Raw genomic sequence first — 128,599 nt, 5'->3', positions numbered from 1 at the left:
GTCATCTCAAACTTGTACAAGTATTGCAAACTGAAGCAGAATACATGACTTAAAATTTTATAGCCATGATTCAGTTGCCACTGTACAATACACTTTCAAAGACATAAGATTTCAAATTCGAATATGGGTTATACTTCCTGCTTCACCTTTGTACAAAGATGTCAACTACAATTAGTTGAAAATCAATTTCAAAACAAAAAGCCTGCCGTTTTTTTAAATTTTTTTTTTTAAAAAAACCTTAAGGGTTTTACCAAGCACACAGAGCGTTACTATTTCTTATTCATTTGCTTATTTTATTTAACTTATAACATGGTAAAAGTATAAATGAAAAACATACATTGACCACATTTGTTGAGGCAAACTAGGACATTTTTTTTATGCAATGGATATCTTAAAAAAACTTAATTAAAGAAAACCTAACTTGTAGGTTTTTTAGAACATTTAATATTTTTTCCTTCTCCTTTTTTTTATGCCAAAAAAAAAAATCCATGCTCGAATCGTAATACTGATGTGAGGACGGTATTGATGGACGATCCCAATAAGCAATCCATTATCTCGGAGATGTATTTTTAACCGGTAGTGATGATCGGAACTGAACTCGCTCAAACCTATTTTTCTTCTTCTATCGTTTATGGACGAATTACAGCATCGTCTCAGTACCAAACGCCACTTGTCATTCGGCAATGCATAATTGTCGTACATGGTTAGGTGCATTGCAATTTCACCAAGACAAATGCTAGGATGATTAAATCTAATGACTTGCATCCCTAGCTGACAACGGAAAGGTAATAAAATGCAAACCTAGCAAATACAATAATGTAAAGGATATTTGGACGTAGCTGTCGGGAAGACAAAGATAATATGAAAGCGAGAAAGGGATTTTTAGCAGACCAGGTGAGACAGAGGCAAGAGGCCAACGCAGCATGAAAATGGCACTTTGATTCTTAAGGTTGGCTACTCGGCCAAATATACGGCTTGAAGTTTGAACCTTCTAAATTCTACGCGCGCCGTAACATTGGTATTAAAGTTGAGGTGCATAAATCCAAGGTTATTTTCTGTCTGGTATATATCTCAACTGCCAGCGACCAACTTAGTCCGGTTCTTCCCCCTCTATTTTGCATATGCTTTTTCTTGGGATTTCTTGACAGCAACGGTTCCATTTTGGTCTTTCTATTGAAACATTCACGACTTTGTCAGATAAAGTCTCAAAATTTTTTAAAGAATCTTTATGATAATTTAACTAATGTCCATGCTAGCTAAATTAATAAGTCCTAAAAACATGGATATTGAGACATAGAAATTTTCACATTGTCTATTCTTGTACGCTTGGAAATTTTCACATTGTCTTATTTTAAAGTGTAAATTAACCAAGCTAATGAACTCAGAGACATATGAATAGTTCGATCAAAGGTTCGACTCGAACTCGATCAATATCGAGTTCGAAACACTTAATAAACTAATCGAGTCAAATTCAAGTAGAATTAAAAAAAATGAAACTCAAGTACTTTGTCAAACCTTGTTGAGTTGTTTAATTATAAAACATAATTTTAAATTATTTATCATAAAATTATAAAATTTATTAAAAAACTAGACTTAAAAACTCGATTGAGTTTGATTTGATCGAGTTTGAACTTGAGTTCAAATAAGATAAAATAAGATAAAAGTTTAATCGAATTTGAACTCGAATCCTAGCATTTTTACCGGAGTCACGCACTATTGAAGTTCGGCTCGGTTCGATAGCAGTCCTAATTATATATATATATATATATTTTATAATAATAATAATTTATTCTATTGTTATTCTAATCTAAACTCATAGTCTATAGGTGCGCGAGAGTCCCCTCCAAGGGGAGTCGTATAGGAATTAGGAATGAACCATCATGCTATACAAACGTACTTATGCACGACTGCCTCAGTCCTACTTGTTATAATAAAAGTCTTCCTCGCACTTTGGGCAATTGGCGATGTGGTCTTCTTGAGTTGGGTCAACAACCATGCTTTATAGAGCAAGCGGGAGCCTGGTAGCATGGTGGAAATTGAGGAGGGATGATGGAGATGGACGGCAAGACAAAACCGGTCATCCTCCTCGCTACCTTTAAATTTTAAACCGTCCAGACAGACACGATTCCCACATTTTTTAATTTCACGTTCAAGTCTAGACACATGGTGACGGTGCTTGTTAACATCAACTCTCATGCAACCGATGTGGTTGCCAACACGAAAGACAAGGGTCTAAAAATTTGTTGAAGAAGGATGAATCTCACGCGACGACACTCCATTCAATCAACCTGACTAAAAATCAAGAGTAGATTGAATTTGGCTTGGACAGAAGTCCAAAACAACAACTTCGGTTGTCTTTTGATTATCAAATTTGAGCTATTTTATAAAGGAAAAATGGCTATTTTAGTCCACTATCTTTGAGGTTTTAGACAGTTTAGTCACTTATTTATCACTACGATCATCTCAATCCTTTATCTTTATTAAAAAAAAAAAAATCAATTTATGATCTATAATGGAGAATTGAAAATTTTTAATGGAGTCACTCATGTGTACGGCAAACTCCAAACTATTCAGGCAGTAACCAGTTGTTATAAAGGATTGTAAATAATCTCCGACCTACTCAAGTAGTAATCAAACAAGTTCATGAACTTTTTTATTTTTTCGCTCAAAATACTCTCTAATTCCCCCTTACACCATTTTCACCCCTCAACTGTAACTCACATGATTTGAACTTTGAATTTCACACTGATTCGAGGAGGAAGAATTTGGAAAGAATTATGCCGAAATTAAGAAACTTGGTCGAGAAAAATTAGTTACAGGTTACGATCATTACCTGTGGTCCCAGTTGATTATGGGTGTAAATCAAATGAATTTAATGTCACCCTAATGTCCTGTCGGTTAATTAAAGAAGCTGATCCCAGCAGAAGCTGAGCTGACAAATCTCCAGTGAACCGCACTTCCCCACATCCCAAAATTACCCTTCTCCGTCCCACGTGTCCTGTTCCTTAGATTGAGTCCCAACTGGACTACTCCCTCCTGGACCCCACTCATCTTCACCCTCCACTTCACAGATCCCCCTCGCCAGTCGCTACCGCCACCGCCACCCCCCCCCCCCCCTTTCTGTGGCTCCCTCTCTCCCTCTCATTGCCAGAGTCCATAGAGAAGGAGCGAGAGAGAGAGAGAGAGAGACAGAAAGTGAGAGAGAGCTTCTCTCTCTTCCTCTTAACCTCCGTTAATGTAATGATTCCCTCCCTCCACCCCTAGCCGCCTGTAATTTCCTTCGTCAATTCCAAAGCTCCCCCCCCCCCCCCCCCCAATACGTATATATATATATATATTATATCCCCATCGCCAATTCCCATTTTTCCATTCCCCTTTTCAAATTCTGTGATTTTATTTTATTTGTTTTCTCTCTAGAGCAGAGATGAAGCTCAAGCATCCGTCCAGCTCGACTTCCAAAACCTTGTCAGCAACGACGTCGTCTCAGGACGCCAGGCTCCTTGTTCGTGAGACGCTTCGAATCAGCGCCAACCTCGCCTCCGCGCCTCGTCCTGCTCTTCCTCCTCCGCCTATTTCCGCTGCCGCCGATGGAAATGTCGCCACCTTCGGACTTGTCGAGGAGCAGTTTCTCAATTCTAGCCTGAGGTTGATATGCCGCGAGGAGATCGATGGTCGCCGGTGGGAGTACTTTGCTGACCTCGATAACTCCAAGCAATTTAGGAAGAATTCCATTCGTGCTGTTAGCTTGCATTCTCGTCAAGCTCCTGGCCAAGTAAGTTTTTGTCTTTCCCAATGTACCATTCCACAAATTAAATTTCTCTTTTGCTTTTCCCTTGCAAATTGGGTATTTATTAACCGGAACCTGAGTTTGCAAAACTGCACGATCAACTTTTGGCAAATCCAAAGAGGCGACCAGACTAGTACCTTGTTATGTTTAACATCAGTAGTAGCTATGGTTTCTTTTCTTTTATTTTTTTACCAAATATGTGAATCATTGGTTTAAGATTGCATTTTGTCCCATCATTTTACAGGAGAAGAAAAAAAAGAATTGATTTTTTTGAGCTTTTGAATTTGTATTTGCTGCAGGAGTTGATGGCATTTATAAGATCGTATGTTGTGCCAGAAGGTTTTCCTGATTGTGTTACTCCGTCGTATGTGCCGTACATGACATGGCGAGCTCTGAAGGTTGTCTTTTGGAATTTACGTTGACTTGGATGTGATTTTTAGCATCAGTAGTGATTTTTTCACCTTAACTCTGTTACTATGTGCTAAGTAATTACTAATATGTATGTCAACTGTAGCACTTTTTTGGTGGAGCGATGGGTGTATTCACGACACAAACTCTCTTGAGTTCAGTTGGAGTTTCTGAAAACAGGGTAGCCCCTGGTGCTGTAGCTATCAACTGGATTCTCAAGGTATTTAGTATGTTAGCATGATTTAAGAAAGATTCTGCTTGTGTGTTGAAAATGATGCGGCTCAACATAAACCTATTGGAGGTGTTTTGAAGTCATTAAAATTGGATTTTGCTAGTCTCTCTATGTTTTTTCTTGCTGCTTGAAATTGCCAAAAAAACATTTGTCAGCTGCTTTTGTAGCCTTACTTAGCCTATTGTAAGGTTACGAAATGAATACTCCATGACCATTTGATCCATGACTCCTTCATTTAATTTGAGTAATAATATACGTTTTTGAGGTCTACATTCCTTTTCCCCACACTATAATTGATTTAAAAGAGGTCTTACTTTGACTCCAATGGAAAAGCTTGTGATAAAAGTTTCTTCAAGTTTATATGCTTCAATGCATATGATCCATCTCATATAAGGTGTGGATAGAACTGCTTCAAATAAGTTACTGTTGTTTTTCCTCCTAAAATACCTCGACATATGATGTATCACGCATCGGAAAGCAACGTTTGAAAAGTAAACAATTTCATGCCCTGTCATTAGAATTTGGATCGACTAGGGAATTTAGAGATCTATACTCAAGTCACCTGGTGGATTGCATTTCTTGAGAACTGGAAATTATGCGAAGCGTGAGATATGCGCTTTTTGGATGTTCTAGATTGTGCACAGTATGGTGTTTATTATGTTTTTTGGCTGATTTATCTTTTATTTGTTATTGTTTATCCTCCTGTATTTTATCTGATCTTAAATCTAGTGCCTTTTAGGTTCATCCAAGTTGATACTCTAAAGATTATTGATCCTCTGGATTGCCTTATTTGTAGGATGGCGCTGGTCGTGTTGGAAAGATGATTTTTGCACGTCAGGGGAAAAAATTTGATTATGATCTTAAACAGGTAATATGCTCTTCCTCTCACCCTTTTCTCATGCTAGATTGGAGAATTGGGTGAAGGGGGGTGTTCTGTGGAAAAACTAAATATCTGCAATATCTTTTGTCACTGGACGATGCTGTATTAATGATTCTTTGACTGTGACAACTATGTCTTGCAGCTTAGATTTGCTGGTGATCTGCTAATGGAGTTAGGAGCGGGTGTAGAATTGGCAACTGCAGCTGTGCCACAACTCTTTCTTCCTATGGCTTGTGCTGCAAATGTTGTTAAGGTGATTGAGTGACTATCATCTCATGTGCTATTTCTCTCATTGCCATCTATAGGTAGATTAGTTATTTCACCAAATTTATTTCTTGTAGAATGTTGCTGCGGTCACATCAACATCAACCCGTACTCCAATATACAAGGCCTTTGCCAAAGGTGAAAATATTGGGGATGTGACTGCTAAAGGAGAATGTGTTGGCAATATAGCTGATCTGGTATGCTTATCCTGCTTCTTCAGTGTAAAAGTTCAATTTTTCCTTCCATCGGTTGTTTTTTCTTTTGAATGGATAAAAACTGCAATCCTTGCTTATATTTTTGGGATTTAAATCAAGCATATGATAGGGGAAAAGCTTTAATCTTTGACACTTGAGAGTTACTCATTTTTATTAGCGTTTAGATATTTAGTGAGGTAAAGAGAGTGGGAATTTGAGAATCTGGGTTCTTGCCTTTAGTTTCCCAGTAAACCCAAAGTAATCAATGAATAGTGGGATTCAAGTAAACCCAAACTAACAGGTAAACCCAAAGTAATCAATGAATAGTGGGATTCAAAAATCAAACTATGGTGGCCTTGTATGTTTTAACTCGACTATAAGATCGGAGCCAATCTTGGAAAATGCTTGAATTGAAGCTGTTTTGCTTTAGGCTGGCTTTTTAGTTAATGACTGTTCTGGGGATCAGGCTAATTAATGAGTCTGGATATTTTTTGGTTAATGTAATGTATCTTAATGGTGGATGTTCATATTGAAGCATGATTTCCCTTGTAATCCAAGTATTACATGTTAGCTGTTAAAATTAATTATGGTTGATGATTTGGCTGGTGAAGCTTGGAACTGGACTCAGTATCATGATTGCTAAGCGAAATCCATCCTTGGTTGCGACATTTGGCCTCATTTCATTAGGATATTTAATGAGCTCTTACCAGGAGGTCAGAATGAATTCTTTTTAAACTTCTCTCTATCTTGACCAAGTGGCTTCATTTGGTCAATACATGACACTACATGACACTTATTGACAGTACATGTGCATAATAAAATTTTGTAGGTGAAATCTGTGGTGTTACACACCCTTAATCGTGCAAGATTCACTGTGGCAGTAGAATCCTTCCTCAAGACAGGTAAGATTAGCATCATGTTGTTCACATGCTTGGCTTTTTTTTACCCATTTTACTTAGCCCTTGAGACCCTGAACGTTAAACTGTCTTGATTATATTCCTGCAATCTCTCCCTTGTGATTTATTTGTTTGATATCTTCGTTTTTTGTTTTAATCAATTTTTTCGGGGCATAAATCCTGTAATTAGAGATTTGCATAATTCGTTCTTGTCATCATGGCTGTTTTTAAACCATCATAAAGTTGGTATCTCTGGTTCTAATATATCTATAGGAAAAGGTTTTGAGGAATATATTTGATTTATATATGTTCTTTACTGAAAATCAGGGCGAGTTCCCACACTTCAAGAGGGTAATGGAATGGAAAATATCTTCAATTTTCCTTGGTCCAAGAACAGACCTATTATTCTTGGTAATGGGTTATCTCTTTTCTCGTTGATGCTCTTATCCTGATATGCAATATTCACATCTTTGGACTTCACGCAATCTTCTCATGACTGCTGGCAGGATCAAGATTTAAAGATGCATTTCAAGACCCTAACTCATACCTTGCTGTGGAGCCTATTTTTGAGGTAAGCATTAGTTCAGAGAAGCTAATTGAAAAGCTTTAAGTTAGTAGTTCGTGATCTCACTATTATGCTCTATTATTGTATTCGCATGTTTCTGTGCCATGTGTGTTCTTGCTCTTGTGGGATGATGAATAATTTTCTTCGGAAATTGACAGAGAGAGCGATACGTTGTGACATATAATCCTTCTAAGGGTGGCATATATGCATTGCTCAAGGATCAAGCTAAGTCTGATGACATCTTGAAAGCAGCTTTCCATGTGAGATTTCTGATCCATTCTTCTGTTGATGGTCTGAAATCATCATAACTTGCTTTGAGCTAACTTCATCTTGTATTTCAGGCCCATGTGCTTCTGCATATCATTCGTTCATACAACGAGAATCAGTCTTCATCAAGCAAAACTGAAGGAAGAGTGAGTGTGCCGTCAAGTGCTAGTCTTCAAGGTCATGTTGCAGAATCTTACAAGATGGTCTTAGCTTTATATGGGCCTTTCAAGAGCAAAGCTAAAGAACAAGTAGGAAATTCAATTTCTTATCAATAATTGATTTTTCAGTGCCAATTTAGCTGGTTAAATCAATTAGTATTACCCTGTAATAGTATCAGAATGCTTGCTGAACTTGCATATTTGTTTCTTTTCCCAAGTGATAGGGCCATAAACCATGGCTTGGGGGACATAAACTAAGAAACAAGAAAAAAACCACAACAATCCCGTATAGTCCCGTGATGCTTCAATTGAAGAGTTGAAGTGCATATCTTTTAGATGTTTATTGTGAATTTGGCTTTTTGAAGTTCTAGGTCAGAGTGTGAATAGGAGCTAATTAATTTATGACTTCATTTCAGAGTTACCTGTGATCATGATGAAACACCTGATGCTAATTATTTATCTTTCTCGCAGGGCTGGGTGATGTCCGAATCACTTCTTAATCCTGGCAGAGCTCGACTTTGTGAATTGGTGAAATAGATTTACTGCATGATTCATGGGATTAGCTGAAAAAGAGCTCAATTTGCCTCAAATGCTTCAAACTTCAAGAGCCAGGCAGTTTTGTATTTGAAAGGGAGTGCACACGGTCAGTTGATGGAGCCAATGAAATATGGTGGGTATAAACATTGTTCTCGTGCCACCCTGCCTTCAGTATATGACTGCTGCACTAAGCATGTACAGGGTCCTCCTAGTTCTCGAGAATGGTTTCAGTTTTGTTGTTATGGTAGAAAGGGAGTTTCATGCTTTTCTGGAGATGGCAATGATAGCGTTCTTGCACGAAAAGTTTTGTGTTAGCTTGCTTCTTACCCTTTCCGCTCCTCTGACCCATCCAGACAACCAACCCCCCCCCCCCCCCCCCCCTTCTCTTCTCTCTCCAAAAAAAAAAAAAAAAAAAAAAAAAAACCAACCAGCCCAAAAAAAAAAAAGTTTTTTTTATCCGGTAGAAATTTTGTTCCTTTGGTTTCTAGGTTCTTTTTGCTGGGTTTTTTGAGTCCTTTTCTCTTCCCAGATGATTGGCTTAAGTTATGCCTTTCATGTAGTTGCAAAACACGTTGTGTTTAATTCTGCTTGTTAAGGTCTGGTAGTGACCTAAACAAGTGGAAACTTGGTTTGGATATTGCATCTGTAAGTATATATATATATATTATGTAGGACAAAACAATTAACTATATGTTTTATGAAATGTATGTGACTTATTTGCAAGGCGGAAGGACAGAATGTCTAGCTGTCATTGTACCATATCTAGTTAGATTTCTAGTTTAGGACCACAGTATTGATCGAGTTTGTCCAGAAGGAAAGGCATCACTGAAAGTGCTGCTGATTGTGAATTCTGCTAAGACTATTGTGTGAAGTGAGAACGTATGGTGCTCGACACTTGACAGAAGTGCTGGAAAGGGGAAACGTAGTTTGCTCTTCGATTTGCACCTGCAGATTCGGAAGGAATATGCATGTTCTTGAGTTATCCTGGATTGAACCGGGCCGAAAAGCCAATGGCTGGCTGCTTCTTGCTTGAGGTCTCAAAATTGTGACATATGGCATTGCCTTTACGATACTGGGGACCCGAACCAGATGTGTGAAGTAATACTACTAGCTTTGGGGCAGCGATTTCCTTTTTTTTTTTTTTTTTTTAATTCTTCTTTCTCCCAAAAACTTCTGCCTGGTATGGTTCCAAATCAATGTGGTTTCACCATGAACTACTGCTGATTAATATGGTTCCTACTGTGTGCCATGGTAGCAGCATGTACAAAATGGTAATTGTAAGAGATTGATATTCATGTTTAATGTAATGATGATGCGGCTGATTAATAAAGAGGTTATGATTGATTCCCTCTAGAACTTGTTTTGCTATAATTGGATCTGCAGTCCGCAAAACCACGGGGATAACTTGTATTGGCTGCTGTGGGCCATAACTGCTTCTCAGCCGTCCCCGCTCAATCCATGAACACCGGGCTGAAACCACGGTTGACCTCGAGACGAAACAAAAGCGCTTTTCAAAATTATGGCCTCGTAGTAGACTCGTACTGGAAATCTCATTCATTTCTGTAACAGCATTAAACAATTTTGACGCAGTCCACTTCTTCTCACTGATACGTTTCTTCAGGGATGTTAATTTCTCGTCAGGAGTCTGGTGAAGGGCTATCCAATTTCTTACCCAAATGTTTTTGCGGGTTGTTTTGTTTGCTTTCCAATAAGCATTGTGCTTAGAAATCACTACTAGTTTTTTTTTTTTTCTCTAGTATTTTAGTGTAAGCGGGAGAGTTCGATCCCAAAACCTCTCACTTACACTCCTTTTCTCGAATCCATTCTTTCCCCCTTTAAAATTACTAGTTAGCCGCACTTGTGATCAGCCTCCTTAGCTTTAGGAGTAGTTTTCCACTCTGGAATTTCAACATTTCCCCTTCTCCTTTCCCCATCCTTCCCATCGTAATTTTTTTTAATTTAAAAAAAAATAAATGATGTCATGAACACCCAACAGTCGTCAGTTACATATTTGGGATGCGGCCCATATTTAGAATTCCCAGAACCTCTCATATGCCGGCCTCCAGATGCGATTTAAGCGTGGCGGCCAAGCGGAACAGAAAGAATGTATACTCCAAAAATCGTTTCGCAAAATCGGACCAATAAAATTCTCCTTCATCATCAGTACATCAGTTTACTTCATATGACACCGAATTAAATGTGTTTCTATGACTATAATTGCCATAATTATTCTTTTATTTTTTTTTAAAAAAAAGAGGAACAATGCACGTGAAGAACACAGTAGTGCAGATATAGCCGGTTTTGACAAATGTGTTTTTGTGTGTTTATCTAAAATTTTACTGAAACTTATTGTAAAAATTATAGAAAATTTTTTTTTGAAGCGTTTAAATTTTTGGGTATTTTGAAGTGTATAGTTTAAAATTTTTAAGGAGTTTTTTAAGATTACCGTGATTATAGTTGTTAAAAACCTAGTAGACGACAAACTTGGTCAAAAACTTGTTTGCCAAACTGGCCCCATATATTTTTACACCAACACACACAGTATATGGTGAGGTAACAACAACAAGAAATTATAGTAGTGTTGTTTACACGTCCAAACATGTGTTTTCTGAGTAATCAATCACACCATGATCAGGATCAGCCTTTGCTTCTCGCCCTCGCTGCTGCAACAACAGACAGAACCTTTGCTGTAGCGTGTCGTGCCTAGACATTCATATGGTGTTAGGATGTCAGCAATGTCTCTATACATTTGTCCTGATCATCATGTAATTAATTAAACAGCCAAGACTACTGTTTTCATATTTTGTTGGGGTGCCCGTGTCACACCACCATAACCAGACCAAGAAACTGAAGCTGGATTCACACTACATATTAAATCTGTAAACTTATATTTACTCCTCTCCTGAATCCTTAATAAAAAGAAAAGAAGAAGAAGAAGCAAAGAAAAGCTCTCGTCCGTCCTACTTCTTGTTTTGCGTCCTCGAGACACCGCCAAATAAATCCTTCAAATTTTTACTGCTTTTTTCTTACAGATGGTAGGAAAGCTCGATCCCAACAAATAATTAATATCCGCCAAGAAATCAACTTCACTTGGTCAACACAAAAAACTTGTCTAAATTCAACAGTAATCCAATAATTAATCACCAATGTGAAGGTTGTTCATCGTGTGTGAGGTGAGCTCTCTAACTTGGATTCCTTTACTCCATGCAACAATAATATCTCAAACAAATAATGCAAAATTTTTCCTTTTCATTTTGTAAGTGCAGTATGAAAAAATGTGCAGGCAGGAATTTACTTTTGGGTCCAGCTACTTTTCTTTCCTTTTTGGACCATGCACTTCTCAGTTCTAATTAATTAACTCCTGTATTGCATTCATTCTAAATCTAAAGGGAGAGAAAGAGACTGAGAAATTTCCAAGTTTGTGATTATATGATAGGCCATAGGCCTGTTGACCCCCAAGATTAGCACCATTTCATAATTCAACTGATCAGGCCTGATCATTGATTCCCTCATTAGCTTCTTATTGATAATTGTAATGTAAACTAAGGGCAATTAATTAACTAAAAACAACATGTCTTAGCCATGCATTTTCACATTTAAAGGTACCTGTGCAATTTGGTTGCAGAGAAAGTGTAGTACGCATGCATGATTAGGAGGAAAAGGCAAAAGAAGAATCTAATTTAGGAGTTCTTTTTTATACAAGAATATCCGTACTGGAATATACTGACCAGACTTAGGACATTAGTAATCCATGATACACTAAACGGATTAAAAGCACATAGAGAAATCAAATCACTCACAAGTCACAACTTAGTCTCTAGAGCTATTAAATCCCATGAGCTACATTAATCAAACACCAGTGTTATTTTTCAGACGTTAATCAAGCTAAATTATAGTAGGCAAATGCAGGGTAAAATATCCCAAGAAATGGGACAATAAAACCGCAAAGAAAAAAGGGGAACAAAAATAATGAAAAGAAGGCTAAGCTACTCGCTGGTAGTAATATGCCGCCGATGCTGCAATTACTGATTGATGGTGTGGTCAAAAGAATTCTTTCTGGGCTACCTCCTCTTTAAACTTGATTATGGGGATTAATATTATTGGAGGAAGCATTATGATTCTTCTTGGCCAAATTGTGCTTGTTGTTGTGCATCCAAACCTTGAGGACTCTTCTTTTGACTCCAACTTCTTGACAGAACTGTTGCACCACAGCTTCTTCTTGCTTCTGTATTTTCCACCCAACTTTCTCCGCAAAGTTGAGCATTTTCTCCTTCTGCTCCGGGGTAAACTTTGTCCTGAACCTCTTCTTCACCAGCTGATGAGGTGGCCTAGCACTGACAATCCCACCTCCAACTGCGCCACCCCCGCCACCACCAGCTTCATCCTGCTCATCGGACTCTGATGGGAGAGACCCCATGTTGTAGGACATTATCATGGGATGGGGCGGCGCAGCTCTGGATGGGATGAGAGCTCCTGTGGGGTACCCTAAACTCTCTGGGCCTAAAAGGCTCTTGTGATGATGCCCCACAATAACTTTCCTTCCAACCCTGTTGGGATGTGGGCTATGGAAGCAATCACAAGAAGAGGGCTCACCTTCAACTTCTTTTCTGTGGAAGTTTCGATGGCAGTTGCAAGCTGAACAGGTGAGGGCTTCAAGGGTGCCCTCTTCTCCACTAGGCATGAACTCACCACAACCATCAGTTGCATTTCCACCCATGGCTGCTGCATGATTCTTGAGGCATTCTCTATATCTGACCATTTTCTTGAAGGGCACATGCTCCTCAAGGCTTGAGGATATGGGGCCATTGGAAGGCATCTGGGGTGCTGAAGAAGGTATCATATGGTTGTGGGCTGAAGGAACAGGATCATGATGGATCATGTGTCCATGCCCATGGCTTGTATGACCATGTCCCCCACCATAGGTACTATTCAGAGGAATTGGCATCTCCCCTTCTTGACTTGGAAGTTCCATTTCTAGTTAGCCTCCCTTTTTTCTACTCTTGTGCTGTTTGTTTGGAGACCAAGAGAGAAGGAACAGCAAGAAGACGGGAGAGATTAGAAGCCTAGCAAGATGATTATATTAGTATTAGAAGTGGTTGGCTAACTAAAAGGAAACCCCCCAAGGATAAATTATCTAATAAAATGTCCTCTCTTTCGGAAACAAAACTACTCTCTACTACTCAACTAGGAAACCATGTATTCTTCTTGACAATTAGCTTTCCACATCCCTTCTTTCTTCCAAACCAAAGGAAAAATATCAAACCACTCATAAAAGTTAAGAATAGAGAAAATTAGGGCCCCATAGCATTGAATTGAAGTTAATTTGTGTATTTGTCAGAGCAGAAGCTATGAGCTTGTCCAAGAATAGACACTACTCCACTGATAAAATGAGTGGTGCTTAACTACCTAAAGATTGGAAAGTTGTCTCGTTTTCTTTATGGTTTTTGGACAGAAAAAGAGCAGGCCAAAAATAGGCAAACTTCTGGATCAATATGTTGGTGAGGAAGCTGGCCCTGGGATCAAGAAAATTGGAATGAGCAAATAAACCCGTATGTGGCTAAGCTTAGCTATCTCTATCTCATATATTGAAGGGGAAACTAAGATAAACAGTCAAAACACTCCCAAAAGAGTTTCCCTGGAAAAAGACAACAAAGGCTGAAGAAGATCGGAAGAAGCAAATGATAGAGCTAGTAATGAATAAAAAAAGAACAAAAAGCCATCAAAGCTTCTCCTAAGCCACCTTGGATTATCTTCATGAAGAACATCATCTAGTTCAACTTAAGATGTAATGTAAGTTACATCAAAACTAAAACAAGGGCTTAAGCTCCTTCCATCAAGAAAGGCAAAAGCTATAAGATCGACTATAAGCTGAGAGAGTTTTTTGAGGGAAACATAGGAGTATTTGGGCTAAAAAAGCACTGCAAATTTGGATGATGAAGGAGAAAGGAAGAGAAGGTGATGGTGAAACAAAAGAGAGAGTTTTGCAGGTGGGTTTTGCTAGTGAAGCACTAAGCATGAGCTTATAGCAGTCGTGAGGACCAAAAAGGGTTGAGACAAAAATAGAGAGAGAAAAAAATGCAAATTAGAAAAAAAAAAAAGAAAAGAAAAGCAGATCTTATTACAGACAAATAGGAATAATACAGTAAGTTTTAGGGAGGGAGGGGGATTGAAAAAAGGTGGGGTTCTTGCTTAGCTTGCACTATCAGGCATCAAGTTTACGCCATTTGGATAGCAGTGAGTCACTTGTGTGTCAGAGAGTGGAGACTGCAGAGTACAAAAAGAGATGGAGGAAACATGCTGCTACTAAGAAAGAGAGAGACAGATAAAACACATTCATCAATTCTCTTTGATTCTTGAAATTAAGAAAATGATCAGATTCTAGTTACCAAAGCAATGGATTTGGAGATTTAGTCAAAGCAAAAAGGATGATTTCGGCCACTAATATGCTTACATTAACTTGAATATGAAGCATATGTATCAAAAATTGCTATATTAAGGCAAGCATTGTGGTGATTGTGTCTTTATCTTCTGTTTTAAACTCACTTTCCATTCTTTTTGTTTGAATGACTTGTTCTCTTCGTCACCCATACAGAAATTAAGCAATTTTCACCAAAATGAACAGCATGAAGATGTCGCTTTTTGAAAAAGAAAAAAAAAAAAAGAAGAAGCTGCACGTTAGACACAATAAGTCTTTGTTTCAGTTTTTCCACACTTCCATTTTTCATTATTTCTTTTTGGTCGCATGATAGAGGGGACTGACCTCAAGATTTATTTTATTCTTTTCTTCTGTTATGGGGAAAGGATGAAGTTTCCAACTCTCATCCATTAACACCCTATGCTGCTTCTTATATATCAAGCTTTCATGTTTGTGTTTATAAGAGAGGGAAGGGATAATTAGAACGTTAATCCATGATCAAGAATTTAAATGAACAAATCGGTTGTCAATAAAAAAAAAAAAAGGTTTCTACAGTGGGGGAAAAAAAGAAAGAAAGAAAAGAAATCTTGCTTCAACTTAGAAGAAGAGTGTCAAAATTTGTATAGTTTCAAGTTCTGATAAGGCTTGCAAAACATAAGAAGAAAAGTACCATCCATTGAAACAGGATGAAATCTGTTGCATGACTACCATAAATACAAGCATGCATGCAATAAAAAAAAAAAAAGGTTTCTACAGTGGGGGAAAAAAAGAAAGAAAGAAAAGAAATCTTGCTTCAACTTAGAAGAAGAGTGTCAAAATTTGTATAGTTTCAAGTTCTGATAAGGCTTGCAAAACATAAGAAGAAAAGTACCATCCATTGAAACAGGATGAAATCTGTTGCATGACTACCATAAATACAAGCATGCATGCAGCATGTTCTCGGCATTATTCCTTCTTGTGAAAAATTTTCCCGCTGGCTTTTCATTTCCTAGATAGATTGAAGTTGATTTGTAATTAATTTGCAAGTGATACACACACACACACACACACACACACACACCAGTAATTGAATTGGTTGCACGATAGATAGGCTTCATGATATGTGTCATTATTCCGTTCATGGTTCTTATAGATTCAAGATTAATGCGATCAAATTACCCTCTTTTTACGACCAACTTTGACAAAGACTTCTTCATGGGACTCATGTGATTCTAATTTATACTGCATAATAGTGGGCAGGAGATTGAAATCAGTTTACTCAAAGAAAAAAACATTTGTTTTTTTCCCTTCTGGCTAGATATTAAGAGCTTAATTATAACGTAATATTTCTAAGTACATTCATTACTACTAGCTACTATATACTTCTTATTGTGTTATATTTTGTAGCAAAGCAAAATGATTGTGAGGCTCTGGTGTATGTATCTGCACGGGATAAGTCAGAACTGAGAAGGCAGCAAGCAAGCAGGAGCAGAAGAAGGCAGGCAGGCCGGGAGTGATAAATCATAAATGATAATTAGCTGAAAATGGATGGCTTGTTTTAGCTGGTAAATTTCTTCACACGCCAGACTTGCTCACCTTGGAAACTTAATTAATCATCATACAGATACTACTACTACTACTACTAGGTAGCTGCTAGAGTAAATTTTCACCAGAAAAGAAAAGGAGTATTTCTTTGTTGGAACAATAATAATAATAACTGCCCTTTTTACATTTTCCTTGTGTTGTGTTGTGTTGTCAAAAAAAAGGTGTACTCATCAGTAATTGCACAAGTGATGTCTCTCCTCAGGGATAAAATTATTACTGCATATTAACAAAAGATAAATCTGCTGCATATGCAGTTCGAGGTCATCATTGTATATTGCCCGGCCAAAAAAAAAAAAAAAAAAAAAGAACGTCCTGCTAAATTCGAGACTACTTCAATATTTAAGCTGTTCTGAGGATTTTTTTTTTTTTGTGTTGGCGAAAGTGATGTAAAGTAATTCATGCCATAATGTAAGACAAGCCAAGAAAATGACCTAGGATGCCTCTTTGTCATGTGTTATGAGCTAAAACTGAAGTCGCTTAAAAATCATAATATTTTCAAATAATAAAATACACTCTGCTTACAGTCTTCTTCTTCTTCTTTTTTTTTTTTTCCCTTTTATTTGTAAGATTCATTCAATCGATATCAATATATGATAGTCAGTAATATTAGAAGAATTTAAAAAACCAGTAATGGTATCTTGATAAACATACGTGGGACTGCCTAAGTATTTCCTTAAATTTATTACCTTATCCGGCCAAGTGACCATTAATTGTCTTCTTGTTTCTTTCTTTCTGCAAACTAGTGAAACTTACAATTTTAATGCTAGCAAGACTCAATTTCTTCTTTTATCATCACCTAGTTAGTCTAACCTTTTAATCTGTGTCTAAATTATCACCTGTAAATTGAAAAAGAAGTAAAAAAATTATTGGCACCATTTTTTTTTTTCCTTTTTTTGCTAGCTAAGGAATAGAGATTGGGGGGCGAGGCAGATTATTACAGGTTGATGTTGAAGTCAATTTTTGTGGGTCATTATTATTGTCAGAGTGTTGTCTAGTATGATAACCACGCGTCCTATAATGAAAATAACCCCCCATGCCATGGTATTTATTTTGATGCCAAGAGGTAGATAAACCAAATTAATGGCTTGATTGCTAGCTAGTACCACTCCCCCCCAGCTACTAATTTTATCCTACACCCCCATTTTGTGATGGAGTCTTTTCTTGGATTTGGTTTATCCAAAATTTTCCTAGAAAATTTTTCATAGATTTGGGATGGATGGAGTCTTGTCTTCAATGTCTTGGATTTGGTTTTATCCAAAATGACTTTATTCTTCATTATCCATTCCTTTATTCCGCAATTCCTCCCCCCTCTGCTTAAAGACTCTTTATGCATCTTTAATTCTTTGTCTTCACTCACCTCTTTTGTACATTCCTAAATAACAACCCCCCACCCCCCCCCCCCCCCCCCCCCCAACAAAAAGAAAGAAGAAAAGAATTCTTTAATCAAAATCCGACTTCCCTTTTAATTACAAGCGTGAAGTTACAAATTCGGATCATGATCAGCATGTTGGTATAAAATCAATCACCAACAAATGCTGATGAATTGTTCTAGCAGTCATATTCATATACAAGGAAGGTAAGGGGGGGGGGGGGCAAAGAAGAAGCACAAATAGGAGTACTTTTTTAGTTGTGTTAGGATACATGCTATATAGTATGAAGAATTACTCAGATGGTGGTGATAGGGCTTTGGTAGCATTGCAACATTTCCAGTCGTTGATGAGTTCTATTTTGACTACCAAATTGGGGGGACGGTTTACTGTTGCATGGTAAAGTTGTGGTTCGACGTTCCAAAAATTTAAAGCGAGAGAGATAGTCGATGGATAGAGAGGGAAGGGTGGAAAATAAAAGGAGGACTAGGAAACGGGAAATGGGGAGGTTGGGTTAATAATGGTACTGTGTAGCAAAAGGGGCCACCAGAATAAATGGGTTTGATGACACAACCTTGATCACAATTTTCAAGATTCTGCAAGACAAAGACCCCCAAATTTCTTGTTTCTTTGAGAAATGAGAACGTTTGCAGACACATACCCCCATCCATCCCAATCACTGCCAGCCCAATTCATCTGTATTGACTTCATCGTGTCTTCTTCTGCCCCTCAAAGAAAGTTCTCCTCCTACCACTACCAGGAGTCTGATTAGTACTACTGCTCATATCTGCATTCCAAACGGTTAATTAGCAGCGCACGTATAAGGGTTCTTGGGGTCGCGAGTATTTTTATCTTTCGATGATGTTTTTTTACGTTTAGCAGCACAATGATATTGGATTGATTTTCTAGATCTGTGGTGGTATGAAGTATTAATTTGCTCCTCAGATCTGTTTATATCTATCTATCTATCTATCTATCTGTGTTGGGTTGGTTGATGTACGTAATTATTTCTGCCTGCCGTTAGTACGTACAGATTTATTGCAGATTTTTATCTTCTTTCTCATTTAAGAGCTACTCTTCTTCTCAACAACTAAAAGCCATGAAATGAAGCAATTAATATATTTGTAGTGTTTGTCAATTCATGTATTCCGCTTGACTCGTCGTCAAGACATTCTTTCTTCTTCATGACCTTGCAGCAGCAGAGATTTTCAATACATCTGCAACTTCTTCTCATCTTGTGTATGTATATATAATATAGTGGTGTAGTGCGTGCGTGCATCCAATTCCAATACCAATAGTTGTAACCAACTAGAGTCGATGATATGGTACGTGCATATATATACATGGATGGGGTCGAGGAAAATGATAGGTATTTGAGAAAATCAGGAAGCCCTGCCCTGCCCTGCCCAGTATTATTCGCACTCCATATCTGAACTGAAACACATTTAATGACGGTATGGTCGGGATAACCTTTTTGCTTTACTGAAAGCCAAATGTAAACGTCCATTCTCATTCTTTATAGATTTTATGTTGGTTATCATGATAATGATGAAATGAAAATTCACTTTAATAAGACTTTTAAGACTTGACTGTTGATGGATTCATACAAAATCGATTAGATTTGTACGCCACCCAAACCCAAACCAGTCTTCTTCTTTTTTTTGGCTCTAATAATCTCAGACAACCTTTTTATATGCTTTTGTTTTTCACTCCATCGAAGAAGAACAAAGCACCCTGCCTTCAACGTCCCAATCATTTCGTTTACCAAAGCCAAGAAAAAGAATCTCTCTTTTCATAAGTTCATCTTTCACTTTAATCTGTTTCTTGGGTTTTCACGCGGAAATTTGTGTCAGGCAACAAATTAATGGTCAGTCCCCCAATCATAACCCTTAACCCACTTGTACCCTTCACTTCACACATGCAAATTGTTGCTGGCCTGGGATACACTGCCCTACACTATACACTGCTGCTGCTAATTTCTCCACCAAAATTAAAATTACGCTTTATTATAATTGTAGTATTAGGATAATCTATAGCCCCCTGCAGGTGTTGCCTTTCTGCACCTTATTGGCCCAAGAAAGAAGTACTTGCTGACTTTCAAGAACTGGTTCGTTAGTTGTTAGGAATTACTCTCTGATAGGAGTAATAAGCATGGCATTTGCTTTTGACTTTTGACAATACCAACTGTTGGGGTACTGTAACTTGTAAGTACACCAAGGTCACATAGTTAACCGAACCAAGAAAATAACCTGAAATTCTACCATAATTTAACTTGTGAAGGATATACTACTAGGGGAGGGGGTGCAGTTGAAATGACTTATTGTAGAAGGAAGTACTCCTCGGTCCTCACTTCTTTGCTTTCTTCAACGTGTAACAACAACAACAACACTCTGTCAAAAAATTGGTTGCTTTACAGTCACGTAGACCTTCCAGTCCAAGCCCTATGACGCTAATTTTACATTCTTCCAGCTTCTTGTCTTAAGCCATAGCTGCTTCTGTTTCTGATCCAAAATCCCATTACAAATTTTGGAATAATTTTGCTGTCCAAACATATAATCTAGAATTAGGCCCAGGCATCTATCAAATCTTGAGAATATATATGAGTTTTGAAAGCCTTGCAAGTTGACGAGATGTATTGTACTTTATCAGAAAGCTTGAAATGCCATGATGATATCGGCGCATCAATGTTTTGCTAATAACACTGCTGTATTGCCTTCCTAGCTATTATTTTATACAAGTACGAAAGCTTTCTTTTGCAAAAAGAAAATCAAGTTGCATTCGGGACCTCTAATCTAGTTAGATTTAAACATGTTCGAGAAGGCAGCCGGGGATGGATTGATGGTAATAAGGCACGACCCAGAGAGAACAGAAAAGTGGCTTTGTTCTTTGTTTGGAAAATACTCAACATGCATGTTTTCTGCAATGTTTATACATGAATAAGAAATGCTCCAGCAGCAAAAGCGACCTCCATTATTTGTCCCTCTCATACTCATTTTCCCGTACTGGCTTCTCTTTGTGGTCTGTAGTTTGAGATTCGAAGTGGGTTCAAGTTCATATGTATAGCAGCTGTTTCATTTGTTGGGGTGGGTTTCCTTAGGATTGAATTGTTCAGAGGATATATGGCATTTCACTTTGCTTACAACAGCAAAACTTCCGAAAGCTGCCAAGGCTATCATTTGGCTCATTTTGCACTCATTCTGCAATTGGGGTTTGTATGATTTTGTTCCAACTTCATCTATATGATCATTTCAACATCTTAACGTACCGCAAGATATAGTATGGGACTGAAATCCAGTATTTGAGTAAAAGCTTCATGATGCACGTGAAGCATCCCAGAAACCTCTTATTACGATCGGACATACTTCTAGCTTCGTAGTATATTACAGTACTCAGTTCTTATCAGGAGTTCGAATCTGCATTTGAATTTCAAGTGCAATGCTATTGCATCAAATAAGCCAACAAAATCTTTGTCCTGGTAAAAGTACCAGTTTGCTTATTTCGTAGAGAAAAGTTTTGGATGATATTAACTCTGCTCATCTCTACTAATCAGAACAAAACATACTCCCGAAATCATAAGTTGGACGATATTAATCGGACGACTTTTTGGCCTGTCCTTACTATCTCAACAACCAACATGTTTTGACATAAAACATACAGTCATATTGCACAATCAACCTTGATATGTCTCCTCATTTTTTGTTCCCCTACTTTATCTTTTAAATTAAGAAAGTGAAAACTAATAAAGGAAAAGACAAAAATAAAAGTAAAAGCAAAGAAATAGCCGTTGGGAACATTCTCTGGGCTTTATAAATTTTGTCAGGACTGAAAGACTCAGAAAGGGCAAAGACAGAGAGAGAGGTGAGGTACCAAACCAACATTCTTGCGGGCAAGGCAATGGCATGAGATTCAAAGCAATTTTTGAGGACAGTAGGACTCCAATACATTAAAAGATTACCTTTCCTTTTACACAATCCGTTAGTATCCCTTCGCTTTCTCCTTCCCCACCCCTCCACCTTCTAACCAATGATTCACAACGTGATAACCCAAAAAAAAAAAAAAATAGAAATTACAATCTTCTTTTTCTTGTACTGTATTTTGTAAAGCATAAAAAAGAGCTTCGAGGTTTGCTTTGAATTTAGAATGCTTTGAATTTAGAATTGGTATTTTACATCGCACATGCACATATATTCTTCGTTACGTATCTTATGTAACATTTCCCACTATAGAATTTGAATCACTTTCTTGATTCGTACATGTTACACCGACCTTGGATACAGAAAATATGCCCAAAAAAAAAAAGAAAGGAAGGTAGTAAACTTCAACTGTGCAAGAACTGTGAGTGAATATTCAGCAAAGCTGATATAATTGACAAACTTTATGCAAGAATCTCCTCTTTTTTTTTTTTTTTTGGAATACCGTAAACACCACAACTTGAACTTTAGTTATGCGTTTGGATTGAAATTCTCTCTTGACTGAACGAGATTCTTACGTGATACATGAAAAACAAACAATGGGACCAAAAAATCACCCACAAATCAAGAGTTTAATTGGTACTTGGCTTATCCCTTGATGGATGAATCCAGCAGCAGAAGGTTGAAGCATTTTCTAAAATTGTTGTCATTTGGAATTTTCTCTTACTTTGTAAGAAAAGAAGCATAGAGGGAATATTATTTAGCTCCTCGCTTTTAATCTTTGTTCCAAGTCCTCTGCTTTGCTCTTTATTCTCTGTACTTGGATCTATCTAATGGGGGCCAACATATGTGGAATGTTGGAACACAAAGCTGGTCTTGTAGATAGAAATTCCTTATTTCTTCACCTGCTACGCGAATCCAAAATGAACAATGTTTGTTGCAAGACCAGTTAAGCATTTTAGCGCCATAGCTATTAAACTCGACCCGGAGAAGTGATCACGTCATCGGTTCAACCATGAGTTGCACAATAGTTATATTATATAACATAATAATATATATATTTTTTAAATTATAAAAAGAGTAAAAATTTTAAGTCGATGGTTCGATTAGTTTTTTCGGTTCACCGATTGAACCGCTGGATCATAATATGTATAATTGATATTATGACATAAAATGTTAATAATTTATAATAATTTATAATTATAAAATATATATTATATATAATTATGTATTTAATTATGAGTTTGGCCCGAGAGTCAAAGCCAAAAATCCACATAATTTATGAGCTGAGTTTGAATTTGCCAAAACCAGGTGGCTCAATTGCACCTCTAATTTATACTTTTCTCAAAAATATATACAATGTAAAAGGAGATGTCAAAAATGTAGGCAGACTTGTCAAGATTTCCTACCTTACAAATGTTTAGCTCCTTAACAAAATGAAGAAAAGATAATCTATTTTTTTTTTCCAGTAGAAGAGGGGTGAGATTTAAGAAGTCCGGAGGGGCAAGGGGATTAGAATCTCGAACCCCTACGTTTTGATGTATCAACCTTAACCACTAGACCAACACTTTCTCAGCCGGAGAAAAGATAATCATTTGGAACTGAATTAATGTACGAGTCATCAGCATCTTTGCTCTATTTAGACTTCCCCGTGATTCATAACCCATAACACCTTCTGCTCAACCTGTAAAATTAGTATAGAGATCACTTTCTTTATGCTGAAACGGTATACATAATACATGCATGCTAGAGCTTGGTATCAATTCAATTGGTATGGTTTTATCTTCATGTGGGCAAGGTTCACGTAAACAACAGGAATCCAACGGAGGTCCATGTAAACTACAGCTCCTTAGGAAAGTAATTGTCATTAGAGGTCCATTGTAATTTTGCTCTTTAAACATTGACTACTAGATTGTCACGCGTCTGAATTCTGAAAGTGTTGATTGATAAATACTAACATATTAACTTTGCCTTAAATACCTTAGACCTGTTTCATATAGGTCTAAAAGTTGTTGGGCCAGCTCAGAACTCGAGATATTACACATATAATCTTGCGTATGAAAAGAAATAGGAGAAAAACAAGCCTTAGGCAAAATCTAAACAATTAGTTTCTCGATTTAATTTCTTTCGTAGTTTTTTAGTCATACAAGTAGTTTAAGCAATTGCGGTTGAAATATGCTAGTAGCTGAATTATTTTGGTCTGGGTCGTTTTGAGTAGAAGTCCCTTGTATCTTGAAAAAAGAAAGGAAGAAGAAGAAGCTCTGGAAATCAATTCTAGGGGGACTAACTGAAAAGCAGCAAACGTATGCTTGCACAGAAAAAAATTGGAGAGACTTGAAAGGCTTTATAAACTCGAGCGCCAATAAAAACAAAAAGAAAATAGAAAAGATAGGAAAAGGGTTGTAAACTCATGAAGAAGGAGATTAAAATTTTACGTGATCCGAGGAGAAAGAAAGCTAAGCTATTTATAGCCAATAAGCTGGGACATTGTACAGTACTACTGACAACTGAGACAGAAGGCAGCAGAGGAATTTTATTTCTTTAAGAAAAGTTTTTGTGTGATTCTGATCAATTGTGTGAGTGAGTGAATGATAAAAAAACACAGACACAGAGACTGGGATGGATGGATCCCAACACCAAAAGATGATGGAATAAAGAGAAAGAGAGAAGAATGCGATTGCGATGCAAAACAAAGAGAGAGAGCAACGCATGCATTATCCTACGTGCTTTTGCCTGACTCCTCCTGCACTCTACTTTGTACTAGTTACTGCTGAACTCATGCTGCAGCAGCACCAAATAAGCTCGGTCACCCAACTGGAAGCTTTTTCCTGCTATTGTGTTGTCGGGAGTCCCAGTTTTTACCTAGTTTTTCCGGGTTCTAACGTTTCTTTCAGGGAGCTACATTTCCTTCAATTTTTTCTCTTCATCATTTGGAACCAGGCCTTGAAATTCTTATATATACCAGTACCACACAAAACACATCCATAAATTTGTCTATTTTGATCATGGGGTATTCTTTAACTTCGATTTTGCTTCTGTAAAACTGACTACCTAACTTTGTTAACCAAAAAAAAAAATAATAATAATAATAAAGATAAATTCTTTTGACTACCATACCTCAGCTTTCTTTTATGTGACTCCAGGTAAGAAAATCTTGGCATTCAATTAAATGACATTAACTAAAAACCACTTAGAACTTTTTATTAAGTAACTTTGCCATCATTTCATGATCAATGAAGAAGAAGCTGAGATCAGTAGCTTTGGCCGGCCGGGGACCATTTCGATCCGTGTGCTGTAAATGTGTAACGGAGAAGTAGGATGATTAACGGATGACTAATGTTAGCTGCCTCAAAGGCTCAAACATCGGAGAGGAGTTGTACTTTTTTACAGCTGCTTTGTGTCAGAGTTGAAGACTACTTTTCGATAGAATTAGTCCTTTCTTGTTTTTGTCCTTCGCTGAATATGGATAGCAGTAATCCAATTTCTTTGAGAGGAGAAAACATATGTTCAAGCATGATTAGTCCTCTAATATCACATTCAATCATGGACCAAAAACAAAAAACCACATTGATTCTGAATTTTGTTTGTCCCTCGAGTTGGTAAAAATTTTCAGCTGTTTCCAGTTTATTTCGTGATTTCATGTCTGCTGTTCCGAAACATCAAACTATCCACAATCTTTGTGGGTAAAATGGGAGCTCTAAAATACCACTTTTGTGGACTTGCAAAATTTTCAAGCCCGGATGAGCTTTACGATGAAGGAGTTCCATGGATAGCCAAATAGCCACCCAGCTACCCGTTCTTTTGTGCAATTCAAGTCCGGGTCTAGTTAGAGTACAAGCTCATTTAGTTTTATACCTTAGATGCTTCCTACTGAAAGAGAAGATGAGCAAACAGGATCAAATCTTTGGTTTTTATTTTTTTAATAAAAAGAAGTAGACAAAAATATTTGATAACATACAGTTGATAACGAGAAATTTGGAGAAAAAGAAAGAAACCCTTGATCATTAACAAGAAATGACACCCATTCCACTGCATTATTTTAAACACAAAAAGGTTCTCCTCTCATGCTTTGGGGCAAATTATCAGATTCAGAGCCAATCTTTTTGAGGACACACCTGATCCTCGGATAAAAGAGTACCCTCATACCCAAAATGGAAACAAACAACTTGGCGTAAAATTTGCTGAAAGATAAGAGATGGAGAGATGAATGTACAATTTTGGATGTAATAATAATAGCAAAAGACTTGGCAAAATGCGCACAGCTGCTCATGGGTAGCTTCACTTGTCAAAATGGATGTGTAGGGGAGGTCATATTTGGCTGTCTTCATCTGATGATCTCTGATCAAGCAAAGATATGACTCATCAGCACTGGTACGTACATCATCATTTCCAGGTCCTCTACTGTACTTTCCTGAATGTGATGCAAACTCAACCACCATTAATCTGAGTGAAGATATCTGCATTTAATGCAGCCAGCAAGAAAACAAGCAAAAGTTGGATAACCCCAAAAAGCAAGGGGAAAAGAAGTTGCAGATGAGCTATTCTAAAGAATCACTGACAAAGCCCTGAATAATGCATGAGAGTTTGTTTAGCTAGTGTGCCAAGTTTATTAACTTCGTTATCTTGAACAAACTACTAAGCAAGCAAGAAACCATTACGCCATGGATTTACATAGAGAATCACCGATGTCTGTGACTGCAGATTTACTTGTGTCAGATTGGTTGTCCCGTGTAAGAAAGCTCCAAAGGAGAAATGGGATTTCAAATTCGGTGGTACACTGCAATTTTGTAACCTGCTCAAGTCATACTACTGTTGCACGGACATTGGTTTCGCTGGGTGATCTGATTACAACCGTTCGATATTTTCCACTGGTCCAAACTCTTGTAACTCAGGGTCACATTCCTAATTCCAATGTAGATATGGCTCTCTTTTTAAGCGTGGTTGGAGGTTTGATCGGCTGAATGAATTAAGGCCGTGTGGGTTCACTAACTGTGCGATAGACTGGATTTTTCAAGTCATTCTCTGGTTAGAAATTCGGAAAAGATAATGAGTCACCTCTACAGTTATATATTCAATTTGATCTCTGCATTTTCAGTCTAGGAAGATGCTACGATCCTTTTTTTTTTTTTTTTGTTGGTATCATATTTTTACGTTGAAATTCGAATTAGCATATAAATTACCCAAAAAAAAAGGGGAAAATATCGAAAGCATGAACGTATCCATATCCTTATGTTTGATTATACCAACATGTCTAAGTGGTATTACATATAACTGTTGTACCAGCAATATATATTACAGTAAACGCTAGTCTTCCTCCTCCCTATCAAATAAACTGGGAAGGAAATATGAAATATATACCTTCACCTAAAGGAAGAAAAAAAACAAAGAAAGGAAAAGGCCGATCAGAAATTCAGAATTGCCCCTTAGAAAGAATCATATTAATTAATGGCAATACCAGCTCGGAAAAAATAAAAAGACCATAACAACCTTCAAACAGTTCATTCTTTATTTTCTTCTAAAATTTACCCGAAGGATAAAGAAATCCCAAGAATCAAGATCACCATTACATTGTCAAATACTCTAATTAAAAGCAACGGATACTCAGTTCAAAATGCACAGATAATCGCATATGTAGATGTTAGAACTTGACTTGAAGACCGGGTAATCAAGATCGCCATTGGATCTTTGAAAACCAAATCTTCTCAAATGCGTGCCTCAATCCTCAATAAAAGAGAACAAGGAAAAAGATAAATGGGTTTTGACCACCTTACCCACATTGAACTGCTATAAACGCAAAACACCAGGCTCGACTTCGGACAAAATTCTTACACTCCAGTGAATTGCGATTCTTAAAAAACACGACCTTACTGAGAACAACAAATAATAGTATAATGTGCAATTCGAGGTTAACATGACATCCGATAACTCCGACAGGCCAGGTTTTTCCAAGAACAGAGCAGTTAAATCATGCACCTTTTTTTGTTGAAAGAACATTGAACTACTCAAGTTGAACAACCTGCTGATTTGATATGTCCGATTAAAGAAACTTTCACTTGCATGCTAGCATAAACAGAGTTGTCAACGAGGACTAAACCTATCGAGCAGAAAAAACTATCTAAGAAAAATACCAAAGCTGGCATGATACAAGATATATACAGTCAGTCTCTTGAGTCTATTTTTTCAGAAACATCTTCCTGAACTCGTCATTAGATTTAGGCTTCTCATCTCCATCGCCCTCTGTTCCCCCAGGCTTTTGACTGGACCAACCCAAGGGCCTCACAGCTCTTGGTACAGCGAATGTGTTTTTCCATTTTAATTCCACTCTCTCATCCCGACTCTTTTGGCTGTTAACTTGTGCCTGAGATCCACTATTCTCCTTAGGTCTGGAAGCAGAATCTTTTGAGTCGGACTGTCCAGCATTGGCAGATTGATTGTCACCAACCCCTATCATTTCAAGTTCTCAGGTTGTCAAAGAAAATAAAAATGCTAAAAGAAGGCCAAAATGGGCAAGGCTTAATCAATAGGTGAATCAGCATTTGAATAACATGAACCCTGATTTACTATACGAGTACACATATAGCAAGGTGGAATTAAATGATTCCAGCAGAAGACGTAAAGCAAATCATCAGACTGACTTTCACTATAGAAAAGAGACAATAGCAGTGCAATGAAGAACTGTTCTTCCCGTTAAAAACTAGCAAAACAAAGATACAAATTAGTATTTTTCTTCAGTAACTATCAAAGGCAGGCCCTTTATTCCTGATAATCAAACTGAATCTCCTAATTGTTTAGCAAATATCTGAATTGCTCTGACAAGGTGCCAAAAAAATGTTTATGAATCATATACACCTAGGTAAGACAACAACTGATTCACAAGATCCACAGAGAACTTCTGAAACAAAAATTAATATTACCTAGGACCAAAAATCACACCAAACCATAAACCGGTAAGATTATACACAATGGATAAGGCAGCAATTTGAGCAGTACAACCAAACACAGCTAAAGACTCATCCAACAAGAGCCATTAACACACTCAAAAGAATTGCACCTTCAACTGGTCAATCAAAATTTTCATAAGCAAAAGTTTTTCATAGTACGGAACATTTGGTTTCTCGAAGCAAGTAACATGATGAAGGATATTGGCCTTGATAATTTAACAAACAAGAGAGAAGGATTTGTTACCGAGAGAGAGAGAGAGAGAGAGAATGCTAAAACGCAAAATTTAATTTTATGAACTAAGCACCCTATCACCAGATTACATATTACAAGAAGTATAGGATAGTTCAGGTAAACTTGGATATAAAATTGGCATAAACCTACAACTACCTAACTTTTGCACAAAAGCTCCAGATTCTAGTAACTAAACCTTCTCAACGACTCTTCTGTCTAAGCCTCCAATAGTTTTTTAAATAACAGAAAAATAAACAAAAGGCCTCTAGTTTAGGTGGAGAACCAAAGGAAACATCTACTCCACCTGATAGCAAAGTTGATAATTCAGAACCCAGAAAAAGGCAGGAGATACAATTAGAAACGTGCGTAGCTATATAATCAAAGGTGTCAAAACACAGTGAAAGGACACCGCTGTTGGAACATGAGAATAAAATCATACCATGTTTTGATGTGGATTTAGGTCCAAATGTTCCTTTCTTTTTGCTTTGCTGAGGATCTGACCTAGCAATACTCACTTTCTTACCCAGTAAATTCTTCTTGTTCTTTGCCAAAGCGGCAGCAAGGTGTGCATCATCAGAGAAATCCACATAAGCCAAACCCTAAAAATTGAAGAATAAGCATGAGAAAAAGATGCTTGTCATCCAATAGAATCTCTAGACACCCAAACATATGATATATTAGAAACCCAAATGTGGAACATGGAAATGGTAAATGTTTTCGTGGACGTCTATTTTTCTCATTTCAAATTTAGAATCATAATATGTGTGTGTGTGTGTGTGTAGATAGAGAGAGTGAGATATACCCTTGACTTTCCTGTGAACTTGTCTGTTAATATACGAATAGCAACCACCCCACCAACATCACTGAAAAAGGCACGCAGGTCTTCATATGTTGCCTGAGAGTCATTAACAACCATTAGCATTTACAATAAACACAGCAAAAAGGTTGTGTATGAGTCCACAATGCAAGTCAATAGAAAAATGAAATTCTAAATAAAGGAATGAAAAGCAAGGCAATAGGCAGCTTGCCTGAATACCAATGTTTGAAACAAAGGCAGTGCATTGATCATTGTAATGTTTCGGTTTTCTAGGGGACTGATCATTAGTTTCTCTCTTGCTTGCACTTTCAGGTTTGGTGGAAACAACTTCAACTTTACTTTTTTCAACCGATTCTGCTGCTTCAACTTGATCTTTTTCATTAGTCATCTTCAGGTTCTGAGACATGTTTTTCCGACGCTTTGCAGGAGACTGGTCCTCAGTCAAATCAGAATGCAGTTTTCTCTTTTCTCGTGGAGTCTTTTTCATGGTTTCTCTCTGATCTGATGATCCAGCAGATTTGGTCTCTTGTTGAGTCTTGAATAACTGTAGCTCTTCTAGACGAGGAGTCACCTATTTTTATTTGGGAGGGGTAGGAGTGGAGTTGAGGTGAGAAGGGAGAAAAGATGAGAACATGATTAACACATCTTCCAAGTACTAAAATGTACAAAAATTCAATCTTTCCAAAAGCTAATAATGCATACCTTTTGCACAGCAATATCAAAATCTTCCAAAGAACCATGCTCTCGCTCAAAGCGCAGCCACAAATGGCATATATCCTGAATGATTCTGTTTTTTTAGACAGAGAAGGTATCATACAATTCAAGATGTACCAAAAGTAATCCAAGTAAGAACAGTAAAGTTCGACAGCACTACAGGATCAACTACAGAGCTACACAATGCATTTTCAGTTTACTCAATCTAAAATTCTTACATTACTAGTTCCAATAATGTTGAGATTCTTGAGCAAAGTTAACGACATCAAGTGAATGAAGGAAATGCTCAGCTTTCAGAAGGCACCAAATAGCCGCGTTCCATCAAAATTGACAAGCATAGAATGCAAAATAAGGTAACAATGATGATGTCAATTAAGAGTTCAAATGTTCAAACCGCAAATCACACTCATCCTGAAAGTTTTAACTCATTTCTCTGTAAGCTTTATAAAACCTATAAGAAATAGAAGTTCTACAAATATCCATTCTACACTAGCGCAATAATAGTAGTGTACAATTATTACTCTATAGACATCACTAGACAGTCAAACCACTGTAAGATAAATCAACAAAGCTTAAATCATGATTAAGGTCAATCAGCTAACATCTAGTTTCTCATTGATCCAAGATCAGGTACAAGTGCCTTGTTCACTGACAACAACTCATCCTTATCTTTCTTACTGATTTTTAAACTCTTCTCTAGCCTTAGTGTCAGCTGCAGTTTTGGACAAGTAGCATGCAAAAGAAGCACTATGTAAACCAAGTAATTTTGAGATAAGTGTTCCAGAACAGTAAATGACAAGCAAATACAGTAATAAGATTAAGGATGAAACCCTTCAATACATTACAGTTTACATGATGTTGACAACAGGGTGTTTTTCCACCCTTCTATTCCAGGACCCTTTCAAATGCTTTGTTCACATATGACACAAGTTGTATGATCAAGATCACCTAGACTCTGTGCAACGTAATCACAGTTCATAGAGTAGAAGGATGGGATCGCAAAGATAAGGTATATTACATGCTACCACTTGTAATTATACAAGTACGAGATTAAAATTCACATTTTCCAGCACAAGCATGTACCTCTGAGCCTGTACCAGAGAATTTTTTAGTGTAGCATCTCTTGTAAAGAGATCTAGCTTCATTTATATGACCTTCTGCAACTTCCACAGCTATATAACCCTCCCAAGCTCCTAACATAGAACCACTGCAAAAAAAGCAAGCAGAAAAAAGAGCTAAGTTTAAGCCATTTTATGCGTATGCATGTGTCATGCATGCATGCATGTATGCATGTGTGTATATACATATTTATTTATTTATAGAAAACTTCTTATAAAAAGTCAAAAAAACCTGATTTTAAGCAAGTTCTCCCAGACACCACGAGCTGCAACAATGTCTTTACCCAACTTTGACTCCAGGCGAGCCCAATAACTGTACATCCTTAACAGACTGTCTGTGTTCTTTAGGTGTGGAGACAAGTAATCTGATGCATGCTGGCACAAGCACCAATATAGATGGTTTAACACCAGAGGAGGCACACTTTACCACATATTGATAGTTAAAAAGCCTTAAAATTGAGCATTACGAATATGCTGTTCAAGAAACAAACCTTGAATACATCCCTTATCAGATCATGGTTCAAACAGTCCTCTGTTTTACTGGTTGAAGAAATTCTCCGCCTTAATCCATCAACTCTAGTGAGAAACAGATCCAGATACTGCAAAAAAGTGTTCCCTCTCATGTTAACATCACATGCACACTAGTGGAGATCAATTTACAATTGCAGGCATAAACTTTGAAGTTAAAAGAATCAGAATCATCGACCTGATCACAATCTATAGAGTATAATCAGATTAGTCAACAAACTGACACTGGGAAAGCACCAAACATCACAAAAAATGCACATTCTCCAACACCACTACCTAATTGACATTTTCCCTATTTGATAGTTTGATTGTGGAACCAGACGATCAATTAACTGGGATGGTTAGATCATAGGTTAGCAATAGCTGACTCTCTACAGAAAATGTAAACTTGCACACATGGTTAGTGATGGACAAATTAATGGTACTCCAGCTAGAAGAATTTTCACCTCATCATAGCTGGAGAATGTACACTGCAGTGACTTCTCAAAAACCTGAAATGCAAGGAATTTAATAGATTAAAATTAGATCATCAGGTGCAATAATCCAATAATAAAGGATAAATTGATATGGATCATTAACAAATTCAAGAAGCATTATTCTAGCAGCAACTTCTTTTTCTTTTGTTTTCTTTTGCTGATTAAACAAGATTCCCACAATAAGAATTCACTCTCAAGTGCAATCTGAACTTTCAAAATCACAAAAGTAGGAAGATGGAATTTTGAAGCCCAAATAAAGATACCTTGTCCGAAGCAACAAAATGACAATAATTAAGAAATAAAAACTAGCAAAGATGCACCAAGATAGAAGCTCCAAGTGTACTTTAAGGACATCTTGAACACATAACGCATATAATGTTGTTAACGTTCAAAAACAAACAGGACATAAACCACCAAATAAGTGTTGTCTTCAAAGAAAGTATTTTTGGCCCAAAAAATTGTTTTCCTGGTGCCATGCATTTGATATATTAGATGAATATATGAAGTGCACCCATCTGGTATTAATAGACTTCAATATTGAAAAAGATATCAAGGCATTCCAGCACCATAGAATCTCAGATACCGAGTCAGAACATTAATAAATTCCCTGAAGGGCTATAAGACAATAATAACCACCATACTAAATATCACAAGCAAGAAGAAGGCACTCCCCTCCTCATGTTTTACTGCACTTGATGATAAGTACATATGAACTGCAGTTTGAAGAAAACTGTAAAACACTAGGGCACTTCAATGAAGAGATCACTTGATGTCAACCCATTAGTTAAGTATGTAAAAGTAGACAGCATCTAAATATTCCCAATTTTCAGCATAAATGATAATCCAAGGTAGTCAATGCAAAATCCAATCGGATTTTGATGCTAACCAAATGAAAAGGTAAATAACTAATTCTAAGGGGCAAAGCTGGTAATCAGATGAAGAATCCAATAACTATCAACAAATAGATTAATAATGTGAAATTCATCATTATAGAAAACATAGCACATCATCAGACTTTAAATAGCAGATACATACAGTGGAAAGCTCTTCCTCAGAAGCATGCACACGTTCAAGGTGTAGCAAGTATCGAACCCATAGTTCACCAACCCAAGGACAATTCCTTGTTGCCCTAGAATAAACAGCCTTCACTGTACTTGACGTCTGAAACAAAGAATTAATCAACTTATAATGCCGGAACTTACCATAGAAAAAACAGAATAAGTAACTTAATGGAAAACCTTAATTGTTTTGTCCAGGTAGCGAGTATAATCAAGCCAGAGATCAGAATATATTGGAAAGTCAGTCATAGCACGTTCATACAAGATTTGAACGCGTGCTGGATCCCCCATTGACTGCTCAAAATTCAAATAGGTCTGCAAGAAACAGAAAACAAGTATGCCATAATTCATTGATTGTATAAGTGGGTTAACTGCCCTAGCAATATGATGTAACTGCACAAGTTGTAGCTGCTTTAAATGCATGCAAGTTCAAATATAATAGGTACTTATTTTACAAAGGTTTATAGTTACTAGGTCACCAACAGATCCATTGAGTGCTGAACTAAGCATACTTTGACAAGCTTAAACCATAGCAAGGACATTTCCCAAGATAAGTAATACAAGAGTCAGTCTATAGGTAACAAAAAATGCAGGAAAAGTGAAGAGAAGGTATAATGCCTAGGTACTTTGTGTATTAAATTCGCAGCAGTATAGCTTGATACAAGAAGTCAGTAACTAACCAATTTCCACCTTAAAAACCAGCAAACTTCTAACTTAACAACTAAATTTATTTGAAGAATTCCAGCTAAAAAAATGTACAAAGGATAGATACTAAAAATGAATGAACAACGCTAAAGAATGTTGCACACACACACATTTTAGTAAGAACAATATCTTCCTTATTATCATGGACCGTGAGATGAACCACCTTATAAGAGCAATTTGAAAAACAAACCAACAACATGTTGAAGAACATTATACGTACAGACCATGAACTTTTGAAGTCTTTCATAATCAGGGATATCCTTTCTTGCAATCTGTTCTTCAAAATGAGTACGAGCATTCAAGAGATCCAACGCCTTCTGGTATGCAGACGCAACATTAGAAGGAAGCCCGTCCAAGGAGTTAGGGTCAACTCCAAGAGTGCTCCCTTGTTCTGCTTCCCAAGTTTTGTAAGTAAGAAGAGTTGATCTCAGGTTAGCAAGGGGAACAGACAACTGACGGAAAAATAAGTTCCGAATAAGCTGGACCTGCTTTTCTCTGGACTGCACCAGAACAAAGACATAATGATAACATAATAGACTTGAAATTGCAAAAGAAAACACATCTAAAATGATGTGGTCACTTCAGAAATAGAAAGAAAATAAGATAGCTAGGTACATGCACTAAAGCGTGTGTATCATGTGGGGAGAGAGAGAGAGAGGAAAAGAAAATGTAAATGACCTCAATATCAGTTTCTCCAATGGTTAAAGCAATAGCTTGCTCAAATTCCCTATAGGCCTCATAAATCCTGCTACCTTCAGCAACATGCAGTCCAGCAGCTATTACAGCACGCTCAAAAAGATTTCTTGCCTTTGAGATACCATTAGTGGAACATTCGCGTACCAATGGATCATACTCTTGAACAAAATTTATGTAGTCACACCATAGATCAACAGACTGCAAAGTGAAATCATAATGAGACTAAAGCTTAAACAAATCATTGTTCAAGCCAATGGCTCCAGGCTGGAGACAGATTCTGAAATTCAATATTGTGAAATCAATCAAAGATTAGGCGGTCATCCCAGTGCTAACCCTTGGTCTGGTAGTCAAAAAAAAAATTCAAGCATTCTACATTCCATGTAGTACAATACAATGAGCCTAAGAATTTCAACCTTCATAAAGCATCTCCATAATTAATGGATGCAGATAACCAGCTGTAATGATTATAACCAATATAAAGGGAGTGGGAGTACCATCTGAACATCGTCTAAGTAACAAAAGAACACTGGAAAACTTAGATACACTATTCAGCACACATATTTCCAATTGCTAATGCCACAAAGTGTTTTCTAGAAAAGTAATATTTATCAATCCATTCTAGAAACAACAGTCCTACATTGAATTGGGGAAAAAAACTAAAATTTTGATCTCGAGTACAGCATTGGCTATGTTGAAAGCTTGAACCCCTAAAATCCTTTTTACATACATAAAAAATAGTCACAAGTTGAATAGAAATCACCAACCAAATAATCCAACACTCCACGCTCATAAAGCTGCTCAATTGCAGGAAGAGCCTCAGGTCTGCAAAATAATTTAATGAAGAAAGATAGAGTCAAAAAAATTGTCAATAAACACTAAAGGAAAGGTAATAGCTGCAATGCATATCAAAAATGCATCATGAACAAGAAAAAAGAGATAATCCATCTAATATATCAATTTATGGAATATCTGAAAATATCCTGTCATAGTAGCTTAACCTTCTAGGACCGTAGCTTTGATCAATTTAAGTCCCAGGTTGTCCACAGAAGAATAGAAAAGAATGAAACCCCTCCCCCCACAAAAAAAAAAAAAAAAAAAAAAATTGGAACAGGCAGTCATGATCTGGCAGAAGCAAATACACTCCAGTAACATCAGGTAAAAAATTGATTATCTTATCAGAAATTCCACAAACATCAAATTTCACTACAGAACTACTTACCCTCACAGATATATATATATATATATGTATCCAAAAATCACTCTAAAAACAAAGCCTATGTACTGATATTTTGAAGCTTAGTGAGAGACATAATCTCTGCAGATGACTGCAGTTGCACCTCAGCAAATTTGCTATATTGGGTGGAGAGGGATAAAAGTAACAAGTAATTGAATTCTTATTGATTGTTAGAAAAAAATGACAATAACCAAAAATTTAAAGAAAAAGATGATGAAGAAGAAGGAGAAGGACAATATGAAACAGTTCAATTAATCTTGACTTCTTGGGGCCCCTAGTCATCACTCACATCATTTGTTACTCTTCACAGGAAGTCAGCAAGAAGTATGAGCAAGAGAGATAGGGAAAGAGTGGAAGGGGGACAGCAGGCATTTGCATGCTTGTGTTTCACAAGGGCATGGGTGTGTGTGACCAGAGAGAGAGAGAGAGAGAGAGAGAGTCAAATCCAGATTTAGGAGTATCTAACCTAAATTTGGCTAGTTGTGAATGCATGCTTAACCAACAGACAAATTGCAGTTCTCATAGATATAAATTGAATTTAAGAGACAAAGGCAAGGATGCTAGCTGCTCGGTATTAATAAATTCAAAAGAGAAACCATGAGACCTCCAATGGAAAATGAATGCATTCCTAAGGATAGCCAGAGAAACTTGAATACATTGCAAGGATACAAAACAGAACAAAGATGTAAAAGGAGAGTTCCAAAGCTTTTAAGATACATAACATTCCAGCTTGAAGTCCTGTATCCATTCCCAAAATGTTTCAGCTAGATTTCCATAATCAATCTTTACCTACCTTGTTCCTTTTTGTTCCCTCCCCAAATGCTGTAATTAGAAACACAATGGGTGGATTAAAATTTTTTTTAAAAAAAAATCTAGGACTGTGTGTGTAGATAAAGTCAAAAGATAGCCAAGAAGTTTCTGATCATGTATCAGATATATTACCCAAACACTTCCTGATAGAGTGATGGTTTAAGTTTGCTGAAAACATATTCTAGCTATGTATAAAAAAATATTACCCAAACACTTGCTAGAAGTTTGATTTAGTTGAATACTACACATAAGGATTCAAAACTTCTCTTCTGATCATTAATATAAATAATCATGTCCACAAAGCAAACCAGAGTGCACGAGTAAATTGGAGATATCAGGGGGGAATATTTGAATACCCTGAGCTAAGAGTAGTCTCATCCCTAGCCCACTCGCGCCACAGCTCAGGACTCAATGGAAACAAAGCACTCATTGCCTCTCTTGCTTGTCTCAGCTTCTCTACGTCACCTTGCTTCCTCAGAGCTCTAATGTACTTTTCAACCAAAAAACAAATCACATAGTTACTTATCATCACCAATAAAAACGAAAAAGCATACAATTCAGACAGTTGATAGTAGTAGTAAAATAACAGATATAACGCCAATAATAGACTATTTCCTCTATATTATTTTCGTAATATTTTCTTTAGCTTGACTTCAAAGTCAAAAAATATTCGACATCATCCGATGCTATGATTGAAGTACTGAAACCACTACAGGAAGTGAGAGATGGTAGTAAATGGTGAGAAGAATACTTGGACATGAGCGTCGTAATTGGACGGGTTGTTGGACAGCTCAGCTTCTAGCGTTTGAATTTGAAGGTTGAGTTGAGCTTCGTCATCGGAATCGGACTCGGTATCAGAGTCGGAGTCGGAGTCGGAATCTTCCTTAGGGTTTTGAGCGTCGGCCATGGATTGGTCGTTGTCGTCGTTGCCATTGATTGAGGTCACTTGTTCGACGGGCTGAGGAGGCAGTTCTTCTGGTAATGACAGCGGTGAATCTCGAGTTTCGTTTTCCGCCATTTTTTGCTCAGTCCTTTTTCTGCAGAAGAAATGAAGCGGTGTTGCAGAACACTGGAAACTCTGTACAGGTGTAGGGGAAAGGGCTTTTCTGTGATGTCACGAACATGGGCGTTTCGACGTCGTTTCCATGGAGTTATTATGCGTCTGTTCGAAAGCGGGGGAATTTAAATTTTAGTCCTCTTCTAATTGGTTCAATTTTAAATTAGTCCCTCGTAAATCACTCTATTTAATCGCTAACATTCCTGGTTCGTGTATTATTCTACTTTGTTCCTTACATTTAAAACTGCGACATATTCAAAAGATTATTACTCTGTTTGGATCCACTATTTTTTGAAGTGTTTTTCAAAAATTTTATTATAGCATTTTTTTTTCAAATACTGTTGATGTCGTTTTGATTGAAGTTTTTGGATTGACCTATATTTGAAAAATAGTTACACTTTGACAAATAATTTGCACTTGCTGGCAAGCTACTGTTTGCCCTCCAATCATGGACCTGCACCGTAGCTAGGCTTGAAGTTGCTGATAATTACAATATTGGGTTCTCCCAACCTATAAAAAAATTTTTTTTTCTTGCATAGGCATGTCGTCCTCAACGAACAGTAAAAGTTTGGTGACTTTTTGTTCTAAAGCCAATCATTGATAAAAAGAGAGCCACCATTGACGTAGTTTATACATCGAACTTTAATTGACAAATGTTTATCAAGATTGCAAGAGTCATGAAAAGTTTCTAATCTAGTACAATTCCTGATAATTGCTACTGTAGTGGGGCAAATTTCCCAGTAGCCACGTATCAGTTCAGACATGATGACCTGTCAGTTCGACCAACCAATCTACGAATGCCACGTGTCAGCTCGAATGCTGTGATATGACAGCTCGGACATAGAGAGCATCAGTTCGGCCGCACCGCAAGTCGTGCGAGTTTAATGGACCGCGCCTCCCAAACCTTTCGGGATCCATGGGTGAAACCCTAGCAAGACTCCCCCTTGACTAGGACTCAAAATCGTATAAGGAAATTCTCTTCCTCCAGCCTATAAATACAGCGCCACAAAACGACACAAGGTACGCCATCTACAGTACTCTCTACTGTTGTCCTACTCTTGAACTCTACTGACTTGACCGTCGGAGTTGCTCCGGGGAACTAGCCCCGCCGTCTATCCATTTGCAGGTCGGCTCGTTCATCTGGCCAGCTCGCTCCCTCTCAGCTCGCTCAGCTCGTCGTCGGAGCTACTCCGAGGAGTTAGCCCCATCCGTTTATTTTTCTCTCTGCAGGACAGGTCGTTCGTTCTCTCCCTGTCAGTTCGGCCCATCAGCTCGCTCCCTCCCAGCTCGCTCAGCCCGTCGCAGCTCAGCTCAGATCTTGTTTTTGGCAGCATGATCAATTTGCGCCGTCTGTGGGAAACGTAATTCTTCTTTTGCAAAAACATGCCAAGGACTATATCTAAGAAGAACGCTGACGGATCCAACGGAAACGAGCCAAGCGGCCCCCACTATCTTCATCAGAACCCAACTCCTGGAGATAAGAGGACGGGGCTCTCACGACTCCTGCCTGAGCAACTGATGAGGATAGTGGCGGAAAACCTACCAACTTTCGAAACAATTATGAACTACCTCAAAAGGCAGACAATAGGCCATCAAAACCAATGGCCCAAGGCCCGGAAAGCGGGTGGAACCGAGTCATCGGGATCTAGAGCGGGAAGCCCTAACCCCCGTTCTTTCCAGAAAAAAGATCTTGAGAAAGATTATGAGAGAATATCTAGAAGATTCTATGAACTCAATGGCATCGATGATGTCAATCTCAAGCAGGTATTCTTGAATTCTCTTCCTGAACCACTTGGTGTTGAAGTCATGACTCTACTGAGCAAGACGAACATGACACTCCAAAATACAACACTTGGTATTCTTTATCAATCATCCTTGGCGTGTCTTGAAGATCTTTGCAACAAAAGGAAGTTTCTTAAGTATCTTGAAAAAATGGGCAGCAAAATTGCACCCCGGCAAAAGCAAGCGCGGAGAGAGCTCACGCGTGAACAGGTCGAGATCCAGGAGCTCTTTCATAGAAAATCCCGAGCTGAACACTCAGAGCCCTTCCAGGGGTTGATAAAAGGGAAGCTCTCCCGCAAGAGAGAGGAGTACCAGATACAAGACGAACTGGACCTGTTGCTAGATCCAGAGGCAAACAGATATACCGCCTCTCCCTTCGTCCCTGACATTGAGAACTACCCGCTGCCTGCGAAATTCAAAATACCGACCATGAAATCCTACGACGCGACTACGGATCCAAAGGATCATCTGTTCGCATTCTTGACACAAATGCGCCTACAAACGGCCGTCGATGCAGTTAGATGTAAGACCTTTCCAATGTTCCTGGAGGGAAAGGCATGCCAGTGGTTCCAGGGACTACCCTCCAGGTCAGTTCGGTCCTTCAGCCAACTTGTGCGATTGTTCTCAGCTCAGTTCATTTCGTCACGAGTCTTTTCCAAGAGTACTGCTCACCTGATGACAGTTCAACAAATGCCCGAGGAATCGCTGCGTGAGTACATGGTCCGATTCAACAACGAGTCCTTCCAGGTCCGGGATCGGAACGATAAGGTCATCATGGCCGCCTTTATCAACGGACTACGCAAACAGAAAATATATACTGAGTTCGTGGAGAAATCTCCCAAGTCAGTTCGGGAGATGCTGGACCGAACTCACGAGAAGTCTAATGCAGTGGAAGCTAATCGCTTGAAGGGTGAACAAGAGAAACTACGAGGCCAGAGATGGTAGAACTTCTCTGTTCAGCCGCAAAACAGAGATGATAGAATTTCTTTGTTCGGCCTCAAAATCAAAATGGAGATGACATAATTTCTTCTGTTCGGCCTCCAAACAAAGAGAGTAGAATTCCTCTGTTCGGCATCTAGTCGAGTAATGACCTGTCGACTCTTCCGTTCGGTCTCCAGTCGCAGAGGAGACCGAACAAGCTACCGAGGTCGTACAGGCCGCAAGAGCCGCCGAGGCCGAGCAGACCGGAGACGCAACTGAGGCCGAGCAGGTCGGAGAAGCTGCCGAGGTCGTACAGACCGTAAGAGCTGCAAAGGCCGAGCTGACCAGAGATACAACTGAGGCCAAGTACGTAGGAGAAACTGCCGAGATCGAACAGGCCGGAAAAGCTGTCGAGGTCGTATAGGCCGCAAGAGCCGCCGAGGCCGAGCTGATCGGAGACGCAGCTGAGGCCGAGCAGGCCGGAGAAGCTGCCTAGGTCGTACAAGCCGTAAGAGCCGCAAAGGCCGAGCTGACCGGAGACATAGCTGAGGCCGAGCAGGTCGGAGAAACTGCTGAAATCGAACAGGCCGGAGAAGCTGTCGAGGTCATACAGGCCGCAAGAGCCTCCGAAGCCGAGCTGGCCGGAGACGCAGCTGAGGTCGAGTAGGTCGGAGAAGTTGCCGAGGTCATACGGGCCGCAAAAGCCGACAAGGCCAATCTGACCCGAGACGCAGCTGAGGCCGAGCAGGTCGGAAAAGATATCGAGGCCAAATAGGTCGGAGAGGCTAAACAAGCCAAAGAAACCAAGGAGGTTGCTGGATAGGCCATCCCAACCTAGACATCGTATATTGATAGAATATCAAGCAAGGGTGTGGAGCCTCTTAATCAGCCCTACGGGGGGAAGAATTGACTTTCGCCTTGAGGTTCGACTTCAGGGTATCGAATAACGAATCCGAATATGAGACTCTTTCATTAAAACTCACTCACTCTATCCATACATGACCTGAGTTGTTTGGTCGTGCATGGTTCTATCTTTTCGTGCAAATATATGAACTATTTGGAAGTCAGTTCACGCGCTAGCTCGGAGTCTGTTCGCGCAAGTGTATTTAGACAGCGTGATAAGAAAGACATGAATGAAAAATTTTGCTAAGTATAAAAGAAACAAAAGTCTATTAAATCCATAAGAGTCTATTTACAAAGGAGTTCATACAAAAAATGAACTGGTCCTACTCAGTTCGGTCTTACAAGTTACTCGAGCAAGGGCCGTCATCGTGGAATCATGGGTCCCACACCGAACTGACTCTTCGCCGAGAAATTTGGTCCAGACTCATGCGACTTTTTTGATGACTCTAGACTCAAAGGGGGGCTAGTGTAGTGGGACAAATTTTCCAGTAGTCACGTGTCAGTTCAGACATTATGACCTGTCAGCTCGGTCAACCAATCTACGAATGCTACGTGTCAGCTCGGATGCTGTGATATGACAGCTCGGGCAGAGCAGCTCGGACATAGAGAGTATCAGTTCGGCTGCACCACAAGCCGTGTGGGTTTAATGGGCCGCGCCTCCCAAATCTTTTGGGATCCACGGGTGAAACCCTAGCAAGACTCCCCCTTTACTAGGACTCAAAATCCTATAAAGAAACTCTCTCCCTCCAGCCTATAAATACAGCGCCACAAGACGACACAAGGTACGCCATCTACAGTACTCTCTACTGTTGTCCTACTCTTGAGCTCTACTGACTTGACCGTCGGAGTTGCTCCGGGGAACTAGCCCCGCCGTCTGTCCATTTGCAGGTTGGCTCGTTCACCTGGCCAGCTCGCCAGCTCGCTCCCTCTCAGCTCGCTCAGCTCGTCGTCGGAGCTACTCCGAGGAGTTAGCCCCCTCCGTTTATTTTTCTCTCTGCAGGACAGGTCGTTCGTTCTCTCCCTGTCTGTTCGACCCATCAGCTCGGTCCCTCCCAGCTCGCTCAACCCACCGTAGCTCAACTTAGATCTTGTTTTTGACAGCCGCATCACTTGCCAAATTAGCAGATCCCCCATTGTTAATGGCCCACTCAACTCAACAAAGTAGGCTTCGTTGTTCTACCCGCTACGTTTACGGATTCCAGCCAATTTGACGCAACAAGCTCCCCCCTCCCTAAGAAGCGTTTCGAGTAGCTTCATAAGTCCAAGTGCAGCTACATTCCCTTTTTCCTTTTTCCTCTGACACTTACTTTGGGCGTGTAAGGGTCCGAATTAGTTTATCGACGGATTAGGCTGACATCTCTTTTGCCGTTTTCTTGTCAACTTTTTGGGAACCTCTATTTAATAATCCCATCTTTTCCATGAGTTTACCTGCATAAGAACAGCAGGGATTAGTACGGTTTTAGGTTCTGTCTTTCGTTTGGTACGGTTTTCTATCACAGCTTACGGCGCTCACCTTTCACATATGTACACAATGAAATCCCCTTTCCTTATTTTTCTATGGATCATCTATATTAGCTTATTTTTTGTCGTAATTGCTCGGGGACAGCTTTGCTGACTTTTTTTATACTTGACATTTCGAACATAAGCACTTGTTCCCCTAACATAACTATATATTGTATGTCTCACATCTATTTTTCATGTTGGAGGATTAGGTCTGCTATATTGGTTACCCAACTTGACTTTGAGGTTGACGATTCAGGTGATCCTCCGTAGAAGTCTAGTGCAACTAAATGCCCCTTGTTACTCGGCGTGCTTCGAATGGTATGTCATAATTGCACCTTGTCTATTTTTTTTCCTATATATGAATACTTAATTGATCATAGTTTTCTACTCTTGCGGCCAGCTTTGCAAAGAAATAGGGGACTCAGCACTTGTTTTTCGAAGTCGGCTTAGCGAAAAAATGATCTGCAGTTGTACGTCACTAACTACTTCAAGATGAGTTATCGAGAAAATTATATACTTATTCAGGTGGTTTGATTGCCTTAGATCAGTTATAGAACAATGTGACTTTACCCTAAATTTTTTTTCTGAGACTGGAGACCGAACGAAAGAGTCGGCAGGTCATTACTCGACTAGATGCCGAACAGAGGAATTCTACTCTCTTTGTTTTGAGGCTGAACAAAGAAATTCTATCATCTCTGTTTTGAGACCGAACAGAGAAGTTCTACCATCTCTGGCCTCGTAGTTTCTCCTGTTCACCTTTCAAGCGATTAGTTTCCACTGCATTAGACTTCTCGTGAGCTCAGACCAGCATCTCCCGAACTGACTTGGGAGGTTTCTCCACGAACTCAGTATATAGTTTCTGTTTGCGCAGTCCGTTCATGAATGCGGCTATGATGACCTTATCGTCCTGATCCCGGACCTGAAGGGACTCGTTGTTGAATCAGACCATGTACTCACGCAGCGATTCCTCGGGGCTTTGCTGAACTGTCATCAGGTGAGCAGTACTCTTGGAAAAGGCTCGTGACGAAATGAACTGAGCTGAGAACAGTCGCGCGAGCTAGCTGAAGGACCGAACTGACCTGGAGGGTAGTCCCTGGAACCACTGGCGTGCCTTTCCCTCCAGGAACATTGGAAAGGTCTTACATCTGACTGCATCGACGGCCGTTTGTAGGCGCATTTGTGTCAAGAATGCGAACAGATGATCCTTCGGATCCGTAGTCGCGTCATAGGATTTCATGGTCGGTATTTTGAATTTCGCAGGCAACGAGTAGTTCTCAATGTCAAGGACGAAAGAAGAGGCGGTATATCTGTTCGCCTCTGGATCTAGCAACAGGTCCAGTTCGTCTTGTATCTGGTACTCCTCTCTCCTGCGGGAGAGCTCCCCTTTTGTCAACCCCTGGAAGGGTTCTGAGTGTTCAGCTCGGGATTTCCAATGAAAGAGCTCCTGGACCTCGACCTGTTCACGCGTGAGCTCTCTCCGCGCTTGCTTTTGCCGGAGGTTAGGGCTTCCCGCTCTAGATCCCGATGACTCGGTTCCACCCGCTTTCCGAGCCTTGGACCATTGGTTTTGATGGCCTTTTGTCTGCCTTTTGAGGTAGTTCATAATTGCTTCGAAAGTTGGCAGGTTTTCTGCCACTATCCGCACCAGTTGCTCAGGCGGGAGTCGTGAGAGCCTCGTCCCCTCATCTCCAGGAGTTGGGTTCTGATGAGGATTGTGGGGGCCGCTTGACTCGTTTCCGTTAGATCCGTCAGCGTTCCTATGAGATCTAGTCCTTGGCATGTTTTTGCAAAAGAAGAATTACGTTTCCCACAGACGGCGCCAATTGATGCGGCTGTCAAAAACAAGATCTGAACTGAGCTGCGACGGGTTGAGCGAGCTGGGAGGGAGCGAGCTGATGGGCCGAACTGACAAGGAGAGAACGAACGACCTGTCCTGCAGAGAGAAAAATAAACGGAGGGGGCTAACTCCTCGGAGTAGCTCCGACGACGAGCTGAGAGGGAGCGAGCTGGCGAGCTGGCCAGGTGAACGAGCCGACCTGCAAATGGATAGACGGCGGGGCTAGTTCCCCGGAGCAACTCCGACGGTCAAGTCAGTAGAGCTCAAGAGTAGGACAACAGTAGAGAGTACTGTAGATGGCGTACCTTGTGTCGTCTTGTGGCGCTGTATTTATAGGCTGGAGGGAGAGAGTTTCTTTATAGGATTTTGAGTCCTAGTAAAGGGGGAGTCTTGCTAGGGTTTCACCCGTGGATCCCAAAAGATTTGGGAGGCGCGGCCCATTAAACCCACACGGCTTGTGGTGCAGCCGAACTGATACTCTCTATGTCCGAGCTGCTCTGCCCGAGCTGTCATATCACAGCATCCGAGCTGACACGTAGCATTCGTAGATTGGTTAACCGAACTGACAGGTCATCATGTCTGAACTGATACGTGGCTACTGGAAAATTTGCCCCACTACACTAGCCCCCCTTTGAGTCTAGAGTCATCGAAAAAGTCGCATGAGTCTGGACCAAATTTCTTGGCGAAGAGTCAGTTCGGTGTGCGACCCATGATTCCACGATGACGGCTCTTGCTCGAGTAACTTGTAAGACCGAACTGAGCAGGACCAGTTCGTTTTTTGTATGAGCTCCTTTGTAAATAGACTCTTATGGTTTTAATAGACTTTTGTTTCTTCTATACTTAGCAAAATTTTTCATTCATGTCTTTCTTATCACGCTGTCAAAATACACTTGCGCGAACACACTCCGAGCTAGCGCGTGAACTGACTTCCAAATAGTTCATATATTTACACGAAAAGATAGGACCATGCGCGACCAAACAACTCAGGTCATGTATGGATAGAGTGAGTGAGTTTTAATGAAAGAGTCTCATATTCGAACTCGTTATTTGAGACCCTGAAGTCGAACCTCAAGGCGTAAGTCAATTCTTCCCCCGTAGGGCTGATTAAGAGGGGTCCGACTCCACACCCTTGCTTGATATTCTATCAATATACAATGTCTAGGTTGGGATGGTCTATTCAGCAACCTCCTTGGTTTCTTCGGCCTGTATAGCCTCTCCGACCTATTTGGCCTCGACAGTTTCTCCGACCTGCTCGGCCTCAGCTGTGTCTCCGGTCAGATTGGCCTCGTCGGCTTTTGCGGCTCGTATGATCTCGGCAACTTCCCCGACCTACTCGGCCTAAGCTGCGTCTCCGGCCAGCTCGGCTTCGGCGGCTTTTGCGGTCTGTATGACCTCGGCAGCTTATCCGGCCTGTTCGATCTCAGCAGTTTCTCCGACCTGCTCGGCCTCAATTGTGTCTCCAGTCAACTCGGCCTTTGCGGCTCTTACGGACTGTACGACCTCGGCAGCTTCTCCGGCCTGCTCGACCTCAGCTGCGTCTCCGATCAGCTCGGCCTTGGCGGCTCTTGCGGCCTGTACGATCTAGACAGCTTCTCCGGCCTGTTCGGTCTCGGCAGTTTCTCCGACCTACTCGGCCTCAGCTGTGTCTCCGGTCAGCTCGGCCTTTGCGGCTCTTACGGCCTGTACGACCTTGGCAGCTTCTCCGGCCTGCTCGGCCTCAGTTGCGTCTCCGGTCAACTCGGTCTCGGCGGCTCTTGCGGCCTGTACGACCTCGATAGCTTGTTCGGTCTCCTCTGTGACTGGAGACCGAATGGAAGAGTCGGCAGGTCATTACTCAACTAGATGCCGAACAAAGGAATTCTACTCTCTTTGTTTGGAGGCTGAACAGAAGAAATTATATCATCTCCATTTTATTTTGAGGCCGAACAAAGAAATTCTATCATCTCTGTTTTGAGGCCGAACAGAGAAGTTCTACCATCTTTGGCCTCGTAGTTTCTCCTGTTCACCCTTCAAGCGATTAGCTTCCACTGCATTAAACTTCTCGTGAGCTCGGTCCAGCATCTCCCGAATTGACTTGAGAGGTTTCTCCACGAACTCAGTATATAGTTTCTGTTTGCGTAATCCGTTGATGAAGGCGGCCATGATGATCTTATCGTCCCGATCCCGGACCTGGAGGGACTCGTTGTTGAATCGGACCATATACTTACGCAGCGATTCCTCGAGCCTTTGCTGAACCGTCATCAGGTGAGCAGTACTCTTGGAAAAGACTCGTGATGAAATGAACTGAGCTGAGAACAGTCGCGCAAGCTGGCTGAAGGACCGAACTGACCTGGAGGGTAGTCCCTGGAACCACTGGCGTGCCTTTCCCTCCAGGAATATTGGAAAGGTCTTACATGTAACTGCATCGGCGGCCGTTTGTAGGCGTATTTGTGTCAAGAATGCGAACAGATGATCCTTTGGATCCGTAGTCGCGTCGTAGGATTTCATGGTCGGTATTTTGAACTTCGCAAGCAACGGGTAGTTCTCAATGTCAGGGATGAAGGGAGAGGCGGTATATCTGTTCACCTCTGGATCTAGCAACAGGTCCAGTTCGTCTTGTATCTGGTACTCCTCTCTCCTGCGGGAGAGCTCCCCTTTTATCAACCCCTGGAAGGGCTCTGAGTGTTCAGCTCGGGATTTTCTATGAAAGAGCTCCTGGATCTCGACCTGTTCACGCGTGAGCTCTCTCCGCGCTTGCTTTTGCCGGGGTTAGGGCTTCCCGCTCTAGATCCCGATGACTCGGTTCCACCCGTTTTCCGGGCCTTGTTGGGCCTTTGGTTTTGATGGCCTCTTGTCTGCCTTTTGAGGTAGTTCATAATTGTTTCGAAAGTTGGTAGGTTTTCCCCCACTATCCGCACTAGTTGCTCAGGCGGGAGTCGTGAGAGCCCCGTCCCCTCATCTCCAGGAGTTGGGTTCTGATGAGGATTGTGGGGGCCGCTTGGCTCGTTTCCGTTGGATCCGTCAGCGTTCTTCTCAGATCTAGTCTTTGGCATGTTTTTGCAAAAGAAGAATTACGTTTTCAACAGACGGCGCCAATTGATGCGGCTGCCAAAAACAAGATCTGAGCTGAATTGCGACGGGTTGAGCGAGCTGATGGGCCTAACTGACAGGGAGAGAATGAACGACCTGTCTTGCAGAGAGAAAAATAAACGGAGGGGGCTAACTCCTCGGAGTAGCTCCGACGACGAGTTGAGCGAGCTGAGAGGGAGCGAGCTGGTGAGCTGGTCAGGTGAACAAGCCGACCTGCAAATGGACAAACGGCGGGGCTAGTTCCCCGGAGCAACTCCGACGGTCAAGTCAGTAGAGCTCAATAGTAGGACAACAGTAGAGTGTACTGTAGATGGCGTACCTTGTGTCGTCTTGTGGCGCTGTATTTATAGGCTGGAGGGAGAGAGTTTCCTTATAGGATTTTGAGTCCTAGTCAAGGGGGAGTTTTGCTAGGATTTTACCCGTAGATCCCGAAAGGTTTAGGAGGCGCGGCCCATTAAGCCCACACGGCTTGCGGTGCGGTCGAACTGATGCTCTCTATGTTCGAGCTGCTCTGCCCGCGCTGTCATATCACAGCATCCGAACTGACACGTGGCATTCGTAGATTGGTTGGCCAAGCTGACAGGTCATCATGTCTGAACTGACACGTGGCTACTGAGAAATTTGTCCCACTACAGCAAGCTTTTGCGAAATGGAGAATCTCGCATCAAGTTTACTGGGCGGATGGAGTTGTTCGACGGCTTCAAATCATAGGGAATGGGTTATGCTTCGGCAAGAACATCAAAGAGAAAAAGGTAAAATGCGCTGGAAATTGATGCCGAAGGTAATTGGGACAAAAAATCAACAACAATGTTGGTGTTTTGACAAAAACACTTGTGTCATTTTACTACAGTGAGCAGTGTGGACTTATCAAACAGGTCCATCGTTACTTTTAAAAACTCCAGCCTTGTTTTTGGACTACAAAAACATATATTAATTGAAAATTTTGGGGGATTCAAATGGGACATATGATATTTAATCATAAAAATTCCTATGCTTAACAAATTGTGTAGATTGCTTGCACTTTTATCACTTGAGTCTTCTTCTTCTTTTTTTTTTTTCCCCTTGATTTTTAATGAACATCAATCAACAAGTTTTATTTGAAATATCCGTAGAGCACTGCCATAGTCTTATTTTGTAAGGCATTCCATTCCACCTTTCCTTTCCATGAGGGAAATAGTGCTTTTTTTTTCACTTTCTTTTTAATGTTTTGGATACAAATGTATCCTCAAAATGCTTAAGCATGCAAAGAGGACAAGAAAAGAAAAAAAGAAAAAGAAAAAGGCTTAGCATATGGGCGCTCGACGTTTTAGCATGAAGCTGGAAAAAAAAATGGAAGGAACATGAAAATGGAAAAATATTGTCCCAAATAATCTCATCAGTGTATTTGTCTAACAACATGTGGTTCAAACAAATGGGACTTGAGTGCAAACAATAGAAACTGAAAGGGGTAAAACAAAACTGGCTTTTCAATATGGTCGAATTCGATATGACCATCATCTAATAGGATTACAAAAAAAAAAAAAAAAATTGCATTCCTTTAAGTGATTAAAGAAATTTCATCATATTGAAAACATTTTCACAAATTTAGAAATTATTTCAGCATCTAGGAGATACATGATAACAAAGCTCTGGAGCAATATACATCCCCAAAACCTATCAAAAGCCACATGAAAATCATGAAGTGTTTCATAAGGAAGACCGGGGAAAAAAAAAACTCATCCCGGCTGAACAGAACCATCTAAGAATCAAATTTCAGCAAAATGGAACTACTATATTTTAGTTAGAATTTATTCTTCATCAACCATTACTTTTACTCATGCAAATAGCATAAATCGAACTAGTAATTCACTTGCGTAGTTATGTATAAGATAATTGGAGAAATCTTAGTTCAGTGAAGATAAATACTGTAGTTGTTAACAACTGTTTCATGCACTCGGATATCCGGTCACACAAACTAGAGCCCTCCATTACTACTGCAACTATGGATTACTAAGCCCTCGATCCTCAAACTCAGTATGCCAAAATTGAGCCTATTTCTTACAACTTCAGATGCTCTTTCCAGGACCAAGTGTAAAACTGGATACCTACTACTTAGCTGCTGCGTAAATTAATCAAAAGAACAATCTTGTAGAAAGAAATAATTTCATCAACAGGCCACTGGATCCAGTTTGGACCCAGTGATGTGACCCCTTTTTCTGTTTTTAGTTTCTCCAGCTTTCCTCTTGCTCCCCAACTTTCCATTCCCGTTTGTGTTAGACTTCACACTTAACAGCGTGCCAGGCGATACTGCAGTGCAGCTTCGTAGAGCATGCTCAAAGTCAGCTTCTCTGTCTACAACAGAATATTGTTGCAGTAAATGTGACTTTGGATCTATGAAGCCAACATTCTCTTGATTCATCTCTTTCTGAAATATGTGTGCAAACAAGACATTAGGCAACCAAATTTCATAATTCATACTATACATCATTTTGAATGCCAGAATTTATCCATGCACTACTTACCCTTACTCTCTTAGCACCATCTTCTAAATCCTCTTCCATGGAGATGTCATGAGGCAGTAATTCAACCTTATGTAGGGATTGAAGCAGAATAAGTTATAATAATTAAAACAAATTTACACATTTGACAAACCCTAAAAGAAAGTTAAAGGTTGAGGGGAAATACAGCACTTGTTTTCCTATTTTTTGCTTTTTCAGATGTACACTATCAAGAACCTTCTTTTTATGTTTTAACCAAAGGTACACAAATTCCAAACTCAACAAAATCCGTAGTGCAACAACAATCCATACCGCCCCCATTTTTATTAGCATTTTTAGTTTCTTCCACTCGTCAATTAGTTTTATTCACATAAACAAATAGAGCCAAAGATTCCTCCAAACTCTCAAGAAGACAGCCAGAGAATTAACTGCATATTTCATCATCACAGTAATCAAATTCTCTGTTCATCTCCAAAAACTCTGTGTCTCTTCCATCTCCTTTTTAATCAAGTAGATGAACAAAAATTTAACATTGTTTTAGAGATGCATCTGCGAGTTTTTTTCCTGCTTCATATGTCACACTCTCTCTACATCCCTCACATACAGTATAAACAGCTTATAACTTCAAGCAGAATACAGAATAACATCATTAGCAAGCCAAAGCCATTGGTTAATAAGCAATGCACGATTAGCTTCTTAACTTGCCACAAAGCAAAGACCAATGGAATGTCTTTGAGGACTCAAAAGGAGATATGTAATGCTTCACTACATACAACTGCACCTTCTAGGACTCTATGCAAGCTGCTTACAAGTTTTGCGTCAATGAACACATCAACTATTCTTTCATTCTGGAGGAAATAATGTAAATAGATTTTTCGTTAAAATGGACTAAGCTATTTGGATTTAAAAAAATCAGACTCGTTAAAAGTTCACTACACCAACCATTGAATGAGTAAGCTGTATTACTACTTGACACTAAATCTCTATATAACACGAACATTAATTTGACCACTGAATGAGTAAGCTGTACTACTACTACTATGACCAAATATTCTACCTCGGAGATGTTTCAAACAATTCCCAAGCATGCTGTCGGTTCAAATAAAACATTGACCAGTAGCAAGACAAAACTACACAATCAGACATCAAGCAAAACTGTTTCTTGAAGCACAAAATAAACTAACTTAAGAAAGGAGATCAAATATATACCTCTTTTTGTTTGGCAAAACTCGTCTCGAACTCCTCAGTGAGGACATGATATAGGTACTTGTGGAATCTTGTCATAACTTTGCGAAACAAAGACAATACTTGCTGCCTTTCTATGTTCATTTTACCCTGCTACAAAAGAAAAATTCATAAAAAAATTGGGTTTATGGACAAAACATGTATGCAGTCAAATAAGATAAATCTTACTGAACTCCTTTTCTAGACCATTAACTTGAACCAAAACGCTGTACCAAATCTATGTAAACTTTGAAGAAAGTGATTCCAATTGATCTTCGGTTTCATATTTCCTGACCTCAATATAAGTCACGTCATGGAGCTGCAAGCCCATACAAAGCAAGATAGATGCTTGAAGGTAAGATAATGTAACTGGAAGCTGCTCCTGAAAATAGCACTGAGCGAGAAGTGGCACCATATCCCTGACCTGTAAAATGCAAGTATTAAATAGAACATAGATTACTTCACCTAGGTGAAGCTGAAAACTGGTAAGTGAATTCAGATAAAATCATTCGACAATATAACTACTTTCTGATGCTTTCATTTGAATCCAAGAGGGTATAAAGACAAAGATGAGATAAGGAAAAAAAATGCTACATAAGAGGGATTACAATGTTCTTCTTCTATCTTAAACAAGAACTTATGCATATTTTGATGTATCTATGAATCTTCCATCTATAAAACCAATCAGCATAGAACAGTATACTTAATGTGGCAGGAATTACTAAACAAGCAACACAGTACAACAAGATCTGTTTTTTCAATATAACTTAGTAGACATGGAAGAACTGAGATAGCTCTGTTATATGTTGTCATGAGAGAGGATATCGATCAGAAACTCCTGCAGTTGCATTTTCTTTCGCCCTTTGTTTACTGATGGCATTCTCTTTTAACAGCTTAGTCCTTCATGCAGAAAAAATTCTTTAGCATAACTTTGTAGACAAGATCTGAACAAATCAAATTGAATGGCTTTGTCTGCAGATGCGACAAGTTTCAATTTTTTTCAATTTCTTTCTTTTTCTCCTAAATGTGGTTTTTTTCAACTTTTCCCATTTGGTATTAGAAAGTTTGAGAGAAAGCAATAGACAATCCAATGAAGAATTCTCCGGCCATGAATATTTCAAGATACATGGATCTTAAAAAATCTGTAAGAAAACCAATGGAGTCTCATTGTCTTATAAATTATAACAGGAGAAGTTAATAACATCAAAGAGTAAAGAATGTTGAATCACCTTTGTATATTCTTTGCGGTTATTGGCATATGCCTCTAACAATTTCAAGTCATCTGCTGATATAATTAATTTCATCAGCATGGAACGTTCACGATTGGAGGACATCAAAGGTTCATGATCCAAGTAGTTGATTTTTGGGTCCAAAATGCTATTCACAAGGACAGTAGGTCAGCGACTAAGCAAAGTGCATGTCAAACTAAATATTTAGTCATATCTACCTCATAGCAAGTTTGTAATCCAGCTCTTGAAAGCACAAAGGTAGGCGTCGCATGAACCTTTGCCTGAAACCTGCAGAATACAATCCATCACGTTATAGAATACCCTTTTTATAGTCAATTGATACCAAAAAACACCTTTAGAATCAGGGGTGTGATGCTCTGGTTGGGTATTTACACTGGTAAAAAGGATGCAGAAAACCAGGAGAACACACACTACTCCCTTCCATTTCATTAGTTTCCAAAGGCTTGAGGACCATGCAACTGTGCTCTCCAGTGATATTATTCTGATCCACAAAGGATCTTAGTCAGATTAGACAAGACAACCAAAATAGAACTAATTAGGAAGGGCCAAAAGATTATTACCGGAGTGTCACATATATAAAAAGGAACAAATTTATGTTTCTTCCAGAAACGAAAGAGATCACCAGTCAGCCCAAATGAAGCACCAATATAGTCAACTTTTTCAGGCAATCGTTCCTGCAGATGCACGAGGAGAGGAGGAAGATTTTCCCTAGGGGATACCCTTTCCTCCAGCAAGGAAACCTGCAAATATAAGTGCTTATGTAATGGTTGCTTATGCAATGTTTACAAAGAGAAGGCACAGTGAGAGGGTGATATCCCCCCATCCCACCCCAAGGACCTCCAGACATCTTTAAGGAAAAATCAAGCTGACATACAGGGCCCCCGTTCAGCATCCTAGCATGGTTCATGGGGTAACAAAGAAGCAGAAAGGAGGTAAGTTCCAAACCATTGAGCAAGGAAATCTGCTCAATACGATGATCAGTCACCAACAAAATCTGTAACTAGAGATTTTGGCATATACAGTGTGAAGATATATGTTTGTTGTAGGAGGTTCTTCTTCCTCTCTCTCTTTTTTTTTACTAGTAATTTATTTTGGTGATGGTCATGGGAAAGCAAAAACGGAATGCGATCGCTTTAAAATCGAAACTAATTAATAGAAGGGAATTTTTTGTATTGTACAAAGGGACCAAAAAAGGTAACACCAAATGTAGAGCTCTTGCTTTATGTAGAGTGAGATAAGCTTCACTAGTTCATAGTGTGAAGATAAATGAAAGGCCAACCTTCTCAGCCGCTTCTGTCACCTTCTTTGGTAGCGTTGTCTCCTCTTTCATTTCAATATCTATTTCACTGATATGAGACAACTGTCCTTCATAATACCTGCATGGCAAGCTAGCATAAGTATTCTACATGCAGAAGTTGTGCATCTAATGCAAGTGCCTTAATTAAAAAAGGGGCATCATAATGTATTTGCTGTGGACACACAAATATTTATCTCAGCAGATGCTCCAAATAGTAACATACAAAGTTAAGTTAGATAGCCAGCTTTTTCTTTTATTTCACCAAGTCATAATATAAAATTCTCTAACTCTTGATTTCCATTCTGATTACACAAACTCACAGTTCTCTGTCAGAATAAATTTTAAAGATGCTAGATTGAATCAATTATAGTGGTGCTAGATCTAACAATCAGTGTTTAATCGAAAGAAAGCAACCAAGAAATATGCCAACATAAGAGATCAAATTAAGAGATACCTGGCAGAATATTGCATTCAAATCTAAAAGACCACATATTCATATCATAGGACTCATAAACAGTGAATTTCCTTTGTCTAGCACATAGTTCAGAAAAACCGTCTAATGTCAGGCCCCCAGAAGACAATGAACTTGAGGAATAATAGTAACAATAATTGATTAAAATAACACACTAGTAGTGGATGATACAAGTTCAGAGTTCTGTTTCATTTTACTGTGGCTTTTGCTTCGACCAAGTCCACTTCAAGGCATCATATGAAACAGGCCAAGAAACAAGCTCAGCTATCAAAAACATTGTCAATGGAAGGGTCATACATCTTATGACAGATCAGCATTAATTAACACATACATTACAAAGTTTTTATCAGTCAATGAAGCTTTCAGTTTCTTAGTAATCTATTTGACAATGATTTCAACTTGTGCTTCTAGCACCGCATTCCAATCCTGTATGACTTACATAAAACGGTGAACTCCAAAATATTGCCGTTACAGAAATAAAGGAAGCAAAAGCCAGCAACTTATACATCTAAACCAAAATATCAAGTAGTTTTGTGCTATCAAATGGATGATCCTGGAAGCTTGAAACCACAGAAAAGAGAAAATTTGGCCATTGGCCTCTCAGAATCTTTTCATCAAGCTATCACATTTGTTTGGTATTCATATATCACAATGATTGTGTCTTTGAACGACTTTCTTGATGTGTAAAACTCAAATATTAGAGCTATTTTCAGGTGAAACATCTTTGATGTACATTTTTTGCTAAAGAAAAACATATTTTTATGTCCATACATGTAAAAATAAAGTAGCAATAAAATCGGAATAAGGATGGTTTCAGAAAGAAATCTGAAGCCTAAAGCACCATAAGTGTCAAAGTAATCACTTGCCAAAACTTGAAACTGTCAGAGCATCAGGACCAAATTGAACATGGTACATGCAATTTGTGATTTCAAAATGAAGCATTCATTTGCACAAAGAGCATATGTCAAGGTGGTTAAATGAGCACGCATAAGGAGTGAATTCTTGACAGAAATAGGACTGCCGTGGAGCATACAAAAGATATCGCATTACACAATCAATTGTTAAATTACTCATTGGACAGCATGGTCTCATTTCTTTAGACACCAAGAAGCACAGCAAAAGTTTTGAAAACTAACCTTGTTAACTGATCCAAAGCAGCTGAGCCATAACCATGCTGCCCAACATGAAAAAAAGAAGCCATAAATATATAGTGGGAAAGCAGCAAAACCACAGGCTCCCTTTAAACAAAACAATGAACCTAGAGAATGGGGGTGAATCACAAAAGTTACGTAGTACCGCCAATGCACTCGGATGGACAGCTATTCTGACAACGCGAACACCTGATAGAGAAGGAAATCCTGTGTCTTCAAACTCTTCACAAAACTTCCATGGTATCTGATCACCAGAAGGAAGACGGCCTTTATGCAAGCATTGCAATGCCGAATCTCGAGAAATTTGTCCTTCAAGGCAGACCTGCAAGAGACAAGCAACAACGATCACCACCACAACTTGCTGGTGCTCAAGCTGAAGAATAACAAGCATTGGACATTAGGTATCCAACCAAAAATTCCGCTTGTTAGGTCAACAGAAACCAAAGAAGAATACTAAGACTGGTGATCAGGATGAAGAGGAGTATTCTAGATATTTTTATGGCAAAAGCAATAAATATGGAGCATAAGTTGTTAGGTCTAATACAACTACCATTACTTAATGTTAAAAAAAGGAACAATAAGGATGTACAAGAGGAAAGAATGTGACAACTTCAGAAGCCAATCAGCATCCTACATACTCTACATTTGTGAAACCTCTTGTATTAATGAACATGCAACAAGAACAAGTGAGATGAAACACCAACAAAAAGAACAAACACGCTGTCGTAGGTGACAGCCAAAATGGAAAAATGGTTTGGAAATGTCGGAGTAACATTAAGATACATGATTCATTCAGATAGGTTCAAATAAACTTGTGATTCAAAGGACTACCAAGTTTAAAATAAAAGCCAAAGTTCCAAAAGAGTACATCATTAATGAAAGCATTAAACACCAAACAATTGAGAAGCCTTCAGCTTAAATGTTTGCAATGAGCTAAAAAGTAACTTTATACAGGTTTGTGCATCCAGCTACTTATTGCATGGAAATAGAATATGTTCTTTCAAGTGTCCTTTAAGATTTTGTCTTAAACAATTTTATCTTGTAAATGAAGAGCAGATCTCTGAAGACACAGAAAAACACATCCTATGCATTTGTGCTTACACAAAAGGTACTGTTTACCTAACATATAAATTGATAAATATTTGCTGTAAATACTGCTTCCTGCTGCAAAGTAAATTTTGAAGGCATAAATGTAATGCTCGTAGAAAGGAAATTGCAAATTAGTATCTGAATGTCATCAGGCAGCTGTATATTCGGAACTTCAGTACTTAAATTGCCCAGCCCAAGGCTATAAGTATAGGAAATTGGAAGAAAGAAAAAGAAAGCAAGAAAAATTAAGAGGCCCCAGGTAGAAATCTTAGGCATCAAATTAAGTTGGATGAGAATCAGAAGGCTTCACATGCAAGAGATTTATGTGGAGGTAGGTCTCTTGAAATAATAGAGACGTGTCTGGCAGATAGATTCCAAACCTTCTCCTTCAACTAGGGCTTCAACCTTTACCCTTGAAAGATATAACTCAATAATATAACATAGATAATGAATGAACTTCAGACTACAAGAAAGACCAAACTGCCCAAATTAATGAAATCACAGCAAATTAACAGTATAGCAAGTTATCTAAGTATAAGAATTTGTAATGAAAAACCATATGATGGAAAAGGCAAAAGACTAAATAAATGGTAGGATGAGTCAGAAACATATCTTGTTTATTCTCACACTTTCTGGAAAATCAAGAGGTCAATATATATACAAGATTAGAACCAATCTAGTCCCTAAAATCAAGTTATCAATCTGATCTCCATAATCGAGCTATCAAGTCCATCAATCGAAACACTGGAATCCAGTTATAAAGATCTTACAATCAATCTATTCAGATTCAACTACAACTAAAGTAATACATTGATTTCTTATATTTAAAACGATACTTAAATAAAGATTGTCGAGATAATACTTCTTGTGGCAAAAGTTCTAACATTGACAAGTTATTTCAAACTAATGCATGAGCAAAATTCCAAAAAAAGAAAAAAATAATAAATTAGAAGCTTACTTCTATAACACCAATCAAGGATCATAGAGGTACACTCAGAACATCTATAGACTACAGATGCTAACTGACAGATGCAAGTTTTAATTTTGAAGAAAAGATGATGCAAAACCAAACGACTTTGGTGGCAATCTATAGGCTTTAGGCTTCATACCCAAATCCGGGAAAATTATTTCGCATTTCTTTGTGGATTGAATGTTTTCATCGAATTAGAAATACTGTAGCACATGACAGATTACAAGAACAATTGATTCAAAGGCCATCAATCTACTTTGAAAAACCTTAGCCCTGTTATATTTGCTCAAAATTTTGCAACTTGTCAAATGCCAAATTTCAAATTTTGTAATCAATTGTTTCTGCTCAAGTACCAATAGCGAGCCAAAAGATCAGAAAAGAAGAGAAAATTAGGAAAGTGTACTCACCTGAAGTACACAGAAAACATCAGGGAGAATGTTCTTGGATTCATCAACAGGACCTGTACAAGAATGCAAATGATTCATCTGAGTTACGAAGAGTAGAATTATCAGGAATATTTAGGCCTGGGCACAAACCTAGAAGGACAAACAGGTGATGAGCAGGAGCATCAGCCATCAATTGCAAATCATTTGGAGAATTTTTGTAGTGAGATGCAACAAAGAGAGACATTATTTGCTGTATCAAGAGAGATATGAGGAACAGCGAAAAATAAGTTACAAGTCGTGAGCTCAAAATGAAGTAAATGCAGGTTCATTGAGCAGTCAGGCAGAAGCCAAACAAACTTCTCTGAAAGGCTACTGAAGAATTCCTAGTACCTGCAAGAATATTTCACTTTCTTTGTGGAAGGAAAACAAAGTGTCTCTGTTGACATAATACAACTTGCATTCACTCGGATGGCAAAACCTAAAAGTGCAACAAGAAGGGAAGTCATAAACTATGTAGAAAGAAATACACTCACTCTAGCTCTGAATATGCTAAACCTGCTTATTGGTGGCACAGAACTTGTGGCATCTAAGCAAAGTAAATTATTCAGCCAAGACTCTATAGGATCCCCAGCAGCATATCTGATGGATTCTTTCAGTTCCAACTTCTGAAATTTCCTAACTGCAGCACATATTTGAAACTATATCAAGAAAAGAGTCCATTTACTGAACAATAAAAAGAATGACAAACTACAATAGCTACAAATAAACTCATGACATGACATGAGAGAAATCGCATATAGTGTACACTGATTTTACCATAAAGATTGACAAATTACGAGATGACAGTCATAAAAAAAGAGCATCATTGTAACAGCTGAGTATAGATCCATAAATGACTTTACCTATTTCATGAGGTAGATTGACCATTGACAATCATTACCAACACCATTATTGTTTTAGCTGTGATAGATTCTATAATTACTCAAGACTGCCAACTATAATTACTCTAGACAGCCAAAGAACATCCTGAAGGAACTTGACAAAATATTCTATCCAAAGAAGTGTCCAAATTCTAAAGAAGCTTAAATACAAATATATAACCAAAATTCTCTGTGACCATTTGTATTTCTTCTACTAAGGAGCATAGGATTTTAAGCATAAAATCTTTGTTTCAAAGTTTCTATTTCAAATTGACCAGCACAAGCACTTCAAAGTTCTCTACTTATCTCATTCAATTGGAGTGGCTTTATTCCTGGATGCAAATTTTGGCAACCTTTTTATGTCCCTAATGTGCCAATGTATACCAAAAACTGGAAAACTCATTCTGCAATGGCACACAAGTTTTTTATTCAGTTATTGCTTTTGTGACCGAAAGGTACCATAGTAGCTAGGACGACTCACAAGTTCAAACTATCTACTCCTCCTTCAAGGTAGTATGCATGCAATAAATATATTTCACATGAATTGTCCATCTAATTACCCCCTCTTCAACTGATGAGTATTGTTATGCAGCAAGAGGATACATACAAATTGCAGGATTTGTTTTGTTAAACTGCAAAAAAGTGAGAGTTTCAAGTGTTCTCTCCTCATACTTAAATAGAAAAAAGTATATGAGGAATCACAATTTGTTATAGTCCTCTACTATAACACATAATGAATAGGATAAATAAAGACACAAGTAAATTGCATGGCAAGGCTAACATGCTACAAGGAGAGGAATGTAAATAAATTATACCTGAATGACAGTCATTTTTCCCAGCAGCCGATATCTGACTGTTCTTTTCCAAATGACTTAGAAGCTTCAGTGATAAAGAACGGCCAGTGCCTTCATAGCTGCAAGGAAAGTATCAGAATTTATAACCTTCAAAAGCCATTGCAAACTTTATTCGACGACTCCAAAGCATATTTCCTCTAGACAATGGACTAAAGAAATAAAAAAAATTACAGCAAAAAGTCTTTAGAAAGAAGCTGACCACTACATGTGTGTGTGCGCACACGTGCAAGAGAAAGCGAGAGAGAGAGAGAGGGAGAGAGAGAGAGAGAGGAGAAAGGACTAAGATGGCGATACCCATTCACTGTAGATGACAGAAAAACCAAGGAAGGGCCAAGCAAGGATTTGATAACAGGAAGTGGAATAGCAGCTGCTTCATCAATGACCAAAAGCTCAACTTGAGAGAGTTTCTGATGGTCACGAGGCTGGACATACTGTTAAGAAATGCGTTATAACTCATTTTGAACAAACAGTGTCAATTTATCTTGAAATGATGATTTAATGCAATAAAGCCCCAGTACTGCACATGTTGAAAATAAATCTTATGCCTACAGGTTGGATGCAGAAGTTGTCAAAGCATTTACACAGCATCCAAGGCCTTTCACATCTTAACCACAGTCTAGGTCAACTCCAATATCTGTAATATGTCACATTGATGTGCTACTAGTAACATGCCAATTATTTATCTTCAGAAGTAGAGGTGTCAATAACAACCCAATTATGTTGACCTGCCCACCAATAACCTGCACAAACCCACCCATTAATTTTAAATGGGTCTAAATAGGTACCCAACTAAATCCATTTAATTGATGGTTAGTAGGTTGATTCAGCTCACCCATTTATACCCATTTAAAAATAATTATACATTTAAACTCAACTTTTAGTGAGTGCTAAGCAAATAAATTTGAATCTTTTATCAATCTAATAACAATAAAATATCATTACTTCTTGTCAAATAACATGCAAAAAAATAGAAAAAAATAAGTAGAATTTTAAGTGACTCATAAATGGATAATTGGGTATACTCATGCCCATTTAGTAAATGGGTATAAATGGGTTGACTCAATTATACCCATTACCTAATTATGACTCGCCCAAACCTGGCCAAATCACCCATTTTGACACCTCTACTCAGAAACAATGATCTCAAAATCTTTGCGCTTCCTACTTATTCTATGTTTTGAATTTTGAGTGATTTTTTGAAAATATCAGGGAAACTTGAAATTGTGATCACTCAAAGTATGTAACTGAAGCACCCAAAAATATGCAACAAAAAGCAGAGGAAATCATCACCTAGTTATTATGAACCACACATTTTGTTCTCTTAAACACAAAATAGAATTTGCAACTTGCATGGCCTGAGAAATGCACTTAATTGATAAATGAAATTACACAAAGAAAGGAAGATAACAATCAAAGACTGCCAATAGTATCTGACAACAGCAAGTTAATAAAAGGAGTAAAAACCCAAACAGTTGTGCACCAGTCCATGAAAGCTGTCTTCTGTACTTAATAATTTTCAGATGTAAAAAACCAATATTGAGATTAACGATTGGTGATTCACCTGAACTGTTTGCCTATGTTGCTTGTAGATGTTTATTTGCACCGCAGTTTTTCGGGAATCAGAAGCATCACTTCTTAGAATATCATAATGCAAATGTTCCTGGAGAGAAAAGAGAAGTGCACATTATCATAGAGGTACAACAGCAAATACTTTTAGGTACTGAATTAGCACTTTGTAGCTGCAAAAGACTCAAAAAGTAAGGCACTAACAGAGATTGCTAAAATCTCAAACTATCATTATGATAGTGATGAAACACTTCAAAATCCAGGAGACATAAGAAGACAAAGGATGGAAACAAGAAAAACTATAGCATGACCATTTTATATGCTTGAAATAGAACATACTTGAACTAGATGAATATTTGTTAAGAAAATTGCAGCCAGAGGAGTTAACAAAAGCTCTAGCAATATAAGAACTTAAGCTACGTTGATGCCAACAGAATTTGTACGACCACATACCTCATATTTGAGTGCGCGCAATCCCCTCTGGACAAACTCAAATAAAGAACTCAAATTCTGTGGACTAGGAGCTGTTACAAATATATTTGAGTATCTGAAAGGAAACCAATTGATCCATTCACAAGAAACCAAGTAAACAAAAAGTTGTTTTTTCCTTTTAAAGAAGGAAAGATATATATACAGAATATAAACTAACCCCACAGCAATGGCTCCTGCAATTGCTAATCCCAGAGCGGCTGATTTGCCTCGTCCACGGGATGCCGTCAATGCGATGGTAGTTTGCAGTGTTTTATCCAAAATTGCATCAAGGAAAGTTGATACTGCTTTTGTCTAATTTACATTTTCAAAAGAAAGACCAATTTCATAAGATAAATTGTACAACCATTCTATAGAGTTAGTAGCTAATAACCTTAGTTCATGAGTGGATTTACCTGGTCCAGTGTAGTGCAAATTTTAACTAATGGACCGATGGGAAAGACATCATGCAGCTGCTCCTTAACATTCAACAGATCTTGTCCCTCTATAGATACCAATTGACCCTTCATTCAAAAAAATAATGAATAAACAATAGATAAATAAATAAGAAAAAAACAGTCAGCTTACAAAGAGATTTCACTTAATGACCAGCAACTTGATCAGTATTCTCGGGATTTAATTTTCAGTTGACATAATCTGCTTTACTGCATTTTGAAATTCAATGAGATCATATGCAATCACTTTTACCTAACAACTAACAGAAACAATATCTGTACCAAAAACCACAACCAATTCAAAGAGAAAATCATGACACCCGGAGGCATGTTTTTCCTTTCCAAAGAATGGCTGTAAAAGGCATAAAATTGTGCCTGTTCACAACTGAGCTCACAATAGAAAGAAGGAAGTAAAAACAACTTCAATTCAATACCACTGTGCTGCAAAGGGTATTTAAGTTCACATGCAGTGGACAAGTACCAATAAGATCTGAGAGCAACTACATTTGGAAACATCCAATTTAATTTCTGATCTGAAAAAGTAGGTAATGTCAAGTTCTTTTGCAAAAGGGGGTGGTCACACTAAGATACAGTTGCTTGTGGCATGAATTGTTGCACAAGGCCCTTATGGTAATCCGTGAAGCATCTGTCAGCACCATTTGGATTGAAGATAAGGAAAGGATACCACTCAGGTGGAAAAGAAAGAAAAGGAGAGATGAGGAAAGTGGATTCCATTAATATTGCTTGGATTACTTGGAACAAAACAATGAAGAGAGTAATATAAATATGGAAGGAAATGAAACAAAGGCAGTAAAAGTAAATTAACTAGAAATACGTCTCTGTTCCTTCCATTTTTGTCCAGTTTTGGATGGAAGCCAAACATAAAAGGAAATAACTATAGCAAATCCTTACATTTTCCTACTCAAAAATCAATCCAAACAGAAAGACCAACTCCCTATGATTACTTCCCTTTTTTGCCGCTTTCATTACCGCAAGGCCTCAATCCAAACAATGCCTTAGGTAGAGAACATCAAAGTGTAAACTCCCTCATGCAGTTTTTCTTTTAAGCATTTGAATTAAAAGTTCAAAGACTTTCCATTGTGGTTATGAGAACTTGCATGTAAATGAAATTGAACACAGGCTGATGCAGCAAATAAATTGCTAAAAGAAATCCAATGATAAGGATATCCCCATATTTCCCTAAGCTTCATTATGGAACACCTTAAAAATAAGGGCCTTATTTTGGATTCTGATTGGGTCTTTTAAGCTTCTTTGCTCAATTTAGGAGTCCATAGATATACTTCTTCCTAGAGAAGACTCAGATTTCTTACACTATGTTAAATTCTTGCAAACTAATTGTCTTCTTAAGGTTGTGGGATGTAGTCCCGCCTTAGCTGTAACGCCTAAAGGTTTCTAGGAGTAATTGCGAGAGTATCCTAACTTATTCTTCTTATCAATTGCAGGCTACCAAGAGTTTACTTATCCTATCAGTTTCCTATCAGTTCTGGTTTTGATTGATCTTTGTTTATGTGACTTCTGCCTTCATTATTTCTTACTAGTGCGAGTTTTAGCCCCAAAAAACTATTCTACAAATCTGCAGCCTACCCAGCCTGGATTTTATGTTGCGTCACAAACAAAATAAGAGAAAAATTATGATGATGAGATATGTCATTTATCAAGAAAACCAAAAAGCTAGAAAAGAAAAAAATCAAGAAAAATAAAATATAAACTTGCAAAGATGTTCCAATGTCACAGAAGCTCAGATATAAGACAGAAAACCAATGATTGATAAAAAGAAAATTTTTATTTTTACCTCTTTAATTGATGACATATTCATTGACTTCACATGTGATGAAATTGGCAGAATATTCAGTTCATCGTCCATGACCAAACACGATTTGCATGTGCCAAGAGATAGTAGAAACCGCTCATTGAAACGTGAGACAATGTTATGATGGGCCTCTGTACGAAATCTTTCATGCACATCCTAGGGCCACAGAATGAGAAGCTTAAGAGTATTAAACCATTAGCTATCAATTACTAATCACAACACGTTTGTTGAAAAAAATATTACTAATCACAACAGAATAACAGTCCATCTGCTTCTAAAGTAATGGGAAAGATTTTCACATAATCTTTTGTTGAACAAAAAGAGATGAGATAGGAAAAGCTAAGGCACTACGTGTCTCATACTTCCAGTTTTTTCTTAAAAAATTAAAAATAAATAAATAAATAAAATACCAGAAACAATCACATCACACTAAACAGAGTGGAAGGTTAAAAAAGGAAATTATAAATGCTCCAAAGAAAGAGTCTCGCATAGTTCTCATACACTTTCTTGCTTTTTCTTTTCCTGTTAATAATAGAGTACAACAACTGATTACCAAGGAAGGGTTGTCCCCTCTTGCTGAACAGAGATAGTAAAGCTAAAACAAGTTAAATTGCCAATGAATATATATGTGTGTGTGTGTGTGTGTGTGTGTGCATTTGTTGAACAAGCATTAACTCCTTGGCTAAAAACAAAATAAACAAAAAATAGAAACAGAAAGGAAGAAGAGGTATATAAAGAAAGTAGCTTGAGCACTAGCCCTTTAAACACTTTTGATGCCATTTGACTGTCTAACAAAGTTACAGGTATAACATATAATACATCCATTTTCCACACTTTCACTGGCTTTATTTAGTCACAGATCTAACATCAAGTAAACGCCTTTAACTTCAAAGAATCTTGTTTCTCTAAGACGAATGCTGGAAAAACATTTCGATGGAAGTAACATGTGTTATCCCACGGAGATGTTTAATGCACACGGCATGAAGTACGTGCAATTGTTAAATCTATTGCTTTGAAAGAATTCCACCACACAACTTTACTTATTCTCAATCTCGAGTTCAAGCTTAAGTTCCAGTCTCATGTAAAGGCATCAGAATGAATACTGGCATTCATGTCCTACGGATATCAGAAAAGGTCGCCAAAATCCCACTTATGAAAATGAGAATAGAAGATAAAGTCTTGCATATTATGGTTTTGCCCCACATTGGAGATATTATTCACAAAGGTTAGTCAAAGGCGATAGAGGAAACAAAATTTAGAACAGATAATCCTAATTTTGAGTTTCTATGTTTTTTGTGGCTGGCTTAGATGTGTAGAATATTAGTTCCTCAAAGCTATTTCTAAATGCAATGTTCCTTGTTCCACAGAACTACCAAATCCACAACATGTTGCCTGTTTTATGCATTCACATATTCTGAATGCAGTCAGTGATGCATAATGCGTTCTATGAATACTATTAGATCCAATTAAAGATCAAAGAATCCGTGCCAGTTTCTCGAAATCTGAGTATGTGTAAAGCTGAAACATTTAAAAGACATCAGCTCTCCTTGATTAAGTATGTTCCCTGACTAACTTTGGGCCATACATCCTCATATTTAGACACAAACCCAATGGATGACTCCATACTGCCTATTCAATTACCACAATGGCTCATCTTTACAGTCACGAATAAAGGAATAGTCCAAAAGAAACCCAAATAGACAGCTGTGGATTTCAAGCATCCAAGATTTTATATTTTCCATGCATCTATTTAGGAGCTTTTGCAAGATGGCTAACATGTTTAGTTGAATTAAATGGAAAGATTAAGGAGAAGAGTACAGACCATAACCATCGTGTACAAAGAGCTAAGAGAAGAGAGTGAACGAAGCAGCAAAATAACCAAACCACCTCCTTCAACTGTCTCTATGCTTCTTGCAAGGATGTTTGGAGTGAGGGCTTCAAAATCCTGATTCCAAAAATGCAAAATTTGAAAAATCTAATAGATAATACATAGAAGATTATCAAAATATATTCGTGAATCTCTAGACAGACAAATCACTAAATAACTCACCTGTAATATGCACATTCCATATGTATTTCCAAGAATCCTATCTGAGTCTCTGTACAAGCAGAATGAGACCCCACCACTTTCGATGAAAAGTGAAAATGGGTCTACTTTCTCAGGATCAAGAAGTCCTCTTTGCATTAGCTTCTTAACTTGCTTCGCACGTTTTTTCTTGTGGCTGGATAACAAGAAGTCGCAAGCAGCAAAATAAGTGCTCATTTCTTTCCAAGAGTTCATAAAGTGAGCCATTTATTTGAAGATTTGTCATCATCTACTATTAGAATGCAATGTATGGTACGATAGCTATGAACCTAAGCACCGGTAGATGACACAAGACAGGCAAGTCCAAAAGCAATTAAATTTGAGCGTGAACCAAGTCGACAATGAACATCTTCTGAGCCTAAAATTAGCCAAACTAACATTGAATAATGTCCACAGAGAAAATAAAAATACCTGCTAAGCTCGAGTTTGTCCTTGTAACACCACAAAACGGTTGGTCTAGATTTAATTACTGCTTTACTTAACAGATAGTGTAAATTAACAATCTGCAACAAAAAAAACAAAAGAAATTAGCAAATTAGACCAGAAAAGTAAGTATAAAAAGCCAATATCACTAGTGCTGAAAAACAGACCTGGTCACGAGATTTATCACCGATTATTACAAACATAGACCGGTGCCTCATCCTTACTCCATTTTCAATCAAACTCCTAATCCGCTCATCAACTTTTTTCCTCATATTGAGACCTTCAATCAATCATCAACAAGTTAAAAAAATCCGCCGCATCATTATATAGATTTTTCCACAATATATAAGATGAAATATGTAACAAACCCTCTTTTAGGACTTCTTCGAACAGGTGAAATTTCGAAATACAAACTTATACCAGGAAAAAATAAAGAGAAGAAACTTCAGAGTAGAATGCTTCACTGCAGGAGGAATCAGAAGAGAGAGCTCTCTCCGGCTGAGGGGAAGAGAGAGCGCCGCAATGTGTGAACTGCGTGAGAAGTTTTGGCGCTCGCAGGGAAGAGAGGTAATCAGCACAAGGCATGAGCTTACGTAAAGGATTATGTAGTTTACTCCCGAGGCAAAAGAATTGGGAGGAATTACACTTTTAGTCCCCAAAATTGGGGCACTACACTAAAGTGCACTCTAATGTTTGAATGTAAACAAATTATGTCCCACAGTTTTTAATTTTGATCAAAGGATGACAATTGAAAAAAGTACTATTATGCATGATGTTTCCAATGCCAACCAGAAAAGAATAATTAGGTAATTACCAATCGCAGGAGTTGGATAGAACCGTAAAAGTCATTTGAATGGATTACAAACTTGCAACAATATTGTCGAATATTCATCTCAAGTTAAATTGCACCTCATCTGTCATTATACTCTATTTTTTTCAACGGACTTATTTACTATGGTCTATTTTTTTATTACTATCAATAAACTATTAAACATAAAAAGGAAATTATAAAATGTTTTAGTATATCAAGTGGGTGAACCATGTTATTTAAAAAAAAAAAAAAAAAAAAAGAGGGGGAGCGTAAACCGTGTTATCTGTTCCCTTGGATAGGCTTGTCAACGGGTCGGGTCTAGACCCGGATCCAGATCGGATCCGTTTTGTCAAACAAAAATGGGTCGGATACGGAATATAGTATTCCGACCCGTATTAGACCCGGATCCGGATATAAATGAATTAATAATTTAAAATATATATATTTATCAATATAATTTGATTAGGGTGATGTATTTGAGTAAAGTCAATTTGATTTCTTTTCTTATTTGGTTTTTTCTTTGCATTAGTTAGAAATTAGTTTACAAATATATTTTTTTCTTATTTTTATTAGAAATTATAAATTTTGTTAAATTTGTGCGGGTAGACCCGATCCGGATCCGGGACCCGCCGGATCCGGATCTGGAACATAGAATAAAAGACCTGTCGAGTAAACGGGTCGGATCCGGTTCCGGTACAATAATTCGGGTCCGGGTCCGGAATAATGAATTTCGACCCGGACCCGACCCGTTGACAGCCCTACCTTTGGATAGCTCAAACGATTTCCGTAGTCTCCTCTTTAGGAGCAAGTCTCAAGTTCGACTCCCGGATGCTTCCTTGCTGTGATCCTTGGGACGGGCTCTCATAGCTTGGGAGGAGTAGTCTGGCCGGGTGATTCTAACAAGTCAGGATACCTCCCAGCCGACAAAAAAAAAAGAAAAAAAAAGCTTGTTATCTGGCTGCATCAAGGTTTTGGGACAAATCAGTCCACCATCCCCTTTTGACTTGGGTACTAGATACAGATGCCTGATCCACGGGGTACATATGCGTTTTCTCATTGCCCTTCCACACTAGAACGTTGGAGTTTCTCAATTGTACTGAATTTCATGTCGAATCAACTACTTGACATATTTAATAGTTAATCCGAATTGAGATAGAATTTCTCAATTCTCTTAATTCTGTAGATCAACCCAGGTGAGTTTCTGTGGCTGCCAACTAACTCAATTTGAGTTCCCGAATTCAATATGTTTTTTTCTCATTGAATTCAAATGTTAATGGCATGTAATTCATTTGTCCATCCATTTCCACACTAGATTTGAAGCGTACTTCCGTTTGCTCATTTCTTGAAACGCGACTGTTTCGAAGTGCTTCCCCAAGTGTTAGCATTGATAATGTGAAAACAAGATATAATCAATCAATTAGTTGATCTGATCCTATCCATTGACAATAGCGATATGTGCTACTTAAACAAAAAAAAAAAAAAAACGGAAGAAAGAATTTAAACTTCATCAAAAACTTGCGCTTCATCCCCTGTATAACCGAATGCATCCCCGATAAAAATGCAATCATATATATATATATATAATAAAGTTGTATTTTCATTCTTATCTCTTTATGTTTTCTCCTTCCTACGTGACTTAACGAGACGGCAAGTAGTTTCCTAATAGGATTCTTAATAAATCATATATATATATATAAAATAAAGTCTTATTCTCATCCTTATTTTTTAGTTTATCTCTTTCCTACGTGGTTTATCGACATAGCAAGTAGGTGCAACGCGCTCTATGAGTTAACCCCCTAATAACCTACGCTATTCTATCTCTCTTTTTTCTCTTGACTTTACAATTCTAGATAATCCTTCCATAATTATCTCTTCCATTCTCTCACCCTTTTTTCCATTAACCCTAATCGTCAAGCCTAAATTTCCAGCGGATTAGTATAAATAATTTTGAATTATGTTTTTAACTCTCTCTCATCTTCAACTCAAAAAATTCGAAATATCAATTCAAATATTAGATTATCTTTATCAGATTATCGCTATCGAAGATACTCTACATTTTTACTCATATATATGGTTATCGATCTATTACTTATCACTTTATCAAGCAGTGCAGATATTTACACTTTTCCACAATGTTTCTGGAAATTTTTTTTTTCAATGTAAGGATCGGATTTGGAACTTCGTTTTTATTCCCTTCAATGCAAGGACCGCATTTGGACTTTGTTTATGCTCGCTATATGTGGTCTGTAATTTCCTACACTTTTTTCATAACTAGATCATTGAATTTGAATTTTCTAACTCTTCAAAAGTTACAGTTTGATTTTTATTTCTGGCAAGGTTTTTGTAATTAATTTTTTATTTCAATTTATGGATTCACTCTTTAATTTAAGTAGAACATATATTGTTTTTTTGGTTAGTGATTTAGAAGTGATCTTTTAAACTATGTGTTTTCACACGATTTTTTAATTGCCTTTGACAATTTATTAATTGTCTTCATCAACGTATTAGTTTTTTTTATTTTCTGGGTTTTTGGAATTAAAAAAATTTTGTGCAGTTTTCAATTTGTTTTTTATAGAAAGCTTCTAAAGAACAAGAAGGTGTCATTGATTATATAAATGGCAAGGCATCAAGTTCATTGTCATACAACAGTTCACGTCATGCAATATACATCAGACTATTTAGAGTTTTTATGTTTTTGACTTAATAGCAAAATACATCTTATGTTTTCGTTTTGGTTTCTATTAGCCATGAACAGATTTAGAAGGTTGCTATGTTCCTGTGACTTGATTGATTCTGAATTATTATCGTTTATTAATATTTCATTCGACTTCTTTTCTTTTCACATTAACCTTTAAGCCATTTATATTAAGTACCAAAATTGATGTTTTGGTAACGGGTTGACCATTCTTTTGTTTACAGAAGATCAGCCAAGATTTGATCTTCCCTATTTTCAAGTTTTTGAATGTCATCATATTGTCAATTTTTTTTTCATTTCGAATTATTAATCACTGAATTAGATATTTAAATTTACATTATAAGACTATTTTTTAATAACAATGTATTTAAGAAAGGTTATAATAGATTATACAATAAGTTTTGTATTTTATGAAAATATTTTTATAAACTACACTAAATAATTTATTATTTTTAGACAATTTCCATTCAACGAATGGATACAAAACTAGTTATTTGTTTATTTTCAAAAATTTTGTGCAAAAGCTCAAGTTAACAAACCCTGAGAAAAGAGAAACAAAAGCTTGATAAACACTAACTTCATAATTAAAGGTGATCAATATAATATTTTGATAAGTTCAAGAGACGAGTAAAAAAATCACGCGGACCATCACCAAATCCTTAAAACTTGGTAGAGTGAAATGTCAAGAATTCAACCCTTATCTTTTACCATTTATCACTTCTTTAAAAAATTCACATAAACGTGCAATGCACCCTTCCAACATGACAGTGCACTCATCTGGTTTTTTTTTTTTGGGTGTTGGGGGGTGGGGATCAAGGAAGGTAAAGAACATGAATGGAGATCGTATAGCAGCATCAAAATCTTCATCCATCCACAGCAAAGAAATTCAAAAACACCATGATGAGATTAGCGTAAAGCTACTAACTTTATTTCATGATCGGTAAATTACAAACACGTTACATTTTCAACATACAAACACCCAATTACGCGATCTACTATTCAGCTTTCCAGTTGATAACCCGAGACCACTCGAAGGCAACCAGAAACCAGCAAGTTCACGAAACGCCAGTGACTATGATATTTTTGGCGCTGACATGATTACATCTCATCCCTTTGGGCCTTGACATCCACGCCCGTATTGCTCCCGGCTTCCTCAGCGATACTGATCACCTTAGGCTGCTTCTTTTTCTCCCCAGCCAACTTTGGCACAACAATTTCCAGCACCCCATTTTCAAGATGGGCTTGCACCTTATCCAAGTCAGCATTGCCAGGCAGCCTAAACTGCCTCCAGAACTTGCCAACAGTCCTCTCAGCCCTGTGCCATGTATCCCCTTCAACTTCCTCTTCAGTTTTCCTCTCTCCGCTCACCCTCAAAACCCTGTTGTCTTCCACCTCAATCTTGACCTCCTCCTTCTTAATCCCTGGAACGTCTAGCGAGATCACGTGCTCCTTCGCCGTCTCCTTCCAGTCAGCGCGTGCCAAGGCCAGCGTCTCCACCCCTTTGGGGACCGTTAAAGGGCTGTGCTCCAAGATTCTAAAAGGGTCTTCGTTTGGAAGCATCATGTCCCAGAAGGAACGGGGAGAGTAGGGCATCAATGCCTCGGCTTGCTCAGGTAAAAGGGCTGCAACTGCTGCTAAAACCAGCAAGCTCATGAAGACGAACCTCGTAGCCTTAACCATTTCTTGATTTGATAGTTAGTACGAGCGACTGAATGAGTAGCCTCGCAGCTGGAAAATGGAATCAGGGGAATGGTCGTGGGAATTAGCTAAGAGTGAGAATGATAAGGAGGGCCGCTGTAACCAAGTATGAACGTTTGATTGATAGAGAATGTTTTAGGATATTTCACACTTCGCTGGAATTGGTGTTAATATATAGGTGACGAGGAAAAAGTTTGAAGGTGGTTCTGGAGGATTCTGCATCACTTGTGGTGCTTTGGGATCCCGGGGGTTCAGCGGGTTGTGGTAGTGAAGTCTGGTCCGTTCTACAAGTTTCTGGAGGGATGAGGAAGATATGGTACAGTAACACTTAAATAATTATCTGGAACCTTCGGATCAAAGAACAGCTGTTATGAGTAAAATTCGACAATTCACTGCTGTTGATCCCTACAGTTTCTGTGTAATTTCTTCCATTACGCACGTGCACATACATCGAATATACTCAGTATGATATGGCGAAGTACTGCGATGTGATACCCTACAGGTCATACATAATTTACCTCGAATATATGAATAACTTTTTTCGCGTATATGATTTAACTTTTCTCGATTGCAGTTTGCGTAGATATAGATTATTGTCAATACATTTCTACTATATTGGTCAATTATAGGCATTTTCCAAAGGAAATAAATGTCTGTACTTGCAATGAAAGTTTGTCTCAAAAAGAAAGTGTCTACAGGGTAAAGATTAAGCAAATTATTAATACACATGCAGAAAGAATTATAGATTAGATAATATGGTGATACAAATAGAGAAAGTGTAAATAAAAAGTTTCAGACCTCACTTAATACCAAAAAAAGATTAAAAAAAATTATAAATGCATGTGAAAGAAAAGTTGAATTGAACGATAAGGTGAGAGGAAGATTTTAAATTCAACGTCTTCCACGTGTAGTAAAGAAAAAAAAACAAAAAAAAAGAAAGTTGGTGATGCACCAAGTACTGTATTGGCCAATTATGGGCATTTTCCCACGGAATAATGTCTGTAATAGCAACAAAAGTTTATCTTAAAAACGTGTCTTCTGGGTAAAGATTAAGCAAGTTGTACAATAAATAGCTAGAGAGGTATTTGACACGCACAATGAGGACATGCAATATTTCTGGAAATAACCCAATTCAATTCAAGATAACCATGGATGGAATCTCTCTTCGATAAAACTTTTGTAGCATCACCTCGCAAAATTGGTTCGCTTAAGTTTCTTATCCAGCAGAAACACGAGATTGTGTCTTTACAAAGAAATCAAGACTGGGGCAGAATCATAATGGAGATGAATCATTATGTTCGAGACAAAATATTGTCATCCAGCGAGCCCAACTTCATAACCATGGGAACAATCTAGAAACATGCGCATGACGGATAAAGAAAAGGAGAAAGAAACAGCGAGACGTGTATTAAGAGCATATTTTTATCTCAAAGCTTCACAGCCACCAAGTTGTGAAAATGTTAAGAAGGAATGGCAAGATTGTATGCATCTCAATTACCAAAAGCTTTTTGGAATTTGATAATGCAGTTCAATGCGCGCTCAAATTCACCATCTTCCAAGGCAATTGTGAACCGACAATAACCAGGAATTCCCGTCCAAGAAGCACTATTAATGCACAAACCAGTGCTCCTAAGCATAGCTTCTCTAATATTTGAGTCATCAAGCTTGGCTTCCCAGGCAGCTGAATTTTCACTGACCTTGATGGATTTACCAAGATAGGCAGATGGCTTTGCTACCATAGAAAGACCTGCATGAGCTTCTAGTACCTCCCAACCACAATTTTGAAGGGTCTGATAAATTTATCACAATCAAAAGAAATTAGCATCAAGTCATGGTTCATATAACATTGAAACTACAAAGCAAATAATAGAAGTTCAGCATATGGAAAACATGGACCTTACAAACTAGACATACTGTGTCTAAAAATAGTCAAAGTCCGACGGAAAAAAACTCAAAAAGTAGTGGAGACAGGCTATAGAATAGTTTACAATTGATGGTCATTCCATCTGTAAACATTTTTCTACCTAAATTTACCCTGCACCATTTTTTGAAACAATGAAAGTGATTGGCCTTTTTGAACAAATTGTGTACCACATTACTAATAGTAAATTTTGTCAGAGTCAATGGCACAGCGGTAGGTATACAACTAAATTCAAGATCATCATGCAATCTATTGTTGCTGGATATGCATTTTCACAAATGATAGGTGACAATGCATTTGATGCTATCTTACTTTGGAAGCTGAACAATTAGGGCCAAAGAAATCATAAGAAATTCAGAGTCAAATTAAACAATAAAGGCGAGTACTGGAACCATTTCAAAAGAATCATGGAATCAGTGGAAGATCTTATTTAACAGAAATATTTACCTCTTTGAAGCGCTTATATCTGGTTTCCATAACCTTTTCCTGCCCACCAACACAATTCAGTAGGCTTCCTCCTGTTTGCTCTCTGAGATCCAACAACTTCTTGACAGCGTATTTAATAGTACTGTGTGGTTTGCTTAACCCAGGAAAGCTATTAAAAGCATCAATCAAAGAAGGCTGATTCAGAAGTAGAAAACCAAAATTCAGTCCTCCAGTAAGCATCTTCAGAAACAATCCCCCCAGCAATGAAACACAAAAAGATGGTTTGGCAGATGAAGTTAGTGCTGCTAAAGTAGACTTCAATTCCCAGCCACCCCAGCCATCGTTATATTCGACACCCGAAAATGATGTATCAATTATCACCCTAGCCCCAAACTTTGCACAGACTGATAATATATCTTTCATCTCTCCATTACTATAAAGTAATCCAGTGGGATTGATAGTTGGTCCAGAAATATAGATCCAAGGTTTATTCACAGTCTCAAACACTCTAGCAAGAGTATTTTCTGTCAATTTATAGCCTACTTCAGAACTGGTTGGGATATTTAGAATATTTGCTCTCAAGAACTTTGCAGCAGCGACATAATTCCCGTTTGATCCAACTGGGAAGCACAAGGTTCCACCTTCTTGAAGGCAGCAAAGGACCAACTTATTGAAAAGAGCTAGAGGACGGTCAGCATACAAAAACTCTGTGCTGCCATCTGTTGGGAAACCATAACTGCTGCCAACAAATTGAGTTACCCCCCTTGTTACCTCAGTCTCTGACTCTACAATGTTCTGTCTTGAGAAACTCCCGAAGATAGCAGCCTTTACTGCAGTTGGAATTGGCAAAAAGCTTTGATCCACGTCCATGTGGATCAAAGAAGAGTTGTCTGTTTCAGTGATAGACAACTCAGCGTGATCAAGGACAGATATCGCCGCACTTGAAAAGCCAATCATCTCACTTGCTTTCCCCTTTTGAGCTCCTCTCTAAAATCAAGTGTACAGGGTCAATTGATTAGTAGACATACCTCAAGTGTTCTGGAAAGCTTTGCTTAGGAATTCCAATGCCACAAATAATCAACAAGGGGATATTGGTAAACATTCAGAGCATCATACAATTTTTAACCCAAATTCTATAATAGACAGGCAAGTAATTCCGACTTCCCACGAATAAATGATAGACAGAGCATTTTAAGAAGTTCTGAAGTACCCAAGGGTACAATCAAATCAGGTAAAACTGAAATTATGGATTCATACAAGTAATCAACAAAGGGATATTGGTAAACCGTCAGAGCATCATATGATTTTCAACCCATATCTATATTAAACAGGGAAGCAATTCCCATTAATAAATAATAGACAAACTACATATTAGAAGTTTTGATATAACACTGTGCAACCAAATCAGGTAAAACTGGGATTATAATTTCATATTATGCACTTTTTGGACATCCATAAACAAATATGGAATGGATGAACAATAAGAAACACAAAAACCCAAAAACAAAAAAAAAAGAAGGGTAAAAAAGTTCCATTTCATGTTCAGCTTTTAACAGATGTCACCTAAATAAAGACAAATTCTTTTCAGCAAACTGCTCCATCTGGGTAGATGGAGTATGTAAACACATTATCTGGCAGAAAGACGAGAGAAGAAATAAACAAGTATCAAGGTTTTGCATCGTTGTACATTTCTTACACCTAACATTCTAGTGATGCACACATGTGCACATACAAAAGATTACACATAAAAGATGAGTAGGAAAACCATAAATGCTTAAAGGAACTAAATGTCACTAGCAATTTATACATATTTGAGGGTTATGTTTATATCCATATCAGGCATGTCTTTTCTTCATTTGTATATATATATATACACAATACATATATATATACACAATATATATATACACATGCATGTATATATATTTAAAAAGCAACATGAAATAAACGGCAATTCCACAGTAGTACCACTATAATATTTTTAGCTAAAATATTTTCCTCCAATCAAATGGCATTTTCTTATGCCAAAGCCAACTATCAACAAACAAGGTAGAATCTAGACAGTTGCATTGGCCAAAAAGGGGAGACAAGTGGGTTCATAATGCTTATAACCTTGTCAAGCCTTAAATTCGGAGAACCCCACAGGAAAACACTCTTGAACAAGCAGAAGGAAGGCAAGTAGAGATCATTCACTAACCTCTACTGCAGGATGTCTATCTGCAAGCTGAAATGCTAGAAGCTCATGGAAGAGGCAGCCGTAATAGTATTGACTAATTAGTGCAGTACTCCCTTGTAAAAGTTCCAGAGTCTTGGACAATGCTTTAAGAACTGTTTCTTCTTCTGATATCACAAAAGCGACTTCAAGATCAGAATAAACCTGGAACAAATTATATGGTCGGATATTAGAGAAAAATAGTGGATCTTGCAATCCGTCGAGGCACTAGACAGGTCAATTCTCTGGAAGATGATAAAATACATAAAAGAATGACATGCACACCCGGTTTTTCAATAGGCCACAAACAATTGCTGCATGTGAAGGAAGAGGAGATCCAGCAAGATACTTTATGACCCCATTGGAACTAGGGAGGCTAGATAGCTCAAAGTGGTCTGATATGTCTATAAAAAGACGAGATCCAGTTTCTCTAGTAGCATCCAAAAGGTGTTCAAAGGCAGAACTAGTAACAGACTCAAATTCAGCTATGCCAGTGACTACCACCTGGGGCTTCAATTTCTTTATTAACTCTACCATCAAATCCGACTGGCGAGGAGCTTCAATCACAGTGATCACCTCCTCCGAGTTCTTACAGGTTTCTGCAGTCTGCAAAGAGCCAAATACCTGGCAAGTTAATAGAAGAGCCCAACAAGAGATTTTGAATCCAACTGGGACTAAACTGCTCTGCTTCCCACTAGCCAAAGTATCAAGGACACAGTACGCAATAAAAGGAAAGATTGCCAACTCAAAGAATTGTCAACCATATTTGTCAGCAAACACTTCTTTATTTACATAATGGCAACATAGCTTCCATAATGTATTACAATAATCCTTCATGCCTATAGCATCAGAGACTGCAGAGAAGGAGAAAAAGATGGGGGGAAAAAGAGAGGGGGAGGAAGAGAGAGGACCTCATGTTTCCTTTACTTTAGATATGCGTCAGGGAAAAGAATTCTAGCAAAACGTAAAGTAAGCTAACCAAAGCCATGTGTTACTAGACATGTCTAGTAGATTTCTTGGAAAATGCCAATAATTATTGAATCTAATTTTATAATCTGTCATATTTAGTTTGTAAAATCTCTAGTCAGGTACTAGATTCAAACTTAAAATAATAGCTCCATTGCCTAAATCCAATCATGATCAATTCAAGTCCAGATGACAGCCTAAATAATCAAGGTGATCATATGCAAGTGTATTGTCAACGAAACCATACCTCAACTTTCAATGATGTTAACCATTGCCTAGGCAGGTTTCGCGTCAGATGTTCATCCACAATGGCAAGACGAGGTGAGAACAATCGAAGAACATTCTCAATTGCCACAGTCCTTGAAGGAAATACAACAACATTCTAAAATGCAATTGAGAAAATCAGATTAGAAAATGCACATTATTTTACATGAAATGGCAAATAAGATTCTTGCAGAATAAACTTTTAACATAAGCTATTGCTGATAGGCAAGAAACACCAAGAACTGTAAGCATGCTTGCACAATTTTAGCAGAAGAAACACATGGCAGTTCAGAAAAGTGACGCTTCTAAAGGTAGTCAGATTCAGGTGAAAACAACATGCCCAACACATAAATTAGGATAGAAATTGGGCAAGGTGAATGAGGATATAGCTAATTGAGCAAGAATGGAGAAGTTAAAGACCTGTAATACATTAGTATAAAGAATCCCTATAGTTGTCGTCGATAAAAACCACCTTCTTGGGGTTTGGCTAGTTTATTGTTCTAGAGACATGCTTCCTTTTGAGTGATAATGCCTAGTCAAAAACAAATTATTGTGTGGTAAATGATCTGATAACTTCTCTTTCCCTAAAAAAACTCACACTCATTTCCGGAATAATAAAACAGTATACTAGAAGTAACCAAGTCAAGAGAGTACGTCCATTATTAAATAATCAGCATTGAACATAATTCTGAGCTTGACTATGTTTTATCAAGTTATCATTACCACAGACTTAGGGTATAGTAGTACAAGAATAAAGTTTTACATAGAAAGAAGTTTTATCATATGCATCTGTTATTCTCTTATTTAACTGGGTCTGATACTTAAACGGAAGACCTCTGCTTATCGATCTACCAGATTCATAACATGTCTTCAGTCAAACATGTATTTCAAAGGTAGATGTACATTTGCAGCCACAGATATCTTTTCAAATTCATGTATATGATGATTATTCTTCATAAAAGTGAAACTTTCCGTAGGTTTATGCCACAAAGGATCTCTCTTGCTCTTATCTTAACTAGGTCTAGAACCGGGACCCATGCACATTGCAATGAAATTCAGCAGTCAAAGGAGTTCAGTCTATTTATTGTAGGAAAAAAATTTTTAAGGATGAAAAAGAAATTTTGTATATCACATACAAATAAAAATCTTCAGTAGAATGTTTCCTTACATCAGCACTGAGTGGAATATGATGGTAGGTTTTCATAAACCCCGCAATGAGACTTCGGAACTGTTTGCTTCCTGCTGGTGGCTCATAAGGCAAAAATGAGTTCTCTTTAAGAACACTAGCAAGGTAAGCTAGGAAGGGAATTTTCTCATCTGCAACAGAATCATCTTCAAAGGACAAATCTAAGGAGTTGCTGATGTCATGGAACCCATTTTTGAGAAACTCAAAGATCTTTTTTACCTGTCAGATTAGCTAAATCAGCATCCCTTTATTTATGCTAACACATAAACTGGCCTATCAGCTTGATGCATTAGATATTGAACTTCTACAGTACAATGTAATACCTGACTTGGTTGACGGAGTTGACAACTATAGACTGATAATGCATGTGAAATACGACCACCAGCTTTTCCATAGGCCCATGCAGTTCTAGCACAAATTGGCTGATCGCCACCAAGGCCCATGAAAAATTCAAATCGATGCGGACTATTCTTTTCAATTTCAACTAAAGCTGATATATCTGTGTCAGCAGCCTGCAGAGAAAGGCTTCAAAAGGTGTGCAATTTCCTCAGTATCATGCTTGACAGGAAAAGGTACATACCTGAAGAATTTTCGTTTGCCAAAGCTTGGTAACACAGAGACCACGGCGCTCAAATAAGCGCTTACAAACAGCATGTCCAGGACGACCTCCCATATTGAAAATCATAATCCCCATAGGTTTTATGACATCAATTCCTTCTTCAACTGCCCTTGCAATCAGCCCCAAACCAAACTGATCTTCCACAAAACCCTAAGGACGAGCAAAAACTGTTTTAAGAAAATCAGAGTAGCAACTTTCTCCAGACCAGAAGAACAAACTACACATTATTTGTCATAGCAGCCCTGCGAGAACTAGTAGTATAGTGTCAAAAAATAAGATAAAGAGTACATTAAAGCCTAAGCACATCATTAAAACTTCTAAATAACTGTTGTAATATAGGGATTAAAATTGCATTAGTGAAGTTTGATAGAAATGGTTTCTGGTACAGTTCTCTGATTGAACAGAAGAACAAAATATCAATCTTATATCTGATTCATCTGGAGATAGGACATCTAGCAGATAAAATGGAACCAAGATATCTAATATAACTTGCAATCAGACACATCTCCAAAAATATAAGCTTAGAGGAGCAGAAATCACTCCAAACTCGTAATTCAAACTATACAGGAGCTATCCAAATTAACCAGACAAGGTTATGATACTTCAAAAAAAGGAAAAAAAGGAAAGCAAAATTGTTCTGCCTAGCTATTTATCTAATCTGACCACTTTAACATGTTAGCAATTCAGTCACAAATTCTCAAAATAGAATTTATGTCAAAAACAGAGGAATACAAGATGAATCTCGAGTGAACCCATGCCCAAATCAAAAGGCTAACAACTTAAGAACTCCTGAATAGATTGAAGAACTACCACATTTTCCTTGATCCCCCAAGACAGACAAAATGCTTAAGGACTGAAAGATCTCATGAGTATTCCTAAGATTACTATTTTCAAGATAACATTAGAACAAGCAGAACAATCCATAAGCACCACTGGACAACTATCTAAGCTTGAACTCTCCAAATCACATGCCAGGGAATGAAATCAAATATCCACCAACTCGGGTTTTCATACCAACCTGTAGTGCACAATAGTTGCTCAATGAATACAGAAATTCTTCACTTGCATATTCAGTAATCATCTTGGACATAGCATCTGGATTAGGGTTAAGAATCTGCATCAGAAACCAAAAGAGAAAGAGAATTATACGTTTTGCACTCAACTTCTAAAATGATGCAAAGCAACACAATGATTCAAACATTATCAGTTTTGAAGACTTCAAAGCAACTCACAGTAAAGGAATGTACCTGTGGTATGCACCCAACAATTCTTTCCAGCTCTATCTTATGATCTTTGCAGTAAGACAGCAAGTCAGATTCATAAAATTCTACCCTATCAAGCAGAGTTTTATTCTCCTCATCGTAAATTGGTTCGCCGTTGTCATCCAATGCATTTAGATAAAGATTTATCCAAGCCACTTTTACTGCCCTTGGATTTATATCAAGACCATATACCTGTAAAAATGTAATTTAGAAACATTGTGAAACTAAATTTGATCAAAATGATTGACTCTAGGAGCCATCAAAGATAAGTAAACACATGCCACTAGTATTTGTATTTTATGTCATTCCCTGATGTGATGGTTCATATTCATTTAAGAAAGAAGAACCACAGACCTTCAAAGGTGACCACTTCTCAGCAATAGCTATGGATATCCATCCATTTCCACAACCAAGCTCAGCTACTGTCCTGTCTTTGAAGATGGAGTCAGGATGCCTGTTCAGCCCCTCATAAAAAGTAAAGGACCAATCCTCTGGGATAAAGATACTGGGTATGACCATCATTGTCAGCTTCTTTCTCACCTGGAAACCTGCAGCAGAGAAAATAATTGTTTCATCCAGCATATGTATTTAAAGGCATTTTTATCAATTCAATTGCTGGTTTCCTATGTTTCAGAATGAAGTCAAAGGATTATATTCCTCAGTGTAATAAGCCTTGTCCTAAAAGCTTGACCTTGACCAGGAATTGCTTAATGAATTTTGAGGAAAAATTCTTTGTAGACCAAAAAAAAAGCATGCACAACTTTTATATGTGTATAGCTTTTGGCACACATATTCTAAGGCAAAACATGAAAGGTGAATACAATGCACAAAAATGTAGAATGAGTTCTTCTTATTTGACCCAATAACATGATTAATTGAAGTTTGAAATGTAAATCATATAACTTGACTTAAGCAGCACATGTTAAATTATTCCTGTCTAAAAAGATGTCCAATTTGATGTGCAAAGTTCTATACTACAACAAGCCCAATAAGATGAACTGTGCAAAACCTTCTCAGGACCTGTTATCCTGCTCAAGACAAAACTCATGCCACTGCACCACACATCAAAGGCTTCAGTGGCTTAAACTTCAGCTAACTATCTTTCTCTATGATTTTACCCACCCAGAATGTATTCTGCACCTTTCTTCTTATTATCCTGTGATTGCTTCCTTGTTCTGGTAAAAATAAGAAGGGCAGTTGGAATTCATTTGGTAAGGCTAGCATATCAAATTTCCAATACTTCCCTTCTTGCTGATCATCTCTTACCCCTCCTACTAAATGAACCAAAATATATTACAATAATTAGAAAGGACCATGGACCTGAACTAGTGTTTTAGCATTTTCTTATCTTAAAAGGCCTTTGTGGCATCCTTTTGGTGTCTTTTATTTATGAGGGAACCAATGTCAATAAAACCAGGGTTGTGCAAATTGAAGCCACCGAAATATCTTAGATAAACCATAAAAAACAGAATGTAAAGATTCATGGAAAGCAAGATGAATGCAGTGTGGGAAAAAAAAAAGCATGATCTTCCTTAAACAGGTGTAGCTTAGATGTTCTAATCCAGAAGGCTGAGACTCGTCTAAGAAGCATTATCCATGTGACAAAACCATTATAATTGCAATCTAGATAAATGTAAATTATTTTTTAACTCTTCTTCTCCCTAGTTCTGCCAAGCAGATAATTAACTTGTTACCCTTTGTAATTTTCAAAAGAAAAAAAAAGGCTCTAAATAAATCACTTCTGGGGGCTGCACAATTTGGGAACTGTGCGACTCTGTTACTTTCTGAATAAAACAACAGCTGGCCAGAACAAAATGGAGTAGCATAATAGCATCCAAGCAGAATTGGAGTCTTTTTTTTTTCTTTTATTCTGTTTTTGGTATATATGAGCAGTTAATATCAGGCTGGGTACTTTTATCGATATTCCAAAAAGGAAGGGTCAATAGCCTTTAAATCAGTGTATACAGCGATTTAGCTTAAGATCAATGCTTACTTTGTCTTTTACTCCGACATAACAATTCAACCACCACATCCTGTAAACAATCAAATCACAACCAATCCTTTAGAGTTAAGAACCCCAAGTCCACCCCCAACCCCCAACCCCCACAAAAAAAAAAAAAAAAACCCACTACATCCTGTAAACAATCAAATCATAACCAATCCTTTAGAGTAAGAACCCCAGCCCGCTCCCCAAAAAAAAACCTCACCTGCTCCCTCCCCCCCCCCCCCAGGGCAAAAAAAAAATAAAATAAAAAAAGAAGCTACCATACAATCAAGCTAGCGACTACGTTATGATGTTAAACTATACATCATCCAGAAAAAGTTGAACACCACGTCATCACGCCTGGCCAATAAACTCAGTCGCCGTCACACCTACAAAGTTCATTTCTCAATTTTTATGAATGGATATCGCATTTCCTTCATTACTTTCCAAAATAATAATTAAAAAAAGCTTGTCATTAACATGAAAAACACGGAATGCTATCAAATACGGGATTGTATATGGAAATGGGGAACGACCTTCAGATTGTTCAAGATAAATATCTTCAATCCGGAAATGGTAACTCTGGAGACATTTCTCAGCCGCTTCTTTACTGTCGAACCGTTTGTGGAGATCCGACAAGAAAATCCGAGCATCTTTCCGGGTTTCAGGATCCTCCAGCCGCTCCAGAAGTGATCGGAAAGCTCTGTAGGCGGCGTCACCTGACTGCTCGCACTGATTAAGGAACTCATCCATGGATTTCTTACTCGCCATTGCCATTGCGCTTTCCAAGGCGCCGCCCGTTCGGTCAAATGTCTCACTGACTGGGGGGTGTGTGTGTGTGTGCGCGCGCTGAAGAAGAGTGAGGAACGAATAACTACTTGTAGTTGTAGTGCTGCTACTAGAAAAGGAAAGCGAAGAGGCGCAAATAATAATGAAATAAAGTGAAAAAATGAAAAAGAAAAAGGTACGGAGGATACATATTTCCTGTTTAGTTTTAGGCTTAGTTTGGGAGTTTAGGATAGAAAAGAAAAGAAGGGAAAGCTTAAGTTATGAAAGAAGAGAAGAGAAGGGAAGAGATTGTTATGTTGTTTGGGAGTTTTGAGAATTAGTGGAATGATTTTGGACATAGAAGTCATTAAATATTTATTCAGAACCTTTTTAAGGATAAAATAGGCATTTTAAAAAAAATATCAAGCTTTCTCCAAACTTTCTTCCCATTTCTTTCCGATTTGGGAGGAAGCAATTTTTTAACTATTCATCTTTTCATTTCATTTCTTTTCTTTTCTTTCCAACTTAAAACTAACAAATGAAGTAAAAGTAAACTTTCTCTTCTTTCCCTTTCTTTTCTATCCAAATCTTTCACTCCCAAACGAATTAGGGGCGGGGAATGAATAAATTAATTTCCGGATATTTGACTTTTTGGGTGTAAAGGTGACCGACCGACCTTTTATTATTTCTTATAGGCTAGTATGAATCCCAACGTGGAACTTGAAGTTAGTGAGAGGAACAAAAAGTCTAGACTCTGGAGATTTTTTATGATATTTGGTTGTTAAGGAAATATCTAGTGAGCAATCACCTTACGGTCCACTGGAGAAAAAATAATTGTATATGGAGTGCAGTTTATTTAATTGGAGTATGGAAGGTGAGAGGGAATATAGAATGGAATGGCAACAATCCATGTATATCATCTCGAGACAAAATAAAATAAATAGTCTATAATAATTTTATTTGTTTATTTAGGGTACATTGAATTCTAAGTATTAGCTCATGAGAAAATGTATTTAGGAAGTTCTTTTTTTTATATATAAATAATATCGCTATTAAAAAATTAGGACAGAAAAAAAAAATTTTGTTAGTGGGGGAAATACTAGTTTATTTGAGATAATTACTGTAGTACTTTTTGTGATGTGATGTATGTGAGATAAAAAAGATGATTTGAATTTGTGAAACAAATTATTTTTTTTTTTTAAATCATTTCAATCCAAACACACTTATTAATTCTTTTTTCCTTATTAGTATAGTAAAGCAATTAATGATTCATGAATCAATGAAAGTGAGTAATATTTTCTAAAATTGCATGCTGGGTCGTTTTGAGTTAAAGATGATTTATACTCGTCAAACTAATATGTTGCAAAAAGGATTAGTTAATCATCTAACTCTCTATTTTTCTAATCTTATTTGAGTCTCTAATTTTCTAACAATCACGAAAACATCTTGTCAAAACAAAGTTGGCCGAAACCATATATGCACGTGCACGGAATACAATTGATTGAAACCATGCATGGGGTTGGCCATTCATGCAATTCATATTGAAGAATCTGATCATTACTGAATCATCATCATCAATTAACACAGTACAATTAACCAAAGCAAAAAAAAAAAAGAGAGAGAAAAACCCAAAATAGAATGTGAAAAGAAGGGTAAAAGAAAACAACTAATCAATAAAAAATTATGGAAATTAAGGTGAAAAACGTAGATATGGATAAGGAGATTGCGAGAACACAAGTAATTGTCAATGCTTGAGCAGTTGGAAAAGATCCTTTGCTTTGGAAGAAGCCAAAGGGATTTCAGCCAGCTAAATTCTACACTACTAAAATAGATAAAAAAAAAAAAGGAGACAAAGGACATATACTGGACCTTTGTTTTTATACTAGGGATAGTTTCATAAACCTCCCGTGAGATTTTGACAATTTCACTTAACACTTCTAAGGTTTCAAAAATTACACATATCACCCTTGCTCGTCTAAAATGACAACACTAACCTTAACATTCTAATAAATCTCTCTTGTATGCCATGCCTATACAAAAGTATGGGTTTTATAAACTTTTTTTTCCCTTTTTCCTTCTTATTAATTTCTCTTATATTTCATCTAAAATTTCGAAATAACTATCAATTAATGTTGTCCCTAATATCTATCTGATTAAACATTTAACTAGTAACATTTTTGATAACTTTTGAACTCCTTTATTCTTTGTATCAAAATCAACAATAACTTAAAAACAAATGGTCCAAATTCACTATCAAACTACAGTAGTTCTGCCACTGAACTAGTCGATAAACCTTTAAAAAAATCAAGATAATATTTTATTCTCTATCTTAAAAAGGATCTATATCTCCAATGAAGCATTATAAAAAATAGCCTCTTATAGCAATAGATTTATTATTATAATTGATTATTAAACAACAAATATTGACACGAAAAACTTGATACTCATTATTCCTTTTGTAATTATGTCAAATTACTTTACAAGAGTTTAGAAGAATAAATTAAACCTTATAAGACAAGGATATTTTAGAATATTCATTAAATTTTTGACACTACTTTAAGGTTTCGTAATAAAAGCGTCAAATCAAGGGATGTAAGTGTAAATTTTAAAATTTGGATGGAGCTAAGTGAAATAGTTAAAAATATCACGGAGATTTCTGAAATTATACCCTTATAATAGTACTACTATAGTCTCTCGTTCAGAGAAGACAAAAGAGAACTTTCAGTTATGGATATTTTCGTACAGGAATCTGCGCAACACGAACAATTGCGCTGAAAGATTTATAGCTCCCATATCTCGATCTCATTTCCCGAGGTGCGGTGATGGTTTTGTCCTTGAAAATTTTGGGCGCCAACTGAACTGCGAGGTAATTTTGAAATCAAACAACAACTATGGACTCAGATTAATTATTCTCGCTATTTTGTTCAATAACCCCGTTTGGAACCTGAGTTATTTAGAAATTTGTCTAAAACTTTACTGCAGGTCACTCTGTAGAAGTTGTAAAAAAATTTACTGTACAAATTTTTTAAAAACTTAACTCAAATTAATTCTAACAGATCAATGTTAAAAAATTAATTAACACATTACCCAAATTAATCAACATGGAGCTTTCAACTCTGTCCGAAATTGACACCAAGTATAACAAATCAACGGAGGGGAGGGCAATTGACTCAGCAGCCTTTCTCCAAATTTTGGCTTATTTAATACCAAAACCTTAAAGAATCCAAGACCGCAGCACGCCATATACAAGGAGTAATCAACAAAAAAAATCCAGAAAATGCTTCTGGCTTGCTGCGGTTTCAGTTCCAAAAATTGAAGCGTGGCTGGCTCAAATCTATGCTACTAGCTGAGGGGAACTTTCCTAAACGGAAGCACGGCAGTCTTTTGCTTTCGGACTGGCACAGCCGTTTGTCGGAGGGACTGAATCAGCTAAGCCGAACCTTCGTTCACCTTCCAATCAAGCGCCTCTACTCTGCAGGTCAGAGCTGCAGTTGTTTCCCGGCGCTTCTCCAAGCTCTGATCACCTCCACGTCGAATGGCCAAATTGCGCAGGTGAGCCGGGTAAATTGCTGTACAGGGCACCGCTTCTGTGAGTTGAAAAAACGAGGAACAGTCCAAGCAGTGTTTTTTCGGCAAAATCGTGGGGTTTCAAAAGAAGATGCGGCAAAACGACATCGTTTTGCTAAAAGACTAACAAGGGAACAAACGTGAGTTTTTCTGAATTTTTTGGGTTCCTGTAGCAAAAGTTGTATAAAAACTAGTAGCAAACAAACTTGCTCAAAAACTTGGGTTCCAAACACCCCCACAGTATTTTCAACCAATACTAATGTAATATAATGGGTTTGAATGCACAACGAATCATTAGTCTAAAATGTTACAGAAAAAGAAGCGCTAATTTTTTTTTTATGTTGAATATGTGTTACACAAAATTGCAAAAAAAGTTAGACATATTTTACCTGTCCGCCATTATTGGAGCAAGAATATCCTAACATATACTTGTTTTCTTGCAATCATTTTTGCAACAAGTAAGTAAATAGTGGCGTTTTCTCTTGTGATTTTTGCATAATGTCAGGTGATTCTCTTAAGGTTTCAAAATAACTATATAATCTTCTATAGTTTTATCATTGGGAAAATCGTCCAAAACGTCCCTCACATTTTGTAAAATAACTTTTTTCGTCCCTCACTTTTAAAAGTGTAATTTTATATCCCTTACATATTCACATCGGATAAATTTAGTCCCTAACTAGGTTTCCGATCATTTTTTGGCCGGAATCCATCATGTGCAAGGCACATGATCATTTTTGAAGGGTAAATTATATTTTACATAATCTCATCTATAGTTTTTCACATTTTATAAAATAAATTTTTTCATCCCTCACATTTTATCAAATGATTTTTTTCATCCCTCACATTTCACAAAATAAATTTCTTCATCTCTCACATTTCACAAAATGAATTTTTCATTTCTCACTAATTATGTGTGTGAATACATTTTTTTAAACACACATATATGTCTATTTGATTTTGCTTAATAATAATAGTATAAACACATGTATGTAATTGAGCTCAACTTGTGGGCTATTTTCTTTTTTTTTGTATGATTATGACTAATATTTACCAATAGAATCTTAATTTGCATATTCTTATTGTATTTTGACCGAAAATAGCTTTATTGGCTAACTTGACAATGAATGCAAGATTATTTACTAGCTAATACCAGATGAAATCAAATGATCACGTATAATATATGGTATTCGTATTGTTAAGTGAAATCAAATAGACACGTACATATATTTATACTATTCGGATTATTAAGCAAAATCAAATAGAGACATATACTTGTGTTTAAACAAAATGTATTCACACACATTTTTTTTAAGGTTTCCCTCACATACATAATTAGTGAGGGATGAAAATATTCATTTTTTGAAATGTGAAGGATGGAGAAATTCATTTTGTGAAATATGAGGGATGAAAAAATCATTTTATAAAATGTGAGGGACGAAAAAATTTATTTTATAAAATATGGAGGACTATAGATGAGATTATGTAAAATATAATTTACCCTTAAAAAATGATCACGTGCAAGGCACGTGATGGATTCCGGCCAAAAAATGATCGGAAACCTAGTCAGGGACTAAATTTGACCGATGTGAATATGTAAGGGACATAAAATTGCACTTTTAAAAGTAAGGGATGAAAAAAGTCATTTTACAAAATGTGAGGGACGTTTTGGACGATTTTCCCTTTATCATTTATGTAAGGTTGAAAATGGAGGAAATGCACAATAAATTATAGTAATTATACACAACGCGTTCCAAAAGTGTCACGTGATCATACACAAAACTACAGACATGAACGCATGCTACATTTGTATGATTTTAAATTTAAATTTGAATTCATATTGTATATAAATTAAGAAATTTAATTTCTATCTGTGGACAATTGTTGGATGTAATAATTGTAATTTGTGCAGCATCCTTTAGGAGTTTCAAATTGTATAGTCACAATTTTGTACTCCCTCCGTCCCACTTTTATAGTTTTGTTTTCTTTTTTCGTCTGTCCCAAATTGTAGTCCACTTCCCCATTAAAGAATGTAGTAATCTTTCAAATTGTCTAAAATACCCTTATTAAATATCTTGTTATTAATACATTGTTATTAAATACTAACTCACTACATTGAATACATTGAGGTTTTCCAATGCACTATTCGTGATTAGCATAAGGGTATTTTAGGAAATTATTAATCTAAATTTATGTTTCCAACCAAATTAATTACACTTTCTTAATCTGTGTGAAAAAAAAACCAAGACTAATAAAACGGGACGGAGGGAGTATCAGAAAGTGGCCACATAGCATTACTTTCAACGAGTGGTCTAGTTTATATATTTTCGAGGAGACATTTATCGCACTGTTAGGGTACAGGTTTTGATGAATACAGGTATCATTAGTGTTCAAGAGTTCTCAACTCTTTGGACTAGGACCGTTTAAAAAAAAAAAAAAACCCTAGGCTCATCCATGATCCATGCCCGAACCTTTCCAGGCTGATTTCTAGGACCCAATGAAACAAGCAGTTTGGATTCAAAGAATCGTTTGGGGCCTTTAAAGAAATTACAAAACGAGGCCCAGGAATGTATGAGTTCCGTGTAGAACTGGAATTCATAGTTTCGTACTCTGGCTTTCCTCGTGCCTTCGCTCTTCTTTATAACTGCTATTCGGTGCTTATTCACACAGCACTCTGTCCAAAATTCATCCCAATTCACCTCCCCTTTCAAATCCCCAAAAAAGAAAAAAAAACAAGTGAGTTTTCTCCAATTGCAGAATTTGGTACAAGGGTTTGTTCTCCAGTTGAATAGTCTCTGCGAATTTTGATTGATTCACGCTTCAATCGGTACCCTCTGTTTCTTTAATTTCATTCTCATCGATAAAGAATGATCATGGCATTTGAATTCTCAGTGATTTTGGTTTTTAATTTTTGTAGAAGCTAATAAGCTGTGAAATTGAATTGGGTTGCTCGTATTTTGTGTTTCTACGTGAAAACTGAAGCTGATTTGAATATTTGAGGTATTTTGAGTTGCATGCAACAATCTCTGACATGGAATGAAAGGTTTAAATTAAGTTAGACTAGTTTAAAATGTCAGCAGGGTGAAAGAAAGCTTCAGAAAATAGAGGGGGAAATGGGAATTCCAATGAAACAGTAGTTCATGGGTAAATATCGTAAAGATTAATCATTTTGTTTGTGGGATTATTGATTCTTGGTATTTGAGCTTTCCCCATGGTGCTGATAACTAGGAAAAGTTTAAAACTGAGAAGAAGGGACCAAAAAAAAAAAAAAAAAAGGAAAAAAAGAAAAAAAGAAAAGAAAAGAGAAGAGAGAGCTCAATGATTTTATGGCGGTCAAACTGCCCAGATTTAAAGCATGCATGCCCTGTTTTATGGCGGTCAAACTCCAGGAGTATATACATCAGCTTTGGACTTACTGCCACATACTCTTGGGGTTTAAAGTGAATGATTAAATTCCAGCATTTTAATTCTCTTTTAGATTTATGTATAGAAACTTGATTGTTGTTATTAAGTTTAGAATTAATTAAATGGTGCAAATTAATTGCTTTTTACATGCTTCTCACGTCTGTTTTGTGTTGCCTTGATGTATACAAATAGCTGCATTAGCGTCCTTATCTCCTCTGTGAACTGGATAATTTTCAAGTTTTTCGTTGGAGTCTGGCTCGTTTGTATTTGCATATAGTTTGTTTGCGTGAGAATTTCTATTGTTCTGATTATATGGGCATTTGGGTGGCCGTCAGTCTAGCTTCATCTTTTTGATGCTATAGAAATACATATGTTCAATTGGCTGCTTGCTGTCAAACAAGAATGAGCTGCCAGTGTTATTGACAATGGGTTGAATTCATACTTTCTTTTCTGGAAATCTCAAGGGCCTTGCACTAATTTGGGCTAATATATCTCCCTCTAGGTAGGTAGACGTCTTAAATCTGGAGAATGGCCCTGACTGGAAAGAAAAGGAAAAGGCGACTCGAGCAGCTCCCTGGTACTGGAAAAAAGAGTGGCTGGAACTGGATTGACGGACAGCAGTCGGAATTTGAAACAGCAGCGGTGACCATCGTTGTAAATTTTCCTATACTTGAACTCCCTGTCAACCTAATTTATGATATACTTTCCAGACTTCCATTGAGGAGCATATGCTGTTGTAGACTAGTGTGCAAAACATTCCTTGAACTCCTCGCACAACCTTATTTTGCCCAACTGCACCTAGCAAAGACTTCTCTCACCACAGTTAGCTTGGCTCTTCAGAAGAATATATTCCAGCAGGGGCTTCTTTGCTTCCATTTGCTCGACATTGATGAGGTCTCCAAAGGTGCCCCTTGTAGCACGGCCTGTCATCATGACATTTGTCGTGCTGGCAGTCCATCCCATCCCTGTCGTTCGTTAACTACGCAGAATGCTGATTTCTACTTTTCTGCAAGGGAAGCTGTTATAGTTGGATCGTGTAATGGGCTGCTTTGTCTATATTATGCGTTGCAAAACGCTTATGTCATTTTAAATCCTATTCTGGGCGAATATGTGGTTTCCGGTTGTCTGCCTTCATCAACACCGGCTTATACATACATGAACCATTCCGGATTTGGCTTCTGTCCAGGCACTAGGCAGTATAAGATTGTTCGATTCATGTGTGTAACATATGTTGTTGGTTCCTTAGTATTCACACCTGAAACCGAAGTAATGGTAGAGATACACACACTGGGCTCGACGTCCTGGAGAAAGATATACAATGTTCCTTGTCCCAAGATTCAGGGATCATTTGATCCTCTTCTAAATGGCTGTTTTCATTGGATTACTACTAGTTGCAAACCTTCTGACTTAATCTGTTCACTGGATTTGGAGAAAGAATGCCTCAAGCATCTTCCAACACCGCGTCACTTTAGTCAATCGTATGTCAACAAAATCTCCTGGATTACGGTAGGCATACTAGGAGGATGTCTCTGTCTTTGCTATGTTTACGAGGATAATCTTTTCGAGGCTTGGGTAATGAAAGATTATGGTGTGAAGGAATCATGGACGAAAGATTTCAGCATTACCATAAATTTCTATTCTGGCTTGCGCTTGGAACATTTGAACCGCCCCATCAAATTCCTGAACAACGGGGATCTGTGGCTCGTCTCCGACAATTCTGTAGTTTCATTCAGTCCTCGAGCAGGAACTTTCAAAGATTTTAAGGTTCTGGAGCCCTGGGTCACCGAAGTTGTTGTCCACACTCCGAGTTTCATATCCCTCAAGCATGCATTACAGGGCAACAATTTGGAGGTGAAATATCTGGGAAGGGCGAGGCCGGCAAAGATATCAGTGATGTGATGTCCTTCATCCCCCGGTTCGGTTGAAGAATTAAATCAATACTCAGAATATCTCCATGACAATATGCTCAAAGTCGTCACTATCAGTGGTCTAATGCTTGCTACCGTTTCTTATTAGGATCGATCAACGGGTCATCAAAGGTAGATTGGCATCTTGGCAAAATGTATGTAATATAGCCAATAGAAGAGGGTGGTGAATTTGGAGTTCTTTATAGATTAGATTAGATTAGATTTGATTTGATAATTAATTATTGAGAAATTTTATTTTATGACAGCGATGATGAGATCTTAAGTAATTTATCTTGGTTTTGTGACTTTAAAGCTAAAGAAATTGGTTGGAACTAGAAGTGTCCATTTATCCAAGGATAAAAGTCTTTTTTTTTTTTTTTGGTGTTGAAAGTTCTCACATTATCAAGAGCTAAACACAAATGCGCCTGGACCAAGAGGCGGAAAGTTTTCTGAAGTTTTGAGTTCAGGGGTAAGGGATGGTGGCAATGTGATTATGAGCCACAGTTCCAATCCACAATTTTCCCTTCAACTCTCTCACTTCACTGACTAGCTTCATCGCTTTGCCTTTTCTGTCTTCAAGAACATCCACAATCTCTCCTTTCTCATTGAAGAGTGAGATCACGGTGTACATCTTCATCCCAACCATCCTAGCCAAGTACCGCATTGGAATCGGTAACCTGAAATATACGTTCCTCATCCAGGGATTTCGAATCAGAGTCTCCTGTACCTTCGTTCGACAACAATCTATTGCCACCCAGAATTCCCCTTTCTCATTTATCCTCACGTTGTCTGGGAATCCGGGAAGGTCTGCAACAAGCTCCCTGCTGCCTGATTTTGGACCCTCCAGCCACAGTTTCATTAGCCTGTCATGCACGAAGTGTTAATGAGTTTGTAGGGTTTCAGTTACAGGAAGGGAAATTTTACATACAAGAATTTTAGTGGCCTCACTAACCTGGAATTGGTTGTTTCAGTGTAGAGGAGAAAGGTATGGTCTTTAGATAATTGGACTCCGTTAGCGAATGCCAGGCCGTCCAAGACCACATGAGTTGTTCCAGTTGGAGGATCATATCTTAGGAGTCGACCGGTAGATTCTCCTTCCAGTAGTATGAAGAAATGCTTTCTGCATTCAGCAGGGTGTTTAGTGTTCAATCACATTCAAACAACAAAAAGTTGATTTAGTGCACATACAAATTATAGTCATCTTTTATTTAGTTAAAACAAAAAAAAATTAATTGCCAGATCTGCTGAACTTACACTCTATTGTATCTTGTACTGGTGTCTGTGAAGAAAATGGATCCATTTTTATGGATGTCGAGATCGTTGGCAAATAGAATGGGCTTGCCTCCCACCTGAGTTGACAAAGGAGTGGCAATTCCTCCTTCAGGCCCCACTACCAGGAGACCATAGTAAGCATCTGCAATGTATAGCTTCCCAGTTTGTTTATCAAACCTTAAGCCAAGGGGTCGGCCACATTTTGGCTCATCCTTCCAGTGCTTGCTGCTTGTTGAATCTTTCCCTTTGGCACAGAGTTTCTCAGTCCTTTCAAGTGAAGGTCAAAAATTAGCACTTAGCTGGGACAATTCCTAAATTAATTAGTTAAAGCTAATTAGCATAATCAGGTATGTTATTTGCAGAGGTCAATCCTTGATCACATTACTCCTGCTCAGATGATAATCTTGACATGAACCAGCAGTTCATATTTGCACTGTTAAGCATTAAACTAAATGTATAGAGAAGTGGTGGTCAAGCTTGAAGAAAGAAACATGTTTCCTAGGTTGTTTTGCTACAGTATTATTATCTAGTGTGACTTAGTCAATGCTGCAGATGTTACCATAAAGCTCACCAGTTACGAGTTACTAATGCAAATGTTTCCCATCCTGCATCTTTCCCCATCCACCTTACAATGCGTCCATCAGCCAGACCAGTGTAAGGGCCACGACCCTGGATATCGAACTCCAAAGACTCGGGTCCAAAAATTTCATCTACAAATTCCAGATTCCCCTCTCCTAGGCGGCTCCTGTTGTCTCTAGGCCAACTCTCCATGACTTGCTTGTATGGTGCAACATCATTTTTCACAGGCCTAAAATCAATCCCTCCTACAGGACTTAAATCAAAAGGGTCCATCACTAGGAACCCTACAGCCAGAACAAGGAACAGCAGATAAGGATGCTGCAAAAGCAGCTCATCTCTGAGTTGGATTCGCTTCTCCATGTTGAAACAGGATGGATAAATTTGACTATGTGTGTATGTGTGTTTTGTCTGCAGGAGAGGAGGAAGAAGGGTAATGAGGGTTAAATCATGAATGACGATGATATTCAATTTTCCTATGAATGCATGCTTTATCTGTGAAAGCATATCGGTTTAGGGATAGGTTGCTGGTTGTTGATCATGTCCTTGGCATTGGTTGTTGAAACTTTTTGTAGTCAGTACAACAGCAGAGGTAATCTTTCTTTTCTGGGGAAAATTCCAGCGCATTCTTTAATCAACCTGCCCTACTGTCTATTATTTCACATTTCTCATTGGTGTTGAAGTGATCAGCAAACAGCTTTATTTAAAGGTAAATGAAGGGGTTCTCTGTCGCATAACCATGAGACTGACAAGCCAGATTCATCCACAACTCATTATTTGATTGTCACAACTTAATTGAGGAGGAAACAACTGATAATACCCTTTTAACATTTTTATTATATATGATACCCTTTGGATACCACAGAAGAAGTACCATAGCCATAGGTACTCACGGAGTAAAAATTTTGTTCCCAGTTTCCAACTATATATTCCGAGTTCAAGAATATACAAAAAAGAGTCAAACAAAAAAAAAAAAAAATGCCCAAAGATTAATCCACTAATTGTAAGCTCTTAACAAGGTTATCAACATCCTCTAAATCTTGAGCATTTTGGCCTGCCAGATAAACATGGTTGCCTGACAAAGCGCCTTTCTTTGCCAAGTTATTAGCAACCAAGTTAGCTTCTTCATAAATATGATAAATGACTGCGTGGAACTCCCTGAGCACGTCAAGTGCTCTGCTCAGAGATTCATGAACTTCTTCTGGAATTTCGTGTTGGAGTTTGTTAGCCCATTGAATGACCCAATTATCATCTCCCTCCACGATCAAATTTCATGTAACCTTAGGGATCTTTAACAGCTCTGTCAGGCCAAACATCAATGCCTCAACACAGGCAGCAGTTTGATCCACTTTGCCAAGAGCACCTCTATATATCAGTATAGGTTCCTTAGAGTCATTGTGACAAATGCCACCAAAACCACCAAGATTGTCTCCATTATCAGAACTTCTTCCTCCAAAATTCAACTGTAAAGCTGCTGGCACCACAATTGTCAGAAGTTGCAGTCCCGCCAATGAACTAATTATGATCAGCAAAATACAAAATAAATCTACAGAGTTAATCAAGTAAATATAAAGACTTTTTAATCTTTAGCAGGGAGGAATCCGAAAGTTGGGAGGTTTTGTTTCCATTATTCACTTAGGAGTCGGAGTTTTCTGACTTTGTTTGGCAAACTAAGGGAAAAAAAAAAACCTTACGATTCACAAAAAATGCTAGATACATTGTGCAATCTGGTATTCGAGATCAAATTTTCAGTTGATTATTATTTCCTCTGTTTGATTATCATTTTAGGTGATTTTGGCAAACCTGGTATCTAACCATGCAGCATTGTTTGCAACGCAAGAAAGAAGTGGAAAAAGTCTACTTCCGTCGTCGCCTTTCAATTTCAAATTAGGGTTAGAAGCATTAAACCCCTTAAATTTTATCCACCCTTACTTGCAGTTTGCTCCCCTCAACTCAGTAAATAGGCACTTGGTCCCCTATTTTACGTTTTAGGACAAAAGTATCCATTCCATAAGAATTGTTACTTTATTTCATTTTTTCTCCTTTTTTTGTCCTTTTCTACTTGTCTTTCTTCCCATCTCTCATGTGATCCAATAATTTCTGTTCTTTGCAAATATTATCCATACGTTAATTTTAATCTTTTTAAACTTATTCTTTATTTATTTCTATCTTTCTTGCTTTTATATATTGAAAATAATAATTATCATAGGGTCTGTGCTATGACAAAGTATGTTATCTATGCACATAAACTATTTCAAATATTATTTAAATCAACACATCTAGAGTTTAGAATACAATAATTTTTAATAACAATAGTAAAAAAATTCAAATCATAATAACATAACAGTTAATAAACTATATAAAAAAAGAAACTAAAAATATCAGTTATTTTATTTTTTTGAGAGATACCTTTATATATTAAGTAATTTAAAATTTTAGTTTACTAATATCTTTTTAAATAGTCGAATTGCTAGAAATATACATTTTTTTATTATGACAGATATATACGAGTTTTTTACGCTACATAGTTTGTCTTGAATTTTCTAATAGTATAAATGGAAAAAGCAAGAATGAAATTGTAAGTTAGTCCTTAAATTATTTTTCTAAAGCCAAAATAGTCCTTAAACCTTATTGTGAGTTAGTTTAGTTCCTCAATTATTTTTATGAAGCTATAGTCCTCAAACTTTATTATGAGCCAATTTAGTCCCTTAGCTATTTTACTTAAGCTGAAATAGTCCCTCACCTTTATTTACGTGGCTAATTTGGTCTTTATTTGGCTTATTCATCCAATTTATCAATCTTCTGCACTAACAACCGGGGGCAAAATAAGAAATTCAGTTATTACCCTTATTAAAATAATAGAAAAATAGATATTTGTAAAAAAAAAAATTAAAAACAAAATTGAATCATATAGAGAACAAATAAAATTATAGAGCTTCTTATGGATAAAAAAAGGAGTTGATGCAAAAAATTTCATGATCCAACATATTCCATTAAATGGATAAAAGAGAAAATAACACAACAACAGTATGTAAAAAGTTGGAAAAAATGTGCTATTATTATGATTACTTTTTAAAAAACAAAGTTGAAAGGAAGCTCAACTTTTTTTTTATTTCGATATGATTCAATTATGTTGTCGATTTTTCAGCAAATATCAATTTTTTTATTGTTCTAATAAGGGCTATGGTTGGGTTTCTTATTATGTCATTGGTTGTCGGTGCCAAAAGTTGATGAATTGGACAGATTAGCCAAATCACGACCAAATTAGCCACGTAAACATAGGTGAGGGACTATTTCGCCTTAGGAAAATAGTTAAGCTGTTAAATTGACTCATAATAAAGTTCAAGGATATTTCAACTTTTTAAAAATAGTTGAGCGGCTAAATTGATTCAAAAGAAGTTTAGGGACTATTTTGACTTTAATACAATAGTTTAGGGACTAAATTGATATTTTGCTTAAAAAAAAAGCCTTCAAAAAGTCACAATCCAAACAAAACCTTAATGCAGACATGCAAGCCAGAAAGAGCAGGAGATTCCCGCATCTTTGTAGCTTGGTTCGCTCACGAGCTCTCCTTGTCCAAAAGTTCTGATTCTCCTGTACCAACCCCGACCTGTAAAACCGTAAGACGGTAATTTTAACTGTGAAAGGGGTCCTCGAGGAGCATATGCCTGCCTAAAATAATCCTACACTCTCTTACCTTCTGTCTTTTTTTTTTTATTGGGTCAAAATGTCACTTTCATTAGATAATTAGCTGAGTGGTTACATTTACACTTGTGTACAAAGCATAGTTATTAAACTCGGCCCGGAGAGGAGACCGGCGAAGAAGGTGGGTCAACGGGTCACTGGTTCAACCGGTGGGTGAGTGGTTGAACCAGTGGGTCACTACATATATTTAAATATTATATTTTATAAATTTGATATAGGATATATGAGATAAATTGTAATAAATAATGTCATAACAAATATTCATGTAATTTAATTTGCTATAGAATATTTAATTCATATAAGAATCAGCAAAACATAAATTTAATTAGTAATCCACCAAACTTCAAGTGTAGATGTTTACTGTAATTATCTAGATTATTTACAAATTTTAAATGCAAAAAAATATTTAAAAAATAATATTTGTCTTTAAAATAAATTATGTAATATGTTATTTTTGAAATCTATTTTATAATTTATAGAATATAAGGGTCATAAGTTTTATTAAAAGATTCCAAATACATTTGTTTTGGAGAGAGTTTAAAAAAAAATAAAGATGAAATTAACAAAACATTCATATAGCATAAGAATGGCCATTAATGAACAAATGACAAAGTGGTCTGGTGGTGAGCTACGCACAAACAAAGTTGAAGGTCGGAAGTTCAAAACTAAGCAAAGGTTTGGACAAACATTTTTTCCTCAAACTCGGTCTGCCCACAAAACCGGCCGGGTTCCGGTTTAATCCGGTTGAACCGCCGATCCGTTGAAAAGTCAACGGTTCATATGCAGAAACGATCCAATTGAAGAACCGGCTCGGTTTAGTGGCCAGTTCGCCGGGTTGATCGGTCGAACCGTCGGGCCGGGTTGACCGGTCGAACCGCCGGGCCTGGCCGGGTTTAATAACTATGGTACAAAGGGAGCAACTGCTGCATCAGAGCTGTGTACCTCTGGTAAGCCATTTTAATTTCAACATTTCTTTCTTTTTGTCTCTCTCTTTCTCTGTCTCTTGGCGGCTGAGGGGAGAGGCAGCTGAAAGAAAGCTTCACCAATCTTTGAAGGAGAGAAAAAATGTCAACTATCCAATCCAGACTGCCACTCTCTTGCTTTGCTTCCTTTTCTTCATCTTCCCCAGTATTCTTGGGAAGTGCTAACCTCATTTTCAAGAGATCAGTTCGCTTGTTTTCAGCTACTTCAACTCCCGACCAATTCGGGAAACATTCATTTCTCCTCAAGAATTTCAATTCGTTGCAAAATTCAAGGTTGGCCCATTTGAGAATTACTTGCGCTGCAATATCAGGAGAGTTTGACAAGGTGAAAAGTGCAATTTTTGTTGGTATTTGCTCATTTCTATGATTTCTTTTTATTGTGGAAAATAAAAGTGATCAATCTTGTAATTTCAGAGCCCTGATATAGTAGTTAAAGAGAAATGTGTCTCTGTGATTCTGCTTGCTGGAGGAACGGGGAAAAGAATGGGTGTAAGTCTTCCTTATAATTATCTGTCTTGCAATTTGCTAGTAGATTAATGTCAGTTACAGAATATACACTTAAATCCTAGGCCAACCATTTGCACTGATACTTTCTTGAGCTTTTGGTTTAGTTGGAATTGGGGAATTACTGGATTTTGTGAAAGTTATTAGGTTAGTGTCGTCTAGCAATTTCCTTCATTGACACCCTCACAAAATCTTAGTTTTGACATCTGTCCATTGGAAATCCAGGATAAGGGATGTTTACTCTATAATGATTTTTAGCGCTTTGCATTATTGGCTCGTGATGGATTTTCAGCGCTTTGCATTAATGATTTTCACTGTCAGATGATGGATTTAATCTCTTTTGTGTGAATAGGCTAGCATGCCAAAGCAGTATCTTCCACTTCTAGGCCAACCTATCGCATTGTACAGGTAAACAGCTACCGCTCCAACTCAAGCCTGATAGCTATGAAAGCCAATGAGTCAGAATGAGGTCTGTTGAGATCTTCTGATAAAAGGAACCAAAATTCCTCTTTGAAAATTTACAAAATTGAAGTCATTAAAATAAACTATATGAGTTTATTGGAATTTCTGAGCCCTACATTATTTGTTTTATTTGCAAGGTTGACAGAGCTATATTTCTGGGCCCGTTAAGAATTTCGGAGAAAATATCCTTGTTTATCCTCTCCATTTTTATGAGTAGTTTAAGTCCATCCCACTTTCAAGTTTCTGTCCATAACAGGGAGATCTGATCTAATTCCAATCTGCAACCATGCCAATGTTAAAGCAAGATTTCACTTGCATATATTCTTACTAGTATCTGATCATTTAGAGTCTAAACATCAGTGTACTCAACTCTTAGTGGAATTATCTTCTAGATGAAACCTGTTGTGGTTGGGTTCACATTCATTAAGAAAAAGAAAGAACTTCATCTCAGAGTCAGAGTAAATGTTTCCCATGGTTGTTTGCTGTTCTTGGCTAACCTTCACTCTCTGAGTTGTTTATTGGATGACTTGCATTTTAGTTTCTTTACCTTCTGCGCTCTGCCTGAAGTAAGGGAAATTGTTGTGGTATGCGATCCTTCTTATCAAGATATCTTTGAAGGTATGTAGACCTTCGTCTGTTTAGTTATTCTCTCTTACTGATATAACAGTTAATTAGTCTAAATTCCTTACCTCAGATGCAAAAGAGAAGATCCACGTGGATATGAAGTTTGCATTGCCTGGAAAGGAGAGACAAGACTCTGTGTATAGTGGCCTACAGGTACAGATATGTTATCTTGGTCTAATAGAATATGTTGTCAAAGGGCATTCAAATGAACTATATATGCTGTATCACGTTTCGAAGGTTTTTGTGCAAAACTCGTTACAATGATTGATTGTGATTAAAAGTGGTTGATGTTCTTCGTGATCTTTTAACTTTGGGTTGCTTATACCTTTTTCCTAGGGTCGATGTAAGAAAGTTTCATCTCAACTCAATGTTCCCATTGATGGTTTTGCTTCTTAGTACAAAAGAATTCTACATATTGAAGACACATGAAAACTTGCTCATTTCGATTTCACTTATTCCATCTTTTTCACTTTGAAGTTACAGCACACATCTGCTTTTACACAACAGAAAATATACTGATATTTATATATTACAGTGTAAATACTATCTGAGTTCCTTGTCAGAGTCTCTTTGGGTCCTAGAAGATATTTATATCAGTCTTATTCTCCATATAGTACTTGTCCTTAGGAACGTGATGGAAGTTCTCCTATGCGATTCATCTGCATGCTAATATTGAAACTATGATCATCAACTTTCCAGTAGATGTGTGGGTACTTGTCTCTAGTCAAGCATCCTTTGGTATTGAGCTTATGCAATTGAATAGAAGACAAGTTGACTTTTAGTTCTTAACCCCAAAATTCATGATTACCCGATGCAATGCTTGCTGATTCCAAATGTGGCACTTCATCTGCAATTCTTCATGCTCCTATGAAATTCACAGCAATGGTTATCTATCTTATTCATACATGGCTATTTTTGCTTAGGCAGTTGATTCAAGCACAGAACTTGTTTGCATCCATGATTCTGCGAGACCTCTGGTATTAGCTGAGGATGTAGGGAAGGTACTGTCATCATCTAAACTTATCTCTTCTTTCTATTAATTGAATGTCTGGACAATAGTAGTTTCACATTGGAATAGAATTTCATCTTTTTTTGTTTTTGGTGTATTTATGTACTAATCTTATCAAGCTCCAAAAGCTTATCTGACGTTCTTCCATTCTTTTATATTCTTCACTTCTTTTATCTGTTATACTTGTTTAACCTTTTCTCTGTGATTTCAAACTAATCATGCTGTTTGTCCTAGCTGGTTATGTGCATCAGGAAGTTGTAATATTCCTATATTCAGTCTTCTATTTTCTATGTAAAATGTAAAACTCAGAAACTTAAAATATTGGATCTGATGCTAGTTAGACATGAGCATATTATGGGGAGATTTTTGTTGTCATCTGCATATTAAATGTAGGATGCTATCCTTCCATATTCTATTTTTGCCCTGGCTTATTTTCTAGAATCTACCCTCCTAAATATTAAATGTTCAAAGAAACAGCCTTGCAATACTCCATTTACTCTTTCGGTGGCATCATGGCAGGTTCTAAAGGATGCTTTGAGGGTTGGAGCTGCTGTACTTGGTGTACCCTCTAAGGCCACAATCAAAGAGGTACATATGTTTCGTGATAGTTGATTCTATCCCAGTTTGACATCAGCAATGTCTACTTAGGCCATTTTAGAGAGTAGTGACTGGTATGAAATGACCAGAGGCAGAACTTTGTCTGGATGAAAGAAGTGATCCAAAGTACTTCTCTGCTTTTATTCTGGCTGAATAATAATTCTTAGCTTTATAGTGCTTTTTAAGGTTTCTGAGCAATTTGGCTTATACAGTACGTGATTTTGGATTATTCAGTTGATTGAACCCCAAATTGTGAGCACATGTATTCCATAATCCATACCGAGGAAGATGAGTTATTGTTAAGTCTCAAATTGCTTGTTTCAGAGCTTCTTTCCTAGTAGTGAAGGTGCAATGGTAGTAAGTCAACACCATGATGCATGGATTGCTCTCTACTGACTTAGCTGGTCGAGGCAAAATTAGTCATTACATTTCACTGGTCAATGTTTAATCAAGGAGAACAGATTCCAATCAAGCCCTCCAAAACAATTGTCTATTAAACCGTTAAAAGATCAAATTATTCAAGTTGGCCTTCAAATTATAGTCTCATACTAGTTGAGTCCTTTCACAAGTCACAACTAATTCGTTGAATTTCATCCTTGAACTTTCAAACTCTTCCACTTTACCCTTCTATTTTTGTAAAAACTCTGCATGCATGACTGCTAGCAGAAGGGTGATTATTGGAACATATTTCAACATTTGAAGGATTAAACTGAAAAGATAAACATTAGAAGGACTGAGTTGATGGCTATAGTGAATTTGACATCCTTGTTTGGGTTGGGTGGGGGGGGAGAGGGGGGGATGACACTTTCAATTTGGAGGACCAGATTGACAAAGACTGAATTTTGCTTGACTGGTACATCTGCTTATATTGCAAGGTTTAACTGAGTTTAAAACTTATAGAAGTATGCCATTCAAGTGAAGACAATCTAATCACATCCACCGCATAAGTGGTACTCATTTATCGTAAAGAACTAAGTGGAACTATAAGCACGAAAATGTGTATTTGATGAAACAGTTTAGCACTTTTTGGGATGTGAAGTATGTGAGATAAACAAATAGAAAGGTGGCTTTATATTCAATTTGGAGATGGATTGCCTTTTTATATTAAAGAATAACTCTTCTTCCCCATAATATATTCCGACCACAATGACCTATCTTCATGCATAAAAATACTAGATTATCTAGCAGAAAAGATTAAAAATCACTACAAATCTCCCTTATATCTGTCTATTGCAATTTCTGGATTATTATGTGATGTTTTTTTGAACCTTCCACATTTACAAAAGAATTGTGGACTATAAACGACATCATTCATGACAATGATGGATACTGAATGAGTGGAATTGGGATATGGCTGGAATATGATGAAATAGAGCCACTTTGAGGTTCTCTCTGAAATGAGACATGGAAGTGAGTCAAGTGAGTGGGACTCTGAAATGAGGAGGGAATTGAGTTAAGTGAGTGGGACTCCTACACTCTAGTTTACTGACTAGCTAGCTTGCCTAAAGCCATAATCTGATAGAAAGAGTTTTCATGCTGGCGTGAGATGCTAGTACTTGAATTGTTTAAAAGATTTCTGCTCTTTCTCTATGCTTATGGTATCTGACAGGTCTCCCATTCATTGTGCAGGCTGATAGTAAATATTTTGTTGTCAAGACTCTAGACAGGAAAACATTATGGGAAATGCAGACTCCACAGGTCTGCCATTGGAAGCATATTTATCTTATTTCTTTATGCTATGATACCTTAAAAAAGTTTCCTGGTTTATCATGATAGGGATAGATAGATAGGACATAAACATTTTTGGCCATATACATGGTCGATGAAATATCCATAAAACTTCTTCTACAGGTTATCAAGCCTGACTTGCTTAGAAAGGGTTTTGAGCTTGTTAACAGGTAATCAATATTTTGGTGGCTAAACATTAGTTATTTTCTGTCTTCTTAATTTTAAATATTGTTATGTTATGTTTTAATGGACTTCCATTTGCCTCCAGGGAGGGCCTTGAGGTCACTGATGATGTATCCATAGTGGAGCACCTAAAACATCCTGTTTATATTACTGAGGGATCCTACACAAATATCAAGGTAATGAAACTATGATTGTTTCATTTTTCCCCAAAAGGCAAGCCCATGAACTCCCACTATTCTGTTTCAGCATATCCGATATCTTGGTATTCCTAACATTCCTGGTTATAAGCATATCACATGCCTGCATGCTAATATATTGCTGCCATGTAATTGTTCCTAGGCGTCTGACTTACTAAGAATTACATGTCAACTCCTCAGAGATCTTTATGAACGTGCAGGTTACCACGCCGGATGACTTGTTGCTTGCAGAAAGAATACTGAAGCCTACCTCTCCAAAGCCATCCTAGCAAATATCTCTCCCCCGAGCCTCGACCTTTTGTATCCTACTCTCGATCTCAGCCTTGAGACCAAGAAAGGCATCTCTTTGTAGCTTTATGCGGTATAGATCTCTCGAGAAATGGGCAAGTGTTGATGGTTAATCGTAGTTTGTTTCCCAGTTTTGCAGAAAATCGAATAGCAACTCATTCCTTTGTGCATTATTACAAATCAAACCTCTCTGGAAGAGGCAGTTTCCTATTACAATACCATGCTAGCAAATAAAAGCAAGTTTGCCACTACAGCACTACTGTAGGTTCATCTCTTCCAGCCTGATCTGGGGCTTCGTTTGTAATTCTTGTGATAATGAGCTATTGTGAGTTCAATAACTGTTGCAGCGTCATTTAATGGAATTCCATTACTGGAGTTTTCCATGCTTCTCATTTGCTTCTTGTGGTTGTACATTTGTTTGTCAAACGAATTAAGGCTTTCATGCCATCTGGGGTCTGTAGTTTCTCTTATTCCTTTTATTGTTTGACTATCTTTTCATTCAATGGCAGGCTTTGGTGGGGTGGGAGGTCAAGGTTCAAACTTTGCCTCCCACCATCTGTCACTGTATGTGATCTGTCACTTTAAAATGATTCCAAACGCCCATCGGATAAGGGGAAAGAAAAAGTACAACCATTTGGTTGAAACAATTTAAAGGGTATCATGCAGTATTTTAACAATTGAAATTCGTAAAATTGAAGTATGCATCTTCACTTACAAAAGTGAAGGAAACATATAGAAATTTTTATTTTTGTTTGCCAATTATGAGTTTACTCTAGATTTTTTTCCTTTTTGTTTTCTTTTTTTTTTTCCATCAAGCTAAATGGACACAAAAGCAATTATGATAAATCCACACAAGTGACTAAGTTTCATTTTGTTTTAGGGGAACATCAAATAAGAGAAATTGAAGTTGCTTTGGAGGGTTCAGATATTTATAATCCAATATTACACTGTAATTGAAATTGTTGGAACTATGATGAAGACGTGACAAATCTTTGGATACACTTTATGAAATTCAATAAATCTTATTGTGTTTTTAAACGAGGTAAATTTAAATTTGTATATCTAAACTAAGGGTCCGTTTGGATTAGCTGTTTTTGGGGTTGTTTTTCAAAAACAGCACTGTAGCATTTCGTTTTTCAAATACAAGTCCGTTTGGATTAGTTGTTTTTGGGGTTGTTTTTCAAAAATTATATAAAAAACTTTTACTGTTGATGTTTTATGGATTATTTTTAGATGTATTTTTAAAACATATTTTCGAGTATTTTTATAATGTATAATTTTTAAATTTTTATAACAATATACAATTATACATTTATAAATATTTATAAATAAATATATTTATATAAAAATATATAAATGTATTATATTATATATAATACATAATATAAATATATTTATAAATGTATAAATTATAAATGAATATTATATAAATGTATAAATTATAATTTATAATTTTTATATTTATATACATTTATGCATTTATAATACATTTATAAATATTTATAAATAAATATATTTAAATATTTATAAATAAATATATTTATACTTTTATGAATAAATATATTCATATATTTATATATAAATGTTTAAATGTATATTACTATAAATATATAAATTATAAATGTAAATTATAATTTATAATTTATAATTTTTATGTTTTTATATTTATATACGTTTATGCATTTATAATACAATTATAAATATTTATAAATAAATATATTTATATATTATTATAAATAAGTAAGTGTATTATATATATAAATAAATTTATATATTATATATAAATAAATAAGTGTATTATATTTATTTATTTATTATATATTATTTTTATAAATAAATATATAAATGTATTATTAGTGTATTATATTATATATAATACATAACATAAATATATTTATAAATGTATAAATGTATATTATTATAAATGTGTATAAATTATAAATGAATATTATATAAATGTATATTATAATTTATAATTTATAATTTTTATGTTTTTATATTTATATACATTTATGCATTTATAATACAATTATAAATATTTATAAATAAATATATTTATATATTATGTATAAATAAATAAGTGTATTATATTTATAAATAAATTTATATATTATATATAAATAAATAAGTGTATTTTATTTATTTATTATATATTATATTTATAAATAAATATATAAATGTATTATAAGTGTATTATATTATATATAATACATAATATAAATATATTTATAAATGTATAAATGTATATTATTATAAATGTGTATAAATTATAAATGAATATTATATAAATGTATAAATTAATATATTATAAATATATATTAATACTATGCATAAATGTATTAATGTAATAAATATAAATGTATAAATTTATTAATATTATGTATAAATTTATAATTAATATTATGTATATTAATATAAATGTATAAATGTATTATATTATATATAATACATAATATAAGTGTATATTATAAATATACATAAATATATATATTATGTTTAAATGTACATTTTTATAAATGTTCAATATATATAATATATATTATGTATATATTAAATATATATAATATATAACATTTATATAAATGTATAATAACACATTTATAATTTATATAATATATAATATTTATATAAATATATAAAAATATATTTTATATAAAATAAAATATTTATAATATGTATAAATAAATATATTTAAATTAATATAATATATAGATATCCTATACATAATTGAAATATATAAATTGAAATAAACATATTAAATATGTATTTGGAGTTGTTTTTGATATATTGTTTGGATATGGTGTTTTTGGAGTTGTTTTTGAAATACACATTTACTGTAGCATTTGGATTGTGAAAAACAGTTTTTCAAAAACAAGCCCAAAAACAAGAATCCAAATGAACCATAAGTGATTAATCCCAAGTAGGCAGCAATCTTAGCATCGATAAATATCTCTCTCTCTCTCTCCTTGTTTAAAAAAGAATAACGGTATATACATAAACAACTTGGTATTCAGTAGGCCTCCCACTTAAAAAAAAAAAAAACACAACTTGGTACACAATTTTTTTTTGTTAAGAAAAATCTACAATTTGTGTATCGATTAGTCTCAATTTGGTACACACTGGTTGCTTAGCAACCTGAAAATATCAAATTATCTCATCTTATATTAAAAAAAGGGTTATTATTAGTTTACTCCTTTAAACTATATCACTATTGTCAGTTTACCCCCTAACGTTATCTTTTAGTCACTTCACTCCTATAAGTAATTCAACTCAGCATGTTAATAAATTTTGGACAAAAATATCTTTTTATTTTATAGCATTACTACGTTGTTATTATCACTTTATTCGTTTGAATTATAGTGATACAATCATTTTAGTTCCTAACATTATTTTTAGGCATTTTACCTTATCATTAATCTAACTAGTATGGTCAAAAAATTTTAAATATATTTACCCTTTTTATATATAATTAAAAATAAAAAGTTAGAATGGTTATTCTTCCTTTTTTTTTTCACTTTAAGAGATCGAAAAACATAAAAATAAAAGAATTTTCTCAAATTTCTTTTTTCGCACTTATTAATACTAGGAAAAGAAAAAGATATAGGAAAGAAGGAGACAAAAAATTAGATTTTGCAAAAAAATAAAATAAAGAAAAGTATAACATTATCGTATTACTTTAAGATTGTCGGGATTAGAATTGAAATTTAGTGGTAAACAAAAAAGTGAAATATTTTTAAAATAATAAAAGTATTTAATTCTTTCTTATTTGTAATTTTTAAAAAAAGAATTGAGTTCTCTCTCTCCTCCTCTCCCTCTCCGTCTTTCTATTTTTTTTCAATTGTAATAAAATTGTCAAGAAAAAAAATTAATATTTTGACTTTTTTTCTTGATATTAAAAAGGAGAAGAGTCACTCTAGATTTTTTACTATTTTTATTATGTAAAGACAAGGGTATTTTCTTCTAAAGTTTTTTAACTTGCTAAGTTGGTTTAATGGTAGAATAAATTATCTAAAAAATAACTCTATGGGGTAAATTGATAACGAGACTATATTTATGAGGGTAAAGTGATAATAATTTTAAGGGTTAAACATATCTTTTCACTTTAATTAACAAATTTCGTTAAGTTTGACCGTTAGTCTTGGGGGTAAAGTGACTAAAAGATAACGTTAAGGGGGAAATTGATAGTAGTACCAAACGTTAAGGGCGTAAAGTGATAATAACCCTTGAAAAAAAAAACCTGGCTCGGATACACTTAGGCCCTGTTTGGAAGCCAGTTTTTTAGACAAGTTTTTTACCTACTAGTTTTTTAACAACTTTTGCTACAGGAACCCCAAAAAACTTCTCAAAATTTTTTTCCTACACACTTCAAAATACCCAAAACACACAAAAAAAAATTCCCTTCCCTTTTTTCCTACTTCCTCCCCCATCCCAACCCGGCACCACCGTCGTATCGTCCCTCATCCTGCGCGTGCGTTGCGGCTGGGACACGAGCCTCAGCTGCATTTGGTGCACTGTGGAGAAGAGGAAAAGCTGAGCCTGGGCTGCGTCTGGTCGCGAGCCTGGGCCTGCGAGAGCGTCTGGTGCGGCTGGGCTGCAGGGGAAGGGCAGAGGGGAGGAAAAGGGCAAAGGGAGGGCAATGGATGGGGAAAGGGCACGGCAGACGGCAGTGGGCAGGGGAAAGGGGAAAGGGAGGGCAGAGGGGTGGCGGGGGAAGGGGGAAAGGGGAAGGGAGGGCAGAGGGGTGGCTGGGGAAGGGCAGTGCAGTGGGCGGGGGAAGGGGGAAAGGGAGGGCAGAGGCGGGGGAGGCAGAGGCGGGGGAGGCAGTGGGCGGGAGAAGGGGGAAAGGGTGTTGCTGCCGGGAGGTAACGGGGAAGAAGAAGAAAAAGAAGAAGAAGAAAGAAAAGAAAAAGAAAAGAAAGAAAAAGAAAAAGAAAGAGAAAAAGAAAAAGAAAAAAAGAAAAGGAAAAAAAAGTTTTTCACTATACAAAAAAATTTTTCACCTTACAAAAACTTCTACAAAATTTTTTTAACAACTTCTACAGTGCACTACAGTAAAGTTTTAGACAAACTCACAAAAAACTCAGGTTCCAAACATGCCTTTAAATTTGAAAAACTTTGAAAAAACCCGACCCGGACACGACATTGGGCCGATGTGAAGTTTTTAGAAACTTTCCTCGATCAATCTGTAACCTCGGAGTCCCTGTCTTCCTTCCCTCTCCTTCAGCCATAGCCCACCGCGACCGCCCCACCTGTCTCTCATCTCTTCTCTTCTCTTTCAATAAAATAATAAAAAAAGGTGCGGCCAAGCTAAAGACGGTCATCGCTTCTTGCGTCAATTTCTGTTTTCTTTCTCTAAAACCTCACTCACACGCACTACACGCAGTCTACACAGTCTCAGTCTGATGCCTGCAAACTGTTACGCATTGTACTGGTAGGGTTTAACAGCTCCGGGAAACAATCCAAACCGATCAATTCCGCATATTTTATCTATACAACCACAGCGCAAGCCTGCGTTTTCTGCCTTTTTTTATTTTTTTATTTTTGGCCGTGATACTCAAGGTAGGCGTTCATTTCCTTTTATGTTCGCTTTCACTTAAAACTTATGAATGCGTTTTTTTTAAAAATTTTTTTTTTTGGTTCATAGTTCAGCTCGTCCTTGTGATTATCGATTGGTTTTTAGGGCAATGGTTGAGAATTCATAGAAGCTGTTTACTGATCTTTTTACTATTCTTACCATCCATCAAGTGTTTGTTTTTACGTTCCTTAAGAAGCATAATTTTCTTCTGTTGTTTTTGATTATATGCTAATTTATGTGTTTTGAAGACTTCTGAAACTGTGGTTAATGGTTAATTATGTTTTGTGGGTCATATGCTATTGTACGTGGGGCAGTCTTTGCTTACAATGCTAGATGAAGGGATATACAGAACCCTCTTGTCTAGTTCTTTGGTTGATAACAGAATGAGGTCTCTGAACATTTAATTTGAGTTAAATTTTATTTTTCATGGACAAACCGTTGGTCTATCTAAATTTATTTACCTTGTGGATTTTGGTTAGTGATTTGTTAAAGTCATGTTGACTGGCGTCGGGCGGGCAATGGGTAGTCTGTGAGTCTCTATTAAGACCCATGGGGCATATCCGATACGATGATAGTTTTAAAGCAAGGGCCCTAATTTGAGAGAAGCAGTAGTTAAAAGATGTGATATGCTATTTGGAATAAGATATAGATTGCATTAAATACATGCTAAGTTGAAGCTGAATAGCACAACAACATCCTTAATGCGGCAGTTTCAAGACAACAAATCCAAATTATATTTACTCAATCTGGTGTAGACTTTCAATATTTTGGAAACTTCTGTGGACTGAAAGGTGTAAATGGCAATTATGTTCTTTATGGAGTTCTTTTCATACGGCAGGGAAGAGCTGAAAAAGTAAATCCAAATCGAAATAAAAGGAATTGTTTTAGTTTTAGTATTCAACAGGGAATCACTTTTAAAATATTAATCATGAGTACTTAAAGGATTTTAAGGGCAGAGGCCTCCCGGGCTATGTTGACATGTCTGGGATGGTTGTGTTTGATCTTTTTCTTACTGTGGGTTATATGGGTTTTACATGGTGCAAATTCCAGACCTCATAATGATCGTACATTTAAATTTTGTATGCTCAATTATTACTGTAATTCTAAAGGCACGCAAGTGAAAAATTTTAATCTAAAAAGAGTTGGTTGTGTGATTAAAGGATCTTGTTGGACTGCTTCCATGATGTCAGCTTTTAGAGTTAGATGCATACGACTCTCCATGTACATCGGGACTTCTCCATGTATACACTTGCCTGTCACTTGGTTATTCTATACTTTCAGCTCAGCCTCTATTTCAGTTGGTTTATTTTGACATTAATGACTTCCATCTCCTTTATCTAAAATAGTTTGGTTTTGGTACTGTTTTTAATCTTTAATTATCTGGATAATGGTTCATGCTGTTTACAATTAGTAAATATGTGGTTCTAACCCCTGCAGCCATTTGCTTGTTTCTTCTTTGATTTTTTTGATTTTCTAAGGGTTTTGTTCTGCAGGTTAATCTTATTTCCGGGATTATAGTTCATCAGGTTCCTTAAAATGGCGGCGAATCTCACCATAACTGGCATACTTGAAAAGGTAACTAGTCAGTCTGTTTTCTTGTATGTTCAAATTCTAGGCCCCTTTACTTTCCATCTTCCAAAAGGTGGTCCGTTCTTTCCATCTGTATCTATGTGTCTGATTTCGCTGTGGGTTTCTCCTTTCAAAGTTTCGCTGGATATTGCTTGCTTACTTGATATATTGGTGCAGATGACTGGGAAGGATAAGGATTACAGATACATGGCAACATCTGATTTGCTAAATGAATTAAACAAGGAGGGATTTAAACTTGATGTCGAGCTAGAGGGGAAGTTGTCAAATATTGTTCTGCAGCAGCTTGATGATGTGGCTGGTGATGTCTCTGGATTAGCTGTAAAATGGTAATTCTGCAGCTAGTAATATTTGCAAAATTTGCACCTTCTCCCATTACAAGACTTTTTGTTTTGTGCAATGCATTTGTTGAGATAGCTTTTTTGAGAAATGAACAAAAGAATTTCTTTATTTGTCTGGCAGTTGACAACTTCTAATTTCTGTTCTTTGGATTTGAGTGGCGGTTGTATCTACTGCTAGATGCATGAGGTTTCTATGTGCTAGCAATGATTTAGGTCTTTGAGCCTTTATATATACCATGATTTTAATTACATATGAACATTGTGACTTTGCGTAGTTATAGCATGTTCCGAATTTCTGGAAATTTCAAAGAAACAATTGGCTTTAAGAATCGGGTTGCTAAATTGCTGGCTTACTGGGAAACTTAGTGGAGAATGAGAAATTGGAAACTGGACATTCATCTGAGCTTCTTTGGTTGAACTTATTTTGTTTCATATACATTGTAGTTAATTGTTGAGCGGGTTGTTCATAGGAACTCACCATTACCAGGCAAAAGTACTATCCTGCCTCCTACTCCTTCAGTAATTTCATGCGGATCCGCAATGGCAAAGGCATAAGCATTAGAGAGATACTTTGATTGATGAGTTCTTTATTTATATATAAAAGATCAAGAGAAAACCTTGAATATGGGATGACTTGGCAGTGGCCCCAACGTTTTATGAGTTGAAACTTAAACAAAAGGCAAGTTGTAATAATCAAACAGGAATCAGAGCACATCTGAAAGTGCTAATAACCCTAGGTTAGAATATTTATCTAAGTGGAATTCTATGGACTTCGAGGAACAGTGGCAAATGGGGAAGTGAATGATGGTAGAATTTATAGGCTAACTAGCCAAAGGAGATAATTAATTCTTCAACTGCCAAAAAGCTGCTCTGAACTCTCAAGGGTATATGTTATAATTGGATAGTTCATCAGGAATCTTCCTGCACCCACAGAATGTTGCTATTGTCCTAAAGCTTTTTTTGAGGCAGAAAGCAATGCCATAATGTTTTCTCATCTCAGCCAATTATTTTTTTGATTACATATTTCTGCTTATAATTGCCAATAAGTCGGCAAAAAGTTCATCCATAACCCAAGATGGGGAATGAGGTTCATCTCTCTTTAATTTGACCATTTACATATATTCAATGGTCATAATGTTTAGTTTCATCCTTAGCATTACATTCAGTCAAGTATTTTAAACATATTAATTTCACGGTGATAGATTGTTAATCCATGCTTAATTCATTTTCTCTCAATTCTGGAACATTGGATTGCTTTACCAATCTACAGTGGAGGATTCTGGTAGTTCTCTCAATAGTCTATCTTCTTTGCAACATTTTTTTCGCTTTTCGATGGATGAGAGAGGCTGAGTTAAAGTACTTGTTGGCAAGCGTTGTTATTTCTTTGTTTTGGTTTGCTTTGACTGTTGTGAGATGAGAGTACCTTCATGTGTTGCAAGACCGATTTTGTTTCATGATGGGTTACTGTTGTGGCTGTTTTCTGATTGCTTTTCATTCATCGAGTCAAAGTACTTATTGGCATGTGCCATCTTTTCATTGTATTTGTTTAGTTTGACTCTTATGAGACTAGGTTACATTGTGTTGCAGCATTGATGATGTTTAATGAAGGGTTACTGTTGTGGTTGTTTTTCATTTATTGTGTTGATCTTAACTTTCAGCCTTGCTCCTTTGGTTAAGAAAATCCATGAGCAACAAGTGTTGGATATGACTAATAAGCTTTGTGATAAGCTGCTTAATTTAAAAGACCAGCATCGTGATATTGCTAGCATAGCTATGAAGACAATTGTTGCCGAAGTTCCTTCACTTTCTGTTGCACAGTCTGTTCTTGTGTCCATTACTCCGAAGTTGATTCAAGGGATCACTGGCACTGTAAGTTTCTGAGAACAGATTGTTCCAAAATCATAGATGTTTTTCTTTAAACTTTTAATCAGGATCTGTGAAGATTAATGCACTTGTCATGTATTATTTGGTAAACAATAGTACAGTTCTAAATCAAAGTGATATCCTGGATATGTATTTATTTATTTTGCATAATTGGCTTCAAACCAGTGACCAACTTCAATGTGGAATAGTATTTCTAAGTCACTCAAAATCTTGCTCTGAATTTAGCAAAATGGGAGCTACTTCACTTCCTTGACTTCCAGATTCAAGAACAAACTGAATTTTCTTGATTTGTGAGTCATGTTTTCCATGCATTGAGAGAGATAATTCCTGTTTGTGTTATAGAAGTTGTTGAATGGCACCTCATTTTACCTTGAATGAGCAAGAGTGCACATTTCCTCTTTCTACCGTTTTGGTTTCACTCTCAAGTTAAACATTTTGGTTGTCTACGGATATTGCAGTCAAGTTAAACTCTTTGGAAGAGATTTTCTTGAAATTAATATAATTAGCTACTTTGTTGCGAAATAAATACATTAAAATGTGGACCTAGTGGTCAAGAAAGGGCTGAATTCACTTGTCCCCTATATCCTTTACTGCTCTGTCCTTCTCTTCTTGCATTTGTAATTTTCTTTTTCAAATGAAAATGGACTGTACACTCATATATTGACTTGCATGGAATGCCTTCTACTTATAAATTCTTTTTCTTTTTCCCATTATTGTTATATCCTTTATTTGCTTGTCCAGGGAATGAGCACAGAAATAAAATGTGAATGTCTTGACATTTTATGTGATGTTCTTCACAAATATGGGAATTTGATGGCTTCAGACCATGAGCCACTGTTAGCTGCATTACTACCTCAGTTAAGTTCCAATCAAGCCACAGTTAGGAAGAAGACTGTCTCATGTATTGGTAAGCACAAATATACTCAAATTGAGGAGTTTGCATGTTCTGTAAATGATTCTTTGATTGGTAAGAAAATCCCCATGAGACTTTTGATGGAGTATTCTGATTGTGATCTGTGTCTTCCTTCAGCATCTTTGGCTTCAAGCTTGTCAGATGACTTGCTGGCAAAAGCTACTGGCGAAGTTGTTCGGCTTTTGAAAAATAGGGCTTCAAAATCTGAAATGGCACGAACAAACATTCAGATGAGCGGGGCCTTAAGGTTTGTTTTTAGATGTGGCTTTCATGCTTCTTAATTTTACTCACATTTGGAGGCTTTCCTTTTGGATCTAAACTTTTATTGCAGTCAGTCCACTTGTTGGATGTGGATGACATAATTTTGCCTGTAGGTATTGAAAGATTTTTATTGACTTATCAAGTTGTGTGAGGGAAAGGAAAACTAATTTCTGACCCCACGTATTCTTAGTCAGAGCTATGTCTTTGATTAATAAAGGTTATTTTTTCAAAGTACAAAATGAGTATATACTAGCTGAAAATAAGAAATGAAAAATGCAATATTTCAATTCATGGGAGAAGAAACATTTCCCAACTTTGGTCTCATTGAGATGAACATTTGTATTCTGCCTTGGTTACTCTTTCTCATGCTATCCTTTAAAATTCATCAAAATACATAATAGAATTTATTTTATGTTGTATTTTCTGTAAGCCAGGAAACATGGGTTAAAGTTGTGTGTAAGATTTTGCATCATGAAAGGAGCATGGTTAAAAAGCCTCCGAACGAGGTTGACGTGTTGCTAGTCTGATTGCAATAGCATTTGAGAATAGTTTTTCTCTCTATGATGCTTTGTACGGGCTCATGAGATTGTTCAACATTTCTATAGCTTTTTCTTGGTGTCTCATTATTGTCTTTTCTGTATTTATTCAATGAGAAATCCTGATTTGACTGATCATGAACCTTTTATCTCTAGCCGAGCTGTTGGCTATCGTTTTGGTCCCCACCTTGGAGATACTGTTCCAGTTCTAATAAACTATTGCACAAGTGCATCAGAGAATGATGAGGAGCTTCGTGAATATAGCTTGCAGGTATTTCATTTGTTAATTAGAGTTTTTTTCCCTTTGTTAACATTATGTATTGGCTTCTCTGCTTTAATGCACTCTAAGATATTGAATTATTGTTCCTAGGCATTGGAGAGTTTTTTACTAAGGTGCCCTAGAGATATTTCTTCTTACTGTGATGAAATTCTCCACCTTACATTGGAGTTTCTTAGTTATGATCCAAATTTCACTGATAACATGGAGGAAGATACTGATGATGAAAGTCATGAGGAGGAAGAAGATGAGTATGTTCTCAGTTAATATTGGTTTGCTTATTCCTGTATTGATCTGTCTATTATAGAGTTTCAGCTGACTTCCCATTTTTTATTGTATATTAGTGAGAGTGAAAATGAGTATACGGATGACGAAGATGTGAGCTGGAAAGTCCGTAGGGCTGCAGCCAAGTGCTTGGCGGGACTAATTGTTTCTCGCCCTGAGCTGCTTGGAAAGCTATATGAAGAGGTACATAAGGGGCAACTCTGATTTTTCGTACTCTTCTATTTCTTCCATGAACATTATTGCTTTGACATTATTGTGAAATTACTTTGCTTTCAATATGTGAAAGATTAGGTTGGATCCCATTTTACCAAAAGTTCTTTTGTCCAGTGGTTCCCTTCCCCCCCCCCCCCCCCACCCCCACACACACACACACACACCCCACCACCTCAAACAAAAAAAAAGGGTTTACATGACAATAGAGAATAAGTTAGTCATCCTTTTAATTTTCATGATTAACTGTTGAAAAAGCGTTTAGGTCAACATTAAGAAGTAATGAGTTACAATATCTACAGTCTTAAGGTATATTAAGCTATTCTAAAACCAATTTGCATATACCAAGAAAGGCTGTCTCAGCTTTTTGTTTGCAGGTTTTCAATTTCCGTGTCAGTTTTGATTGTCACATAATTAGGGATTTCATGCTGACAATTGATGGAGGATTTATCTTTTCCTTGGAAAGGGTGATAAACTTTTGCTGCTGGTTAAATGCATGTAAATGAAATGAATTCATGCATTGCATTTATTACTTTTACAGTTCAAGTTTATTTCTTGTGCAGGCTTGTCCAAAATTAATTGACCGATTTAAGGAAAGGGAAGAAAATGTCAAGGTAATGCCACTGAATGTTTTGGATTTCAAATTTAAATCTTCCTGTTGTAAAGCATCTGATTATCTTTTTCACAGATGGATGTGTTCAATACTTTCATTGCGTTGCTGCGACAAACTGGAAATGTTACGAAAGGGCAGATGGAGTTTGAAGAATCAAGGCAAGATTTTCTTATTACCTAGTTAAACTGCTGACCTGTAAAGCTTGGGACCTTGTGAGTTCTAGTTATTGCTGGAGATAATCTTGTATCAATTTGTATAGATAGCTTCTATTGCTTTTCTCTTTTTTTTTTCTTTTGTTGGAGGGGGGGGTGTTGAGGGGGTTAATTTGTTAAATAGAAAATGATAACAAGTAATTTCTTACAGCTTATCATTGCCATGCATCCATGGATTGAAATCTGTTCTCTATGATATTCTCAATTTGCTTCTGTCTAGTGCATCTGGTGCATTGACAATAGTTGAAGAGATATATGGGCAAGTTTCGTACCGGGTGCGGTTAGGTTTATTAATTTTTTTTCACCTTGTTTTTGCATGCTTTTACTGTGCTGGTGTTGGCACTTTTCTGTTCAAATTTTCACTTTAGAAAGCAACAAGATGTATCTAGCCACATTTGTGGAAAATCCTTATCTTTGGATTTTGCTGTTTGTTGTGTTGCATCTCCCATCAATACCGAAGTAGTCTAAAGCTTCCCTGCTGATTGTGATTATGACCAATTTGTTGTGGCATTCAGCTGTTTTCTGCTCAATGTTGGGTTTTTCTCTATTTTAACGATGTATCTTGCAGTCCTAGATGGTTATTGAAGCAAGAAGTGCCTAAAATTGTTCGGTCCATCAATAGGCAATTAAGAGAGAAATCTGTCAAAACAAAGGTTGACTTCTATAACCTTACAGTTGTGCTGTTATATTTGTCTTGATTCAGGGACTTGTTTTATTTTGTCTCCAAGTGTTATCATCTGAAGTGATAAAGGTTCATTTTTTGTTCTACGACTTTCTTATAGTGTTTCCTCTGCAGGTTGGTGCATTTTCAGTTTTGAAAGAACTGGTGGTGGTCTTGCCTGATTGCCTTGCTGAGCACATTGGATCTCTTATACCTGGATTTGAGAAAGCATTATGTGTGAGTTTTATTTATTCATATGTGAAACAAAATTCTTATTATCTTGATGTTGTTTATAAAAAACTAATCTGGTATTTTACTGGTTTTTTAAATTTTTTCAAAAATTTATCAGGATAAGTCCTCTACTTCAAATTTGAAGATTGAAGCTCTTACTTTTACAAGATTAATTTTGGCTTCTCATGCACCTCCTGTTTTCCATCCTTATATTAAGGTATTGTCTTATAACTCATTCTACCTTCTAAACTTTTCAAGAATGTCAAATTGTTCGTCAAGTGTTGTGCAATCAAGTACTTTAATAACATTTTAAGCAATCAGATGCATTCTTCATCCTTGCTGTTTAAAATGTTGGCTGGTTTTCATTGTTTAATATCACATTCCTGTAAGGAGTGATGTTAGGTCATTTCTTTTTGGTTGCCCAAATCCACTGAGCCATTTTTTCTTGACTCTTGTTTCCTGCTTTGGGTTGCACGAGATATTGTAGCTTATACATGTGATATATCAAGGAAAAATGGAAACACATTGGAACTCTCCAGCTTATACCCCTGAAACTAATCCAGAACTACAAGCTTGTACATTTACTGAAAGATTGAGACATACCTTTTAGTTTGTGGATATGGTAAGTATTATTATGTCTTCCAACATGTCAGGTACTTAGAATAAGGTTCTCTTCGATGTTGGTTGTGTTAATTTACCATTTTACTCATTTTTAGATTAGTTTTCTAGATTATATCTAGAAAAGCTTTAGCTTGTATAGCTATACACCGAATGACTGGCAAAAGTGTTACATGCTCCTCTCATTTGTTTTCATTTGCCTAGAAGTGAGAAAGGGAAAGAAATTGCAGAAGCGGTTGATGTGTATGACTTGAAGTAAATGTAATTTTTTTGGTTATTTTCTTATGTGCAGTCAATTTTCATAATTAAAAACCTCTAAGAGCAAATCAATGACGGTGAAATTGCAGAAGCAGTTGACGTGTATGACATGAAGTAAATGTTGTTTATTTTCTTATGTACAGTTAATTTTAATAATTAAAAACCTCTAAGAGGAAATCAATGATGGTCTTGTATTGTATTATATAAGCTTCTTTGCAATAGAAACCTTTTCTGAGGTTAAAGAGAAATGAAAAAAATACTGAATGAAGATGAGATGGACAATTCTGGGTTCATTGCTCTTTTTTTTAATGAATAAAAAATGTTTATATGTTTATAATGTTCTTTTCATGTTTTATAATTCTTAGAGATGCATTATACCATGTATGATATCCTCTAGTTGAACCGTTGACGTCCCAAAAAGTTTGGTTCTGGCTTCCCCATTTTATTTTCAGGCCATATCAGCTCCTGTTATATCCGCTGTGGGTGAGCGATACTATAAAGTTACAGCTGAAGCACTTAGAGTATGTGGAGAACTTGTTCGTGTTGTGAGGCCAAATATTGAGGTTAGATTGTGTCTACTTCGTGCATCTCTTATTTCGGGTTACTTTGTCAGATGCTAATGGGATACCCTTTTCAGGGTTCTGGTTTTGATTTCAAACCCTATGTTCATCCAATATATAATGCTATCATGGCCCGTTTGGCAAATCAAGATCAGGATCAGGTTTGCAACATTTGTATCCATAATTTTCTTTCTTCCAGCTCAATACAACTTTGGAGTGTCTCATCATTCTTCCTTTGCAGGAGGTTAAGGAAAGTGCCATTACATGTATGGGGCTTGTTGTTTCAACGTTTGGTGATTATCTCAGAGGGGAGTTACCAGCATGCCTTCCTGTGCTTGTGGATCGAATGGGGAATGAGATAACTCGGCTAACTGCTGTGAAGGTTGGTTTAGTTTCTAGAATACATTGACTAGAAAAGAACCTCTTACGAAAGTTGGTATGGGTACTTGATAATGATTTTTTTTTTCAATGATAAAACTGTTGTTGAGTGGCTGTCATTAGGCTTCTTATGACTCCCCTCATTTTTTTTGTCTTGTTGGCTTGATATTTGATTGAAGTAAAGTGGCAACTGATTTTAGAGATTATCCAACCACTTTTCCCCCATGATTTTGAATTGGAGAATAGCTGCATCACATTTCTGTTGTAAATGCTTTTTCCACTATCATGATAAACTATTTCTTGGTCATCTTGTTACCATCTAATGGTGGCATGTTTCTGTAGTCAAGAGTTTAGTTGATGATTTGTCAACCATTTAATCTATATAATATTGATTTGTGGAATTCCTGTTATGTCTTAGTGGCAGAGAAAATTTGGCTTTTAGGTTCATAATTTTACCTCTGCAGATCTAAATTTTGACATTGTTGTGTCATTTTCTTTTACATTGCCCATCCTTTCCTGAAATCTTGCAGAAAAATGTTATTGCTGGTGGTATGGTAGCCCTATCTTCTCTTCTATTTTTTGTATTCTTGTTATTGGCAAGTGGAGAAGAGTTGATAGTGGGTGGTAATATTTTTCCTCTCACTATGTTGACATAGTAGTAATAGTGTTAGACATTGGATACTTTCAGAACTTACTGCTTAACTACTTTTACATGTGTAGAAGCTTTAATGTATTGTCTCTCCAGGCATTTGCTGTCATTGCTGCTTCTCCACTGCATCTTGACCTATCTTGTGTTTTAGAGCATGTAATTTCAGAGTTGACCGCATTCTTAAGAAAGGTGAGAAAATTTGTCATTTAACAAGTAATTTTGTCTTTTCCATTTTTTTTAATCAAGATGATATAATACCTTTGAAGAAATGTCTGATCTCCTTTACTTGCTTATGGATAGGCCAATCGCGCACTAAGACAGGCAACACTTGGGACTTTAAACACCCTGATAGTTGCTTATGGTGATAAAATCGGTTCAGCTGCTTGCGAAGTCATTGTCATAGAACTCTCTACTTTGATAAGGTTTCTTGCTAGTATTTTGTGTTAAACTGCATTTTGTACCTATGTATCTGTTTATGAGTTTTCAATGTCATGGGCTAATTAATGAAAAAGTTCTGATGGTGCTTTTCTTGAACTCCAGTGACTTCGACTTGCATATGACAGCACTAGCCCTGGAACTTTGTTGTACCTTAATGTCTGACAGCAGATCAACCCCTAATGTGGGTTTGACTGTCAGAAATAAAGTTCTTCCTCAAGCATTAACTTTGGTGAAAAGCTCCTTGCTTCAGGGACAGGCACTTCTTGTACGTTGCACATTTTGTACTCTATAAAATGGTTGATGTACAGCAGTCTTCTTTGCATTAACTTTCTTTTTATCAAACCTGCAGGCTTTGCGGAATTTTTTTGCTGCATTGGTTTCCTCAGCAAATACAAGCTTTGATGCATTACTGGAATCTCTTCTTTCAACTGCCAAACCATCTCCACAGGCTGGTGGTGTTGCAAAGCAGGCTTTATTTTCCATTGCTCAGTGTGTAGCCGTTCTTTGCCTTGCTGCAGGTGATAAGAAATGTTCATCTACCGTTAACATGCTGACGGACATTTTGAAAGATGACAGCAGCACAAGTTCGGTAAGCCTAGCCTAGACTAGAAAAACTTTTATGCCTTATTTTCCATATGATTTTTGCTTGCTTAGATTAATATCATATAAAAATTACAAGTGATAAAGCTATTCATATCATATCTCAATGTTCTTGGAAAAGTTTATCTTGCGGTGAAAAGTAGTTTTTAGCTGAATTTGTTTCTGATAACCTTCATGCTATTCTTAAAGGTTTATATGTTTTTATTGGTCTCATATTATTGTTCACCGAATTTAGCTGATGCTAGGTGCTTTAGAGAAGGTTTTGCTAGAATGCTAAGTGCTTGCAATTAGGCATGATATTGTTGTATCTGCTAAGAAATTGAAAGTGGTTTCTACATAGATTGCAGACATTTGTTACTTGTATAGCTTTGCACTCAAGTGCCACCTTGAAGGGCTTCCATCTGTGGTTTACATTATCATGCATGCGTCGGTCTGCATATCTATACACTATATAAAGGGAGAGCAATGGCAGTTGGTGTAAACATTTTTGTCGTTTTTTGACCTTCCAATTTTATCCTAAGAAAAACTAACTTGTACCCTAATCACATTTGCCAACATTGCACTCATAACTACTGTAAATATTGTAACCACCAAAATTATTTATTATCATAACTTGAAGTTTGTTAATAAATAATTTATATAAAATTTATTTGTGTAAAAACAAAATATATATATTCATGGAAAATAATAATTATTTCTAAATTGCATGCACATTGTGTGTGTCTTTTAACACAAGTGGAATTTATTTATTTGTACTTTTTGGTGGTAAGTTGGGAATTACGTGTGTTTTAAGCTTTGTGATAAGCTGAATCTAGTATGAGAGTGGCAATTTAACATATATATATATATATATATATTTTTTTTTGAGCTCCTCTTCCTTTGTTATCATTTTGTGATATTGTTTTATTTTCCATTTTTCTAGGCCAAACAACATCTTGCGTTGCTTTGCTTGGGAGAGATTGGGAGGAGAAAGGATCTAAGCTCACATGTTCAGATCGAGAGTATTATCATTGAATCATTCCAATCTCCTTTTGAAGAGATCAAATCAGCTGCCTCTTATGCTCTTGGGAATATTGCTGTTGGTAATCTACAAAAATATCTGCCATTTATCTTGGACAAGATTGATAATCAACAGAAGAAACAATATCTACTATTACACTCATTGAAGGAGGTATGCCATTGATATGGAGTTCTCTCATGATATTCTTTTTAATTGCTTGATCTTTTATTATTTTCTAAAACTTGTGAAATGAATCCTTCCTTAAGGTCATTGTAAGACAGTCAGTGGACAGATCAGACTTTCAGGAATCAAGTGTTGAGAAGATACTTAATCTGCTCTTTAACCACTGTGAAAGTGAGGAAGAGGGTGTTCGCAATGTTGTAGCTGAGTGTCTGGGAAAAATTGCCCTCATTGAACCCCAAAAACTTGTTCCTGCTCTCAAGGTAGCGCTACACACAATAATGCTTCGTTGATCTCTTTTTATATGGCTAGCACAGTTTCTTTTGTACAATTGATAACAGCCCAACAATCAACATGTTTTTCCTTTCTTTAGGACCGTACCACTTATCCAGCTGCATTTACCCGAGCAACGGTTGTCATTGGCGTAAAATATGCTATAGTTGAGCGTCCAGGGAAGATAGATGCAATTCTGCAGTCTGAAATTTCATCTTTCCTGATGCTCATAAAGGATCAAGATCGGGTAATTTCCCTTTCAATATGCAAAGTTGTATATATTATCGCTTATGATGTCTTAAGCTTTCCAGTTCTGCTTATAATGGTTTGGAGATCTTTTGTATTTGGCTTCTTTTGCTGTACATGATACATGAATGCTCAACTTAATTTTATGTAATTTCAACTTGAATGTTTAAAGGTGATAAGTCCCTTTTCTGTTGCTTTATTGCACTGCAGAAGATGATAATTATATTCTCAATTAGTGATTGCCAATTTTTAATCAAATTGCTCTCCCTTTTCTTTGTACTTTTATTTAGACTCAATGGTTACTCCAACTAGCTGATCACTACCTGCTGCTGCAGTCCTTTGCTGACCGGTCTTATAACCTGAATGGTTTTTGATATGGGTATATTAGTTTATCGTGAAAACAGTTTGTTCAGAACTGATGGTACTGAATTTATTGTAGTTTAGACCGTCAGTTTAGACCATCAAAATTCTGTTCCCAGGATGGTATATATTATGTGAGAATAGCTTTAGATCTTCTGTTTTCTGATGGAAATTTCATTTAATCATTTCATGCTATGTTTTGACCCTTCTGGTCTAAAAGTATCCAGAGTAAGCTAACATGGACTTTAATTTGAGGTAGACTTGATTGGCCTACGTTCCTTCTTCTCTCTCTCTCTCTCTCTCTCTGGTTTTTTTGGGGGTGTTTTGGGGGGGGGGGGAGATACTCTAGCTTTCTATATTTTTTTCCCCTTGGGTTGTTTCATTGATCTTATCCTCTCTAACTGTTGTGCAGCATGTTAGGCGTGCAGCTGTTTTGGCCTTGAATACAGCAGCCCATAATAAGCCAAACTTGATAAAGGGTCTTTTACCTGAACTTTTGCCACTACTATATGACCAGACGATAATTAAGGCAAGTAAATGTACACGGTTATTGAATTCTAATTCTTTGGAGTTTGTTAAAGGTGGAGAAAGGAACCAGTTGAAAGTTACCCAATTTTATTTCTCTGGAGCGCGAGTGTTGGGAGGATTTGGTTGGATAGTAGCATCTCTTTTGACTTTAGTCTATTTAATGCTGGCAATCTAAGTTTTACTGTTTATTTGTGTGATTGAATTGATGGTAATGAATGGCCAGTTAAACTGGTAGTTAAGGTCTAAGTCCTTGTTTATGTAAAGCACAGCCCATGCCATCTTAAAATTTCAAGAACAATTAAGTAAACCATACTTTTGCATAAAATCAATAGGAGTCAAAGGAGAATATATGCCCACTTATGTATATTACTAAAAATAAGAGTAAATCTTACCCCTATCACTAAATACTAATTAGTTAACTTAACTATAACTGTATTTGGACGTTAAATTTTAATGGAAGTTGATACGTTGGAGTTTAGCTTAACAATTAAATTTGAAGTTCTTATATATTTCAATGTTGTTTAAGAATTGAAATTATAAGTTAGGGCTTAGAATTATGAACGGTTTTTTTTTAATATCATGTTTGTTTGAGTTGATTGAATTTTATTGGAAAAACATATAAGATATTATTTTGTTATAACAATTTTTTTTAGAGAAAATTAAAATATTTTAACTGACTATCGATATTTCGGATATTACCGAATTACCGGTTCTTTGATCCAATTTATCAAACTAAGGTTTGGACGGTGATCGGATATTGGTCTTAAAAAATCAATTTTCGAATTACCAAATTTTTTTTACCGAATTCCCGATTATTGGCCAATGAGCACCCATAAACATAAGGGCTAGACTTATTTGACTTGGCATGAATAAAAGGCAAAAGGGAAAAAAAAACGATGTGCAATGGCAAGAATAGCAATGTGCAAGAAATGTTATTGTAAGTAACAATAGCGAAATTGTAATTAGAGTTTAATTGAAAATTATCTCAGGGTTGAAATCTATTATTAGTCCATTAAGCCTAATCTAAGAGTCATGGTTTAGACAGCACATCCACCCAACCAGATAATAAGTAAATTAATTATAAGTTAATTAAGTTAAGATTAACCCTTTGGGCCTCAAAGAACTAAATAAAGGTCACATTCTTTGTTTCCTTTCTTTTGGGTAAAGGCCACCGTTAAGGGCCAAACAGTTATAATATGACAATACAATTTATTCGTTAGGCTGAAATCTTTTGAGTTCATTGGGCCCATTAACAAAGACCAACAAAAGCAATGAAGGATATCATTGTTCTGAATATACAGATGTACCACTTGTTGCATCAACAGAAAGCCATGTGGCGAAAAGAAGGCAAAACGCTAAACCCCCCATTCTTCATATATAAAAGGTAAACTTTAACGTCTACGTGCAAAATATGAGAAAAATGAAGCATAGGCTTGTACACCACTTAATGCATGACTCCATAGTTCTACTCTATGTTGCGCTGGTTAAAGCTAGTGTTGCATGTCATGTGCTGGATTACCCATGTTTTTCAGTTCCTGAACTTGTCTTTGTTACAAGTTTTGACTATCTATACCTTGGAATCTGTGGAATCTTTTTTCAGAGGAAGGGAGGGTAAAGGTTGCTGTTTGTAAGTTCATAATTGTTCTGCTGACAGTTTGTGAAATTTATCAATTGCCCTTATAGTTGACTCATAAGTGTGCACACATAACTTTGGCATCTGCAGAGTTGCATTGGATAAATCAAAACCCATTTCTGTGGCTAATTGGTACATTATCTTGTAAAGCAGAAAGTCTTTAACAGTTGATCTTGATAGCAAATCTAATTAGGAACCTTTTTATAAAGCTATTTTAACTTGAGTGGGCATTAGACATCACCAAATTTTTAATTTCTTTTATGAGTTGAGAATAATTTATGTTAACTTGTTTCTCCTCTTTGTTGGCAGCAAGAACTGATTAGAACAGTTGATCTGGGTCCCTTCAAGCACACAGTAGATGATGGGCTTGAATTGAGAAAAGCAGCTTTTGAATGTGTTGACACTTTGTTGGACAGTTGTCTTGATCAAGTGAATCCATCATCTTTTATTGTTCCTTACCTCAAATCTGGTTTGGAAGGTAAGTTATTTTCTGAAATTTAGCATCTTATGCTTGCCTTTTTCAACTCTTAGGCACTGTATCTCATTGCCTTTGTTGTGTGTATCAAGCATTGTTCTGATCCTTATTCTGCTTGTCTTTCACTAAATTAATTGTGGTTTTTGGGCTTCATAGATCATTATGATGTTAAAATGCCTTGTCATCTTATCCTCTCAAAACTTGCGGATAAGTGCCCCTCTGCCGTATTAGCAGGTATTTCAATCTGAATATTGATTGTTGATCTTTTAGCTGATTATTTTTTTATTCATCAACTAACTCTGTTGGCTTCCAGTTTTGGATTCTTTGGTGGATCCCTTGCAAAAAACTGTTAGTTTCAGGCCAAAACAGGATGCAGTCAAGCAAGAAGTTGATCGTAATGAAGACATGGTTAGGAGTGCCCTTCGAGCAATTGCATCATTGAACCGCATAAGGTATGTTTATTTTTTTCCCCTTCCCCCTTATTTGGGAGTTTCACACAGATAATTGTTCTTTTCGTTTCCTTCACAACTTTAGCTTACTTGATTGACTTTCTTAAATTAACACAAGCAAGCGCCTGGGTTTGTCCTCCTTGGAACTTGTCATTTCATTTTTCTTTTTAAAATTTTGTCTCAAAAAGTAGATGAATTGTGGCTGGGGCCAGTATCTTGCGTTGGCAGTTATTAGAATATCTTGTAAGAGAGGAGTTTGGCTTTTCTGGTTTATCAGCTTGAAATTTGAGTAGATAGATATCTTTTATGACAATGAAGTATGACTGGAAGCCAAGTTTTGTATATATATGTATGTTATTTGTATCACTTTGCTAGCAAAATTTATCAAAGTAAACAAATGGTTGACTTTTTGTTTGTAATAATGCGCTTGATCATTTCCATTGCTTGGTGGCCATCTAAATTTTTAGTTTTAGGCGGAGGTCAGTAATACTTGTGATGGAATGAATGACATAGCTATTATGCCTGACGTTGCAAAGTACTTCGAGCTTCATCTAGCTGCATGCAAATAGCTCGTCTTACAACCCACCTTTGGCTCATTAGAGTGTGCCTTTCATACCCCACGCTTTGCTTCTTAGAACTGTTTCGCTTCACACTTTTGAAGCAAGCTACACTTAGTGCCTTGCCAAACTTTCAGTGCTTCTGTGCATGAGCTTCTGGCGTTCTAATGGTCTCATGTTTCCTGTCAAGCAATAATGACAATGGCAGTTCCTGTCAAAGCAATAATGGGAATGCCAGTTTTTATGGATGTTCTCCTCTTTCCTATAAATTTAAATTATTAGCTTTTGATTCGTGTTACTTTGTCTTTTGTTTTGCAGTGGAGGAGACTGCAGCCACAAGTTCAAAAATCTCATGAATGAAATTGGAAAATCTCAAACACTATGGGACAATTATTGTTCTATTCGAAACGAGTGAGAATTTTTTAAACCCACCTCTGAGGTTCATGCTGAAGTGAAGAAAATGATCGTTGCTTGATTTCTCCGGGAGAGCCTTTTACAAGTTATACCGTTGGAATATTGATGGGTTCAGAATACAAGCTAGATGGGGTTTGTGGAGAATGGTATGGTGCAATTCACTCCTTTTTGGGGAAGGCTGATTTGGTTGGCATTGTATAGTCATAGTCCTAGTTTTCCCATTCTTTCGCTGCTTTACATTTTCTTCTTTATTGGGTTTTCCCCCCAGTTATCTGTGCACTAGGTTATCACTTTCCCCTTCCAACCCCTAAATTGTTGTAAAATTCAGCTGGGTTGCTAGTTTTAGCAAGAAATTTGCCCCCAGAAACCTGACTTCCGAGCACAGGAAAAATTGGCCGCTGTTAATCCTTGGCGTATTACGAAATTTTGGTTGAGTTATGTGAGGATCATTTGCTTTTCCCTCGAGTCTGTGTCAGCGCTACCACGTTGGCTCAGTAAGATCTCCCACATAGGGACTCCTCGCACGACCCAGATCTCCGGCATCTGATTTGATTAGATTGCATCAGCCATTCAACCTAGAAACAGAATTTGAAGACTCGGAATTTTGACGCTATTCACACGTCAGTCACTGCCCCCACGCTCTATTGGAATTTTTGAAGTCTGGTTTGTCAGTTCTTAGTGACATGTGATCCATTGCGTCTTGGTGGCATATGCAACATGTATTGTTTCTTCAAATTCTTATCCTCTCCTGCGTTAGCATGGACAATTATTAGTTTGTAATGCCAAACATTTGGAC

The 128,599-nt window shown here is 36.9% G+C and overlaps 10 protein-coding genes across 22 annotated transcripts; 4 read left to right on the top strand and 6 right to left on the bottom strand.

Annotated features, from left to right (window-relative positions):
• The first annotated feature begins 3,103 nt into the window (after positions 1-3,103).
• On the top strand, positions 3,104-8,918 carry LOC113731968 (protein root UVB sensitive 6). 5 transcript variants are annotated; one of them, XM_027257528.2, is made up of 14 exons: positions 3,104-3,237; positions 3,423-3,772; positions 4,087-4,185; positions 4,302-4,415; positions 5,224-5,295; positions 5,450-5,560; positions 5,649-5,768; positions 6,377-6,478; positions 6,595-6,667; positions 6,989-7,072; positions 7,168-7,232; positions 7,385-7,486; positions 7,568-7,741; positions 8,123-8,918. In XM_027257528.2, the coding sequence occupies exons 2-14, from the start codon at positions 3,425-3,427 to the stop codon at positions 8,186-8,188; spliced, it is 1,530 nt and encodes a 509-aa protein (XP_027113329.2). In that variant the 5' UTR covers positions 3,104-3,237; positions 3,423-3,424; the 3' UTR covers positions 8,189-8,918. The 5 variants fall into 5 exon arrangements, with proteins under 5 accessions (XP_027113329.2, XP_071931343.1, XP_027113328.2 ...); XM_072075242.1 differs by having other exon boundaries at positions 3,105-3,237; positions 3,418-3,772; XM_027257527.2 differs by having other exon boundaries at positions 3,129-3,270.
• Positions 8,919-12,029: 3,111 nt separating this feature from the next.
• Positions 12,030-14,196, bottom strand: LOC140035218 (zinc-finger homeodomain protein 2-like). Its single transcript, XM_072075241.1, has one exon. The coding sequence runs from the start codon at positions 13,158-13,160 to the stop codon at positions 12,261-12,263; it is 900 nt and encodes a 299-aa protein (XP_071931342.1). The 5' UTR covers positions 13,161-14,196; the 3' UTR covers positions 12,030-12,260.
• Positions 14,197-27,472: 13,276 nt separating this feature from the next.
• LOC113731966 (uncharacterized) lies at positions 27,473-37,922 on the bottom strand. The gene is made up of 16 exons (XM_072075240.1): positions 37,546-37,922; positions 37,151-37,284; positions 35,515-35,572; positions 34,733-34,948; positions 34,279-34,554; positions 33,530-33,664; positions 33,327-33,452; positions 32,262-32,306; positions 31,779-31,886; positions 31,520-31,662; positions 31,253-31,376; positions 30,158-30,232; positions 29,662-30,026; positions 29,441-29,528; positions 29,078-29,237; positions 27,473-27,909 (listed from the first exon to the last, which is right to left on the bottom strand). Exons 1-16 carry the CDS (start codon positions 37,810-37,812, stop codon positions 27,638-27,640), a joined length of 2,592 nt encoding a protein of 863 aa, XP_071931341.1. The 5' UTR covers positions 37,813-37,922; the 3' UTR covers positions 27,473-27,637.
• Positions 37,923-49,738: 11,816 nt separating this feature from the next.
• Positions 49,739-67,385, bottom strand: LOC140003692 (RNA cytidine acetyltransferase 2-like). Of its 5 annotated transcripts, none has more exons than XM_072075234.1 (27): positions 67,250-67,385; positions 66,953-67,065; positions 66,774-66,865; positions 66,327-66,498; positions 66,099-66,221; positions 64,259-64,432; positions 62,407-62,514; positions 62,172-62,305; positions 61,976-62,069; positions 61,518-61,616; positions 60,251-60,387; positions 59,918-60,015; positions 58,738-58,861; positions 58,573-58,660; positions 58,333-58,432; positions 58,204-58,256; positions 55,883-56,059; positions 55,723-55,760; positions 54,097-54,193; positions 53,378-53,557; positions 53,190-53,298; positions 53,015-53,084; positions 52,797-52,944; positions 51,863-51,991; positions 51,553-51,681; positions 50,368-50,433; positions 49,739-50,270 (listed from the first exon to the last, which is right to left on the bottom strand). In XM_072075234.1, exons 1-27 carry the CDS (start codon positions 67,368-67,370, stop codon positions 50,013-50,015), a joined length of 3,231 nt encoding a protein of 1,076 aa, XP_071931335.1. In that variant the 5' UTR covers positions 67,371-67,385; the 3' UTR covers positions 49,739-50,012. The 5 variants fall into 5 exon arrangements, with proteins under 5 accessions (XP_071931335.1, XP_071931336.1, XP_071931339.1 ...); XM_072075235.1 differs by having other exon boundaries at positions 51,553-51,678; XM_072075238.1 differs by having other exon boundaries at positions 67,154-67,373.
• A 3,812-nt stretch (positions 67,386-71,197) lies between these two features.
• On the bottom strand, positions 71,198-72,299 carry LOC113731964 (22.0 kDa class IV heat shock protein). The gene has a single exon (XM_027257519.2). The coding sequence runs from the start codon at positions 71,969-71,971 to the stop codon at positions 71,390-71,392; it is 582 nt and encodes a 193-aa protein (XP_027113320.1). The 5' UTR covers positions 71,972-72,299; the 3' UTR covers positions 71,198-71,389.
• Positions 72,300-73,125: 826 nt separating this feature from the next.
• LOC140003690 (methionine S-methyltransferase-like) lies at positions 73,126-83,760 on the bottom strand. 2 transcript variants are annotated; one of them, XM_072075232.1, is made up of 12 exons: positions 83,366-83,760; positions 81,200-81,393; positions 80,831-81,037; positions 80,602-80,697; positions 79,545-79,733; positions 79,288-79,476; positions 78,947-79,183; positions 77,762-77,896; positions 76,834-77,154; positions 76,534-76,713; positions 74,358-75,323; positions 73,126-73,779 (listed from the first exon to the last, which is right to left on the bottom strand). In XM_072075232.1, the coding sequence occupies exons 1-12, from the start codon at positions 83,604-83,606 to the stop codon at positions 73,480-73,482; spliced, it is 3,255 nt and encodes a 1,084-aa protein (XP_071931333.1). In that variant the 5' UTR covers positions 83,607-83,760; the 3' UTR covers positions 73,126-73,479. The 2 variants fall into 2 exon arrangements, with proteins under 2 accessions (XP_071931333.1, XP_071931334.1); XM_072075233.1 differs by lacking the exon at positions 83,366-83,760 and adding an exon at positions 82,839-82,861.
• A 5,971-nt stretch (positions 83,761-89,731) lies between these two features.
• On the top strand, positions 89,732-92,760 carry LOC113731961 (F-box protein At3g07870). 2 transcript variants are annotated; one of them, XM_027257513.2, is made up of 2 exons: positions 89,732-89,988; positions 91,073-92,760. In XM_027257513.2, exon 2 carries the CDS (start codon positions 91,095-91,097, stop codon positions 92,463-92,465), a length of 1,371 nt encoding a protein of 456 aa, XP_027113314.2. In that variant the 5' UTR covers positions 89,732-89,988; positions 91,073-91,094; the 3' UTR covers positions 92,466-92,760. The 2 variants fall into 2 exon arrangements, with proteins under 2 accessions (XP_027113314.2, XP_027113313.2); XM_027257512.2 differs by having other exon boundaries at positions 89,737-89,988; positions 91,069-92,760.
• Positions 92,761-92,885: 125 nt separating this feature from the next.
• Positions 92,886-94,894, bottom strand: LOC140035217 (protein STRICTOSIDINE SYNTHASE-LIKE 13-like). Its single transcript, XM_072075231.1, has 4 exons — positions 94,317-94,894; positions 93,728-94,012; positions 93,426-93,593; positions 92,886-93,336 (listed from the first exon to the last, which is right to left on the bottom strand). Exons 1-4 carry the CDS (start codon positions 94,826-94,828, stop codon positions 92,937-92,939), a joined length of 1,365 nt encoding a protein of 454 aa, XP_071931332.1. The 5' UTR covers positions 94,829-94,894; the 3' UTR covers positions 92,886-92,936.
• Positions 94,895-98,934: 4,040 nt separating this feature from the next.
• On the top strand, positions 98,935-104,993 carry LOC113731959 (2-C-methyl-D-erythritol 4-phosphate cytidylyltransferase, chloroplastic). Its single transcript, XM_027257511.2, has 11 exons — positions 98,935-99,334; positions 99,424-99,498; positions 99,866-99,921; positions 100,514-100,593; positions 100,670-100,752; positions 101,523-101,600; positions 102,128-102,196; positions 103,835-103,903; positions 104,057-104,103; positions 104,202-104,292; positions 104,514-104,993. Exons 1-11 carry the CDS (start codon positions 99,092-99,094, stop codon positions 104,580-104,582), a joined length of 960 nt encoding a protein of 319 aa, XP_027113312.1. The 5' UTR covers positions 98,935-99,091; the 3' UTR covers positions 104,583-104,993.
• A 4,736-nt stretch (positions 104,994-109,729) lies between these two features.
• LOC140035216 (cullin-associated NEDD8-dissociated protein 1-like) lies at positions 109,730-128,227 on the top strand. Of its 3 annotated transcripts, XM_072075228.1 has the most exons (29): positions 109,730-110,160; positions 111,670-111,751; positions 111,923-112,092; positions 113,763-113,973; positions 114,730-114,895; positions 115,019-115,148; positions 115,855-115,969; positions 116,069-116,226; positions 116,320-116,443; positions 117,034-117,084; positions 117,159-117,241; positions 117,864-117,948; positions 118,092-118,193; positions 118,306-118,404; positions 119,516-119,626; positions 119,701-119,784; positions 119,865-120,005; positions 120,747-120,839; positions 120,951-121,072; positions 121,191-121,353; positions 121,438-121,677; positions 122,611-122,859; positions 122,955-123,131; positions 123,242-123,388; positions 124,160-124,276; positions 126,218-126,386; positions 126,540-126,617; positions 126,697-126,835; positions 127,708-128,227. In XM_072075228.1, the coding sequence occupies exons 2-29, from the start codon at positions 111,713-111,715 to the stop codon at positions 127,802-127,804; spliced, it is 3,660 nt and encodes a 1,219-aa protein (XP_071931329.1). In that variant the 5' UTR covers positions 109,730-110,160; positions 111,670-111,712; the 3' UTR covers positions 127,805-128,227. The 3 variants fall into 3 exon arrangements, with proteins under 3 accessions (XP_071931329.1, XP_071931331.1, XP_071931330.1); XM_072075230.1 differs by lacking the exon at positions 113,763-113,973 and having other exon boundaries at positions 109,795-110,160; XM_072075229.1 differs by lacking the exon at positions 124,160-124,276 and having other exon boundaries at positions 109,805-110,160; positions 127,708-127,850.
• The last annotated feature ends 372 nt before the right edge of the window (positions 128,228-128,599 follow it).

Source organism: Coffea arabica, chromosome 2c, assembly GCF_036785885.1.
Source record: "Coffea arabica cultivar ET-39 chromosome 2c, Coffea Arabica ET-39 HiFi, whole genome shotgun sequence".
NCBI classification, from domain to species: domain Eukaryota; kingdom Viridiplantae; phylum Streptophyta; class Magnoliopsida; order Gentianales; family Rubiaceae; genus Coffea; species Coffea arabica.
This window is presented reverse-complemented; position numbering and strand designations above follow the sequence as displayed.

Bases quoted from the DNA above. Each gene is read 5' to 3' on its own strand.
- LOC113731968 (XM_027257528.2), top strand. From the start codon at position 3,425: ATGAAGCTCAAGCATCCGTCCAGCTCGACTTCCAAAACCTTGTCAGCA. The intron at 7,073-7,167 runs GTAATGGGTTAT...GACTGCTGGCAG, and splicing joins GAACAGACCTATTATTCTTG to GATCAAGATTTAAAGATGCA. The intron at 7,233-7,384 runs GTAAGCATTAGT...GGAAATTGACAG, and splicing joins CTGTGGAGCCTATTTTTGAG to AGAGAGCGATACGTTGTGAC.
- LOC140035218 (XM_072075241.1), bottom strand. From the start codon at position 13,160: ATGGAACTTCCAAGTCAAGAAGGGGAGATGCCAATTCCTCTGAATAGT.
- LOC113731966 (XM_072075240.1), bottom strand. From the start codon at position 37,812: ATGGCGGAAAACGAAACTCGAGATTCACCGCTGTCATTACCAGAAGAA. The intron at 31,377-31,519 runs GTTTTTTTGACT...CTTTTTTTGCAG, and splicing joins GAGAACTTGCTTAAAATCAG to TGGTTCTATGTTAGGAGCTT. The intron at 29,529-29,661 runs CTGCCTATTGCC...CTCTCAGGCAAC, and splicing joins AACATTGGTATTCAGGCAAG to ATATGAAGACCTGCGTGCCT.
- LOC140003692 (XM_072075234.1), bottom strand. From the start codon at position 67,370: ATGCCTTGTGCTGATTACCTCTCTTCCCTGCGAGCGCCAAAACTTCTC. The intron at 66,499-66,773 runs GTATTTTTATTT...CTTGTTATCCAG, and splicing joins GACAAACTCGAGCTTAGCAG to CCACAAGAAAAAACGTGCGA. The intron at 53,558-54,096 runs GTTGGCCTTTCA...TTATATTTGCAG, and splicing joins TGACAGAAGCGGCTGAGAAG to GTTTCCTTGCTGGAGGAAAG.
- LOC113731964 (XM_027257519.2), bottom strand. From the start codon at position 71,971: ATGGTTAAGGCTACGAGGTTCGTCTTCATGAGCTTGCTGGTTTTAGCA.
- LOC140003690 (XM_072075232.1), bottom strand. From the start codon at position 83,606: ATGGCAATGGCGAGTAAGAAATCCATGGATGAGTTCCTTAATCAGTGC. The intron at 79,734-80,601 runs GTTGGTATGAAA...GCTCGTCCTTAG, and splicing joins GCAACTATTGTGCACTACAG to GGTTTTGTGGAAGATCAGTT. The intron at 79,184-79,287 runs GTATTACATTGT...CTAATCTGACAG, and splicing joins AACTCCGTCAACCAAGTCAG to GTAAAAAAGATCTTTGAGTT.
- LOC113731961 (XM_027257513.2), top strand. From the start codon at position 91,095: ATGGCCCTGACTGGAAAGAAAAGGAAAAGGCGACTCGAGCAGCTCCCT.
- LOC140035217 (XM_072075231.1), bottom strand. From the start codon at position 94,828: ATGCTTTCACAGATAAAGCATGCATTCATAGGAAAATTGAATATCATC. The intron at 94,013-94,316 runs GTGAGCTTTATG...TTCACTTGAAAG, and splicing joins GCATTAGTAACTCGTAACTG to GACTGAGAAACTCTGTGCCA. The intron at 93,594-93,727 runs GTAAGTTCAGCA...TGCTGAATGCAG, and splicing joins AGTACAAGATACAATAGAGT to AAAGCATTTCTTCATACTAC.
- LOC113731959 (XM_027257511.2), top strand. From the start codon at position 99,092: ATGTCAACTATCCAATCCAGACTGCCACTCTCTTGCTTTGCTTCCTTT. The intron at 99,335-99,423 runs GTGAAAAGTGCA...TTGTAATTTCAG, and splicing joins TATCAGGAGAGTTTGACAAG to AGCCCTGATATAGTAGTTAA. The intron at 102,197-103,834 runs GTACATATGTTT...TTCATTGTGCAG, and splicing joins CTAAGGCCACAATCAAAGAG to GCTGATAGTAAATATTTTGT.
- LOC140035216 (XM_072075228.1), top strand. From the start codon at position 111,713: ATGGCGGCGAATCTCACCATAACTGGCATACTTGAAAAG. The intron at 115,970-116,068 runs GTATTTCATTTG...TATTGTTCCTAG, and splicing joins TTCGTGAATATAGCTTGCAG to GCATTGGAGAGTTTTTTACT. The intron at 124,277-126,217 runs GCAAGTAAATGT...CTTTGTTGGCAG, and splicing joins ATGACCAGACGATAATTAAG to CAAGAACTGATTAGAACAGT.